This window comes from Cervus elaphus, unplaced genomic scaffold (assembly GCF_910594005.1).
Source record: "Cervus elaphus unplaced genomic scaffold, mCerEla1.1, whole genome shotgun sequence".
NCBI classification, from domain to species: Eukaryota; Metazoa; Chordata; class Mammalia; order Artiodactyla; family Cervidae; genus Cervus; species Cervus elaphus.
In genome coordinates, this window is record NW_025316684.1 from 146,619 (window position 1) to 284,379 (window position 137,761).

Consider the following 137,761-nt stretch of genomic DNA (forward strand, 5'->3'; position numbering starts at 1 on the left):
CAGGAGCATGAAAAGGTGTAAAAATGCGAGGAGCAAAAAAAAAAAATGAAAGACCAGAAGCATGAAAAGGTGTGAAAAATGCGAAGAGCAAAAAAAAAAAAACAAAGACCAGGAGCATGAAAAGGTGTGAAAAATGCGAGTAGCAAAAAAAAAAAAAAGACCAGGAGCATGAAAAGGTGTGAAAAATGCGAGGAGCAAAAAAAAAAAAAAGACCAGGAGCATGAAAAGGTGTGAAAAATGCGAGGAGCAAAAAAAAAAAAAAAAAAAAAAGAAAGACCAGGAGCATGAAAAGGTGTGAAAAATGCGGGGGGGAAAAAAAAAAAAAAAAAAAAAGAAAGACCAGGAGCATGAAAAGGTGTGAAAAATTCGAAGAGCAAAAAAAAAAAAAAAAAAAAGACCACGAGCATGAAAAGGTGTGAAAAATGCGAGGAGCAAAAAAAAAAAAAAAAAAAAAGAAAGACCAGGAGCATGAAAAGGTGTGAAAAATACGAGGAGCAAAAAAAAAAAAAGACCAGGAGCATGAAAAGGTGTGAAAAATGCGAGGAGCAAAAAAAAAAAAAAGACCAGGAGCATGAAAAGGTGTGAAAAATGCGAGAAGCAAAAAAAAAAAAAAAAAAAAGAGACCAGGAACATGAAAAGGTGTGAAAAATGCGAGGAACAAAAAAAAAAAGAAAAAAAGAAAGACCAGGAGCATGAAAAGGTGTGAAAAATGCGGGGAGAAAAAAAAAAAAAAAGAAAGACCAGGAGCATGAAAAGGTGTGAAGAATGCGACGAGCATGAAAAGTTGTGAAAAATGCGAGGAGCATGAAGAGGTGTGAAATGCGAGGAGCATGAAAAGGTGTGAAAAATTCGAGGAGCGAAAAAAAAAAAAAGAAAAGACCAGGAGCATGAAAAGGTGTGAAAAATGCAAGGAGCATGAAAAGGTGTGAAAAATGTGAGGATCAAAAAAAAAAATAGAAAGTCCAGGAGCATGAAAAGGTGTGAAAAATGCGAGAAGCAAAAAAAAAAAAAAAAAAGACCAGTAGCATGAAAAGGTGTGAAAAATGCGAGGAGGAAAAAAAAAAAAAAAAAAAGAAAGACCAGGAGCATGAAAAGGTGTGAAAAATGCGAGGAGCAAAAAAAAAAAAAAGACGAGGAGCATGAAAAGGTGTGAAAAATGCGAGGAGCAAAAAAAAAAAAAGAAAGACCAGGAGCATGAAAAGGTGTGAAAAATGCGATGAACATGAAAAGGTGTGAAAAATGCGAGGAGCATGAAAAGGTGTGAAAAATGCGAGGAGCAAAAAAAAAAAAAAGACCAGGAGCATGAAAAGGTGTGAAAAATGCGAGGAGCAAAAAAAAAAAAAAAAAAAAAGAAAGACCAGGAGCATGAAAAGGTGTGAAAAATGCGAGGAGCATTAAGAGGTGTGAAAAATGCGATGAATATGAAAAGGTGTGAAAAATGCGAGGAGCATGAAAAGGTGTGAAAAAAGCGAGGAGCATGAAAAGGTGTGAAAAATGCGAGGAGCATGAAAAGGTGTGAAAAATGCGAGGAGCAAAAAAAAAAAAAAAAAAAAAGACCAGGAACATGAAAAGGTGTGAAAAATGCGAAGAACAAAAAAAAAAAAAAAAAAAAAGAAAGACCAGGAACATGAAAAGGTGTGAAAAATGCGGGGAGCATGAAAAGGTGTGAAAAATGCGAGGAGCAAAAAAAAAAAAAAGACCAGGAGCATGAAAAGGTGTGAAAAACGCGAGGAGCAAAAAAAAAAAAAAGACCAGGAGCATGAAAAGGTGTGAAAAATGCGAGGAGCAAAAAAAAAAAAAAAAAAAAAGAAAGACCAGGAGCATGAAAAGGGGTGAAAAATGCGAGGAGCAAAAGAAAAAAAAAAGACCAGGAGCATGAAAAGGTGTGAAAAACGCGAGGAACAAAAAAAAAAAAAAGAAAGACCAGGAGCATGAAAAGGTGTGAAAAATGCGACGAGCATGAAAAGTTGTGAAAAATGCGAGGAGCATGAAGAGGTGTCAAAAATGCGAGGAGCATGAAAAGGTGTGAAAAATTCGAGGAGCAAAAAAAAAAAAAAAAAAAAGAAAGACCAGGAGCATGAAAAGGTGTGAAAAATCCGGGGAGCAAAAAAAAAAAAAAGAAAGACCAGGAGCATGAAAAGGTGTGAAAAATGCGACGAACATGAAAAGTTGTGAAAAATGCGAGGAGCATGAAGAGGTGTCAAAAATGTGAGGAGCATGAAAAGGTGTGAAAAATTCGAGGAGCAAAAAAAAAAAAGACCAGGAGCATGAAAAGGTGTGAAAAATTCGAGGAGCAAAAAAAAAAAAAAGAAAAGACCAGGAGGATGAAAAGGTGTGAAAAATGCAAGGAGCATGAAAAGGTGTGAAAAATGTGAGGAGCAAAAAAAAAAATAGAAAGTCCAGGAGCATGAAAAGGTGTGAAAAATGCGAGGAGCAAAAAAAAAAAAAAGACGAGGAGCATGAAAAGGTGTGAAAAATGCAAGGAGCAAAAAAAAAAAAAGAAAGACCAGGAGCATGAAAAGGTGTGAAAAATGCGAGGAGCAAAAAAAAAAAAAGACCAGGAGCATGAAAAGGTGTGAAAAATGCGAGGAGCATGAAAAGGTGTGAAAAATGCGAGGAGCAAAAAAAAAAAAAAAAAAAAAAGACCAGGAAAAAGAAAAGGTGTGAAAAATGCGAAGAGCAAAAAAAAAAAAAAAAAAAAGAAAGACCAGGAACATGAAAAGGTGTGAAAAATGCGGGGAGCATGAAAAGGTGTGAAAAATGCGAGGAGCAAAAAAAAAAAAAAGACCAGGAGCATGAAAAGGTGTGAAAAATGCGAGGAGCAAAAAAAAAAAAAAAAAAAAAAGAAAGACCAGGAGCATGAAAAGGTGTGAAAAATGCGAGGAGCAAAAAAAAAAAAAAAAAAAAAAGAAAGACCAGGAGCATGAAAAGGTGTAAAAAATGCGGGGAGCAAAAAAAAAAAAAAAAAAAAAGAAAGACCAGGAGCATGAAAAGGTGTGAAAAATTCGAAGAGCAAAAAAAAAAAAAAAAAAAAGACCACGAGCATGAAAAGGTGTGAAAAATGCGAGGAGCAAAAAAAAAAAAAAAAAAAAGAAAGACCAGGAGCATGAAAAGGTGTGAAAAATACGAGGAGCAAAAAAAAAAAAAGACCAGGAGCATGAAAAGGTGTGAAAAATGCGAGGAGCAAAAAAAAAAAAAAGACCAGGAGCATGAAAAGGGGTGAAAAATGCGAGAAGCAAAAAAAAAAAAAAAAAAAAGAGACCAGGAACATGAAAAGGTGTGAAAAATGCGAGGAACAAAAAAAAAAAGAAAAAAAGAAAGACCAGGAGCATGAAAAGGTGTGAAAAATGCGGGGAGAAAAAAAAAAAAAAAGAAAGACCAGGAGCATGAAAAGGTGTGAAGAATGCGACGAGCATGAAAAGTTGTGAAAAATGCGAGGAGCATGAAGAGGTGTGAAATGCGAGGAGCATGAAAAGGTGTGAAAAATTCGAGGAGCGAAAAAAAAAAAAAGAAAAGACCAGGAGCATGAAAAGGTGTGAAAAATGCAAGGAGCATGAAAAGGTGTGAAAAATGTGAGGATCAAAAAAAAAAATAGAAAGTCCAGGAGCATGAAAAGGTGTGAAAAATGCGAGAAGCAAAAAAAAAAAAAAAAAAGACCAGTAGCATGAAAAGGTGTGAAAAATGCGAGGAGGAAAAAAAAAAAAAAAAAAAGAAAGACCAGGAGCATGAAAAGGTGTGAAAAATGCGAGGAGCAAAAAAAAAAAAAAGACGAGGAGCATGAAAAGGTGTGAAAAATGCGAGGAGCAAAAAAAAAAAAAGAAAGACCAGGAGCATGAAAAGGTGTGAAAAATGCGATGAACATGAAAAGGTGTGAAAAATGCGAGGAGCATGAAAAGGTGTGAAAAATGCGAGGAGCAAAAAAAAAAAAAAGACCAGGAGCCTGAAAAGCTGTGAAAAATGCGAGGAGCATTAAGAGGTGTGAAAAATGCGATGAATATGAAAAGGTGTGAAAAATGCGAGGAGCATGAAAAGGTGTGAAAAAAGCGAGGAGCATGAAAAGGTGTGAAAAATGCGAGGAGCATGAAAAGGTGTGAAAAATGCGAGGAGCAAAAAAAAAAAAAAAAAAAAAAGACCAGGAACATGAAAAGGTGTGAAAAATGCGAAGAACAAAAAAAAAAAAAAAAAAAAAGAAAGACCAGGAACATGAAAAGGTGTGAAAAATGCGGGGAGCATGAAAAGGTGTGAAAAATGCGAGGAGCAAAAAAAAAAAAAAGACCAGGAGCATGAAAAGGTGTGAAAAACGCGAGGAGCAAAAAAAAAAAAAAGACCAGGAGCATGAAAAGGTGTGAAAAATGCGAGGAGCAAAAAAAAAAAAAAAAAAAAAAGAAAGACCAGGAGCATGAAAAGGTGTGAAAAATGCGAGGAGCAAAAGAAAAAAAAAAGACCAGGAGCATGAAAAGGTGTGAAAAACGCGAGGAACAAAAAAAAAAAAAAGAAAGACCAGGAGCATGAAAAGGTGTGAAAAATGCGACGAGCATGAAAAGTTGTGAAAAATGCGAGGAGCATGAAGAGGTGTCAAAAATGCGAGGAGCATGAAAAGGTGTGAAAAATTCGAGGAGCAAAAAAAAAAAAAAAAAAAGAAAGACCAGGAGCATGAAAAGGTGTGAAAAATCCGGGGAGCAAAAAAAAAAAAAAGAAAGACCAGGAGCATGAAAAGGTGTGAAAAATGCGACGAACATGAAAAGTTGTGAAAAATGCGAGGAGCATGAAGAGGTGTCAAAAATGTGAGGAGCATGAAAAGGTGTGAAAAATTCGAGGAGCAAAAAAAAAAAAGACCAGGAGCATGAAAAGGTGTGAAAAATTCGAGGAGCAAAAAAAAAAAAAAAAGAAAGAAAGAAAGACCAGGAGCATGAAAAGGTGTGAAAAATGCGAGGAGCAAAAAAAAAAAGAAAAAAAGAAAGACCAGGAGCATGAAAAGGTGTGAAAAATGCGAGGAGAAAAAAAAAAAAAAAGACGAGGAGCATAAAAAGGTGTGAAAAATGCGAGGAGCAAAAAAAAAAAAAGAAAGACCAGGAGCATGAAAAGGTGTGAAAAATGCGATGAACATGAAAAGGTGTGAAAAATGCGAGGAGCATGAAAAGGTGTGAAAAATGCGAGGAGCAAAAAAAAAAAAAAGACCAGGAGCCTGAAAAGCTGTGAAAAATGCGAGGAGCATTAAGAGGTGTGAAAAATGCGATGAATATGAAAAGGTGTGAAAAATGCGAGGAGCATGAAAAGGTGTGAAAAAAGCGAGGAGCATGAAAAGGTGTGAAAAATGCAGGAGCATGAAAAGGTGTGAAAAATGCGAGGAGCAAAAAAAAAAAAAAAAAAAAAAGACCAGGAACAGGAAAAGGTGTGAAAAATGCGAAGAACAAAAAAAAAAAAAAAAAAGAAAGACCAGGAACATGAAAAGGTGTGAAAAATGCGGGGAGCATGAAAAGGTGTGAAAAATGCGAGGAGCAAAAAAAAAAAAAAAGACCAGGAGCATGAAAAGGTGTGAAAAACGCGAGGAGCAAAAAAAAAAAAAAAGACCAGGAGCATGAAAAGGTGTGAAAAATGCGAGGAGCAAAAAAAAAAAAAAAAAAAAAGAAAGACCAGGAGCATGAAAAGGTGTGAAAAATGCGAGGAGCAAAAGAAAAAAAAAAGACCAGGAGCATGAAAAGGTGTGAAAAACGCGAGGAACAAAAAAAAAAAAAGAAAGACCAGGAGCATGAAAACGTGTGAAAAATCCGGGGAGCAAAAAAAAAAAAAAGAAAGACCAGGAGCATGAAAAGGTGTGAAAAATGCGACGAACATGAAAAGTTGTGAAAAATGCGAGGAGCATGAAGAGGTGTCAAAAATGTGAGGAGCATGAAAAGGTGTGAAAAATTCGAGGAGCAAAAAAAAAAAAGACCAGGAGCATGAAAAGGTGTGAAAAATTCGAGGAGCAAAAAAAAAAAAAAAAGAAAGAAAGAAAGACCAGGAGCATGAAAAGGTGTGAAAAATGCGAGGAGCAAAAAAAAAAAGAAAAAAAGAAAGACCAGGAGCATGAAAAGGTGTGAAAAATGCGAGGAGAAAAAAAAAAAATGAAAGACCAGGAGCATGAAAAGGTGTGAAAAATGCGAGGAGCAAAAAAAAAAAGAAAAAAAGAAAGACCAGGAGCATGAAAAGGTGTAAAAATGCGAGGAGCAAAAAAAAAAAATGAAAGACCAGAAGCATGAAAAGGTGTGAAAAATGCGAAGAGCAAAAAAAAAAAAACAAAGACCAGGAGGATGAAAAGGTGTGAAAAATGCGAGTAGCAAAAAAAAAAAAAAGACCAGGAGCATGAAAAGGTGTGAAAAATGCGAGGAGCAAAAAAAAAAAAAAGACCAGGAGCATGAAAAGGTGTGAAAAATGCGAGAAGCAAAAAAAAAAAAAAAAAAAGAGACCAGGAACATGAAAAGGTGTGAAAAATGCGAGGAGCAAAAAAAAAAAAGAAAAAAAGAAAGACCAGGAGCATGAGAAGGTGTGAAAAATGCGAGGAGCAAAAAAAAAAGAAAGACCAGGAGCATGAAAAGGTGTGAAAAATGCGACGAGCATGAAAAGTTGTGAAAAATGCGAGGAGCATGAAGAGGTGTGAAATGCGAGGAGCATGAAAAGGTGTGAAAAATTCGAGGAGCAAAAAAAAAAAAAAGAAAAGACCAGGAGGATGAAAAGGTGTGAAAAATGCAAGGAGCATGAAAAGGTGTGAAAAATGTGAGGAGCAAAAAAAAAAATAGAAAGTCCAGGAGCATGAAAAGGTGTGAAAAATGCGAGGAGCAAAAAAAAAAAAAAGACGAGGAGCATGAAAAGGTGTGAAAAATGCAAGGAGCAAAAAAAAAAAAAGAAAGACCAGGAGCATGAAAAGGTGTGAAAAATGCGAGGAGCAAAAAAAAAAAAAGACCAGGAGCATGAAAAGGTGTGAAAAATGCGAGGAGCATGAAAAGGTGTGAAAAATGCGAGGAGCAAAAAAAAAAAAAAAAAAAAAGACCAGGAACATGAAAAGGTGTGAAAAATGCGAAGAGCAAAAAAAAAAAAAAAAAAAAGAAAGACCAGGAACATGAAAAGGTGTGAAAAATGCGGGGAGCATGAAAAGGTGTGAAAAATGCGAGGAGCAAAAAAAAAAAAAAGACCAGGAGCATGAAAAGGTGTGAAAAATGCGAGGAGCAAAAAAAAAAAAAAAAAAAAAGAAAGACCAGGAGCATGAAAAGGTGTGAAAAATGCGAGGAGCAAAAAAAAAAAAAAAAAAAAAAGAAAGACCAGGAGCATGAAAAGGTGGGAAAAAAGGGGGGAGAAAAAAAAAAAAAAAAAAAAAGAAAGACCAGGAGCATGAAAAGGTGTGAAAAATTCGAAGAGCAAAAAAAAAAAAAAAAAAAAGACCACGAGCATGAAAAGGTGTGAAAAATGCGAGGAGCAAAAAAAAAAAAAAAAAAAAAGAAAGACCAGGAGCATGAAAAGGTGTGAAAAATACGAGGAGCAAAAAAAAAAAAAGACCAGGAGCATGAAAAGGTGTGAAAAATGCGAGGAGCAAAAAAAAAAAAAAAGACCAGGAGCATGAAAAGGTGTGAAAAATGCGAGAAGCAAAAAAAAAAAAAAAAAAAAGAGACCAGGAACAAGAAAAGGTGTGAAAAATGCGAGGAACAAAAAAAAAAAGAAAAAAAGAAAGACCAGGAGCATGAAAAGGTGTGAAAAATGCGGGGAGAAAAAAAAAAAAAAAGAAAGACCAGGAGCATGAAAAGGTGTGAAGAATGCGACGAGCATGAAAAGTTGTGAAAAATGCGAGGAGCATGAAGAGGTGTGAAATGCGAGGAGCATGAAAAGGTGTGAAAAATTCGAGGAGCGAAAAAAAAAAAAAGAAAAGACCAGGAGCATGAAAAGGTGTGAAAAATGCAAGGAGCATGAAAAGGTGTGAAAAATGTGAGGATCAAAAAAAAAAATAGAAAGTCCAGGAGCATGAAAAGGTGTGAAAAATGCGAGAAGCAAAAAAAAAAAAAAAAAAAAGACCAGTAGCATGAAAAGGTGTGAAAAATGCGAGGAGGAAAAAAAAAAAAAAAAAAAGAAAGACCAGGAGCATGAAAAGGTGTGAAAAATGCGAGGAGCAAAAAAAAAAAAAAGACGAGGAGCATGAAAAGGTGTGAAAAATGCGAGGAGCAAAAAAAAAAAAAGAAAGACCAGGAGCATGAAAAGGTGTGAAAAATGCGATGAACATGAAAAGGTGTGAAAAATGCGAGGAGCATGAAAAGGTGTGAAAAATGCGAGGAGCAAAAAAAAAAAAAAGACCAGGAGCCTGAAAAGCTGTGAAAAATGCGAGGAGCATTAAGAGGTGTGAAAAATGCGATGAATATGAAAAGGTGTGAAAAATGCGAGGAGCATGAAAAGGTGTGAAAAAAGCGAGGAGCATGAAAAGGTGTGAAAAATGCGAGGAGCATGAAAAGGTGTGAAAAATGCGAGGAGCAAAAAAAAAAAAAAAAAAAAAAGACCAGGAGCAAGAAAAGGTGTGAAAAATGCGAAGAACAAAAAAAAAAAAAAAAAAAAAAGAAAGACCAGGAACATGAAAAGGTGTGAAAAAGGCGGGGAGCATGAAAAGGGGTGAAAAATGCGAGGAGCAAAAAAAAAAAAAAGACCAGGAGCATGAAAAGGTGTGAAAAACGCGAGGAGCAAAAAAAAAAAAAAGACCAGGAGCATGAAAAGGTGTGAAAAATGCGAGGAGCAAAAAAAAAAAAAAAAAAAAAAGAAAGACCAGGAGCATGAAAAGGTGTGAAAAATGCGAGGAGCAAAAGAAAAAAAAAAGACCAGGAGCATGAAAAGGTGTGAAAAACGCGAGGAACAAAAAAAAAAAAAAGAAAGACCAGGAGCATGAAAAGGTGTGAAAAATGCGACGAGCATGAAAAGTTGTGAAAAATGCGAGGAGCATGAAGAGGTGTCAAAAATGCGAGGAGCATGAAAAGGTGTGAAAAATTCGAGGAGCAAAAAAAAAAAAAAAAAAAGAAAGACCAGGAGCATGAAAAGGTGTGAAAAATCCGGGGAGCAAAAAAAAAAAAAAGAAAGACCAGGAGCATGAAAAGGTGTGAAAAATGCGACGAACATGAAAAGTTGTGAAAAATGCGAGGAGCATGAAGAGGTGTCAAAAATGTGAGGAGCATGAAAAGGTGTGAAAAATTCGAGGAGCAAAAAAAAAAAAGACCAGGAGCATGAAAAGGTGTGAAAAATTCGAGGAGCAAAAAAAAAAAAAAAAGAAAGAAAGAAAGACCAGGAGCATGAAAAGGTGTGAAAAATGCGAGGAGCAAAAAAAAAAAGAAAAAAAGAAAGACCAGGAGCATGAAAAGGTGTGAAAAATGCGAGGAGAAAAAAAAAAAAATGAAAGACCAGGAGCATGAAAAGGTGTGAAAAATGCGAGGAGCAAAAAAAAAAAGAAAAAAAGAAAGACCAGGAGCATGAAAAGGTGTGAAAAATGCGAGGAGCAAAAAAAAAAAATGAAAGACCAGAAGCATGAAAAGGTGTGAAAAATGCGAAGAGCAAAAAAAAAAAAACAAAGACCAGGAGCATGAAAAGGTGTGAAAAATGCGAGTAGCAAAAAAAAAAAAAAGACCAGGAGCATGAAAAGGTGTGAAAAATGCGAGGAGCAAAAAAAAAAAAAAGACGAGGAGCATGAAAAGGTGTGAAAAATGCGAGGAGCAAAAAAAAAAAAAGAAAGACCAGGAGCATGAAAAGGTGTGAAAAATGCGATGAACATGAAAAGGTGTGAAAAATGCGAGGAGCATGAAAACGTGTGAAAAATGCGAGGAGCAAAAAAAAAAAAAAGACCAGGAGCCTGAAAAGCTGTGAAAAATGCGAGGAGCATTAAGAGGTGTGAAAAATGCGATGAATATGAAAAGGTGTGAAAAATGCGAGGAGCATGAAAAGGTGTGAAAAAAGCGAGGAGCATGAAAAGGTGTGAAAAATGCGAGGAGCATGAAAAGGTGTGAAAAATGCGAGGAGCAAAAAAAAAAAAAAAAAAAAAGACCAGGAACATGAAAAGGTGTGAAAAATGCGAAGAACAAAAAAAAAAAAAAAAAAAGAAAGACCAGGAACATGAAAAGGTGTGAAAAATGCGGGGAGCATGAAAAGGTGTGAAAAATGCGAGGAGCAAAAAAAAAAAAAAGACCAGGAGCATGAAAAGGTGTGAAAAACGCGAGGAGCAAAAAAAAAAAAAAGACCAGGAGCATGAAAAGGTGTGAAAAATGCGAGGAGCAAAAAAAAAAAAAAAAAAAAAGAAAGACCAGGAGCATGAAAAGGTGTGAAAAATGCGAGGAGCAAAAGAAAAAAAAAAGACCAGGAGCATGAAAAGGTGTGAAAAACGCGAGGAACAAAAAAAAAAAAAAGAAAGACCAGGAGCATGAAAAGGTGTGAAAAATCCGGGGAGCAAAAAAAAAAAAAAGAAAGACCAGGAGCATGAAAAGGTGTGAAAAATGCGACGAACATGAAAAGTTGTGAAAAATGCGAGGAGCATGAAGAGGTGTCAAAAATGTGAGGAGCATGAAAAGGTGTGAAAAATTCGAGGAGCAAAAAAAAAAAAGACCAGGAGCATGAAAAGGTGTGAAAAATTCGAGGAGCAAAAAAAAAAAAAAAAGAAAGAAAGAAAGACCAGGAGCATGAAAAGGTGTGAAAAATGCGAGGAGCAAAAAAAAAAAGAAAAAAAGAAAGACCAGGAGCATGAAAAGGTGTGAAAAATGCGAGGAGAAAAAAAAAAAATGAAAGACCAGGAGCATGAAAAGGTGTGAAAAATGCGAGGAGCAAAAAAAAAAAGAAAAAAAGAAAGACCAGGAGAATGAAAAGGTGTGAAAAATGCGAAGAGCAAAAAAAAAAAAACAAAGACCAGGAGCATGAAAAGGTGTGAAAAATGCGAGTAGCAAAAAAAAAAAAAAGACCAGGAGCATGAAAAGGTGTGAAAAATGCGAGGAGCAAAAAAAAAAAAAGACCAGGAGCATGAAAAGGTGTGAAAAATGCGAGAAGCAAAAAAAAAAAAAAAAAAAAGAGACCAGGAACATGAAAAGGTGTGAAAAATGCGAGGAGCAAAAAAAAAAAAGAAAAAAAGAAAGACCAGGAGCATGAGAAGGTGTGAAAAATGCGAGGAGCAAAAAAAAAAGAAAGACCAGGAGCATGAAAAGGTGTGAAAAATGCGACGAGCATGAAAAGTTGTGAAAAATGCGAGGAGCATGAAGAGGTGTGAAATGCGAGGAGCATGAAAAGGTGTGAAAAATTCGAGGAGCAAAAAAAAAAAAAAGAAAAGACCAGGAGGATGAAAAGGTGTGAAAAATGCAAGGAGCATGAAAAGGTGTGAAAAATGTGAGGAGCAAAAAAAAAAATAGAAAGTCCAGGAGCATGAAAAGGTGTGAAAAATGCGAGGAGCAAAAAAAAAAAAAAGACGAGGAGCATGAAAAGGTGTGAAAAATGCAAGGAGCAAAAAAAAAAAAAGAAAGACCAGGAGCATGAAAAGGTGTGAAAAATGCGATGAACATGAAAAGGTGTGAAAAATGCGAGGAGCATGAAAAGGTGTGAAAAATGCGAGGAGCAAAAAAAAAAAAAGACCAGGAGCATGAAAAGGTGTGAAAAATGCGAGGAGCATGAAAAGGTGTGAAAAATGCGAGGAGCAAAAAAAAAAAAAAGACCAGGAACATGAAAAGGTGTGAAAAATGCGAAGAGCAAAAAAAAAAAAAAAAAAAAGAAAGACCAGGAACATGAAAAGGTGTGAAAAATGCGGGGAGCATGAAAAGGTGTGAAAAATGCGAGGAGCAAAAAAAAAAAAAAGACCAGGAGCATGAAAAGGTGTGAAAAATGCGAGGAGCAAAAAAAAAAAAAAAAAAAAAAGAAAGACCAGGAGCAAGAAAAGGTGTGAAAAATGCGAGGAGCAAAAAAAAAAAAAAAAAAAAAGAAAGACCAGGAGCATGAAAAGGTGTGAAAAATGCGGGGAGCAAAAAAAAAAAAAAAAAAAAGAAAGACCAGGAGCATGAAAAGGTGTGAAAAATTCGAAGAGCAAAAAAAAAAAAAAAAAAAAAGACCACGAGCATGAAAAGGTGTGAAAAATGCGAGGAGCAAAAAAAAAAAAAAAAAAAAGAAAGACCAGGAGCATGAAAAGGTGTGAAAAATACGAGGAGCAAAAAAAAAAAAAGACCAGGAGCATGAAAAGGTGTGAAAAATGCGAGGAGCAAAAAAAAAAAAAAGACCAGGAGCATGAAAAGGTGTGAAAAATGCGAGAAGCAAAAAAAAAAAAAAAAAAAGAGACCAGGAACATGAAAAGGTGTGAAAAATGCGAGGAACAAAAAAAAAAAGAAAAAAAGAAAGACCAGGAGCATGAAAAGGTGTGAAAAATGCGGGGAGAAAAAAAAAAAAAAAGAAAGACCAGGAGCATGAAAAGGTGTGAAGAATGCGACGAGCATGAAAAGTTGTGAAAAATGCGAGGAGCATGAAGAGGTGTGAAATGCGAGGAGCATGAAAAGGTGTGAAAAATTCGAGGAGCGAAAAAAAAAAAAAGAAAAGACCAGGAGCATGAAAAGGTGTGAAAAATGCAAGGAGCATGAAAAGGTGTGAAAAATGTGAGGATCAAAAAAAAAAATAGAAAGTCCAGGAGCATGAAAAGGTGTGAAAAATGCGAGAAGCAAAAAAAAAAAAAAAAAAGACCAGGAGCATGAAAAGGTGTGAAAAATGCGAGGAGGAAAAAAAAAAAAAAAAAAAGAAAGACCAGGAGCATGAAAAGGTGTGAAAAATGCGAGGAGCAAAAAAAAAAAAAAGACGAGGAGCATGAAAAGGTGTGAAAAATGCGAGGAGCAAAAAAAAAAAAAGAAAGACCAGGAGCATGAAAAGGTGTGAAAAATGCGATGAACATGAAAAGGTGTGAAAAATGCGAGGAGCATGAAAAGGTGTGAAAAATGCGAGGAGCAAAAAAAAAAAAAAGACCAGGAGCCTGAAAAGCTGTGAAAAATGCGAGGAGCATTAAGAGGTGTGAAAAATGCGATGAATATGAAAAGGTGTGAAAAATGCGAGGAGCATGAAAAGGTGTGAAAAAAGCGAGGAGCATGAAAAGGTGTGAAAAATGCGAGGAGCATGAAAAGGTGTGAAAAATGCGAGGAGCAAAAAAAAAAAAAAAAAAAAAAAGACCAGGAACATGAAAAGGTGTGAAAAAAGCGAAGAACAAAAAAAAAAAAAAAAAAAAAGAAAGACCAGGAACATGAAAAGGTGTGAAAAATGCGGGGAGCATGAAAAGGTGTGAAAAATGCGAGGAGCAAAAAAAAAAAAAAGACCAGGAGCATGAAAAGGTGTGAAAAACGCGAGGAGCAAAAAAAAAAAAAAGACCAGGAGCATGAAAAGGTGTGAAAAATGCGAGGAGCAAAAAAAAAAAAAAAAAAAAAGAAAGACCAGGAGCATGAAAAGGTGTGAAAAATGCGAGGAGCAAAAGAAAAAAAAAAGACCAGGAGCATGAAAAGGTGTGAAAAACGCGAGGAACAAAAAAAAAAAAAAGAAAGACCAGGAGCATGAAAAGGTGTGAAAAATGCGACGAGCATGAAAAGTTGTGAAAAATGCGAGGAGCATGAAGAGGTGTCAAAAATGCGAGGAGCATGAAAAGGTGTGAAAAATTCGAGGAGCAAAAAAAAAAAAAAAAAAAGAAAGACCAGGAGCATGAAAAGGTGTGAAAAATCCGGGGAGCAAAAAAAAAAAAAAGAAAGACCAGGAGCATGAAAAGGTGTGAAAAATGCGAGGAGCAAAAAAAAAAGAAAAAAAGAAAGACCAGGAGCATGAAAAGGTGTGAAAAATGCGAGGAGAAAAAAAAAAAAATGAAAGACCAGGAGCATGAAAAGGTGTGAAAAATGCGAGGAGCAAAAAAAAAAAGAAAAAAAGAAAGACCAGGAGCATGAAAAGGTGTGAAAAATGCGAGGAGCAAAAAAAAAAAATGAAAGACCAGAAGCATGAAAAGGTGTGAAAAATGCGAAGAGCAAAAAAAAAAAAACAAAGACCAGGAGCATGAAAAGGTGTGAAAAATGCGAGTAGCAAAAAAAAAAAAAAGACCAGGAGCATGAAAAGGTGTGAAAAATGCGAGGAGCAAAAAAAAAAAAAAAGACCAGGAGCATGAAAAGGTGTGAAAAATGCGACGAGCATGAAAAGTTGTGAAAAATGCGAGGAGCATGAAGAGGTGTGAAATGCGAGGAGCATGAAAAGGTGTGAAAAATTCGAGGAGCAAAAAAAAAAAAAAGAAAAGACCAGGAGGATGAAAAGGTGTGAAAAATGCAAGGAGCATGAAAAGGTGTGAAAAATGTGAGGAGCAAAAAAAAAAATAGAAAGTCCAGGAGCATGAAAAGGTGTGAAAAATGCGAGGAGCAAAAAAAAAAAAAAGACGAGGAGCATGAAAAGGTGTGAAAAATGCAAGGAGCAAAAAAAAAAAAAGAAAGACCAGGAGCATGAAAAGGTGTGAAAAATGCGATGAACATGAAAAGGTGTGAAAAATGCGAGGAGCATGAAAAGGTGTGAAAAATGCGAGGAGCAAAAAAAAAAAAAGACCAGGAGCATGAAAAGGTGTGAAAAATGCGAGGAGCATGAAAAGGTGTGAAAAATGCGAGGAGCAAAAAAAAAAAAAAAAAAAAAGACCAGGAACATGAAAAGGTGTGAAAAATGCGAAGAGCAAAAAAAAAAAAAAAAAAAAGAAAGACGAGGAACATGAAAAGGTGTGAAAAATGCGGGGAGCATGAAAAGGTGTGAAAAATGCGAGGAGCATGAAAAGGTGTGAAAAATGCGAGGAGCAAAAAAAAAAAAAAAAAAAGACCAGGAGCATGAAAAGGTGTGAAAAATGCGAGGAGCAAAAAAAAAAAAAAGACGAGGAGCATGAAAAGGTGTGAAAAATGCGAGGAGCAAAAAAAAAAAAAGAAAGACCAGGAGCATGAAAAGGTGTGAAAAATGCGATGAACATGAAAAGGTGTGAAAAATGCGAGGAGCATGAAAAGGTGTGAAAAATGCGAGGAGCAAAAAAAAAAAAAAGACCAGGAGCCTGAAAAGCTGTGAAAAATGCGAGGAGCATTAAGAGGTGTGAAAAATGCGATGAATATGAAAAGGTGTGAAAAATGCGAGGAGCATGAAAAGGTGTGAAAAAAGCGAGGAGCATGAAAAGGTGTGAAAAATGCGAGGAGCATGAAAAGGTGTGAAAAATGCGAGGAGCAAAAAAAAAAAAAAAAAAAAAAGACCAGGAACATGAAAAGGTGGGAAAAATGCGAAGAACAAAAAAAAAAAAAAAAAAAAAGAAAGGCCAGGAACATGAAAAGGTGTGAAAAATGCGGGGAGCATGAAAAGGTGTGAAAAATGCGAGGAGCAAAAAAAAAAAAAAGACCAGGAGCATGAAAAGGTGTGAAAAACGCGAGGAGCAAAAAAAAAAAAAAGACCAGGAGCATGAAAAGGTGTGAAAAATGCGAGGAGCAAAAAAAAAAAAAAAAAAAAAGAAAGACCAGGAGCATGAAAAGGTGTGAAAAATGCGAGGAGCAAAAGAAAAAAAAAAGACCAGGAGCATGAAAAGGTGTGAAAAACGCGAGGAACAAAAAAAAAAAAAAGAAAGACCAGGAGCATGAAAAGGTGTGAAAAATGCGACGAGCATGAAAAGTTGTGAAAAATGCGAGGAGCATGAAGAGGTGTCAAAAATGCGAGGAGCATGAAAAGGTGTGAAAAATTCGAGGAGCAAAAAAAAAAAAAAAAAAAGAAAGACCAGGAGCATGAAAAGGTGTGAAAAATCCGGGGAGCAAAAAAAAAAAAAAGAAAGACCAGGAGCATGAAAAGGTGTGAAAAATGCGACGAACATGAAAAGTTGTGAAAAATGCGAGGAGCATGAAGAGGTGTCAAAAATGTGAGGAGCATGAAAAGGTGTGAAAAATTCGAGGAGCAAAAAAAAAAAAGACCAGGAGCATGAAAAGGTGTGAAAAATTCGAGGAGCAAAAAAAAAAAAAAAAGAAAGAAAGAAAGACCAGGAGCATGAAAAGGTGTGAAAAATGCGAGGAGCAAAAAAAAAAAGAAAAAAAGAAAGACCAGGAGCATGAAAAGGTGTGAAAAATGCGAGGAGAAAAAAAAAAAAATGAAAGACCAGGAGCATGAAAAGGTGTGAAAAATGCGAGGAGCAAAAAAAAAAAGAAAAAAAGAAAGACCAGGAGCATGAAAAGGTGTGAAAAATGCGAGGAGCAAAAAAAAAAAATGAAAGACCAGAAGCATGAAAAGGTGTGAAAAATGCGAAGAGCAAAAAAAAAAAAACAAAGACCAGGAGCATGAAAAGGTGTGAAAAATGCGAGTAGCAAAAAAAAAAAAAAGACCAGGAGCATGAAAAGGTGTGAAAAATGCGAGGAGCAAAAAAAAAAAAAAGACGAGGAGCATGAAAAGGTGTGAAAAATGCGAGGAGCAAAAAAAAAAAAAGAAAGACCAGGAGCATGAAAAGGTGTGAAAAATGCGATGAACATGAAAAGGTGTGAAAAATGCGAGGAGCATGAAAACGTGTGAAAAATGCGAGGAGCAAAAAAAAAAAAAAGACCAGGAGCCTGAAAAGCTGTGAAAAATGCGAGGAGCATTAAGAGGTGTGAAAAATGCGATGAATATGAAAAGGTGTGAAAAATGCGAGGAGCATGAAAAGGTGTGAAAAAAGCGAGGAGCATGAAAAGGTGTGAAAAATGCGAGGAGCATGAAAAGGTGTGAAAAATGCGAGGAGCAAAAAAAAAAAAAAAAAAAAAGACCAGGAACATGAAAAGGTGTGAAAAATGCGAAGAACAAAAAAAAAAAAAAAAAAAGAAAGACCAGGAACATGAAAAGGTGTGAAAAATGCGGGGAGCATGAAAAGGTGTGAAAAATGCGAGGAGCAAAAAAAAAAAAAAGACCAGGAGCATGAAAAGGTGTGAAAAACGCGAGGAGCAAAAAAAAAAAAAAGACCAGGAGCATGAAAAGGTGTGAAAAATGCGAGGAGCAAAAAAAAAAAAAAAAAAAAAGAAAGACCAGGAGCATGAAAAGGTGTGAAAAATGCGAGGAGCAAAAGAAAAAAAAAAGACCAGGAGCATGAAAAGGTGTGAAAAACGCGAGGAACAAAAAAAAAAAAAAGAAAGACCAGGAGCATGAAAAGGTGTGAAAAATCCGGGGAGCAAAAAAAAAAAAAAGAAAGACCAGGAGCATGAAAAGGTGTGAAAAATGCGACGAACATGAAAAGTTGTGAAAAATGCGAGGAGCATGAAGAGGTGTCAAAAATGTGAGGAGCATGAAAAGGTGTGAAAAATTCGAGGAGCAAAAAAAAAAAAGACCAGGAGCATGAAAAGGTGTGAAAAATTCGAGGAGCAAAAAAAAAAAAAAAAGAAAGAAAGAAAGACCAGGAGCATGAAAAGGTGTGAAAAATGCGAGGAGCAAAAAAAAAAAGAAAAAAAGAAAGACCAGGAGCATGAAAAGGTGTGAAAAATGCGAGGAGAAAAAAAAAAAATGAAAGACCAGGAGCATGAAAAGGTGTGAAAAATGCGAGGAGCAAAAAAAAAAAGAAAAAAAGAAAGACCAGGAGCATGAAAAGGTGTGAAAAATGCGAAGAGCAAAAAAAAAAAAACAAAGACCAGGAGCATGAAAAGGTGTGAAAAATGCGAGTAGCAAAAAAAAAAAAAAGACCAGGAGCATGAAAAGGTGTGAAAAATGCGAGGAGCAAAAAAAAAAAAAGACCAGGAGCATGAAAAGGTGTGAAAAATGCGAGAAGCAAAAAAAAAAAAAAAAAAAAGAGACCAGGAACATGAAAAGGTGTGAAAAATGCGAGGAGCAAAAAAAAAAAAGAAAAAAAGAAAGACCAGGAGCATGAGAAGGTGTGAAAAATGCGAGGAGCAAAAAAAAAAGAAAGACCAGGAGCATGAAAAGGTGTGAAAAATGCGACGAGCATGAAAAGTTGTGAAAAATGCGAGGAGCATGAAGAGGTGTGAAATGCGAGGAGCATGAAAAGGTGTGAAAAATTCGAGGAGCAAAAAAAAAAAAAAGAAAAGACCAGGAGGATGAAAAGGTGTGAAAAATGCAAGGAGCATGAAAAGGTGTGAAAAATGTGAGGAGCAAAAAAAAAAATAGAAAGTCCAGGAGCATGAAAAGGTGTGAAAAATGCGAGGAGCAAAAAAAAAAAAAAGACGAGGAGCATGAAAAGGTGTGAAAAATGCAAGGAGCAAAAAAAAAAAAAGAAAGACCAGGAGCATGAAAAGGTGTGAAAAATGCGATGAACATGAAAAGGTGTGAAAAATGCGAGGAGCATGAAAAGGTGTGAAAAATGCGAGGAGCAAAAAAAAAAAAAGACCAGGAGCATGAAAAGGTGTGAAAAATGCGAGGAGCATGAAAAGGTGTGAAAAATGCGAGGAGCAAAAAAAAAAAAAAGACCAGGAACATGAAAAGGTGTGAAAAATGCGAAGAGCAAAAAAAAAAAAAAAAAAAAGAAAGACCAGGAACATGAAAAGGTGTGAAAAATGCGGGGAGCATGAAAAGGTGTGAAAAATGCGAGGAGCAAAAAAAAAAAAAAGACCAGGAGCATGAAAAGGTGTGAAAAATGCGAGGAGCAAAAAAAAAAAAAAAAAAAAAAGAAAGACCAGGAGCATGAAAAGGTGTGAAAAATGCGAGGAGCAAAAAAAAAAAAAAAAAAAAAGAAAGACCAGGAGCATGAAAAGGTGTGAAAAATGCGGGGAGCAAAGAAAAAAAAAAAAAAAAGAAAGACCAGGAGCATGAAAAGGTGTGAAAAATTCGAAGAGCAAAAAAAAAAAAAAAAAAAAAGACCACGAGCATTAAAAGGTGTGAAAAATGCGAGGAGCAAAAAAAAAAAAAAAAAAAAGAAAGACCAGGAGCATGAAAAGGTGTGAAAAATACGAGGAGCAAAAAAAAAAAAAGACCAGGAGCATGAAAAGGTGTGAAAAATGCGAGGAGCAAAAAAAAAAAAAAGACCAGGAGCATGAAAAGGTGTGAAAAATGCGAGAAGCAAAAAAAAAAAAAAAAAAAGAGACCAGGAACATGAAAAGGTGTGAAAAATGCGAGGAACAAAAAAAAAAAGAAAAAAAGAAAGACCAGGAGCATGAAAAGGTGTGAAAAATGCGGGGAGAAAAAAAAAAAAAAAGAAAGACCAGGAGCATGAAAAGGTGTGAAGAATGCGACGAGCATGAAAAGTTGTGAAAAATGCGAGGAGCATGAAGAGGTGTGAAATGCGAGGAGCATGAAAAGGTGTGAAAAATTCGAGGAGCGAAAAAAAAAAAAAGAAAAGACCAGGAGCATGAAAAGGTGTGAAAAATGCAAGGAGCATGAAAAGGTGTGAAAAATGTGAGGATCAAAAAAAAAAATAGAAAGTCCAGGAGCATGAAAAGGTGTGAAAAATGCGAGAAGCAAAAAAAAAAAAAAAAAAGACCAGGAGCATGAAAAGGTGTGAAAAATGCGAGGAGGAAAAAAAAAAAAAAAAAAAGAAAGACCAGGAGCATGAAAAGGTGTGAAAAATGCGAGGAGCAAAAAAAAAAAAAAGACGAGGAGCATGAAAAGGTGTGAAAAATGCGAGGAGCAAAAAAAAAAAAAGAAAGACCAGGAGCATGAAAAGGTGTGAAAAATGCGATGAACATGAAAAGGTGTGAAAAATGCGAGGAGCATGAAAAGGTGTGAAAAATGCGAGGAGCAAAAAAAAAAAAAAGACCAGGAGCCTGAAAAGCTGTGAAAAATGCGAGGAGCATTAAGAGGTGTGAAAAATGCGATGAATATGAAAAGGTGTGAAAAATGCGAGGAGCATGAAAAGGTGTGAAAAAAGCGAGGAGCATGAAAAGGTGTGAAAAATGCGAGGAGCATGAAAAGGTGTGAAAAATGCGAGGAGCAAAAAAAAAAAAAAAAAAAAAAGAACAGGAAAAAGAAAAGGTGTGAAAAATGCGAAGAACAAAAAAAAAAAAAAAAAAAAAGAAAGACCAGAAACATGAAAAGGTGTGAAAAATGCGGGGAGCATGAAAAGGTGTGAAAAATGCGAGGAGCAAAAAAAAAAAAAAGACCAGGAGCATGAAAAGGTGTGAAAAACGCGAGGAGCAAAAAAAAAAAAAAGACCAGGAGCATGAAAAGGTGTGAAAAATGCGAGGAGCAAAAAAAAAAAAAAAAAAAAAGAAAGACCAGGAGCATGAAAAGGTGTGAAAAATGCGAGGAGCAAAAGAAAAAAAAAAGACCAGGAGCATGAAAAGGTGTGAAAAACGCGAGGAACAAAAAAAAAAAAAAGAAAGACCAGGAGCATGAAAAGGTGTGAAAAATGCGACGAGCATGAAAAGTTGTGAAAAATGCGAGGAGCATGAAGAGGTGTCAAAAATGCGAGGAGCATGAAAAGGTGTGAAAAATTCGAGGAGCAAAAAAAAAAAAAAAAAAAGAAAGACCAGGAGCATGAAAAGGTGTGAAAAATCCGGGGAGCAAAAAAAAAAAAAAGAAAGACCAGGAGCATGAAAAGGTGTGAAAAATGCGAGGAGCAAAAAAAAAAAGAAAAAAAGAAAGACCAGGAGCATGAAAAGGTGTGAAAAATGCGAGGAGAAAAAAAAAAAAATGAAAGACCAGGAGCATGAAAAGGTGTGAAAAATGCGAGGAGCAAAAAAAAAAAGAAAAAAAGAAAGACCAGGAGCATGAAAAGGTGTGAAAAATGCGAGGAGCAAAAAAAAAAAATGAAAGACCAGAAGCATGAAAAGGTGTGAAAAATGCGAAGAGCAAAAAAAAAAAAACAAAGACCAGGAGCATGAAAAGGTGTGAAAAATGCGAGTAGCAAAAAAAAAAAAAAGACCAGGAGCATGAAAAGGTGTGAAAAATGCGAGGAGCAAAAAAAAAAAAAAGACCAGGAGCATGAAAAGGTGTGAAAAATGCGACGAGCATGAAAAGTTGTGAAAAATGCGAGGAGCATAAAGAGGTGTGAAATGCGAGGAGCATGAAAAGGTGTGAAAAATTCGAGGAGCAAAAAAAAAAAAAAGAAAAGACCAGGAGGATGAAAAGGTGTGAAAAATGCAAGGAGCATGAAAAGGTGTGAAAAATGTGAGGAGCAAAAAAAAAAATAGAAAGTCCAGGAGCATGAAAAGGTGTGAAAAATGCGAGGAGCAAAAAAAAAAAAAAGACGAGGAGCATGAAAAGGTGTGAAAAATGCAAGGAGCAAAAAAAAAAAAAGAAAGACCAGGAGCATGAAAAGGTGTGAAAAATGCGATGAACATGAAAAGGTGTGAAAAATGCGAGGAGCATGAAAAGGTGTGAAAAATGCGAGGAGCAAAAAAAAAAAAAGACCAGGAGCATGAAAAGGTGTGAAAAATGCGAGGAGCATGAAAAGGTGTGAAAAATGCGAGGAGCAAAAAAAAAAAAAAAAAAAAAGACCAGGAACATGAAAAGGTGTGAAAAATGCGAAGAGCAAAAAAAAAAAAAAAAAAAAGAAAGACCAGGAACATGAAAAGGTGTGAAAAATGCGGGGAGCATGAAAAGGTGTGAAAAATGCGAGGAGCATGAAAAGGTGTGAAAAATGCGAGGAGCAAAAAAAAAAAAAAAAAAAAGACCAGGAGCATGAAAAGGTGTGAAAAACGCGAGGAGCAAAAAAAAAAAAAAGACCAGGAGCATGAAAAGGTGTGAAAAATGCGAGGAGCAAAAAAAAAAAAAAAAAAAAAAGAAAGACAAGGAGCATGAAAAGGTGTGAAAAATGCGAGAAGCAAAAAAAAAAAAAAAAAAAAGAGACCAGGAACATGAAAAGGTGTGAAAAATGCGAGGAGCAAAAAAAAAAAAGAAAAAAAGAAAGACCAGGAGCATGAGAAGGTGTGAAAAATGCGAGGAGCAAAAAAAAAAGAAAGACCAGGAGCATGAAAAGGTGTGAAAAATGCGACGAGCATGAAAAGTTGTGAAAAATGCGAGGAGCATGAAGAGGTGTGAAATGCGAGGAGCATGAAAAGGTGTGAAAAATTCGAGGAGCAAAAAAAAAAAAAAGAAAAGACCAGGAGGATGAAAAGGTGTGAAAAATGCAAGGAGCATGAAAAGGTGTGAAAAATGTGAGGAGCAAAAAAAAAAATAGAAAGTCCAGGAGCATGAAAAGGTGTGAAAAATGCGAGGAGCAAAAAAAAAAAAAAGACGAGGAGCATGAAAAGGTGTGAAAAATGCAAGGAGCAAAAAAAAAAAAAGAAAGACCAGGAGCATGAAAAGGTGTGAAAAATGCGATGAACATGAAAAGGTGTGAAAAATGCGAGGAGCATGAAAAGGTGTGAAAAATGCGAGGAGCAAAAAAAAAAAAAAAAAAAAGAAAGACCAGGAACAGGAAAAGGTGTGAAAAATGCGGGGAGCATGAAAAGGTGTGAAAAATGCGAGGAGCAAAAAAAAAAAAAAGACCAGGAGCATGAAAAGGTGTGAAAAATGCGAGGAGCAAAAAAAAAAAAAAGACCAGGAGCATGAAAAGGTGTGAAAAATGCGAGGAGCAAAAAAAAAAAAAAAAAAAAAAGAAAGACCAGGAGCATGAAAAGGTGTGAAAAATGCGAGGAGCAAAAAAAAAAAAAAAAAAAAAAGAAAGACCAGGAGCATGAAAAGGTGTGAAAAATGCGGGGAGCAAAAAAAAAAAAAAAAAAAAGAAAGACCAGGAGCATGAAAAGGTGTGAAAAATTCGAAGAGCAAAAAAAAAAAAAAAAAAAAAGACCACGAGCATGAAAAGGTGTGAAAAATGCGAGGAGCAAAAAAAAAAAAAAAAAAAAGAAAGACCAGGAGCATGAAAAGGTGTGAAAAATACGAGGAGCAAAAAAAAAAAAAGACCAGGAGCATGAAAAGGTGTGAAAAATGCGAGGAGCAAAAAAAAAAAAAAGACCAGGAGCATGAAAAGGTGTGAAAAATGCGAGAAGCAAAAAAAAAAAAAAAAAAAGAGACCAGGAACATGAAAAGGTGTGAAAAATGCGAGGAACAAAAAAAAAAAGAAAAAAAGAAAGACCAGGAGCATGAAAAGGTGTGAAAAATGCGGGGAGAAAAAAAAAAAAAAAGAAAGACCAGGAGCATGAAAAGGTGTGAAGAATGCGACGAGCATGAAAAGTTGTGAAAAATGCGAGGAGCATGAAGAGGTGTGAAATGCGAGGAGCATGAAAAGGTGTGAAAAATTCGAGGAGCGAAAAAAAAAAAAAGAAAAGACCAGGAGCATGAAAAGGTGTGAAAAATGCAAGGAGCATGAAAAGGTGTGAAAAATGTGAGGATCAAAAAAAAAAATAGAAAGTCCAGGAGCATGAAAAGGTGTGAAAAATGCGAGAAGCAAAAAAAAAAAAAAAAAAGACCAGGAGCATGAAAAGGTGTGAAAAATGCGAGGAGGAAAAAAAAAAAAAAAAAAAGAAAGACCAGGAGCATGAAAAGGTGTGAAAAATGCGAGGAGCAAAAAAAAAAAAAAGACGAGGAGCATGAAAAGGTGTGAAAAATGCGAGGAGCAAAAAAAAAAAAAGAAAGACCAGGAGCATGAAAAGGTGTGAAAAATGCGATGAACATGAAAAGGTGTGAAAAATGCGAGGAGCATGAAAAGGTGTGAAAAATGCGAGGAGCAAAAAAAAAAAAAAGACCAGGAGCCTGAAAAGCTGTGAAAAATGCGAGGAGCATTAAGAGGTGTGAAAAATGCGATGAATATGAAAAGGTGTGAAAAATGCGAGGAGCATGAAAAGGTGTGAAAAAAGCGAGGAGCATGAAAAGGTGTGAAAAATGCGAGGAGCATGAAAAGGTGTGAAAAATGCGAGGAGCAAAAAAAAAAAAAAAAAAAAAAGACCAGGAACATGAAAAGGTGTGAAAAATGCGAAGAACAAAAAAAAAAAAAAAAAAAAAGAAAGACCAGGAACATGAAAAGGTGTGAAAAATGCGGGGAGCATGAAAAGGTGTGAAAAATGCGAGGAGCAAAAAAAAAAAAAAGACCAGGAGCATGAAAAGGTGTGAAAAACGCGAGGAGCAAAAAAAAAAAAAAGACCAGGAGCATGAAAAGGTGTGAAAAATGCGAGGAGCAAAAAAAAAAAAAAAAAAAAAGAAAGACCAGGAGCATGAAAAGGTGTGAAAAATGCGAGGAGCAAAAGAAAAAAAAAAGACCAGGAGCATGAAAAGGTGTGAAAAACGCGAGGAACAAAAAAAAAAAAAAGAAAGACCAGGAGCATGAAAAGGTGTGAAAAATGCGACGAGCATGAAAAGTTGTGAAAAATGCGAGGAGCATGAAGAGGTGTCAAAAATGCGAGGAGCATGAAAAGGTGTGAAAAATTCGAGGAGCAAAAAAAAAAAAAAAAAAAGAAAGACCAGGAGCATGAAAAGGTGTGAAAAATCCGGGGAGCAAAAAAAAAAAAAAGAAAGACCAGGAGCATGAAAAGGTGTGAAAAATGCGAGGAGCAAAAAAAAAAAGAAAAAAAGAAAGACCAGGAGCATGAAAAGGTGTGAAAAATGCGAGGAGAAAAAAAAAAAAATGAAAGACCAGGAGCATGAAAAGGTGTGAAAAATGCGAGGAGCAAAAAAAAAAAGAAAAAAAGAAAGACCAGGAGCATGAAAAGGTGTGAAAAATGCGAGGAGCAAAAAAAAAAAATGAAAGACCAGAAGCATGAAAAGGTGTGAAAAATGCGAAGAGCAAAAAAAAAAAAACAAAGACCAGGAGCATGAAAAGGTGTGAAAAATGCGAGTAGCAAAAAAAAAAAAAAGACCAGGAGCATGAAAAGGTGTGAAAAATGCGAGGAGCAAAAAAAAAAAAAAGACCAGGAGCATGAAAAGGTGTGAAAAATGCGACGAGCATGAAAAGTTGTGAAAAATGCGAGGAGCATGAAGAGGTGTGAAATGCGAGGAGCATGAAAAGGTGTGAAAAAATCGAGGAGCAAAAAAAAAAAAAAGAAAAGACCAGGAGGATGAAAAGGTGTGAAAAATGCAAGGAGCATGAAAAGGTGTGAAAAATGTGAGGAGCAAAAAAAAAAATAGAAAGTCCAGGAGCATGAAAAGGTGTGAAAAATGCGAGGAGCAAAAAAAAAAAAAAGACGAGGAGCATGAAAAGGTGTGAAAAATGCAAGGAGCAAAAAAAAAAAAAGAAAGACCAGGAGCATGAAAAGGTGTGAAAAATGCGATGAACATGAAAAGGTGTGAAAAATGCGAGGAGCATGAAAAGGTGTGAAAAATGCGAGGAGCAAAAAAAAAAAAAGACCAGGAGCATGAAAAGGTGTGAAAAATGCGAGGAGCATGAAAAGGTGTGAAAAATGCGAGGAGCAAAAAAAAAAAAAAAAAAAAAGACCAGGAACATGAAAAGGTGTGAAAAATGCGAAGAGCAAAAAAAAAAAAAAAAAAAAGAAAGACCAGGAACATGAAAAGGTGTGAAAAATGCGGGGAGCATGAAAAGGTGTGAAAAATGCGAGGAGCATGAAAAGGTGTGAAAAATGCGAGGAGCAAAAAAAAAAAAAAAAAAAAGACCAGGAGCATGAAAAGGTGTGAAAAACGCGAGGAGCAAAAAAAAAAAAAAGACCAGGAGCATGAAAAGGTGTGAAAAATGCGAGGAGCAAAAAAAAAAAAAAAAAAAAAAGAAAGACCAGGAGCATGAAAAGGTGTGAAAAATGCGAGGAGCAAAAGAAAAAAAAAAGACCAGGAGCATGAAAAGGTGTGAAAAATGCGAGGAGCAAAAAAAAAAAAAAAAAAAAAAGAAAGACCAGGAGCAAGAAAAGGTGTGAAAAATGCGAGGAGCAAAAAAAAAAAAAAAAAAAAAAGAAAGACCAGGAGCATGAAAAGGTGTGAAAAATGCGAGGAGCAAAAGAAAAAAAAAAGACCAGGAGCATGAAAAGGTGTGAAAAACGCGAGGAGCAAAAAAAAAAAAAAGAAAGACCAGGAGCATGAAAAGGTGTGAAAAATTCGGGGAGCAAAAAAAAAAAAAAAGAAAGACCAGGAGCATGAAAAGGTGTGAAAAATGCGACGAACATGAAAAGTTGTGAAAAATGCGAGGAGCATGAAGAGGTGTCAAAAATGTGAGGAGCATGAAAAGGTGTGAAAAATTCGAGGAGCAAAAAAAAAAAAGACCAGGAGCATGAAAAGGTGTGAAAAATGCGAAGAGCAAAAAAAAAAAAAAAAGAAAGAAAGAAAGACCAGGAGCATGAAAAGGTGTGAAAAATGCGAGGAGCAAAAAAAAAAAGAAAAAAAGAAAGACCAGGAGCATGAAAAGGTGTGAAAAATGCGAGGAGAAAAAAAAAAAAATGAAAGACCAGGAGCATGAAAAGGTGTGAAAAATGCGAGGAGCAAAAAAAAAAAGAAAAAAAGAAAGACCAGGAGCATGAAAAGGTGTGAAAAATGCGAGGAGCAAAAAAAAAAAATGAAAGACCAGAAGCATGAAAAGGTGTGAAAAATGCGAAGAGCAAAAAAAAAAAAACAAAGACCAGGAGCATGAAAAGGTGTGAAAAATGCGAGGAGCAAAAAAAAAAAAAAGACCAGGAGCATGAAAAGGTGTGAAAAATGCGAGGAGCAAAAAAAAAAAAAAGACCAGGAGCATGAAAAGGTGTGAAAAATGCGAGAAGCAAAAAAAAAAAAAAAAAAAGAGACCAGGAACATGAAAAGGTGTGAAAAATGCGAGGAGCAAAAAAAAAAAAAAAAAAAGACCAGGAGCATGAAAAGGTGTGAAAAATGCGACGAGCATGAAAAGTTGTGAAAAATGCGAGGAGCATGAAGAGGTGTGAAATGCGAGGAGCATGAAAAGGTGTGAAAAATTCGAGGAGCAAAAAAAAAAAAAAGAAAAGACCAGGAGGATGAAAAGGTGTGAAAAATGCAAGGAGCATGAAAAGGTGTGAAAAATGTGAGGAGCAAAAAAAAAAATAGAAAGTCCAGGAGCATGAAAAGGTGTGAAAAATGCGAGGAGCAAAAAAAAAAAAAAGACGAGGAGCATGAAAAGGTGTGAAAAATGCAAGGAGCAAAAAAAAAAAAGAAAGACCAGGAGCATGAAAAGGTGTGAAAAATGCGATGAACATGAAAAGGTGTGAAAAATGCGAGGAGCATGAAAAGGTGTGAAAAATGCGAGGAGCAAAAAAAAAAAAAGACCAGGAGCATGAAAAGGTGTGAAAAATGCGAGGAGCATGAAAAGGTGTGAAAAATGCGAGGAGCAAAAAAAAAAAAAAAAAAAAAGACCAGGAACATGAAAAGGTGTGAAAAATGCGAAGAGCAAAAAAAAAAAAAAAAAAAAGAAAGACCAGGAACATGAAAAGGTGTGAAAAATGCGGGGAGCATGAAAAGGTGTGAAAAATGCGAGGAGCAAAAAAAAAAAAAAGACCAGGAGCATGAAAAGGTGTGAAAAACGCGAGGAGCAAAAAAAAAAAAAAAGACCAGGAGCATGAAAAGGTGTGAAAAATGCGAGGAGCAAAAAAAAAAAAAAAAAAAAAAGAAAGACCAGGAGCATGAAAAGGTGTGAAAAATGCGAGGAGCAAAAGAAAAAAAAAAGACCAGGAGCATGAAAAGGTGTGAAAAACGCGAGGAGCAAAAAAAAAAAAAAGAAAGACCAGGAGCATGAAAAGGTGTGAAAAATGCGACGAGCATGAAAAGTTGTGAAAAATGCGAGGAGCATGAAGAGGTGTGAAAAATGCGAGGAGCATGAAAAGGTGTGAAAAATTCGAGGAGCAAAAAAAAAAAAAAAAAAAGAAAGACCAGGAGCATGAAAAGGTGTGAAAAATCCGGGGAGCAAAAAAAAAAAAAAGAAAGACCAGGAGCATGAAAAGGTGTGAAAAATGCGACGAACATGAAAAGTTGTGAAAAATGCGAGGAGCATGAAGAGGTGTCAAAAATGTGAGGAGCATGAAAAGGTGTGAAAAATTCGAGGAGCAAAAAAAAAAAAGACCAGGAGCATGAAAAGGTGTGAAAAATTCGAGGAGCAAAAAAAAAAAAAAAAGAAAGAAAGAAAGACCAGGAGCATGAAAAGGTGTGAAAAATGCGAGGAGCAAAAAAAAAAAGAAAAAAAGAAAGACCAGGAGCATGAAAAGGTGTGAAAAATGCGAGGAGAAAAAAAAAAAAATGAAAGACCAGGAGCATGAAAAGGTGTGAAAAATGCGAGGAGCAAAAAAAAAAAGAAAAAAAGAAAGACCAGGAGCATGAAAAGGTGTGAAAAATGCGAGGAGCAAAAAAAAAAAATGAAAGACCAGAAGCATGAAAAGGTGTGAAAAATGCGAAGAGCAAAAAAAAAAAAACAAAGACCAGGAGCATGAAAAGGTGTGAAAAATGCGAGTAGCAAAAAAAAAAAAAAGACCAGGAGCATGAAAAGGTGTGAAAAATGCGAGGAGCAAAAAAAAAAAAAAGACCAGGAGCATGAAAAGGTGTGAAAAATGCGACGAGCATGAAAAGTTGTGAAAAATGCGAGGAGCATGAAGAGGTGTGAAATGCGAGGAGCATGAAAAGGTGTGAAAAATTCGAGGAGCAAAAAAAAAAAAAGAAAAGACCAGGAGGATGAAAAGGTGTGAAAAATGCAAGGAGCATGAAAAGGTGTGAAAAATGTGAGGAGCAAAAAAAAAAATAGAAAGTCCAGGAGCATGAAAAGGTGTGAAAAATGCGAGGAGCAAAAAAAAAAAAAAGACGAGGAGCATGAAAAGGTGTGAAAAATGCAAGGAGCAAAAAAAAAAAAAGAAAGACCAGGAGCATGAAAAGGTGTGAAAAATGCGATGAACATGAAAAGGTGTGAAAAATGCGAGGAGCATGAAAAGGTGTGAAAAATGCGAGGAGCAAAAAAAAAAAAAGACCAGGAGCATGAAAAGGTGTGAAAAATGCGAGGAGCATGAAAAGGTGTGAAAAATGCGAGGAGCAAAAAAAAAAAAAAAAAAAAGACCAGGAACATGAAAAGGTGTGAAAAATGCGAAGAGCAAAAAAAAAAAAAAAAAAAAGAAAGACGAGGAACATGAAAAGGTGTGAAAAATGCGGGGAGCATGAAAAGGTGTGAAAAATGCGAGGAGCATGAAAAGGTGTGAAAAATGCGAGGAGCAAAAAAAAAAAAAAAAAAAAGACCAGGAGCATGAAAAGGTGTGAAAAACGCGAGGAGCAAAAAAAAAAAAAAGACCAGGAGCATGAAAAGGTGTGAAAAATGCGAGGAGCAAAAAAAAAAAAAAAAAAAAAAGAAAGACCAGGAGCATGAAAAGGTGTGAAAAATGCGAGGAGCAAAAGAAAAAAAAAAGACCAGGAGCATGAAAAGGTGTGAAAAACGCGAGGAGCAAAAAAAAAAAAAAGAAAGACCAGGAGCATGAAAAGGTGTGAAAAATCCGGGGAGCAAAAAAAAAAAAAAGAAAGACCAGGAGCATGAAAAGGTGTGAAAAATGCGACGAACATGAAAAGTTGTGAAAAATGCGAGGAGCATGAAGAGGTGTCAAAAATGTGAGGAGCATGAAAAGGTGTGAAAAATTCGAGGAGCAAAAAAAAAAAAGACCAGGAGCATGAAAAGGTGTGAAAAATGCGAAGAGCAAAAAAAAAAAAAAAAGAAAGAAAGAAAGACCAGGAGCATGAAAAGGTGTGAAAAATGCGAGGAGCAAAAAAAAAAAAAAAAAAAAAAAGACCAGGAGCATGAAAAGGTGTGAAAAATGCGAGGAGAAAAAAAAAAAAAAGAAAGACCAGGAGCATGAAAAGGTGTGAAAAATGCGAGGAGCAAAAAAAAAAAGAAAAAAAGAAAGACCAGGAGCATGAAAAGGTGTGAAAAATGCGAGGAGCAAAAAAAAAAAATGAAAGACCAGAAGCATGAAAAGGTGTGAAAAATGCGAAGAGCAAAAAAAAAAAAACAAAGACCAGGAGCATGAAAAGGTGTGAAAAATGCGAGGAGCAAAAAAAAAAAAAAGACCAGGAGCATGAAAAGGTGTGAAAAATGCGAGGAGCAAAAAAAAAAAAAAGACCAGGAGCATGAAAAGGTGTGAAAAATGCGAGAAGCAAAAAAAAAAAAAAAAAAAGAGACCAGGAACATGAAAAGGGGTGAAAAATGCGAGGAGCAAAAAAAAAAAAAAAGAAAGACCAGGAGCATGAAAAGGTGTGAAAAATGCGACGAGCATGAAAAGTTGTGAAAAATGCGAGGAGCATGAAGAGGTGTGAAATGCGAGGAGCATGAAAAGGTGTGAAAAATTCGAGGAGCAAAAAAAAAAAAAAGAAAAGACCAGGAGGATGAAAAGGTGTGAAAAATGCAAGGAGCATGAAAAGGTGTGAAAAATGTGAGGAGCAAAAAAAAAAATAGAAAGTCCAGGAGCATGAAAAGGTGTGAAAAATGCGAGGAGCAAAAAAAAAAAAAAGACGAGGAGCATGAAAAGGTGTGAAAAATGCAAGGAGCAAAAAAAAAAAAGAAAGACCAGGAGCATGAAAAGGTGTGAAAAATGCGATGAACATGAAAAGGTGTGAAAAATGCGAGGAGCATGAAAAGGTGTGAAAAATGCGAGGAGCAAAAAAAAAAAAAGACCAGGAGCATGAAAAGGTGTGAAAAATGCGAGGAGCATGAAAAGGTGTGAAAAATGCGAGGAGCAAAAAAAAAAAAAAAAAAAAAGACCAGGAACATGAAAAGGTGTGAAAAATGCGAAGAGCAAAAAAAAAAAAAAAAAAAAGAAAGACCAGGAACATGAAAAGGTGTGAAAAATGCGGGGAGCATGAAAAGGTGTGAAAAATGCGAGGAGCAAAAAAAAAAAAAAGACCAGGAGCATGAAAAGGTGTGAAAAACGCGAGGAGCAAAAAAAAAAAAAAAGACCAGGAGCATGAAAAGTTGTGAAAAATGCGAGGAGCAAAAAAAAAAAAAAAAAAAAAAGAAAGACCAGGAGCATGAAAAGGTGTGAAAAATGCGAGGAGCAAAAGAAAAAAAAAAGACCAGGAGCATGAAAAGGTGTGAAAAACGCGAGGAGCAAAAAAAAAAAAAAGAAAGACCAGGAGCATGAAAAGGTGTGAAAAATGCGACGAGCATGAAAAGTTGTGAAAAATGCGAGGAGCATGAAGAGGTGTGAAAAATGCGAGGAGCATGAAAAGGTGTGAAAAATTCGAGGAGCAAAAAAAAAAAAAAAAAAAGAAAGACCAGGAGCATGAAAAGGTGTGAAAAATCCGGGGAGCAAAAAAAAAAAAAAGAAAGACCAGGAGCATGAAAAGGTGTGAAAAATGCGACGAGCATGAAAAGTTGTGAAAAATGCGAGGAGCATGAAGAGGTCTGAAATGCGAGGAGCATGAAAAGGTGTGAAAAATTCGAGGAGCAAAAAAAAAAAAAAGAAAAGACCAGGAGGATGAAAAGGTGTGAAAAATGCAAGGAGCATGAAAAGGTGTGAAAAATGTGAGGAGCAAAAAAAAAAATAGAAAGTTCAGGAGCATGAAAAGGTGTGAAAAATGCGAGAAGCAAAAAAAAAAAAAAAAAAAGACCAGGAGCATGAAAAGGTGTGAAAAATGCGAGGAGGAAAAAAAAAAAAAAAAAAAAAAGACCAGGAGCATGAAAAGGTGTGAAAAATGCGAGGAGAAAAAAAAAAAAAAAGACGAGGAGCATGAAAAGGTGTGAAAAATGCAAGGAGCAAAAAAAAAAAAAGAAAGACCAGGAGCATGAAAAGGTGTGAAAAATGCGATGAACATGAAAAGGTGTGAAAAATGCGAGGAGCATGAAAAGGTGTGAAAAATGCGAGGAGCAAAAAAAAAAAAAGACCAGGAGCATGAAAAGGTGTGAAAAATGCGAGGAGCATGAAAAGGTGTGAAAAATGCGAGGAGCAAAAAAAAAAAAAAAAAAAAAGAAAGACCAGGAACATGAAAAGGTGTGAAAAATGCGAGGAGCAAAAAAAAAAAAAAGACCAGGAGCATGAAAAGGTGTGAAAAACGCGAGGAGCAAAAAAAAAAAAAAGACCAGGAGCATGAAAAGGTGTGAAAAATGCGAGGAGCAAAAAAAAAAAAAAAAAAAAAGAAAGACCAGGAGCATGAAAAGGTGTGAAAAATGCGAGGAGCAAAAGAAAAAAAAAAAAAAAAGAAAGACCAGGAACATGAAAAGGTGTGAAAAATGCGAGGAGCAAAAAAAAAAAAAAGACCAGGAGCATGAAAAGGTGTGAAAAACGCGAGGAGCAAAAAAAAAAAAAAGACCAGGAGCATGAAAAGGGGTGAAAAATGCGAGGAGCAAAAAAAAAAAAAAAAAAAAAGAAAGACCAGGAGCATGAAAAGGTGTGAAAAATGCGAGGAGCAAAAGAAAAAAAAAAGACCAGGAGCATGAAAAGGTGTGAAAAACGCGAGGAACAAAAAAAAAAAAAAAAAAGACCAGGAGCATGAAAAGGTGTGAAAAACGCGAGGAACAAAAAAAAAAAAAAGAAAGACCAGGAGCATGAAAAGGTGTGAAAAATGCGACGAGCATGAAAAGTTGTGAAAAATGCGAGGAGCATGAAGAGGTGTCAAAAATGCGAGGAGCATGAAAAGGTGTGAAAAATTCGAGGAGCAAAAAAAAAAAAAAAAAAAGAAAGACCAGGAGCATGAAAAGGTGTGAAAAATCCGGGGAGCAAAAAAAAAAAAAAGAAAGACCAGGAGCATGAAAAGGTGTGAAAAATGCGACGAACATGAAAAGATGTGAAAAATGCGAGGAGCATGAAGAGGTGTCAAAAATGTGAGGAGCATGAAAAGGTGTGAAAAATTCGAGGAGCAAAAAAAAAAAAGACCAGGAGCATGAAAAGGTGTGAAAAATTCGAGGAGCAAAAAAAAAAAAAAAAGAAAGAAAGAAAGACCAGGAGCATGAAAAGGTGTGAAAAATGCGAGGAGCAAAAAAAAAAAGAAAAAAAGAAAGACCAGGAGCATGAAAAGGTGTGAAAAATGCGAGGAGAAAAAAAAAAAAATGAAAGACCAGGAGCATGAAAAGGTGTGAAAAATGCGAGGAGCAAAAAAAAAAGAAAAAAAGAAAGACCAGGAGCATGAAAAGGTGTGAAAAATGCGAAGAGCAAAAAAAAAAAAACAAAGACCAGGAGCATGAAAAGGTGTGAAAAATGCGAGGAGCAAAAAAAAAAAAAAGACCAGGAGCATGAAAAGGTGTGAAAAATGCGAGGAGCAAAAAAAAAAAAAAAGACCAGGAGCATGAAAAGGTGTGAAAAATGCGAGAAGCAAAAAAAAAAAAAAAAAAAGAGACCAGGAACATGAAAAGGTGTGAAAAATGCGAGGAGCAAAAAAAAAAAGAAAAAAAGAAAGACCAGGAGCATGAGAAGGTGTGAAAAATGCGGGGAGAAAAAAAAAAAAAAAAAGACCAGGAGCATGAAAAGGTGTGAAAAATGCGACGAGCATGAAAAGTTGTGAAAAATGCGAGGAGCATGAAGAGGTGTGAAATGCGAGGAGCATGAAAAGGTGTGAAAAATTCGAGGAGCAAAAAAAAAAAAAAGAAAAGACCAGGAGGATGAAAAGGTGTGAAAAATGCAAGGAGCATGAAAAGGTGTGAAAAATGTGAGGAGCAAAAAAAAAAATAGAAAGTCCAGGAGCATGAAAAGGTGTGAAAAATGCGAGGAGCAAAAAAAAAAAAAAGACGAGGAGCATGAAAAGGTGTGAAAAATGCAAGGAGCAAAAAAAAAAAAAAGAAAGACCAGGAGCATGAAAAGGTGTGAAAAAAGCGATGAACATGAAAAGGTGTGAAAAATGCGAGGAGCATGAAAAGGTGTGAAAAATGCGAGGAGCAAAAAAAAAAAAAGACCAGGAGCATGAAAAGGTGTGAAAAATGCGAGGAGCATGAAAAGGTGTGAAAAATGCGAGGAGCAAAAAAAAAAAAAAAAAAAAAAGACCAGGAACATGAAAAGGTGTGAAAAATGCGAAGAGCAAAAAAAAAAAAAAAAAAAAGAAAGACCAGGAACATGAAAAGGTGTGAAAAATGCGGGGAGCATGAAAAGGTGTGAAAAATGCGAGGAGCAAAAAAAAAAAAAAGACCAGGAGCATGAAAAGGTGTGAAAAACGTGAGGAGCAAAAAAAAAAAAAAGACCAGGAGCATGAAAAGGTGTGAAAAATGCGAGGAGCAAAAAAAAAAAAAAAAAAAAAAAGAAAGAACAGGAGCAAGAAAAAGTGGGAAAAAAGCGAGGAGCAAAAGAAAAAAAAAAGACCAGGAGCATGAAAAGGTGTGAAAAACGCGAGGAGCAAAAAAAAAAAAAAGAAAGACCAGGAGCATGAAAAGGTGTGAAAAATGCGACGAGCATGAAAAGTTGTGAAAAATGCGAGGAGCATGAAGAGGTGTGAAAAATGCGAGGAGCATGAAAAGGTGTGAAAAATTCGAGGAGCAAAAAAAAAAAAAAAAAAAGAAAGACCAGGAGCATGAAAAGGTGCGAAAAATCCGGGGAGCAAAAAAAAAAAAAAGAAAGACCAGGAGCATGAAAAGGTGTGAAAAATGCGACGAGCATGAAAAGTTGTGAAAAATGCGAGGAGCATGAAGAGGTGTCAAAAATGCGAGGAGCATGAAAAGGTGTGAAAAATTCGAGGAGCAAAAAAAAAAAAGACCAGGAGCATGAAAATGTGTGAAAAATTCGAGGAGCAAAAAAAAAAAAAAAAAGAAAGAAAGAAAGACCAGGAGCATGAAAAGGTGTGAAAAATGCGAGGAGCAAAAAAAAAAAAGAAAAAAAGAAAGACCAGGAGCATGAAAAGGTGTGAAAAATGCGAGGAGCAAAAAAAAAAAATGAAAGACCAGGAGCATGAAAAGGTGTGAAAAATGCGAGGAGCAAAAAAAAAAAGAAAAAAAGAAAGACCAGGAGCATGAAAAGGTGTGAAAAATGCGAGGAGCAAAAAAAAAAAATGAAAGACCAGAAGCATGAAAAGGTGTGAAAAATGCGAAGAGCAAAAAAAAAAAAAAAAGACCAGGAGCATGAAAAGGTGTGAAAAATGCGAGGAGCAAAAAAAAAAAAAAGAAAGACCAGGAGCATGAAAAGGTGTGAAAAATGCGACGAGCATGAAAAGTTGTGAAAAATGCGAGGAGCATGAAGAGGTGTGAAATGCGAGGAGCATGAAAAGGTGTGAAAAATTCGAGGAGCAAAAAAAAAAAAAAGAAAAGACCAGGAGGATGAAAAGGTGTGAAAAATGAAAGGAGCATGAAAAGGTGTGAAAAATGTGAGGAGCAAAAAAAAAAATAGAAAGTCCAGGAGCATGAAAAGGTGTGAAAAATGCGAGAAGCAAAAAAAAAAAAAAAAAAAGACCAGGAGCATGAAAAGGTGTGAAAAATGAGAGGAGGAAAAAAAAAAAAAAAAAAAGAAAAACCAGGAGCATGAAAAGGTGTGAAAAATGCGAGGAGCAAAAAAAAAAAAAAGACCAGGAGCCTGAAAAGCTGTGAAAAATGCGAGGAGCATTAAGAGGTGTGAAAAATGCGATGAATATGAAAAGGTGTGAAAAATGCGAGGAGCATGAAAAGGTGTGAAAAAAGCGAGGAGCATGAAAAGGTGTGAAAAATGCGAGGAGCATGAAAAGGTGTGAAAAATGCGAGGAGCAAAAAAAAAAAAAAAAAAAAAAGACCAGGAACATGAAAAGGTGTGAAAAATGCGAAGAACAAAAAAAAAAAAAAAAAAAAAGAAAGACCAGGAACATGAAAAGGTGTGAAAAATGCGGGGAGCATGAAAAGGTGTGAAAAATGCGAGGAGCAAAAAAAAAAAAAAGACCAGGAGCATGAAAAGGTGTGAAAAACGCGAGGAGCAAAAAAAAAAAAAAGACCAGGAGCATGAAAAGGTGTGAAAAATGCGAGGAGCAAAAAAAAAAAAAAAAAAAAAGAAAGACCAGGAGCATGAAAAGGTGTGAAAAATGCGAGGAGCAAAAGAAAAAAAAAAGACCAGGAGCATGAAAAGGTGTGAAAAACGCGAGGAACAAAAAAAAAAAAAAGAAAGACCAGGAGCATGAAAAGGTGTGAAAAATGCGACGAGCATGAAAAGTTGTGAAAAATGCGAGGAGCATGAAGAGGTGTCAAAAATGCGAGGAGCATGAAAAGGTGTGAAAAATTCGAGGAGCAAAAAAAAAAAAAAAAAAAGAAAGACCAGGAGCATGAAAAGGTGTGAAAAATCCGGGGAGCAAAAAAAAAAAAAAGAAAGACCAGGAGCATGAAAAGGTGTGAAAAATGCGACGAACATGAAAAGTTGTGAAAAATGCGAGGAGCATGAAGAGGTGTCAAAAATGTGAGGAGCATGAAAAGGTGTGAAAAATTCGAGGAGCAAAAAAAAAAAAGACCAGGAGCATGAAAAGGTGTGAAAAATTCGAGGAGCAAAAAAAAAAAAAAAAGAAAGAAAGAAAGACCAGGAGCATGAAAAGGTGTGAAAAATGCGAGGAGCAAAAAAAAAAAGAAAAAAAGAAAGACCAGGAGCATGAAAAGGTGTGAAAAATGCGAGGAGAAAAAAAAAAAAATGAAAGACCAGGAGCATGAAAAGGTGTGAAAAATGCGAGGAGCAAAAAAAAAAAGAAAAAAAGAAAGACCAGGAGCATGAAAAGGTGTGAAAAATGCGAGGAGCAAAAAAAAAAAATGAAAGACCAGAAGCATGAAAAGGTGTGAAAAATGCGAAGAGCAAAAAAAAAAAAACAAAGACCAGGAGCATGAAAAGGTGTGAAAAATGCGAGTAGCAAAAAAAAAAAAAAGACCAGGAGCATGAAAAGGTGTGAAAAATGCGAGGAGCAAAAAAAAAAAAAAGACCAGGAGCATGAAAAGGTGTGAAAAATGCGACGAGCATGAAAAGTTGTGAAAAATGCGAGGAGCATGAAGAGGTGTGAAATGCGAGGAGCATGAAAAGGTGTGAAAAATTCGAGGAGCAAAAAAAAAAAAAGAAAAGACCAGGAGGATGAAAAGGTGTGAAAAATGCAAGGAGCATGAAAAGGTGTGAAAAATGTGAGGAGCAAAAAAAAAAATAGAAAGTCCAGGAGCATGAAAAGGTGTGAAAAATGCGAGGAGCAAAAAAAAAAAAAAGACGAGGAGCATGAAAAGGTGTGAAAAATGCAAGGAGCAAAAAAAAAAAAAGAAAGACCAGGAGCATGAAAAGGTGTGAAAAATGCGATGAACATGAAAAGGTGTGAAAAATGCGAGGAGCATGAAAAGGTGTGAAAAATGCGAGGAGCAAAAAAAAAAAAAGACCAGGAGCATGAAAAGGTGTGAAAAATGCGAGGAGCATGAAAAGGTGTGAAAAATGCGAGGAGCAAAAAAAAAAAAAAAAAAAAAGACCAGGAACATGAAAAGGTGTGAAAAATGCGAAGAGCAAAAAAAAAAAAAAAAAAAAAGAAAGACCAGGAACATGAAAAGGTGGGAAAAAAGAGGGGAGCATGAAAAGGTGTGAAAAATGCGAGGAGCATGAAAAGGTGTGAAAAATGCGAGGAGCAAAAAAAAAAAAAAAAAAAAGACCAGGAGCATGAAAAGGTGTGAAAAACGCGAGGAGCAAAAAAAAAAAAAAGACCAGGAGCATGAAAAGGTGTGAAAAATGCGAGGAGCAAAAAAAAAAAAAAAAAAAAAAGAAAGACCAGGAGCATGAAAAGGTGTGAAAAATGCGAGGAGCAAAAGAAAAAAAAAAGACCAGGAGCATGAAAAGGTGTGAAAAACGCGAGGAGCAAAAAAAAAAAAAAGAAAGACCAGGAGCATGAAAAGGTGTGAAAAATCCGGGGAGCAAAAAAAAAAAAAAGAAAGACCAGGAGCATGAAAAGGTGTGAAAAATGCGACGAACATGAAAAGTTGTGAAAAATGCGAGGAGCATGAAGAGGTGTCAAAAATGTGAGGAGCATGAAAAGGTGTGAAAAATTCGAGGAGCAAAAAAAAAAAAGACCAGGAGCATGAAAAGGTGTGAAAAATGCGAAGAGCAAAAAAAAAAAAAAAAGAAAGAAAGAAAGACCAGGAGCATGAAAAGGTGTGAAAAATGCGAGGAGCAAAAAAAAAAAGAAAAAAAGAAAGACCAGGAGCATGAAAAGGGGTGAAAAATGCGGGGAGAAAAAAAAAAAAAAGAAAGACCAGGAGCATGAAAAGGTGTGAAAAATGCGAGGAGCAAAAAAAAAAAGAAAAAAAGAAAGACCAGGAGCATGAAAAGGTGTGAAAAATGCGAGGAGCAAAAAAAAAAAATGAAAGACCAGAAGCATGAAAAGGTGTGAAAAATGCGAAGAGCAAAAAAAAAAAAACAAAGACCAGGAGCATGAAAAGGTGTGAAAAATGCGAGGAGCAAAAAAAAAAAAAAGACCAGGAGCATGAAAAGGTGTGAAAAATGCGAGGAGCAAAAAAAAAAAAAAGACCAGGAGCATGAAAAGGTGTGAAAAATGCGAGAAGCAAAAAAAAAAAAAAAAAAAGAGACCAGGAACATGAAAAGGTGTGAAAAATGCGAGGAGCAAAAAAAAAAAAAAGAAAGACCAGGAGCATGAAAAGGTGTGAAAAATGCGACGAGCATGAAAAGTTGTGAAAAATGCGAGGAGCATGAAGAGGTGTGAAATGCGAGGAGCATGAAAAGGTGTGAAAAATTCGAGGAGCAAAAAAAAAAAAAAGAAAAGACCAGGAGGATGAAAAGGTGTGAAAAATGCAAGGAGCATGAAAAGGTGTGAAAAATGTGAGGAGCAAAAAAAAAAATAGAAAGTCCAGGAGCATGAAAAGGTGTGAAAAATGCGAGGAGCAAAAAAAAAAAAAAGACGAGGAGCATGAAAAGGTGTGAAAAATGCAAGGAGCAAAAAAAAAAAAGAAAGACCAGGAGCATGAAAAGGTGTGAAAAATGCGATGAACATGAAAAGGTGTGAAAAATGCGAGGAGCATGAAAAGGTGTGAAAAATGCGAGGAGCAAAAAAAAAAAAAGACCAGGAGCATGAAAAGGTGTGAAAAATGCGAGGAGCATGAAAAGGTGTGAAAAATGCGAGGAGCAAAAAAAAAAAAAAAAAAAAAGACCAGGAACATGAAAAGGTGTGAAAAATGCGAAGAGCAAAAAAAAAAAAAAAAAAAAGAAAGACCAGGAACATGAAAAGGTGTGAAAAATGCGGGGAGCATGAAAAGGTGTGAAAAATGCGAGGAGCAAAAAAAAAAAAAAGACCAGGAGCATGAAAAGGTGTGAAAAACGCGAGGAGCAAAAAAAAAAAAAAAGACCAGGAGCATGAAAAGTTGTGAAAAATGCGAGGAGCAAAAAAAAAAAAAAAAAAAAAAAGAAAGACCAGGAGCAAGAAAAGGGGAGAAAAAAGAGAGGAGCAAAAAAAAAAAAAAAGACCAGGAGCATGAAAAGGTGTGAAAAACGCGAGGAGCAAAAAAAAAAAAAAGAAAGACCAGGAGCATGAAAAGGTGTGAAAAATGCGACGAGCATGAAAAGTTGTGAAAAATGCGAGGAGCATGAAGAGGTGTGAAAAATGCGAGGAGCATGAAAAGGTGTGAAAAATTCGAGGAGCAAAAAAAAAAAAAAAAAAAGAAAGACCAGGAGCATGAAAAGGTGTGAAAAATCCGGGGAGCAAAAAAAAAAAAAAGAAAGACCAGGAGCATGAAAAGGTGTGAAAAATGCGACGAGCATGAAAAGTTGTGAAAAATGCGAGGAGCATGAAGAGGTCTGAAATGCGAGGAGCATGAAAAGGTGTGAAAAATTCGAGGAGCAAAAAAAAAAAAAAGAAAAGACCAGGAGGATGAAAAGGTGTGAAAAATGCAAGGAGCATGAAAAGGTGTGAAAAATGTGAGGAGCAAAAAAAAAAATAGAAAGTTCAGGAGCATGAAAAGGTGTGAAAAATGCGAGAAGCAAAAAAAAAAAAAAAAAAAGACCAGGAGCATGAAAAGGTGTGAAAAATGCGAGGAGGAAAAAAAAAAAAAAAAAAGAAAGACCAGGAGCATGAAAAGGTGTGAAAAATGCGAGGAGCAAAAAAAAAAAAAAGACGAGGAGCATGAAAAGGTGTGAAAAATGCAAGGAGCAAAAAAAAAAAAAGAAAGACCAGGAGCATGAAAAGGTGTGAAAAATGCGATGAACATGAAAAGGTGTGAAAAATGCGAGGAGCATGAAAAGGTGTGAAAAATGCGAGGAGCAAAAAAAAAAAAAGACCAGGAGCATGAAAAGGTGTGAAAAAAGCGAGGAGCATGAAAAGGTGTGAAAAATGCGAGGAGCAAAAAAAAAAAAAAAAAAAAGACCACGAACATGAAAAGGTGTGAAAAATGCGAAGAGCAAAAAAAAAAAAAAAAAAAAGAAAGACCAGGAACATGAAAAGGTGTGAAAAATGCGAGGAGCAAAAAAAAAAAAAAGACCAGGAGCATGAAAAGGTGTGAAAAACGCGAGGAGCAAAAAAAAAAAAAAGACCAGGAGCATGAAAAGGTGTGAAAAATGCGAGGAGCAAAAAAAAAAAAAAAAAAAAAAGAAAGACCAGGAACATGAAAAGGTGTGAAAAATGCGAGGAGCAAAAAAAAAAAAAGACCAGGAGCATGAAAAGGTGTGAAAAACGCGAGGAGCAAAAAAAAAAAAAAGACCAGGAGCATGAAAAGGTGTGAAAAATGCGAGGAGCAAAAAAAAAAAAAAAAAAAAAGAAAGACCAGGAGCATGAAAAGGTGTGAAAAATGCGAGGAGCAAAAGAAAAAAAAAAGACCAGGAGCATGAAAAGGTGTGAAAAACGCGAGGAACAAAAAAAAAAAAAAAAAAGACCAGGAGCATGAAAAGGTGTGAAAAACGCGAGGAACAAAAAAAAAAAAAAAGAAAGACCAGGAGCATGAAAAGGTGTGAAAAATGCGACGAGCATGAAAAGTTGTGAAAAATGCGAGGAGCATGAAGAGGTGTCAAAAATGCGAGGAGCATGAAAAGGTGTGAAAAATTCGAGGAGCAAAAAAAAAAAAAAAAAAAGAAAGACCAGGAGCATGAAAAGGTGTGAAAAATCCGGGGAGCAAAAAAAAAAAAAAGAAAGACCAGGAGCATGAAAAGGTGTGAAAAATGCGACGAACATGAAAAGTTGTGAAAAATGCGAGGAGCATGAAGAGGTGTCAAAAATGTGAGGAGCATGAAAAGGTGTGAAAAATTCGAGGAGCAAAAAAAAAAAAGACCAGGAGCATGAAAAGGTGTGAAAAATTCGAGGAGCAAAAAAAAAAAAAAAAGAAAGAAAGAAAGACCAGGAGCATGAAAAGGTGTGAAAAATGCGAGGAGCAAAAAAAAAAAGAAAAAAAGAAAGACCAGGAGCATGAAAAGGTGTGAAAAATGCGAGGAGAAAAAAAAAAAAATGAAAGACCAGGAGCATGAAAAGGTGTGAAAAATGCGAGGAGCAAAAAAAAAAAGAAAAAAAGAAAGACCAGGAGCATGAAAAGGTGTGAAAAATGCGAAGAGCAAAAAAAAAAAAACAAAGACCAGGAGCATGAAAAGGTGTGAAAAATGCGAGGAGCAAAAAAAAAAAAAAGACCAGGAGCATGAAAAGGTGTGAAAAATGCGAGGAGCAAAAAAAAAAAAAAAGACCAGGAGCATGAAAAGGTGTGAAAAATGCGAGAAGCAAAAAAAAAAAAAAAAAAAGAGACCAGGAACATGAAAAGGTGTGAAAAATGCGAGGAGCAAAAAAAAAAAGAAAAAAAGAAAGACCAGGAGCATGAGAAGGTGTGAAAAATGCGGGGAGAAAAAAAAAAAAAAAAAGACCAGGAGCATGAAAAGGTGTGAAAAATGCGACGAGCATGAAAAGTTGTGAAAAATGCGAGGAGCATGAAGAGGTGTGAAATGCGAGGAGCATGAAAAGGTGTGAAAAATTCGAGGAGCAAAAAAAAAAAAAAGAAAAGACCAGGAGGATGAAAAGGTGTGAAAAATGCAAGGAGCATGAAAAGGTGTGAAAAATGTGAGGAGCAAAAAAAAAAATAGAAAGTCCAGGAGCATGAAAAGGTGTGAAAAATGCGAGGAGCAAAAAAAAAAAAAAGACGAGGAGCATGAAAAGGTGTGAAAAATGCAAGGAGCAAAAAAAAAAAAAAGAAAGACCAGGAGCATGAAAAGGTGTGAAAAATGCGATGAACATGAAAAGGTGTGAAAAATGCGAGGAGCATGAAAAGGTGTGAAAAATGCGAGGAGCAAAAAAAAAAAAAGACCAGGAGCATGAAAAGGTGTGAAAAATGCGAGGAGCATGAAAAGGTGTGAAAAATGCGAGGAGCAAAAAAAAAAAAAAAAAAAAAGACCAGGAACAAGAAAAGGTGTGAAAAATGCGAAGAGCAAAAAAAAAAAAAAAAAAAAGAAAGACCAGGAACATGAAAAGGTGTGAAAAATGCGGGGAGCATGAAAAGGTGTGAAAAATGCGAGGAGCAAAAAAAAAAAAAAGACCAGGAGCATGAAAAGGTGTGAAAAACGCGAGGAGCAAAAAAAAAAAAAAGACCAGGAGCATGAAAAGGTGTGAAAAATGCGAGGAGCAAAAAAAAAAAAAAAAAAAAAAAAGAAAGACCAGGAGCATGAAAAAGTGTGAAAAATGCGAGGAGCAAAAGAAAAAAAAAAGACCAGGAGCATGAAAAGGTGTGAAAAACGCGAGGAGCAAAAAAAAAAAAAAGAAAGACCAGGAGCATGAAAAGGTGTGAAAAATGCGACGAGCATGAAAAGTTGTGAAAAATGCGAGGAGCATGAAGAGGTGTGAAAAATGCGAGGAGCATGAAAAGGTGTGAAAAATTCGAGGAGCAAAAAAAAAAAAAAAAAAAGAAAGAACAGGAGCATGAAAAGGTGCGAAAAATCCGGGGAGCAAAAAAAAAAAAAAGAAAGACCAGGAGCATGAAAAGGTGTGAAAAATGCGACGAGCATGAAAAGTTGTGAAAAATGCGAGGAGCATGAAGAGGTGTCAAAAATGCGAGGAGCATGAAAAGGTGTGAAAAATTCGAGGAGCAAAAAAAAAAAAGACCAGGAGCATGAAAATGTGTGAAAAATTCGAGGAGCAAAAAAAAAAAAAAAAAGAAAGAAAGAAAGACCAGGAGCATGAAAAGGTGTGAAAAATGCGAGGAGCAAAAAAAAAAAAGAAAAAAAAAAAGACCAGGAGCATGAAAAGGTGTGAAAAATGCGAGGAGCAAAAAAAAAAAATGAAAGACCAGGAGCATGAAAAGGTGTGAAAAATGCGAGGAGCAAAAAAAAAAAGAAAAAAAGAAAGACCAGGAGCATGAAAAGGTGTGAAAAATGCGAGGAGCAAAAAAAAAAAATGAAAGACCAGAAGCATGAAAAGGTGTGAAAAATGCGAAGAGCAAAAAAAAAAAAGAAAGACCAGGAGCATGAAAAGGTGTGAAAAATGCGAGGAGCAAAAAAAAAAAAAAGAAAGACCAGGAGCATGAAAAGGTGTGAAAAATGCGACGAGCATGAAAAGTTGTGAAAAATGCGAGGAGCATGAAGAGGTGTGAAATGCGAGGAGCATGAAAAGGTGTGAAAAATTCGAGGAGCAAAAAAAAAAAAAAGAAAAGACCAGGAGGATGAAAAGGTGTGAAAAATGAAAGGAGCATGAAAAGGTGTGAAAAATGTGAGGAGCAAAAAAAAAAATAGAAAGTCCAGGAGCATGAAAAGGTGTGAAAAATGCGAGAAGCAAAAAAAAAAAAAAAAAAAGACCAGGAGCATGAAAAGGTGTGAAAAATGCGAGGAGGAAAAAAAAAAAAAAAAAAAGAAAGACCAGGAGCATGAAAAGGTGTGAAAAATGCGAGGAGCAAAAAAAAAAAAAAGACGAGGAGCATGAAAAGGTGTGAAAAATGCAAGGAGCAAAAAAAAAAAAAGAAAGACCAGGAGAATGAAAAGGTGTGAAAAATGCGATGAACATGAAAAGGTGTGAAAAATGCGAGGAGCATGAAAAGGTGTGAAAAATGCGAGGAGCAAAAAAAAAAAAAGACCAGGAGCATGAAAAGGGGGGAAAAATGCGAGGAGCAAAAAAAAAAAAAGACCAGGAGCAAGAAAAGGTGTGAAAAATGCGAGGAGCATGAAAAGGTGTGAAAAATGCGAGGAGCAAAAAAAAAAAAAAAAAAAAAGACCAGGAACATGAAAAGGTGTGAAAAATGCGAAGAGCAAAAAAAAAAAAGAAAGACCAGGAACATGAAAAGGTGTGAAAAATGCGGGGAGCATGAAAAGGTGTGAAAAATGCGAGGAGCAAAAAAAAAAAAAAGACCAGGAGCATGAAAAGGTGTGAAAAACGCGAGGAGCAAAAAAAAAAAAAAGACCAGGAGCATGAAAAGGTGTGAAAAATGCGAGGAGCAAAAAAAAAAAAAAAAAGAAAGACCAGGAGCATGAAAAGGTGTGAAAAATGCGAGGAGCAAAAGAAAAAAAAAGACCAGGAGCATGAAAAGGTGTGAAAAACGCGAGGAGCAAAAAAAAAAAAAAGAAAGACCAGGAGCATGAAAAGGTGTGAAAAATGCGACGAGCATGAAAAGTTGTGAAAAATGCGAGGAGCATGAAGAGGTGTGAAAAATGCGAGGAGCATGAAAAGGTGTGAAAAATTCGAGGAGCAAAAAAAAAAAAAAAAAAAGAAAGACCAGGAGCATGAAAAGGTGTGAAAAATCCGGGGAGCAAAAAAAAAAAAAAGAAAGACCAGGAGCATGAAAAGGTGTGAAAAATGCGACGAGCATGAAAAGTTGTGAAAAATGCGAGGAGCATGAAGAGGTGTCAAAAATGCGAGGAGCATGAAAAGGTGTGAAAAATTCGAGGAGCAAAAAAAAAAAAGACCAGGAGCATGAAAAGGTGTGAAAAATTCGAGGAGCAAAAAAAAAAAAAAAAGAAAGAAAGAAAGACCAGGAGCATGAAAAGGTGTGAAAAATGCGAGGAGCAAAAAAAAAAAAGAAAAAAAGAAAGACCAGGAGCATGAAAAGGTGTGAAAAATGCGAGGATCAAAAAAAAAAAATGAAAGACCAGGAGCATGAAAAGGTGTGAAAAATGCGAGGAGCAAAAAAAAAAAAGAAAAAAAGAAAGACCAGGAGCATGAAAAGGTGTGAAAAATGCGAGGAGCAAAAAAAAAAAAATGAAAGACCAGAAGCATGAAAAGGTGTGAAAAATGCGAAGAGCAAAAAAAAAAAAAGAAAGACCAGGAGCATGAAAAGGTGTGAAAAATGCGAGGAGCAAAAAAAAAAAAAAAAAAGACCAGGAGCATGAAAAGGTGTGAAAAATGCGAGGAGCAAAAAAAAAAAAAAGACCAGGAGCATGAAAAGGTGTGAAAAATGCGAGGAGCAAAAAAAAAAATGAAAGACCAGGAGCATGAAAAGGTGTGAAAAACGCGAGGAGCAAAAAAAAAAAAAAAGAAAGACCAGGAGCATGAAAAGGTGTGAAAAATCCGGGGAGCAAAAAAAAAAAAAAAAAAGACCAGGAGCATGAAAAGGTGTGAAAAATGCGACGAGCATGAAAAGTTGTGAAAAATGCGAGGCGCATGAAGAGGTGTCAAAAATGCGAGGAGCATGAAAAGGTGTGAAAAATTCGAGGAGCAAAAAAAAAAAAGACCAGGAGCATGAAAAGGTGTGAAAAATTCGAGGAGCAAAAAAAAAAAAAAAAAAGACCAGGAGCATGAAAAGGTGTGAAAAATGCGACGAGCATGAAAAGTTGTGAAAAATGCCAGGAGCATGAAGAGGTGTGAAAAATGCGAGGAGGATGAAAAGGTGTGAAAAATTTGAGGAGCAAAAAAGAAAAAAAAACCAGGAGCATGAAAAAGGTGTGAAAAATGCGAGGAGCAAAAAAAAAAAAAAAAAAAAAGAACAGGAGCATGAAAAGGTGTGAAAAATGCGAGGAGCATGAAAAGGTGTGAAAAATTCGAGGAGCAAAAAAAAAAAAAAAGAAGACCAGGAGCATGAAAATGTGTGAAAAATTCGAGGAGCAAAAAAAAAAAAAAAAAAAGACCAGGAGCATGAAAAGGTGTGAAAAATGCGAGGAGAAAAAAAAAAAAAAAAAAAAAAAGACCAGGAGCATGAAAAGGTGTGAAAAATGCGAGGAGCATGAAAAGGTGTGAAAAATTCGAGGAGCAAAAAAAAAAAAAAAAAAGACCAGGAGCATGAAAAGGTGTGAAAAATGCGAGGAGCAAAAAAAAAAAAAAAAAAAAGAAAGAAAGACCAGGAGCATGAAAAGGTGTGAAAAATGCGAGGAGCAAAAAAAAAAAAAAAAAAGACCAGGAGCATGAAAAGGTGTGAAAAATGCGAGGAGCAAAAAAAAAAAAAAAAGAAAGAAAGAAAGACCAGGAGCATGAAAAGGTGTGAAAAATGCGAGGAGCAAAAAAAAAAAAAAAAAAAGAAAGACCAGGAGCATGAAAAGGTGTGAAAAATGCGAGGAGCAAAAAAAAAAAAAAAAAAAAAGAGACCAGGAACATGAAAAGGGGTGACAAATGCGAGGAGCAAAAGAGAAAAAAAAGACCAGGAGCATGAAAAGGTGTGAAAAATGCAAGGAGCATGAAAAGGTGTGAAAAATGCGAGGAGCAAAAAAAAAAAAAAAAAGAAAGAAAGAAAGACCAGGAGCATGAAAAGGTGTGAAAAATGCGAGGAGCAAAAAAAAAAAAAAAAAAAGACGAGGAACATGAAAAGGTGTGAAAAATGCGAGGAGCAAAAAAAAAAAAAAAAGAAAGAAAGAAAGACCAGGAGCATGAAAAGGTGTGAAAAATGCGAGGAGCAAAAAAAAAAAAAAAAAAAGACAAGGAACATGAAAAGGTGTGAAAAATGCGAGGAGCAAAAAAAAAAAAGAAAGACCAGGAGCATGAAAAGGTGTGAAAAATGCGACGAGCATGAAAAGTTGTGAAAAATGCGAGGAGCATAAAAAGTTGTGAAAAATGCAAGGAGCATGAAAAGGTGTGAAAAATGTGAGGAGCAAAAAAAAAAAAAAAAAGAAAGAAAGAAAGACCAGGAGCATGAAAAGGTGTGAAAAATGCGAGGAGCAAAAAAAAAAAAAAAAAAGACGAGGAACATGAAAAGGTGTGAAAAATGCGAGGAGCATGAAGAGGTGTGAAAAATGCGAGGAGCATGAAAAGGTGTGAAAAATGCGAGGAGCATGAAAAGTTGTGAAAAATGCGAGGAGCATGAAGAGGTGTGAAAAATGCGAGGAGCATGAAAAGGTGTGAAAAATGCGAGGAGCAAAAAAAAAAAAAAGAGACCAGGAGCATGAAAAGGTGTGAAAAATGCGAGGAGCAAAAAAAAAAAAAAAAAGACCAGGAGCATGAAAAGGTGTGAAAAATGCGAGGAGCAAAAAAAAAAAAAAAAAAAAAAAGACCAGGAGCATGAAAAGGTGTGAAAAATGCGAGGAGCATGAAAAGGTGTGAAAAATTCGAGGAGCAAAAAAAAAAAAAAAAAAAGACCAGGAGCATGAAAAGGTGTGAAAAATGCGAGGAGCAAAAAAAAAAAAAAAAGAAAGAAAGAAAGACCAGGAGCATGAAAAGGTGTGAAAAATGCGAGGAGCAAAAAAAAAAAAAAAAAAAGAAAGACCAGGAGCATGAAAAGGTGTGAAAAATGCGAGGAGCAAAAAAAAAAAAAAAAAAAAAGAGACCAGGAACATGAAAAGGTGTGAAAAATGCGAGGAGCAAAAAAAAAAAAAAAAAAAGAAATACCAGGAGCATGAAAAGGTGTGACAAATGCGAGGAGCAAAAGAGAAAAAAAAGACCAGGAGCATGAAAAGGAGTGAAAAATGCAAGGAGCATGAAAAGGTGTGAAAAATGCGAGGAGCAAAAAAAAAAAAAAAAGAAAAAAAGAAAGACCAGGAGCATGAAAAGGTGTGAAAAATGCGAGGAGCAAAAAAAAAAAAAAAAAAAAGCCGAGGAACATGAAAAGGTGTGAAAAATGCGAGGAGCAAAAAAAAAAAAAAAAGAAAGAAAGAAAGACCAGGAGCATGAAAAGGTGTGAAAAATGCGAGTGGCAAAAAAAAAAAAAAAAAAAGACAAGGAACATGAAAAGGTGTGAAAAATGCGAGGAGCAAAAAAAAAAAAGAAAGACCAGGAGCATGAAAAGGTGTGAAAAATGCGACGAGCATGAAAAGTTGTGAAAAATGCGAGGAGCATGAAAAGTTGTGAAAAATGCAAGGAGCATGAAAAGGTGTGAAAAATGTGAGGAGCAAAAAAAAAAAAAAAAGAAAGAAAGAAAGACCAGGAGCATGAAAAGGTGTGAAAAATGCGAGGAGCAAAAAAAAAAAAAAAAAAAGACGAGGAACATGAAAAGGTGTGAAAAATGCGAGGAGCATGAAGAGGTGTGAAAAATGCGAGGAGCATGAAAAGGTGTGAAAAATGCAAGGAGCATGAAAAGGTGTGAAAAATGTGAGGAGCAAAAAAAAAAAAAAAAAGAAAGACCAGGAGCATGAAAAGGTGTGAAAAATGCGACGAGCATGAAAAGGTGTGAAAAATGCGAGGAGCATGAAAAGTTGTGAAAAATGCAAGGAGCATGAAAAGGTGTGAAAAATGTGAGGAGCAAAAAAAAAAAAAAAAAAGAAAGAAAGAAAGACCAGGAGCATGAAAAGGTGTGAAAAATGCGAGGAGCAAAAAAAAAAAAAAAAAAAGACGAGGAACATGAAAAGGTGTGAAAAATGCGAGGAGCATGAAGAGGTGTGAAAAATGCGAGGAGCATGAAAAGGTGTGAAAAATGCGAGGAGCATGAAAAGTTGTGAAAAATGCGAGGAGCATGAAGAGGTGTGAAAAATGCGAGGAGCATGAAAAGGTGTGAAAAATGCGAGGAGCAAAAAAAAAAAAAAGAGACCAGGAGCATGAAAAGGTGTGAAAAATGCGAGGAGCAAAAAAAAAAAAAAAAGACCAGGAGCATGAAAAGGTGTGAAAAATGCGAGGAGCAAAAAAAAAAAAAAAAAAAAAAAGACCAGGAGCATGAAAAGGTGTGAAAAATGCGAGGAGCAAAAAAAAAAAAAGAAAGACCAGGAGCATGAAAAGGTGTGAAAAATGCGAGGAGCAAAAAAAAAAAAAGAAAGACCAGGAGCATGAAAAGGTGTGAAAAATGCGGGGAGCAAAAAAAAAAAAAGAAAGACCAGGAGCATGAAAAGGTGTGAAAAATGCGACGAGCATGAAAAGTTGTGAAAAATGCGAGAAGCATGAAGATGTGTGAAAAATGCGAGGAGCATGAAAAGGTGTGAAAAATTCGAGGAGCAAAAAAAAAAAAAAAAAAAAAAAGACCAGGAGCATGAAAAGGTGTGAAAAATGCGAGGAGCAAAAGAGAAAAAAAAGACCAGGAGCATGAAAAGGTGTGAAAAATGCGAGGAGCAAAAAAAAAAAAAAAAAAAAGAAAGACCAGGAGCATGAAAAGGTGTGATAAATGCGGGGAGCAAAAAAAAAAAAAGAAAGACCAGGAGCATGAAAAGGTGTGAAAAATGCGAGGAGCATGAAAAGTTGTGAAAAATGCGAGAAGCATGAAGATGTGTGAAAAATGCCAGGAGCATGAAAAGGTGTGAAAAATTCGAGGAGCAAAAAAAAAAAAAAAAAAAGACCAGCAGCATGAAAAGGTGTGAAAAATGCGAGGAGCAAAAAAAAAAAAAAAAAAAAGAAAGACCATTAGCAAGAAAAGGTGTGAAAAATGCGAGGAGAAAAAAAAAAAAAAAAAAAAAAAGACCAGGAGCATGAAAAGGTGTGAAAAATGCGAAGAGCAAAAAAAAAAAAAGAAAGACCAGGAGCATGAAAAGGTGTGAAAAATGCGACGAGCATGAAAAGTTGTGAAAAATGCGAGGAGCATGAAGAGGTGTCAAAAATGCGAGGAGCATGAAAAGGTGTGAAAAATTCGAGGAGCAAAAAAAAAAAAAAAAAGAAAGAAAGAAAGACCAGGAGCATGAAAAGGTGTGAAAAATGCGAGGAGCATGAAAAGGTGTGAAAAATGCGAGGAGCAAAAAAAAAAAAAGAAAGACCAAGAGCATGAAAAGGTGTGAAAAATGCGAGGAGCAAAAAAAAAAAAAGAGACCAGGAACATGAAAAGGTGTGAAAAATGCGAGGAGCAAAAAAAAAAAAAAGAAAGACCAGGAGCATGAAAAGGTGTGAAAAATCCGGGGAGCAAAAAAAAAAAAAAGACCAGGAGCATGAAAAGGTGTGAAAAACGCGAGGAGCAAAAAAAAAAAAAAAGAAAGACCAGGAGCATGAAAAGGTGTGAAAAATGCGACGAGCATGAAAAGTTGTGAAAAATGCGAGGAGCATGAAGAGGTGTGAAAAATGCGAGGAGCATGAAAAGGTGTGAAAAATTCGAGGAGCAAAAAAAAAAAAAAAAAAAAGAAAGACCAGGAGCATGAAAAGGTGTGAAAAATCCGGGGAGCCAAAAAAAAAAAAAGAAAGACCAGGAGCATGAAAAGGTGTGAAAAATGCGACGAGCATGAAAAGTTGTGAAAAATGCGAGGAGCATGAAGAGGTGTCAAAAATGCGAGGAGCATGAAAAGGTGTGAAAAATTCGAGGAGCAAAAAAAAAAAAGACCAGGAGCATGAAAAGGTGTGAAAAATTCGAGGAGCAAAAAAAAAAAAAAAAAAGACCAGGAGCATGAAAAGGTGTGAAAAATGCGAGGAGCAAAAAAAAAAAAAAAAGAAAGAAAGAAAGACCAGGAGCATGAAAAGGTGTGAAAAATGCGAGGAGCAAAAAAAAAAAAAGAAAGACCAGGAGCATGAAAAGGTGTGAAAAATGCAAGAAGCATGAAAAGGTGTGAAAAATGCGACGAGCATGAAAAGTTGTGAAAAATGCGAGGAGCATGAAGAGGTGTGAAAAATGCGAGGAGGATGAAAAGGTGTGAAAAATTTGAGGAGCAAAAAAAAAAAAAAAACCAGGAGAATGAAAAGGTGTGAAAAATGCGAGGAGCAAAAAAAAAAAAAGAGACCAGGAACATGAAAAGGTGTGAAAAATGCGAGGAGCAAAAAAAAAAAAAAGAAAGACCAGGAGCATGAAAAGGTGTGAAAAATCCGGGGAGCAAAAAAAAAAAAAAGACCAGGAGCATGAAAAGGTGTGAAAAACGCGAGGAGCAAAAAAAAAAAAAAAGAAAGACCAGGAGCATGAAAAGGTGTGAAAAATGCGACGAGCATGAAAAGTTGTGAAAAATGCGAGGAGCATGAAGAGGTGTGAAAAATGCGAGGAGCATGAAAAGGTGTGAAAAATTCGAGGAGCAAAAAAAAAAAAAGAAAGACCAGGAGCATGAAAAGGTGTGAAAAATCCGGGGAGCAAAAAAAAAAAAAAGAAAGACCAGGAGCATGAAAAGGTGTGAAAAATGCGACGAGCATGAAAAGTTGTGAAAAATGCGAGGAGCATGAAGAGGTGTCAAAAATGCGAGGAGCATGAAAAGGTGTGAAAAATTCGAGGAGCAAAAAAAAAAAAGACCAGGAGCATGAAAAGGTGTGAAAAATTCGAGGAGCAAAAAAAAAAAAAAAAAAGACCAGGAGCATGAAAAGGTGTGAAAAATGCGAGGAGCAAAAAAAAAAAAAAAAGAAAGAAAGAAAGACCAGGAGCATGAAAAGGTGTGAAAAATGCGAGGAGCAAAAAAAAAAAAAGAAAGACCAGGAGCATGAAAAGGTGTGAAAAATGCAAGAAGCATGAAAAGGTGTGAAAAATGCGACGAGCATGAAAAGTTGTGAAAAATGCGAGGAGCATGAAGAGGTGTGAAAAATGCGAGGAGGATGAAAAGGTGTGAAAAATTTGAGGAGCAAAAAAGAAAAAAAAACCAGGAGCATGAAAAGGTGTGAAAAATGCGAGGAGCAAAAAAAAAAAAAAAAAAAAGAACAGGAGCATGAAAAGGTGTGAAAAATGCGAGGAGAATGAAAAGGTGTGAAAAATTCGAGGAGCAAAAAAAAAAAAAAAAAAGACCAGGAGCATGAAAATGTGTGAAAAATTCGAGGAGCAAAAAAAAAAAAAAAAAAAAGACCAGGAGCATGAAAAGGTGTGAAAAATGCGAGGAGCAAAAAAAAAAAAAAAAAAAAGAAAGACCAGGAGCATGAAAAGGTGTGATAAATGCGGGGAGCAAAAAAAAAAAAAGAAAGACCAGGAGCATGAAAAGGTGTGAAAAATGCGAGGAGCATGAAAAGTTGTGAAAAATGCGAGAAGCATGAAGATGTGTGAAAAATGCCAGGAGCATGAAAAGGTGTGAAAAATTCGAGGAGCAAAAAAAAAAAAAAAAAAAGACCAGCAGCATGAAAAGGTGTGAAAAATGCGAGGAGCAAAAAAAAAAAAAAAAAAAAGAAAGACCATTAGCATGAAAAGGTGTGAAAAATGCGAGGAGCAAAAAAAAAAAAAAAAAAAAAAAGACCAGGAGCATGAAAAGGTGTGAAAAATGCGAAGAGCAAAAAAAAAAAAAGAAAGACCAGGAGCATGAAAAGGTGTGAAAAATGTGACGAGCATGAAAAGTTGTGAAAAATGCGAGGAGCATGAAGAGGTGTCAAAAATGCGAGGAGCATGAAAAGGTGTGAAAAATTCGAGGAGCAAAAAAAAAAAAAAAAAGAAAGAAAGAAAGACCAGGAGCATGAAAAGGTGTGAAAAATGCGAGGAGCATGAAAAGGTGTGAAAAATGCGAGGAGCAAAAAAAAAAAAAGAAAGACCAAGAGCATGAAAAGGTGTGAAAAATGCGAGGAGCAAAAAAAAAAAAAGAGACCAGGAACATGAAAAGGTGTGAAAAATGCGAGGAGCAAAAAAAAAAAAAAGAAAGACCAGGAGCATGAAAAGGTGTGAAAAATCCGGGGAGCAAAAAAAAAAAAAAGACCAGGAGCATGAAAAGGTGTGAAAAACGCGAGGAGCAAAAAAAAAAAAAAAAGAAAGACCAGGAGCATGAAAAGGTGTGAAAAATGCGACGAGCATGAAAAGTTGTGAAAAATGCGAGGAGCATGAAGAGGTGTGAAAAATGCGAGGAGCATGAAAAGGTGTGAAAAATTCGAGGAGCAAAAAAAAAAAAAAAAAAAAGAAAGACCAGGAGCATGAAAAGGTGTGAAAAATCCGGGGAGCAAAAAAAAAAAAAAGAAAGACCAGGAGCATGAAAAGGTGTGAAAAATGCGACGAGCATGAAAAGTTGTGAAAAATGCGAGGAGCATGAAGAGGTGTCAAAAATGCGAGGAGCATGAAAAGGTGTGAAAAATTCGAGGAGCAAAAAAAAAAAAGACCAGGAGCATGAAAAGGTGTGAAAAATTCGAGGAGCAAAAAAAAAAAAAAAAAAGACCAGGAGCATGAAAAGGTGTGAAAAATGCGAGGAGCAAAAAAAAAAAAAAAAGAAAGAAAGAAAGACCAGGAGCATGAAAAGGTGTGAAAAATGCGAGGAGCAAAAAAAAAAAAAGAAAGACCAGGAGCATGAAAAGGTGTGAAAAATGCAAGAAGCATGAAAAGGTGTGAAAAATGCGACGAGCATGAAAAGTTGTGAAAAATGCGAGGAGCATGAAGAGGTGTGAAAAATGCGAGGAGGATGAAAAGGTGTGAAAAATTTGAGGAGCAAAAAAGAAAAAAAAACCAGGAGCATGAAAAGGTGTGAAAAATGCGAGGAGCAAAAAAAAAAAAAGAGACCAGGAACATGAAAAGGTGTGAAAAATGCGAGGAGCAAAAAAAAAAAAAAGAAAGACCAGGAGCATGAAAAGGTGTGAAAAATCCGGGGAGCAAAAAAAAAAAAAAGACCAGGAGCATGAAAAGGTGTGAAAAACGCGAGGAGCAAAAAAAAAAAAAAAGAAAGACCAGGAGCATGAAAAGGTGTGAAAAATGCGACGAGCATGAAAAGTTGTGAAAAATGCGAGGAGCATGAAGAGGTGTGAAAAATGCGAGGAGCATGAAAAGGTGTGAAAAATTCGAGGAGCAAAAAAAAAAAAAAAAAAAAGAAAGACCAGGAGCATGAAAAGGTGTGAAAAATCCGGGGAGCAAAAAAAAAAAAAAGAAAGACCAGGAGCATGAAAAGGTGTGAAAAATGCGACGAGCATGAAAAGTTGTGAAAAATGCGAGGAGCATGAAGAGGTGTCAAAAATGCGAGGAGCATGAAAAGGTGTGAAAAATTCGAGGAGCAAAAAAAAAAAAGACCAGGAGCATGAAAAGGTGTGAAAAATTCGAGGAGCAAAAAAAAAAAAAAAAAAGACCAGGAGCATGAAAAGGTGTGAAAAATGCGAGGAGCAAAAAAAAAAAAAAAAAGAAAGAAAGAAAGACCAGGAGCATGAAAAGGTGTGAAAAATGCGAGGAGCAAAAAAAAAAAAGAAAGACCAGGAGCATGAAAAGGTGTGAAAAATGCAAGAAGCATGAAAAGGTGTGAAAAATGCGACGAGCATGAAAAGTTGTGAAAAATGCGAGGAGCATGAAGAGGTGTGAAAAATGCGAGGAGGATGAAAAGGTGTGAAAAATGTGAGGAGCAAAAAAAAAAAAAAAACCAGGAGCATGAAAAGGTGTGAAAAATGCGAGGAGCAAAAAAAAAAAAAAAAAAAAGAACAGGAGCATGAAAAGGTGTGAAAAATGCGAGGAGCAAAAAAAAAAAAAAAAAAGAAAGAAAGAAAGACCAGGAGCATGAAAAGGTGTGAAAAATGCGAGGAGCAAAAAAAAAAAAAAAAAAAAAGAACAGGAAGAAGAAAAGGTGTGAAAAAAGAGAAGAGAAAAAAAAAAAAAAAAAAAGAAAGAAAGAAAGACCAGGAGCATGAAAAGGTGTGAAAAATGCGAGGAGCAAAAAAAAAAAAAAAAAAAGACGAGGAACATGAAAAGGTGTGAAAAATGCGAGGAGCATGAAGAGGTGTGAAAAATGCGAGGAGCATGAAAAGGTGTGAAAAATGCGAGGAGCATGAAAAGTTGTGAAAAATGCGAGGAGCATGAAGAGGTGTGAAAAATGCGAGGAGCATGAAAAGGTGTGAAAAATGCGAGGAGCAAAAAAAAAAAAAAGAGACCAGGAGCATGAAAAGGTGTGAAAAATGCGAGGAGCAAAAAAAAAAAAAAAAGACCAGGAGCATGAAAAGGTGTGAAAAATGCGAGGAGCAAAAAAAAAAAAAAAAAAAAAAAGACCAGGAGCATGAAAAGGTGTGAAAAATGCGAGGAGCAAAAAAAAAAAAAGAAAGACCAGGAGCATGAAAAGGTGTGAAAAATGCGAGGAGCAAAAAAAAAAAAAGAAAGACCAGGAGCATGAAAAGGTGTGAAAAATGCGGGGAGCAAAAAAAAAAAAAGAAAGACCAGGAGCATGAAAAGGTGTGAAAAATGCGACGAGCATGAAAAGTTGTGAAAAATGCGAGAAGCATGAAGATGTGTGAAAAATGCGAGGAGCATGAAAAGGTGTGAAAAATTCGAGGAGCAAAAAAAAAAAAAAAAAAAAAAGACCAGGAGCATGAAAAGGTGTGAAAAATGCGAGGAGCAAAAGAGAAAAAAAAGACCAGGAGCATGAAAAGGTGTGAAAAATGCGAGGAGCAAAAAAAAAAAAAAAAAAAAAGAAAGACCAGGAGCATGAAAAGGTGTGATAAATGCGGGGAGCAAAAAAAAAAAAAAGAAAGACCAGGAGCATGAAAAGGTGTGAAAAATGCGAGGAGCATGAAAAGTTGTGAAAAATGCGAGAAGCATGAAGATGTGTGAAAAATGCCAGGAGCATGAAAAGGTGTGAAAATTTCGAGGAGCAAAAAAAAAAAAAAAAAAAGACCAGCAGCATGAAAAGGTGTGAAAAATGCGAGGAGCAAAAAAAAAAAAAAAAAAAAGAAAGACCATTAGCATGAAAAGGTGTGAAAAATGCGAGGAGCAAAAAAAAAAAAAAAAAAAAAAAGACCAGGAGCATGAAAAGGTGTGAAAAATGCGAAGAGCAAAAAAAAAAAAAGAAAGACCAGGAGCATGAAAAGGTGTGAAAAATGCGACGAGCATGAAAAGTTGTGAAAAATGCGAGGAGCATGAAGAGGTGTCAAAAATGCGAGGAGCATGAAAAGGTGTGAAAAATTCGAGGAGCAAAAAAAAAAAAAAAAAGAAAGAAAGAAAGACCAGGAGCATGAAAAGGTGTGAAAAATGCGAGGAGCATGAAAAGGTGTGAAAAATGCGAGGAGCAAAAAAAAAAAAAGAAAGACCAAGAGCATGAAAAGGTGTGAAAAATGCGAGGAGCAAAAAAAAAAAAAGAGACCAGGAACATGAAAAGGTGTGAAAAATGCGAGGAGCAAAAAAAAAAAAAAGAAAGACCAGGAGCATGAAAAGGTGTGAAAAATCCGGGGAGCAAAAAAAAAAAAAAGACCAGGAGCATGAAAAGGTGTGAAAAACGCGAGGAGCAAAAAAAAAAAAAGGAAGACCAGGAGCATGAAAAGGTGTGAAAAATGCGACGAGCATGAAAAGTTGTGAAAAATGCGAGGAGTATGAAGAGGTGTGAAAAATGCGAGGAGCATGAAAAGGTGTGAAAAATTCGAGGAGCAAAAAAAAAAAAAAAAAAAAAAGACCAGGAGCATGAAAAGGTGTGAAAAATGCGAGGAGCAAAAGAGAAAAAAAAGACCAGGAGCATGAAAAGGTGTGAAAAATGCGAGGAGCAAAAAAAAAAAAAAAAAAAAGAAAGACCAGGAGCATGAAAAGGTGTGATAAATGCGGGGAGCAAAAAAAAAAAAAGAAAGACCAGGAGCATGAAAAGGTGTGAAAAATGCGAGGAGCATGAAAAGTTGTGAAAAATGCGAGAAGCATGAAGATGTGTGAAAAATGCCAGGAGCATGAAAAGGTGTGAAAATTTCGAGGAGCAAAAAAAAAAAAAAAAAAAGACCAGCAGCATGAAAAGGTGTGAAAAATGCGAGGAGCAAAAAAAAAAAAAAAAAAAAAGAAAGACCATTAGCATGAAAAGGTGTGAAAAATGCGAGGAGCAAAAAAAAAAAAAAAAAAAAAAGACCAGGAGCATGAAAAGGTGTGAAAAATGCGAAGAGCAAAAAAAAAAAAAGAAAGACCAGGAGCATGAAAAGGTGTGAAAAATGCGACGAGCATGAAAAGTTGTGAAAAATGCGAGGAGCATGAAGAGGTGTCAAAAATGCGAGGAGCATGAAAAGGTGTGAAAAATTCGAGGAGCAAAAAAAAAAAAAAAAAGAAAGAAAGAAAGACCAGGAGCATGAAAAGGTGTGAAAAATGCGAGGAGCATGAAAAGGTGTGAAAAATGCGAGGAGCAAAAAAAAAAAAAGAAAGACCAAGAGCATGAAAAGGTGTGAAAAATGCGAGGAGCAAAAAAAAAAAAAGAGACCAGGAACATGAAAAGGTGTGAAAAATGCGAGGAGCAAAAAAAAAAAAAAGAAAGACCAGGAGCATGAAAAGGTGTGAAAAATCCGGGGAGCAAAAAAAAAAAAAAGACCAGGAGCATGAAAAGGTGTGAAAAACGCGAGGAGCAAAAAAAAAAAAAAAGAAAGACCAGGAGCATGAAAAGGTGTGAAAAATGCGACGAGCATGAAAAGTTGTGAAAAATGCGAGGAGCATGAAGAGGTGTGAAAAATGCGAGGAGCATGAAAAGGTGTGAAAAATTCGAGGAGCAAAAAAAAAAAAAAAAAAAAGAAAGACCAGGAGCATGAAAAGGTGTGAAAAATCCGGGGAGCAAAAAAAAAAAAAAGAAAGACCAGGAGCATGAAAAGGTGTGAAAAATGCGACGAGCATGAAAAGTTGTGAAAAATGCGAGGAGCATGAAGAGGTGTCAAAAATGCGAGGAGGATGAAAAGGTGTGAAAAATTTGAGGAGCAAAAAAGAAAAAAAAACCAGGAGCATGAAAAGGTGTGAAAAATGCGAGGAGAATGAAAAGGTGTGAAAAATTCGAGGAGCAAAAAAAAAAAAAAAAAAGACCAGGAGCATGAAAATGTGTGAAAAATTCGAGGAGCAAAAAAAAAAAAAAAAAAAAGACCAGGAGCATGAAAAGGTGTGAAAAATGCGAGGAGCAAAAAAAAAAAAAAAAAGACCAGGAGCATGAAAAGATGTGAAAAATGCGAGGAGCATGAAAAGGTGTGAAAAATTTGAGGAGCAAAAAAAAAAAAAAAAAAGACCAGGAGCATGAAAAGGTGTGAAAAATGCGAGGAGCAAAAAAAAAAAAAAGACCACGAGCATGAAAAGGTGTTAAAAATGCGAGGAGCAAAAAAAAAAAAAAAAAGACCAGGAGCATGAAAAGGTGTGAAAAATTCGAGGAGCAAAAAAAAAAAAAAAAGAAAGAAAGAAAGACCAGGAGCATGAAAAGGTGTGAAAAATGCGAGGAGCAAAAAAAAAAAAAAAAAAAAGACGAGGAACATGAAAAGGTGTGAAAAATGCGAGGAGCAAAAAAAAAAAAAAAAAGAAAGAAAGAAAGACCAGGAGCATGAAAAGGTGTGAAAAATGCGAGGAGCCAAAAAAAAAAAAAAAAAAAGGCAAGGAACATGAAAAGGTGTGAAAAATGCGAGGAGAAAAAAAAAAAAAAAAAGACCAGGAGCATGAAAAGGTGTGAAAAATGCGACGAGCATGAAAAGTTGTGAAAAATGCGAGGAGCATGAAGAGGTGTGAAAAATGCGAGGAGCATGATAAGGTGTGAAAAATTCGAGGAGCAAAAAAAAAAAAAAAAGACCAGGAGCATGAAAAGGTGTGAAAAATTCGAGGAGGAAAAAAAAAAAAAAAAAGACCAGGAGCATGAAAAGGTGTGAAAAATGGGAGGAGCAAAAAAAAAAAAAGAAAGACCAGGAGCATGAAAAGGTGTGAAAAATGCAAGGAGCATGAAAAGGTGTGAAAAATGCGAGGAGCATGAAAAGGTGTGAAAAATGCAAGGAGCATGAAAAGGTGTGAAAAATGTGAGGAGCAAAAAAAAAAAAAAAAAAAAAAAAAAAAAGACCAGGAGCATGAAAAGGTGTGAAAAATGCGAGGAGCAAAAAAAAAAAAAAAAAAGACGAGGAACATGAAAAGGTGTGAAAAATGCGAGGAGCATGAAGAGGTGTGAAAAATGCGAGGAGCATGAAAAGGTGTGAAAAATGCGAGGAGCATGAAAAGTTGTGAAAAATGCGAGGAGCATGAAGAGGTGTGAAAAATGCGAGGAGCATGAAAAGGTGTGAAAAATGCGAGGAGCAAAAAAAAAAAAAAAAAAAAAAGAGAGCAGGAGCAAGAAAAGGTGTAAAAAATGCGAGGAGCAAAAAAAAAAAAAAAAGACCAGGAGCATGAAAAGGTGTGAAAAATGCGAGGAGCAAAAAAAAAAAAAAAAAAAAGAGACCAGGAACATGAAAAGGTGTGAAAAATGCGAGGAGCAAAAAAAAAAAAAAAAAAAAAGAAAGACCAGGAGCATGAAAAGGTGTGACAAATGCGAGGAGCATGAAAAGGTGTGAAAAATGCGAGGAGCAAAAAAAAAAAAAAAAAAAAGAAAGAAAGACCAGGAGCATGAAAAGGTGTGAAAAATGCGAGGAGCAAAAAAAAAAAAAAAAAAAGACGAGGAACATGAAAAGGTGTGAAAAATGCGAGGAGCAAAAAAAAAAAAAAAAGAAAGAAAGAAAGACCAGGAGCATGAAAAGGTGTGAAAAATGCGAGTGGCAAAAAAAAAAAAAAAAAAGACAAGGAACATGAAAAGGTGTGAAAAATGCGAGGAGCAAAAAAAAAAAAGAAAGACCAGGAGCATGAAAAGGTGTGAAAAATGCGACGAGCATGAAAAGTTGTGAAAAATGCGAGGAGCATGAAAAGTTGTGAAAAATGCAAGGAGCATGAAAAGGTGTGAAAAATGTGAGGAGCAAAAAAAAAAAAAAAAAGAAAGAAAGAAAGACCAGGAGCATGAAAAGGTGTGAAAAATGCGAGGAGCAAAAAAAAAAAAAAAAAAGACGAGGAACATGAAAAGGTGTGAAAAATGCGAGGAGCATGAAGAGGTGTGAAAAATGCGAGGAGCATGAAAAGGTGTGAAAAATGCAAGGAGCATGAAAAGGTGTGAAAAATGTGAGGAGCAAAAAAAAAAAAAAAAAGAAAGACCAGGAGCATGAAAAGGTGTGAAAAATGCGACGAGCATGAAAAGGTGTGAAAAATGTGAGGAGCAAAAAAAAAAAAAAAAAGAAAGACCAGGAGCATGAAAAGGTGTGAAAAATGCGACGAGCATGAAAAGTTGTGAAAAATGCGAGGAGCATGAAAAGTTGTGAAAAATGCAAGGAGAATGAAAAGGTGTGAAAAATGTGAGGAGCAAAAAAAAAAAAAAAAAAGAAAGAAAGAAAGACCAGGAGCATGAAAAGGTGTGAAAAATGCGAGGAGCAAAAAAAAAAAAAAAAAAAGACGAGGAACATGAAAAGGTGTGAAAAATGCGAGGAGCATGAAGAGGTGTGAAAAATGCGAGGAGCATGAAAAGGTGTGAAAAATGCGAGGAGCATGAAAAGTTGTGAAAAATGCGAGGAGCATGAAGAGGTGTGAAAAATGCGAGGAGCATGAAAAGGTGTGAAAAATGCGAGGAGCAAAAAAAAAAAAAAGAGACCAGGAGCATGAAAAGGTGTGAAAAATGCGAGGAGCAAAAAAAAAAAAAAAAGACCAGGAGCATGAAAAGGTGTGAAAAATGCGAGGAGCAAAAAAAAAAAAAAAAAAAAAAAGACCAGGAGCATGAAAAGGTGTGAAAAATGCGAGGAGCAAAAAAAAAAAAAGAAAGACCAGGAGCATGAAAAGGTGTGAAAAATGCGAGGAGCAAAAAAAAAAAAAGAAAGACCAGGAGCATGAAAAGGTGTGAAAAATGCGGGGAGCAAAAAAAAAAAAAGAAAGACCAGGAGCATGAAAAGGTGTGAAAAATGCGACGAGCATGAAAAGTTGTGAAAAATGCGAGAAGCATGAAGATGTGTGAAAAATGCGAGGAGCATGAAAAGGTGTGAAAAATTCGAGGAGCAAAAAAAAAAAAAAAAAAAAGACCAGGAGCATGAAAATGTGTGAAAAATGCGAGGAGCAAAAAAAAAAAAAAAAAAAAAGAAAGACCATTAGCATGAAAAGGTGTGAAAAAGGCGAGGAACAAAAAATAAAAAAGAAAGACCAGGAGCATGAAAAGGTGTGAAAAATGCGAGGAGCAAAAAAAAAAAAAAAAAAAAAAAGACCAGGAGCATGAAAAGGTGTGAAAAATGCGAAGAGCAAAAAAAAAAAAAGGAAGACCAGGAGCATGAAAAGGTGTGAAAAATGCGACGAGCATGAAAAGTTGTGAAAAATGCGAGGAGTATGAAGAGGTGTGAAAAATGCGAGGAGCATGAAAAGGTGTGAAAAATTCGAGGAGCAAAAAAAAAAAAAAAAAAAAAAAGACCAGGAGCATGAAAAGGTGTGAAAAATGCGAGGAGCAAAAGAGAAAAAAAAGACCAGGAGCATGAAAAGGTGTGAAAAATGCGAGGAGCAAAAAAAAAAAAAAAAAAAAGAAAGACCAGGAGCATGAAAAGGTGTGATAAATGCGGGGAGCAAAAAAAAAAAAAGAAAGACCAGGAGCATGAAAAGGTGTGAAAAATGCGAGGAGCATGAAAAGTTGTGAAAAATGCGAGAAGCATGAAGATGTGTGAAAAATGCCAGGAGCATGAAAAGGTGTGAAAAATTCGAGGAGCAAAAAAAAAAAAAAAAAAAAGACCAGCAGCATGAAAAGGTGTGAAAAATGCGAGGAGCAAAAAAAAAAAAAAAAAAAAAAGAAAGACCATTAGCATGAAAAGGTGTGAAAAATGCGAGGAGCAAAAAAAAAAAAAAAAAAAAAAAGACCAGGAGCATGAAAAGGTGTGAAAAATGCGAAGAGCAAAAAAAAAAAAAGAAAGACCAGGAGCATGAAAAGGTGTGAAAAATGCGACGAGCATGAAAAGTTGTGAAAAATGCGAGGAGCATGAAGAGGTGTCAAAAATGCGAGGAGCATGAAAAGGTGTGAAAAATTCGAGGAGCAAAAAAAAAAAAAAAAAGAAAGAAAGAAAGACCAGGAGCATGAAAAGGTGTGAAAAATGCGAGGAGCATGAAAAGGTGTGAAAAATGCGAGGAGCAAAAAAAAAAAAAGAAAGACCAAGAGCATGAAAAGGTGTGAAAAATGCGAGGAGCAAAAAAAAAAAAAGAGACCAGGAACATGAAAAGGTGTGAAAAATGCGAGGAGCAAAAAAAAAAAAAAGAAAGACCAGGAGCATGAAAAGGTGTGAAAAATCCGGGGAGCAAAAAAAAAAAAAAGACCAGGAGCATGAAAAGGTGTGAAAAACGCGAGGAGCAAAAAAAAAAAAAAAGAAAGACCAGGAGCATGAAAAGGTGTGAAAAATGCGACGAGCATGAAAAGTTGTGAAAAATGCGAGGATCATGAAGAGGTGTGAAAAATGCGAGGAGCATGAAAAGGTGTGAAAAATGCGAGGAGCAAAAAAAAAAAAAAAAAAAAGAAAGACCAGGAGCATGAAAAGGTGTGAAAAATCCGGGGAGCAAAAAAAAAAAAAAGAAAGACCAGGAGCATGAAAAGGTGTGAAAAATGCGACGAGCATGAAAAGTTGTGAAAAATGCGAGGAGCATGAAGAGGTGTCAAAAATGCGAGGAGCATGAAAAGGTGTGAAAAATGCGAGGAGCAAAAAAAAAAAAGACCAGGAGCATGAAAAGGTGTGAAAAATTCGAGGAGCAAAAAAAAAAAAAAAAAAGACCAGGAGCATGAAAAGGTGTGAAAAATGCGAGGAGCAAAAAAAAAAAAAAAAGAAAGAAAGAAAGACCAGGAGCAAGAAAAGGTGTGAAAAAAACGAGGAGCAAAAAAAAAAAAAGAAAGACCAGGAGCATGAAAAGGTGTGAAAAATGCAAGAAGCATGAAAAGGTGTGAAAAATGCGACGAGCATGAAAAGTTGTGAAAAATGCGAGGAGCATGAAGAGGTGTGAAAAATGCGAGGAGGATGAAAAGGTGTGAAAAATTTGAGGAGCAAAAAAGAAAAAAAAACCAGGAGCATGAAAAGGTGTGAAAAATGCGAGGAGCAAAAAAAAAAAAAAAAAAAAAGAACAGGAGCATGAAAAGGTGTGAAAAATGCGAGGAGAATGAAAAGGTGTGAAAAATTCGAGGAGCAAAAAAAAAAAAAAAAAAAGACCAGGAGCATGAAAATGTGTGAAAAATTCGAGGAGCAAAAAAAAAAAAAAAAAAAAAGACCAGGAGCATGAAAAGGTGTGAAAAAGGGGAGGAGAAAAAAAAAAAAAAAAAAAAAAAAAAGACCAGGAGCATGAAAAGATGTGAAAAATGCGAGGAGCATGAAAAGGTGTGAAAAATTTGAGGAGCAAAAAAAAAAAAAAAAAAAGACCAGGAGCATGAAAAGGTGTGAAAAATGCGAGGAGCAAAAAAAAAAAAAAGACCACGAGCATGAAAAGGTGTTAAAAATGCGAGGAGCAAAAAAAAAAAAAAAAAAGACCAGGAGCATGAAAAGGTGTGAAAAATTCGAGGAGCAAAAAAAAAAAAAAAAGAAAGAAAGAAAGACCAGGAGCATGAAAAGGTGTGAAAAATGCGAGGAGCAAAAAAAAAAAAAAAAAAAGACGAGGAACATGAAAAGGTGTGAAAAATGCGAGGAGCAAAAAAAAAAAAAAAAAGAAAGAAAGAAAGACCAGGAGCATGAAAAGGTGTGAAAAATGCGAGGAGCAAAAAAAAAAAAAAAAAAAAGGCAAGGAACATGAAAAGGTGTGAAAAATGCGAGGAGCAAAAAAAAAAAAAGAAAGACCAGGAGCATGAAAAGGTGTGAAAAATGCGACGAGCATGAAAAGTTGTGAAAAATGCGAGGAGCATGAAGAGGTGTGAAAAATGCGAGGAGCATGATAAGGTGTGAAAAATTCGAGGAGCAAAAAAAAAAAAAAAGACCAGGAGCATGAAAAGGTGTGAAAAATTCGAGGAGGAAAAAAAAAAAAAAAAAGACCAGGAGCATGAAAAGGTGTGAAAAATGGGAGGAGCAAAAAAAAAAAAAGAAAGACCAGGAGCATGAAAAGGTGTGAAAAATGCAAGGAGCATGAAAAGGTGTGAAAAATGCGAGGAGCATGAAAAGTTGTGAAAAATGCAAGGAGCATGAAAAGGTGTGAAAAATGTGAGGAGCAAAAAAAAAAAAAAAAAAAAAAGAAAGAAAGACCAGGAGCATGAAAAGGTGTGAAAAATGCGAGGAGCAAAAAAAAAAAAAAAAAAAGACGAGGAACATGAAAAGGTGTGAAAAATGCGAGGAGCATGAAGAGGTGTGAAAAATGCGAGGAGCATGAAAAGGTGTGAAAAATGCGAGGAGCATGAAAAGTTGTGAAAAATGCGAGGAGCATGAAGAGGTGTGAAAAATGCGAGGAGCATGAAAAGGTGTGAAAAATGCGAGGAGCAAAAAAAAAAAAAAAAAAAAAAAGAGACCAGGAGCATGAAAAGGTGTGAAAAAAGCGAGGAGCAAAAAAAAAAAAAAAAGACCAGGAGCATGAAAAAGTGTGAAAAATGCGAGGAGCAAAAAAAAAAAAAAAAAAAAGAGACCAGGAACATGAAAAGGTGTGAAAAATGCGAGGAGCAAAAAAAAAAAAAAAAAAAAGAAAGACCAGGAGCATGAAAAGGTGTGACAAATGCGAGGAGCAAAAGAGAAAAAAAAGACCAGGAGCATGAAAAGGTGTGAAAAATGCAAGGAGCAAAAAAAAAAAAAAAAAAGAAAGAAAGAAAGACCAGGAGCATGAAAAGGTGTGAAAAATGCGAGGAGCAAAAAAAAAAAAAAAAAAAAGACAAGGAACATGAAAAGGTGTGAAAAATGCGAGGAGCAAAAAAAAAAAAGAAAGACCAGGAGCATGAAAAGGTGTGAAAAATGCGACGAGCATGAAAAGTTGTGAAAAATGCGAGGAGCATGAAAAGTTGTGAAAAATGCAAGGAGCATGAAAAGGTGTGAAAAATGTGAGGAGCAAAAAAAAAAAAAAAAAAGAAAGAAAGAAAGACCAGGAGCATGAAAAGGTGTGAAAAATGCGAGGAGCAAAAAAAAAAAAAAAAAAAGACGAGGAACATGAAAAGGTGTGAAAAATGCGAGGAGCATGAAGAGGTGTGAAAAATGAGAGGAGCAAAAAAAAAAAAAGAAAGACCAGGAGCATGAAAAGGTGTGAAAAATGCGAGGAGCAAAAAAAAAAAAAGAAAGACCAGGAGAATGAAAAGGTGTGAAAAATGCGAGGAGCAAAAAAAAAAAAAAGACCAGGAGCATGAAAAGGTGTGAAAATTGCGAGGAGCAAAAAAAAAAAAAAAAAAAAAGAAAGACCAGGAGCATGAAAAGGAGTGAAAAAAGAGGGGAGCAAAAAAAAAAAAAGACAGACCAGGAGCATGAAAAGGTGTGAAAAATGCGACGAGCATGAAAAGTTGTGAAAAATGCGAGGAGCATGAAGATGTGTGAAAAATGCGAGGAGCATGAAAAGGTGTGAAAAATTCGAGGAGCAAAAAAAAAAAAAAAAAAAAGACCAGGAGCATGAAAAGGTGTGAAAAATGCGAGGAGCAAAAAAAAAAAAAAAAAAAAGAAAGACCATTAGCATGAAAAGGTGTGAAAAATGCGAGGATCAAAAAATAAAAAAGAAAGACCAGGAGCATGAAAAGGTGTGAAAAATGCGAGGAGCAAAAAAAAAAAAAAAAAAAAAGACAAGGAGCATGAAAATGTGTGAAAAATGCGAAGAGCAAAAAAAAAAAAAAGACCAGGAGCATGAAAAGGTGTGAAAAATTCGAGGAGCAAAAAAAAAAAAAAAAAAAGACCAGGAGCAGGAAAAGGGGTGAAAAATGCGAGGAGGAAAAAAAAAAAAAAAAGACCAGGAGCATGAAAAGGTGTGAAAAATTCGAGGAGCAAAAAAAAAAAAAAAAGAAAGACCAGGAGCATGAAAAGGTGGGAAAAATGCGGGGAGCAAAAAAAAAAAAAAGAAAGACCAGGAGCATGAAAAGGTGTGAAAAATGCGACGAGCATGAAAAGTTGTGAAAAATGCGAGGAGCATGAAGAAGTGTGAAAAATGCAAGGAGCATGAAAAGGTGTGAAAAATTCGAGGAGCGAAAAAAAAAAAAAGACCAGGAGCATGAAAAGGTGTGAAAAATGCGACGAGCATGAAAAGTTGTGAAAAATGCGAGGAGCATGAAGAGGTGTGAAAAATGCGAGGAGCATGAAAAGGTGTGAAAAATGCGAGGAGCAAAAAAAAAAAAGAAAGACCAGGAGCATGAAAAGGTGTGAAAAATGCGAGGGAAAAAAAAAAAAAAGGCCAGGAGCATGAAAAGGTGTGAAAAATGCAAGTAGCATGAAAAGGTGTGAAAAATGCGAGGAGCAAAAAAAAAAAAGAAAGACCAGGATCATGAAAAGATGTGAAAAATTCGAGGAGCAAAAAAAAAAAAAAAAAGACCAGGAGCATGAAAAGATGTGAAAAATTCGAGGAGCAAAAAAAAAAAAAAAAAAAAAGACCAGGAGCATGAAAAGGTGTGAAAAATGGGAGGAGCAAAAAAAAAAAAAGAAAGACCAGGAGCATGAAAAGCTGTGAAAAATGCAAGGAGCATGAAAAGGTGTGAAAAATGCGAGGAGCATGAAAAGTTGTGAAAAATGCAAGGAGCATGAAAAGGTGTGAAAAATGCGAGGAGCAAAAAAAAAAAAAAAAAGAAAGAAAGAAAGACCAGGAGCATGAAAAGGTGTGAAAAATGCGAGGAGCAAAAAAAAAAAAAAAAAAAGACAAGGAACATGAAAAGGTGTGAAAAATGCGAGGAGCAAAAAAAAAAAAGAAAGACCAGGAGCATGAAAAGGTGTGAAAAATGCGACGAGCATGAAAAGTTGTGAAAAATGCGAGGAGCATGAAGAGGTGTGAAAAATGCGAGGAGCATGATAAGGTGTGAAAAATTCGAGGAGCAAAAAAAAAAAAAAAGACCAGGAGCGTGAAAAGGTGTGAAAAATTCGAGGAGGAAAAAAAAAAAAAAAAAGACCAGGAGCATGAAAAGGTGTGAAAAATGCGAGGAGCAAAAAAAAAAAAAAAGAAAGAAAGAAAGACCAGGAGCATGAAAAGGTGTGAAAAATGCGAGGAGTAAAAAAAAAAAAAAAAAAAGAAAGACCAGGAGCATGAAAAGGTGTGAAAAATGCGAGGAGCAAAAAAAAAAAAAAGACCAGGAGCATGAAAATGTTTGAAAAATTCGAGGAGCATGAAAAGTTGTGAAAAATGCGAGGAGCATGAAGAGGTGTGAAAAATGCGAGGAGCATGAAAAGGTGTGAAAAATTCGAGGAGCAAAAAAAAAAAAAAAAGACCAGGAGCATGAAAAGATGTGAAAAATTCGAGGAGCAAAAAAAAAAAAAAAAAAAGACCAGGAGCATGAAAAGGTGTGAAAAATGGGAGGAGCAAAAAAAAAAAAAGAAAGACCAGGAGCATGAAAAGCTGTGAAAAATGCAAGGAGCATGAAAAGGTGTGAAAAATGCGAGGAGCATGAAAAGTTGTGAAAAATGCAAGGAGCATGAAAAGGTGTGAAAAATGCGAGGAGCAAAAAAAAAAAAAAAAAAGAAAGAAAGAAAGACCAGGAGCATGAAAAGGTGTGAAAAATGCGAGGAGCAAAAGAGAAAAAAAAGACCAGGAGCATGAAAAGGTGTGAAAAATGCGAGGAGCAAAAAAAAAAAAAAAGACCAGGAGCATGAAAAGGTGTGAAAAATGCGAGGAGCAAAAAAAAAAAAAAAAAAAGAAAGACCAGGAGCATGAAAAGGTGTGAAAAATGTGGGGAGCAAAAAAAAAAAAAAGAAAGACCAGGAGCATTAAAAGGTGTGAAAAATGCGACGAGCATGAAAAGTTGTGAAAAATGCAAGGAGCATGAAGAGGTGTGAAAAATGCGAGGAGCAAAAAAAAAAAAAAAAAAAAGAAAGACCAGGAGCATGATAAGGTGTGAAAAATGCGGGGAGCAAAAAAAAAAAAAGAAAGACCAGGAGCATGAAAAGGTGTGAAAAATGCGACGAGCATGAAAAGTTGTGAAAAATGCGAGGAGCATGAAGATGTGTGAAAAATGCGAGGAGCATGAAAAGGTGTGAAAAATTCGAGGAACAAAAAAAAAAAAAAAAAAGAAAGACCAGGAGCATGAAAAGGTGTGAAAATTCGAGGAGCAAAAAAAAAAAAAAAAAAAAAAGACCAGGAGCATGAAAAGGTGTGAAAAATGCGAGGAGCAAAAAAAAAAAAAAAGACCAGGAGCATGAAAAGGTGTGAAAAATGCGAGGAGCAAAAAAAAAAAAAAAGAAAGAAAGAAAGACCAGGAGCATGAAAAGGTGTGAAAAATGCGAGGAACAAAAAAAAAAAAAAAAAAAAAAGAAAGACCAGGAGCATGAAAAGCTGTGAAAAATGCGAGGAGCATGAAAAGGTGTGAAAAATGCGAGGAGCATGAAAAGGTGTGAAAAATGAGAGGAGCAAAAAAAAAAAAAGAAAGACCAGGAGCATGAAAAGGTGTGAAAAATGCGAGGAGCAAAAAAAAAAAAAAGAAAGACCAGGAGCATGAAAAGGTGTGAAAACTGCGAGGAGAAAAAAAAAAAAGAAAGACCAGGAGCATGAAAAGGTGTGAAAAATGCGAGGAGAAAAAAAAAAAAAAAAAAAAGACGAGGAACATGAAAAGGTGTGAAAAATGCAACGAGCATGAAAAGTTGTGAAAAATGCGAGGAGCATGAAGAGCTGTGAAAAATGCGAGGAGCATGAAAAGGTGTGAAAAATGCGAGGAGCATGAAAAGTTGTGAAAAATGCGAGGAGCATGAAGAGGTGTGAAAAATGCGAGGAGCATGAAAAGGTGTGAAAAATGCGAGGAGCAAAAAAAAAAAAAAAAGACCTGGAGCATGAAAATGTGTGAAAAATGCGAGGAGCAAAAAAAAAAAAAAAAAAAAAAAAGAGACCAGGAACATGAAAAGGTGTGAAAAATGCGAGGAGCAAAAAAAAAAAAAAAAAAAGAAAGACCAGGAGCATGAAAAGGTGTGACAAATGAGAGGAGCAAAAGAGAAAAAAAAGACCAGGAGCATGAAAAGTTGTGAAAAATGCGAGGAGCAAAAAAAAAAAAAGAAAGACCAGGAGCATGAAAAGGTGTGAAAAAGGAGAGGAGCAAAAAAAAAAAAAGAAAGACCAGGAGCATGAAAAGGTGTGAAAAATGCGAGGAGCAAAAGAGAAAAAAAAGACCAGGAGCATGAAAAGGTGTGAAAAATGCGAGGAGCAAAAAAATAAAAAGAAAGACCAGGAGCATGAAAAGGTGTGAAAAATGCGAGGAGCAAAAGAGAAAAAAAAGACCAGGAGCATGAAAAGGTGTGAAAAATGCGAGGAGCAAAAAAAAAAAAAAAGACCAGGAGCATGAAAAGGTGTGAAAAATGCGAGGAGCAAAAAAAAAAAAAAAAAAGAAAGACCAGGAGCATGAAAAGGTGTGAAAAATGTGGGGAGCAAAAAAAAAAAAAAGAAAGACCAGGAGCATGAAAAGGTGTGAAAAATGCGACGAGCATGAAAAGTTGTGAAAAATGCAAGGAGCATGAAGAGGTGTGAAAAATGCGAGGAGCAAAAAAAAAAAAAAAAAAAGAAAGACCAGGAGCATGAAAAGGTGTGAAAATTCGAGGAGCAAAAAAAAAAAAAAAAAAAAAGACCAGGAGCATGAAAAGGTGTGAAAAATGCGAGGAGGAAAAAAAAAAAAAAAGACCAGGAGCATGAAAAGGTGTGAAAAATGCGAGGAGCAAAAAAAAAAAAAAAAAGAAAGAAAGAAAGACCAGGAGCATGAAAAGGTGTGAAAAATGCGAGGAGCAAAAAAAAAAAAAAAAAAAAAAGAAAGACCAGGAGCATGAAAAGGTGTGAAAAATGCGAGGAGCATGAAAAGGTGTGAAAAATGCGAGGAGCATGAAAAGGTGTGAAAAATGCGAGGAGCAAAAAAAAAAAAAGAAAGACCAGGAGCATGAAAAGGTGTGAAAAATAGGAGGAGCAAAAAAAAAAAAAAAGACGAGGAGCATGAAAAGGTGTGAAAAATGCGAGGAGCAAAAAAAAAAAAAGAAAGACCAGGAGCATGAAAAGGTGTGAAAACTGCGAGGAGAAAAAAAAAAAAGAAAGACCAGGAGCATGAAAAGGTGTGAAAAATGCGAGGAGCAAAAAAAAAAAAAAAAAAAGACGAGGAACATGAAAAGGTGTGAAAAATGCAACGAGCATGAAAAGTTGTGAAAAATGCGAGGAGCATGAAGAGGTGTGAAAAATGCGAGGAGCATGAAAAGGTGTGAAAAATGCGAGGAGCATGAAAAGTTGTGAAAAATCCGAGGAGCATGAAGAGGTGTGAAAAATGCGAGGAGCATGAAAAGGTGTGAAAAATGCGAGGAGCAAAAAAAAAAAAAAAAAAAAAAAACCAGGAGAATGAAAAGGTGTGAAAAATGCGAGGAGCAAAAAAAAAAAAAAAAAGACCTGGAGCATGAAAATGTGTGAAAAATGCGAGGAGCAAAAAAAAAAAAAAAAAAAAAAAGAGACCAGGAACATGAAAAGGTGTGAAAAATGCGAGGAGCAAAAAAAAAAAAAAAAAAAGAAAGACCAGGAGCATGAAAAGGTGTGACAAATGCGAGGAGCAAAAGAGAAAAAAAAGACCAGGAGCATGAAAAGGTGTGAAAAATGCGAGGAGCAAAAAAAAAAAAAAGAAAGACCAGGAGCATGAAAAGGTGTGAAAAATGCGAGGAGCAAAAAAAAAAAAAAGAAAGACCAGGAGCATGAAAAGGTGTGAAAAATGCGAGGAGCAAAAGAGAAAAAAAAGACCAGGAGCATGAAAAGGTGTGAAAAATGCGAGGAGCAAAAAAAAAAAGAGAAAGACCAGGAGCATGAAAAGGTGTGAAAAATGCGAGGAGCAAAAAAAAAAAAAGAAAGACCAGGAGCATGAAAAGGTGTGAAAAATGCGAGGAGCAAAAGAGAAAAAAAAGACCAGGAGCATGAAAAGGTGTAAAAAATGCGAGGAGCAAAAAAAAAAAAAAGAAAGACCAGGAGCATGAAAAGGTGTGAAAAATGCGGGGAGCAAAAAAAAAAAAAGAAAGACCAGGAGCATGAAAAGGTGTGAAAAATGCAACGAGCATGAAAAGTTGTGAAAAATGCGAGGAGCATGAAGAGGTGTGAAAAATGCGAGGAGCATGAAAAGGTGTGAAAAATGCGAGGAGCATGAAAAGTTGTGAAAAATGCGAGGAGCATGAAGAGGTGTGAAAAATGCGAGGAGCATGAAAAGGTGTGAAAAATGCGAGGAGCAAAAAAAAAAAAAAAAAAAAAGAGACCAGGAGCATGAAAAGGTGTGAAAAATGCGAGGAGCAAAAAAAAAAAAAAAAGACCTGGAGCATGAAAATGTGTGAAAAATGCGAGGAGCAAAAAAAAAAAAAAAAAAAAAAGAGACCAGGAACATGAAAAGGTGTGAAAAATGCGAGGAGCAAAAAAAAAAAAAAAAAAAGAAAGACCAGGAGCATGAAAAGGTGTGACAAATGCGAGGAGCAAAAGAGAAAAAAAAGACCAGGAGCATGAAAAGGTGTGAAAAATGCGAGGAGCAAAAAAAAAAAAAGAAAGACCAGGAGCATGAAAAGGTGTGAAAAATGCGAGGAGCAAAAAAAAAAAAAGAAAGACCAGGAGCATGAAAAGGTGTGAAAAATGCGAGGAGCAAAAGAGAAAAAAAAGACCAGGAGCATGAAAAGGTGTGAAAAATGCGAGGAGCAAAAAAATAAAAAGAAAGACCAGGAGCATGAAAAGGTGTGAAAAATGCGAGGAGCAAAAGAGAAAAAAAAGACCAGGAGCATGAAAAGGTGTGAAAAATGCGAGGAGCAAAAAAAAAAAAAAAAAAGAAAGACCAGGAGCATGAAAAGGTGTGAAAAATGTGGGGAGCAAAAAAAAAAAAAAGAAAGACCAGGAGCATGAAAAGGTGTGAAAAATGCGACGAGCATGAAAAGTTGTGAAAAATGCAAGGAGCATGAAGAGGTGTGAAAAATGCGAGGAGCAAAAAAAAAAAAAAAAAAAAGAAAGACCAGGAGCATGATAAGGTGTGAAAAATGCGGGGAGCAAAAAAAAAAAAAGAAAGACCAGGAGCATGAAAAGGTGTGAAAAATGCGACGAGCATGAAAAGTTGTGAAAAATGCGAGGAGCATGAAGATGTGTGAAAAATGCGAGGAGCATGAAAAGGTGTGAAAAATTCGAGGAACAAAAAAAAAAAAAAAAAAAGAAAGACCAGGAGCATGAAAAGGTGTGAAAATTCGAGGAGCAAAAAAAAAAAAAAAAAAAAAGACCAGGAGCATGAAAAGGTGTGAAAAAAGCGAGGAGGAAAAAAAAAAAAAAAGACCAGGAGCATGAAAAGGTGTGAAAAATGCGAGGAGCAAAAAAAAAAAAAAAGAAAGAAAGAAAGACCAGGAGCATGAAAAGGTGTGAAAAATGCGACGAGCATGAAAAGTTGTGAAAAATGCAAGGAGCATGAAGAGGTGTGAAAAATGCGAGGAGCAAAAAAAAAAAAAAAAAAAGAAAGACCAGGAGCATGATAAGGCGTGAAAAATGCGGGGAGCAAAAAAAAAAAAAAGAAACACCAGGAGCATGAAAAGGTGTGAAAAATGCGACGAGCATGAAAAGTTGTGAAAAATGCGAGGAGCATGAAGATGTGTGAAAAATGCGAGGAGCATGAAAAGGTGTGAAAAATTCGAGGAACAAAAAAAAAAAAAAAAAAAGAAAGACCAGGAGCATGAAAAGGTGTGAAAATTCGAGGAGCAAAAAAAAAAAAAAAAAAAAAGACCAGGAGCATGAAAAGGTGTGAAAAATGCGAGGAGGAAAAAAAAAAAAAAAAGACCAGGAGCATGAAAAGGTGTGAAAAATGCGAGGAGCAAAAAAAAAAAAAAAAAAAAAAAAAAAAAAAAGGACCAGGAGCATGAAAAGGTGTGAAAAATGCGAGGAGCAAAAAAAAAAAAAAAAAAAGACGAGGAACATGAAAAGGTGTGAAAAATGCAACGAGCATGAAAAGTTGTGAAAAATGCGAGGAGCATGAAGAGGTGTGAAAAATGCGAGGAGCATGAAAAGGTGTGAAAAATGCGAGGAGCATGAAAAGTTGTGAAAAATGCGAGGAGCATGAAGAGGTGTGAAAAATGCGAGGAGCATGAAAAGGTGTGAAAAATGCGAGGAGCAAAAAAAAAAAAAAAAAAAAAAGAGACCAGGAGCATGACAAGGTGTGAAAAATGCGAGGAGCAAAAAAAAAAAAAAAAAGACCTGGAGCATGAAAATGTGTGAAAAATGCGAGGAGCAAAAAAAAAAAAAAAAAAAAAAAGAGACCAGGAACATGAAAAGGTGTGAAAAATGCGAGGAGCAAAAAAAAAAAAAAAAAAAGAAAGACCAGGAGCATGAAAAGGTGTGACAAATGCGAGGAGCAAAAGAGAAAAAAAAGACCAGGAGCATGAAAAGGTGTGAAAAATGCGAGGAGCAAAAAAAAAAAAAGAAAGACCAGGAGCATGAAAAGGTGTGAAAAATGCGAGGAGCAAAAAAAAAAAAAGAAAGACCAGGAGCATGAAAAGGTGTGAAAAATGCGAGGAGCAAAAGAGAAAAAAAAGACCAGGAGCATGAAAAGGTGTGAAAAATGCGAGGAGCAAAAAAAAAAAGAGAAAGACCAGGAGCATGAAAAGGTGTGAAAAATGCGAGGAGCAAAAAAAAAAAAAGAAAGACCAGGAGCATGAAAAGGTGTGAAAAATGCGAGGAGCAAAAGAGAAAAAAAAGACCAGGAGCATGAAAAGGTGTAAAAAATGCGAGGAGCAAAAAAAAAAAAAAGAAAGACCAGGAGCATGAAAAGGTGTGAAAAATGCGGGGAGCAAAAAAAAAAAAAGAAAGACCAGGAGCATGAAAAGGTGTGAAAAATGCAACGAGCATGAAAAGTTGTGAAAAATGCGAGGAGCATGAAGAGGTGTGAAAAATGCGAGGAGCATGAAAAGGTGTGAAAAATGCGAGGAGCATGAAAAGTTGTGAAAAATGCGAGGAGCATGAAGAGGTGTGAAAAATGCGAGGAGCATGAAAAGGTGTGAAAAATGCGAGGAGCAAAAAAAAAAAAAAAAAAAAAGAGACCAGGAGCATGAAAAGGTGTGAAAAATGCGAGGAGCAAAAAAAAAAAAAAAAGAACAGGAGCATGAAAAAGTGTGAAAAAAGAGAGGAGCAAAAAAAAAAAAAAAAAAAAAAGAGACCAGGAACAAGAAAAGGTGTGAAAAATGCGAGGAGCAAAAAAAAAAAAAAGAAAGAAAGACCAGGAGCATGAAAAGGTGTGACAAATGCGAGGAGCAAAAGAGAAAAAAAAGACCAGGAGCATGAAAAGGTGTGAAAAATGCGAGGAGCAAAAAAAAAAAAAGAAAGACCAGGAGCATGAAAAGGTGTGAAAAATGCGAGGAGCAAAAAAAAAAAAAGAAAGACCAGGAGCATGAAAAGGTGTGAAAAATGCGAGGAGCAAAAGAGAAAAAAAAGACCAGGAGCATGAAAAGGTGTGAAAAATGCGAGGAGCAAAAAAATAAAAAGAAAGACCAGGAGCATGAAAAGGTGTGAAAAATGCGAGGAGCAAAAGAGAAAAAAAAGACCAGGAGCATGAAAAGGTGTGAAAAATGCGAGGAGCAAAAAAAAAAAAAAAAAGAAAGACCAGGAGCATGAAAAGGTGTGAAAAATGTGGGGAGCAAAAAAAAAAAAAAGAAAGACCAGGAGCATGAAAAGGTGTGAAAAATGCGACGAGCATGAAAAGTTGTGAAAAATGCAAGGAGCATGAAGAGGTGTGAAAAATGCGAGGAGCAAAAAAAAAAAAAAAAAAAAGAAAGACCAGGAGCATGATAAGATGTGAAAAATGCGGGGAGCAAAAAAAAAAAAAGAAAGACCAGGAGCATGAAAAGGTGTGAAAAATGCGACGAGCATGAAAAGTTGTGAAAAATGCGAGGAGCATGAAGATGTGTGAAAAATGCGAGGAGCATGAAAAGGTGTGAAAAATTCGAGGAACAAAAAAAAAAAAAAAAAAAGAAAGACCAGGAGCATGAAAAGGTGTGAAAATTCGAGGAGCAAAAAAAAAAAAAAAAAAAAAGACCAGGAGCATGAAAAGGTGTGAAAAAAGCGAGGAGGAAAAAAAAAAAAAAAGACCAGGAGCATGAAAAGGTGTGAAAAATGCGAGGAGCAAAAAAAAAAAAAAAGAAAGAAAGAAAGACCAGGAGCATGAAAAGGTGTGAAAAATGCGAGGAGCAAAAAAAAAAAAAAAAAAAAAAGAAAGACCAGGAGCATGAAAAGCTGTGAAAAATGCGAGGAGCATGAAAAGGTGTGAAAAATGCGAGGAGCATGAAAAGGTGTGAAAAATGAGAGGAGCAAAAAAAAAAAAAGAAAGACCAGGAGCATGAAAAGGTGTGAAAAATAGGAGGAGCAAAAAAAAAAAAAAAAAGACGAGGAGCATGAAAAGGTGTGAAAAATGCGAGGAGCAAAAAAAAAAAAAGAAAGACCAGGAGCATGAAAAGGTGTGAAAACTGCGAGGAGAAAAAAAAAAAAGAAAGACCAGGAGCATGAAAAGGTGTGAAAAATGCGAGGAGCAAAAAAAAAAAAAAAAAAAAAAGACGAGGAACATGAAAAGGTGTGAAAAATGCAACGAGCATGAAAAGTTGTGAAAAATGCGAGGAGCATGAAGAGGTGTGAAAAATGCGAGGAGCATGAAAAGGTGTGAAAAATGCGAGGAGCATGAAAAGTTGTGAAAAATGCGAGGAGCATGAAGAGGTGTGAAAAATGCGAGGAGCATGAAAAGGTGTGAAAAATGCGAGGAGCAAAAAAAAAAAAAAAAAAAAAAAAAAGACCAGGAGCATGAAAAGGTGTGAAAAATGCGAGGAGCAAAAAAAAAAAAAAAAGACCTGGAGCATGAAAATGTGTGAAAAATGCGAGGAGCAAAAAAAAAAAAAAAAAAAAAAAAAGACCAGAAACATGAAAAGGTGTGAAAAATGCGAGGAGCAAAAAAAAAAAAAAAAAAGAAAGACCAGGAGCATGAAAAGGTGTGACAAATGCGAGGAGCAAAAGAGAAAAAAAAGACCAGGAGCATGAAAAGGTGTGAAAAATGCGAGGAGCAAAAAAAAAAAAAGAAAGACCAGGAGCATGAAAAGGTGTGAAAAATGGGAGGAGCAAAAAAAAAAAAAGAAAGACCAGGAGCATGAAAAGGTGTGAAAAATGCGAGGAGCAAAAGAGAAAAAAAAGACCAGGAGCATGAAAAGGTGTGAAAAATGCGAGGAGCAAAAAAAAAAAAAGAAAGACCAGGAGCATGAAAAGGTGTGAAAAATGCGAGGAGCAAAAAAAAAAAAAAGAAAGACCAGGAGCATGAAAAGGTGTGAAAAATGCGAGGAGCAAAAGAGAAAAAAAAGACCAGGAGCATGAAAAGGTGTAAAAAATGCGAGGAGCAAAAAAAAAAAAAAGAAAGACCAGGAGCATGAAAAGGTGTGAAAAAGGCGGGGAGCAAAAAAAAAAAAAGAAAGACCAGGAGCATGAAAAGGTGTGAAAAATGCGACGAGCATGAAAAGTTGTGAAAAATGCGAGAAGCATGAAGATATGTGAAAAATGCGAGGAGCATGAAAAGGTGTGAAAAATTCGAGGAGCAAAAAAAAAAAAAAAAAAAAGACCAGGAGCATGAAAAGGTGTGAAAAATGCGAGGAGCAAAAAAAAAAAAAAAAAAAAGAAAGACCATTAGCATGAAAAGGTGTGAAAAATGCGAGGATCAAAAAATAAAAAAGAAAGACCATAAGCATGAAAAGGTGTGAAAAATGCGACGAGCATGAAAAGTTGTGAAAAATGCGAGGAGCATGAAGAGGTGTGAAAAATTCGAGGAGCAAAAAAAAAAAAAAAAAAAGACCAGGAGCATGAAAAGGTGTGAAAAATGCGAGGAGGAAAAAAAAAAAAAAAAGACCAGGAGCATGAAAAGGTGTGAAAAATGCGAGGAGAAAAAAAAAAAAAAAAGAAAGACCAGGAGCATGAAAAGGTGTGAAAAATGCGGGGAGCAAAAAAAAAAAAAAAAAAGACCAGGAGCATGAAAAGGTGTGAAAAATGCGACGAGCATGAAAAGTTGTGAAAAATGCGAGGAGCATGAAGAGGTGTGAAAAATGCGAGGAGCATGAAAAGGTGTGAAAAATTCGAGGAGCGAAAAAAAAAAAAAAGACCAGGAGCATGAAAAGGTGTGAAAAATGCGACGAGCATGAAAAGTTGTGAAAAATGCGAGGAGCATGAAGAGGTGTGAAAAATGCGAGGAGCATGAAAAGGTGTCAAAAATTCGAGGAGCAAAAAAAAAAAAAAAAAAAGACCAGGAGCATGAAAAGGTGTGAAAAATGCGAGGAGCAAAAAAAAAAAAAAAAAAAAAGAAAGACCATTAGCATGAAAAGGTGTGAAAAATGCGAGGATCAAAAAATAAAAAAGAAAGACCATAAGCATGAAAAGGTGTGAAAAATGCGACGAGCATGAAAAGTTGTGAAAAATGCGAGGAGCATGAAGAGGTGTGAAAAATTCGAGGAGCAAAAAAAAAAAAAAAAAAAGACCAGGAGCATGAAAAAGTGTGAAAAATGCGAGGAGGAAAAAAAAAAAAAAAAGACCAGGAGCATGAAAAGGTGTGAAAAATGCGAGGAGAAAAAAAAAAAAAAAAAGAAAGACCAGGAGCATGAAAAGGTGTGAAAAATGCGGGGAGCAAAAAAAAAAAAAAAAAAGACCAGGAGCATGAAAAGGTGTGAAAAATGCGACGAGCATGAAAAGTTGTGAAAAATGCGAGGAGCATGAAGAAGTGTGAAAAATGCGAGGAGCATGAAAAGGTGTGAAAAATTCGAGGAGCGAAAAAAAAAAAAAAAGACCAGGAGCATGAAAAGGTGTGAAAAATGCGACGAGCATGAAAAGTTGTGAAAAATGCGAGGAGCATGAAGAGGTGTGAAAAATGCGAGGAGCATGAAAAGGTGTGAAAAATTCGAGGAGCAAAAAAAAAAAAAAAGACCAGGAGCATGAAAAGGTGTGAAAAATGCGGGGAGCAAAAAAAAAAAAAAGACCAGGAGCATGAAAAGGTGTAAAAAATGCGGGGAGCAAAAAAAAAAAAAAGACCAGGAGCATGAAAAGGTGTGAAAAATGCGAGGAGCAAAAAAAAAAAAAAAAGAAAGAAAGAAAGACCAGGAGCATGAAAAGGTGTGAAAAATGCGAGGAGCAAAAAAAAAAAAAAAAAAGACGAGGAACATGAAAAGGTGTGAAAAATGCGAGGAGCAAAAAAAAAGAAAGACCAGGAGCATGAAAAGGTGTGAAAAATGCGAGGAGCAAAAAAAAAAAAAAAAAAAAAAGACGAGGAGCATGAAAAGGTGTGAAAAATGCGAGGAGCATGAAAAGGTGTGAAAAATGTGAGGAGCAAAAAAAAAAAAAAAAAGACCAGGAGCATGAAAAGGTGTGAGAAATGCGAGGAGCAAAAAAAAAAAAGAAAGAAAGAAAGAAAAACCAGGAGCATGAAAAGGTGTGAAAAATGCGAGGAGCAAAAAAAAAAAAAAAAAAAAAGACCAGGAGCATGAAAAGGTGTGAAAAATTCGAGGAGCAACAAAAAAAAAAAAAAAAGACCAGGAGCATGAAAAGGTGTGAAAAATGCAAGGAGCATGAAAAGGTGTGAAAAATGCAAGGAGCATGAAAAGGTGTGAAAAATGCGAGGAGCAAAAAAAAGAAAGAAAGAAAGAAAGAAAGACCAGGAGCATGAAAAGGTGTGAAAAACGCGAGGAGCAAAAAAAAAAAAAAGAAAGACCAGGAGCATGAAAAGGTGTGAAAAATGCGACGAGCATGAAAAGTTGTGAAAAATGCGAGGAGCATGAAGAGGTGTGAAAAATGCGAGGAGCATGAAAAGGTGTGAAAAATGCGAGGAGCAAAAAAAAAAAAAAAAAAAAAAGACCAGGAGCATGAAAAGGTGTGAAAAATGCGAGGAGCAAAAAAAAAAAAAAGAAAGACCAGGAGCATGAAAAGGTGTGAAAAATGCGAGGAGCAAAAAAAAAAAAAAGACCAGGAGCATGAAAAGGTGTGAAAATTGCGAGGAGCATGAAAAGTTGTGAAAAATGCGAGGAGCATGAAGAAGTGTGAAAAATGCGAGGAGCATGAAAAGGTGTGAAAAATTCGAGGAGCGAAAAAAAAAAAAAGACCAGGAGCATGAAAAGGTGTGAAAAATGCGACGAGCATGAAAAGTTGTGAAAAATGCGAGGAGCATGAAGAGGTGTGAAAAATGCGAGGAGCATGAAAAGGTGTGAAAAATTCGAGGAGCAAAAAAAAAAAAAAAGACCAGGAGCATGAAAAGGTGTGAAAAATGCGAGGAGCAAAAAAAAAAAAAAGACCAGGAGCATGAAAAGGTGTAAAAAATGCGGGGAGCAAAAAAAAAAAAAGACCAGGAGCATGAAAAGGTGTGAAAAATGCGAGGAGCAAAAAAAAAAAAAAAAGAAAGAAAGAAAGACCAGGAGCATGAAAAGGTGTGAAAAATGCGAGGAGCAAAAAAAAAAAAAAAAAAAAGACGAGGAACATGAAAAGGTGTGAAAAATGCGAGGAGCAAAAAAAAAGAAAGACCAGGAGCATGAAAAGGTGTGAAAAATGCGAGGAGCAAAAAAAAAAAAAAAGACGAGGAGCATGAAAAGGTGTGAAAAATGCGAGGAGCATGAAAAGGTGTGAAAAATGTGAGGAGCAAAAAAAAAAAAAAAAAGACCAGGAGCATGAAAAGGTGTGAGAAATGCGAGTAGCAAAAAAAAAAAAAAAAAAAAGACCAGTAGCATGAAAAGATGTGAAAAATGCAAGGAGCATGAAAAGGTGTGAAAAATGCGAGGAGCATGAAAAGTTGTGAAAAATGCAAGGAGCATGAAAAGGTGTGAAAAATGCAAGGAGCATGAAATGGTGTGAAAAATGCGAGGAGCAAAAAAAAAAAAGAAAGAAAGAAAGAAAGACCAGGAGCATGAAAAGGTGTGAAAAATGCGAGGAGCAAAAAAAAAAAAGAAAGAAAGAAAGAAAAACCAGGAGCATGAAAAGGTGTGAAAAATGCGAGGAGCAAAAAAAAAAAAAAAAAGACCAGGAGGATGAAAAGGTGTGAAAAAATTCGAGGAGCAAAAAAAAAAAAAAAAAAGACCAGGAGCATGAAAAGGTGTGAAAAATGCAAGGAGCATGAAAAGGTGTGAAAAATGCAAGGAGCATGAAAAGGTGTGAAAAATGCGAGGAGCAAAAAAAAGAAAGAAAGAAAGAAAGAAAGACCAGGAGCATGAAAAGGTGTGAAAAACGCGAGGAGCAAAAAAAAAAAAAAGAAAGACCAGGAGCATGAAAAGGTGTGAAAAATGCGACGAGCATGAAAAGTTGTGAAAAATGCGAGGAGCATGAAGAGGTGTGAAAAATGCGAGGAGCATGAAAAGGTGTGAAAAATGCGAGGAGCAAAAAAAAAAAAAAAAAAAAAGACCAGGAGCATGAAAAGGTGTGAAAAATGCGAGGAGCAAAAAAAAAAAAAAGAAAGACCAGGAGCATGAAAAGGTGTGAAAAATGCGAGGAGCAAAAAAAAAAAAAAGACCAGGAGCATGAAAAGGTGTGAAAATTGCGAGGAGCAAAAAAAAAAAAAAAAAAAGAAAGACCAGGAGCATGAAAAGGTGTGAAAAATGCGGGGAGCAAAAAAAAAAAAAGAAAGACCAGGAGCATGAAAAGGTGTGAAAAATGCGAGGAGCAAAAAAAAAAAAAGAAAGACCAGGAGCATGAAAAGGTGTGAAAAATGCGAGGAGCAAAAAAAAAAAAAGAAAGACCAGGAGCATGAAAAGGTGTGAAAAATGCGAGGAGCAAAAGAGAAAAAAAAGACCAGGAGCATGAAAAGGTGTAAAAAATGCGAGGAGCAAAAAAAAAAAAAAGAAAGACCAGGAGCATGAAAAGGTGTGAAAAATGCGGGGAGCAAAAAAAAAAAAAGAAAGACCAGGAGCATGAAAAGGTGTGAAAAATGCAACGAGCATGAAAAGTTGTGAAAAATGCGAGGAGCATGAAGAGGTGTGAAAAATGCGAGGAGCATGAAAAGGTGTGAAAAATGCGAGGAGCATGAAAAGTTGTGAAAAATGCGAGGAGCATGAAGAGGTGTGAAAAATGCGAGGAGCATGAAAAGGTGTGAAAAATGCGAGGAGCAAAAAAAAAAAAAAAAAAAAAAGAGACCAGGAGCATGAAAAGGTGTGAAAAATGCGAGGAGCAAAAAAAAAAAAAAAGACCTGGAGCATGAAAATGTGTGAAAAATGCGAGGAGCAAAAAAAAAAAAAAAAGAGACCAGGAACATGAAAAGGTGTGAAAAATGCGAGGAGCAAAAAAAAAAAAAAAAAAAGAAAGACCAGGAGCATGAAAAGGTGTGACAAATGCGAGGAGCAAAAGAGAAAAAAAAGACCAGGAGCATGAAAAGGTGTGAAAAATGCGAGGAGCAAAAAAAAAAAAAGAAAGACCAGGATCATGAAAAGGTGTGAAAAATGCGAGGAGCAAAAAAAAAAAAAAGAAAGACCAGGAGCATGAAAAGGTGTGAAAAATGCGAGGAGCAAAAGAGAAAAAAAAGACCAGGAGCATGAAAAGGTGTGAAAAATGCGAGGAGCAAAAAAAAAAAAAAAGACCAGGAACATGAAAAGGTGTGAAAAATGCGAGGAGCAAAAAAAAAAAAAAAGACCAGGAGCATGAAAAGGTGTGAAAAATGCGAGGAGCAAAAAAAAAAAAAAAAAAGAAAGACCAGGAGCATGAAAAGGTGTGAAAAATGTGGGGAGCAAAAAAAAAAAAAAGAAAGACCAGGAGCATGAAAAGGTGTGAAAAATGCGACGAGCATGAAAAGTTGTGAAAAATGCAAGGAGCATGAAGAGGTGTGAAAAATGCGAGGAGCAAAAAAAAAAAAAAAAAAAAAGAAAGACCAGGAGCATGATAAGGTGTGAAAAATGCGGGGAGCAAAAAAAAAAAAAGAAAGACCAGGAGCATGAAAAGGTGTGAAAAATGTGGGGAGCAAAAAAAAAAAAAAGAAAGACCAGGAGCATGAAAAGGTGTGAAAAATGCGACGAGCATGAAAAGTTGTGAAAAATGCAAGGAGAATGAAGAGGTGTGAAAAATACGAGGAACAAAAAAAAAAAAAAAAAAGAAAGACCAGGAGCATGAAAAGGTGTGAAAATTCGAGGAGCAAAAAAAAAAAAAAAAAAAAAGACCAGGAGCATGAAAAGGTGTGAAAAATGCGAGGAGGAAAAAAAAAAAAAAAGACCAGGAGCATGAAAAGGTGTGAAAAATGCGAGGAGCAAAAAAAAAAAAAAAGAAAGAAAGAAAGACCAGGAGCATGAAAAGGTGTGAAAAATGCGAGGAGCAAAAAAAAAAAAAAAAAAAAAAGAAAGACCAGGAGCATGAAAAGCTGTGAAAAATGCGAGGAGCATGAAAAGGTGTGAAAAATGCGAGGAGCATGAAAAGGTGTGAAAAATGAGAGGAGCAAAAAAAAAAAAAGAAAGACCAGGAGCATGAAAAGGTGTGAAAAATAGGAGGAGCAAAAAAAAAAAAAAAGACGAGGAGCATGAAAAGGTGTGAAAAATGCGAGGAGCAAAAAAAAAAAAAGAAAGACCAGGAGCATGAAAAGGTGTGAAAACTGCGAGGAGAAAAAAAAAAAAGAAAGACCAGGAGCATGAAAAGGTGTGAAAAATGCGAGGAGCAAAAAAAAAAAAAAAAAAAGACGAGGAACATGAAAAGGTGTGAAAAATGCAACGAGCATGAAAAGTTGTGAAAAATGCGAGGAGCATGAAGAGGTGTGAAAAATGCGAGGAGCATGAAAAGGTGTGAAAAATGCGAGGAGCATGAAAAGTTGTGAAAAATGCGACGAGCATGAAGAGGTGTGAAAAATGCGAGGAGCATGAAAAGGTGTGAAAAATGCGAGGAGCAAAAAAAAAAAAGAAAGAAAGAAAGAAAGACCAGGAGCATGAAAAGGTGTGAAAAAAGCGAGGAGCAAAAAAAAAAAAGAAAGAAAGAAAGAAAAACCAGGAGCATGAAAAGGTGTGAAAAATGCGAGGAGCAAAAAAAAAAAAAAAAAGACCAGGAGAAAGAAAAGGTGTGAAAAATTCGAGGAGCAAAAAAAAAAAAAAAAAAGACCAGGAGCATGAAAAGGTGTGAAAAATGCAAGGAGCATGAAAAGGTGTGAAAAATGCAAGGAGCATGAAAAGGTGTGAAAAATGCGAGGAGCAAAAAAAAGAAAGAAAGAAAGAAAGAAAGACCAGGAGCATGAAAAGGTGTGAAAAACGCGAGGAGCAAAAAAAAAAAAAAGAAAGACCAGGAGCATGAAAAGGTGTGAAAAATGCGACGAGCATGAAAAGTTGTGAAAAATGCGAGGAGCATGAAGAGGTGTGAAAAATGCGAGGAGCATGAAAAGGTGTGAAAAATGCGAGGAGCAAAAAAAAAAAAAAAAAAAAAGACCAGGAGCATGAAAAGGTGTGAAAAATGCGAGGAGCAAAAAAAAAAAAAAGAAAGACCAGGAGCATGAAAAGGTGTGAAAAATGCGAGGAGCAAAAAAAAAAAAAAGACCAGGAGCATGAAAAGGTGTGAAAATTGCGAGGAGCAAAAAAAAAAAAAAAAAAAGAAAGACCAGGAGCATGAAAAGGTGTGAAAAATGCGGGGAGCAAAAAAAAAAAAAGAAAGACCAGGAGCATGAAAAGGTGTGAAAAATGCGAGGAGCAAAAAAAAAAAAAGAAAGACCAGGAGCATGAAAAGGTGTGAAAAATGCGAGGAGCAAAAAAAAAAAAAGAAAGACCAGGAGCATGAAAAGGTGTGAAAAATGCGAGGAGCAAAAGAGAAAAAAAAGACCAGGAGCATGAAAAGGTGTAAAAAATGCGAGGAGCAAAAAAAAAAAAAAGAAAGACCAGGAGCATGAAAAGGTGTGAAAAATGCGGGGAGCAAAAAAAAAAAAAGAAAGACCAGGAGCATGAAAAGGTGTGAAAAATGCAACGAGCATGAAAAGTTGTGAAAAATGCGAGGAGCATGAAGAGGTGTGAAAAATGCGAGGAGCATGAAAAGGTGTGAAAAATGCGAGGAGCATGAAAAGTTGTGAAAAAAGCGAGGAGCATGAAGAGGTGTGAAAAATGCGAGGAGCATGAAAAGGTGTGAAAAATGCGAGGAGCAAAAAAAAAAAAAAAAAAAAAAGAGACCAGGAGCATGAAAAGGTGTGAAAAATGCGAGGAGCAAAAAAAAAAAAAAAGACCTGGAGCATGAAAATGTGTGAAAAATGCGAGGAGCAAAAAAAAAAAAAAAAGAGACCAGGAACATGAAAAGGTGTGAAAAATGCGAGGAGCAAAAAAAAAAAAAAAAAAAAGAAAGACCAGGAGCATGAAAAGGTGTGACAAATGCGAGGAGCAAAAGAGAAAAAAAAGACCAGGAGCATGAAAAGGTGTGAAAAATGCGAGGAGCAAAAAAAAAAAAAGAAAGACCAGGATCATGAAAAGGTGTGAAAAATGCGAGGAGCAAAAAAAAAAAAAAGAAAGACCAGGAGCATGAAAAGGTGTGAAAAATGCGAGGAGCAAAAGAGAAAAAAAAGACCAGGAGCATGAAAAGGTGTGAAAAATGCGAGGAGCAAAAAAAAAAAAAAAGACCAGGAACATGAAAAGGTGTGAAAAATGCGAGGAGCAAAAAAAAAAAAAAAGACCAGGAGCATGAAAAGGTGTGAAAAATGCGAGGAGCAAAAAAAAAAAAAAAAAAGAAAGACCAGGAGCATGAAAAGGTGTGAAAAATGTGGGGAGCAAAAAAAAAAAAAAGAAAGACCAGGAGCATGAAAAGGTGTGAAAAATGCGACGAGCATGAAAAGTTGTGAAAAATGCAAGGAGCATGAAGAGGTGTGAAAAATGCGAGGAGCAAAAAAAAAAAAAAAAAAAAGAAAGACCAGGAGCATGATAAGGTGTGAAAAATGCGGGGAGCAAAAAAAAAAAAAGAAAGACCAGGAGCATGAAAAGGTGTGAAAAATGTGGGGAGCAAAAAAAAAAAAAAGAAAGACCAGGAGCATGAAAAGGTGTGAAAAATGCGACGAGCATGAAAAGTTGTGAAAAATGCAAGGAGCATGAAAAGGTGTGAAAAATTCGAGGAACAAAAAAAAAAAAAAAAAAGAAAGACCAGGAGCATGAAAAGGTGTGAAAATTCGAGGAGCAAAAAAAAAAAAAAAAAAAAAGACCAGGAGCATGAAAAGGTGTGAAAAATGCGAGGAGGAAAAAAAAAAAAAAAGACCAGGAGCATGAAAAGGTGTGAAAAATGCGAGGAGCAAAAAAAAAAAAAAAGAAAGAAAGAAAGACCAGGAGCATGAAAAGGTGTGAAAAATGCGAGGAGCAAAAAAAAAAAAAAAAAAAAAAGAAAGACCAGGAGCATGAAAAGCTGTGAAAAATGCGAGGAGCATGAAAAGGTGTGAAAAATGCGAGGAGCATGAAAAGGTGTGAAAAATGAGAGGAGCAAAAAAAAAAAAAGAAAGACCAGGAGCATGAAAAGGTGTGAAAAATAGGAGGAGCAAAAAAAAAAAAAAAGACGAGGAGCATGAAAAGGTGTGAAAAATGCGAGGAGCAAAAAAAAAAAAAGAAAGACCAGGAGCATGAAAAGGTGTGAAAACTGCGAGGAGAAAAAAAAAAAAGAAAGACCAGGAGCATGAAAAGGTGTGAAAAATGCGAGGAGCAAAAAAAAAAAAAAAAAAAGACGAGGAACATGAAAAGGTGTGAAAAATGCAACGAGCATGAAAAGTTGTGAAAAATGCGAGGAGCATGAAGAGGTGTGAAAAATGCGAGGAGCATGAAAAGGTGTGAAAAATGCGAGGAGCATGAAAAGTTGTGAAAAATGCGACGAGCATGAAGAGGTGTGAAAAATGCGAGGAGCATGAAAAGGTGTGAAAAATGCGAGGAGCAAAAAAAAAAAAAAAAAAAAAAGAGACCAGGAGCATGAAAAGGTGTGAAAAATGCGAGGAGCAAAAAAAAAAAAAAAAGACCTGGAGCATGAAAATGTGTGAAAAATGCGAGGAGCAAAAAAAAAAAAAAAAAAAAAAGAGACCGGGAACATGAAAAGTTGTGAAAAATGCGAGGAGCAAAAAAAAAAAAAAAAAAAGAAAGACCAGGAGCATGAAAAGGTGTGACAAATGCGAGGAGCAAAAGAGAAAAAAAAGACCAGGAGCATGAAAAGGTGTGAAAAATGCGAGGAGCAAAAAAAAAAAAAGAAAGACCAGGAGCATGAAAAGGTGTGAAAAATGCGAGGAGCAAAAAAAAAAAAAGAAAGACCAGGAGCATGAAAAGGTGTGAAAAATGCGAGGAGCAAAAGAGAAAAAAAAGACCAGGAGCATGAAAAGGTGTGAAAAATGCGAGGAGCAAAAAAAAAAAAAGAAAGACCAGGAGCATGAAAAGGTGTGAAAAATGCGAGGAGCAAAAAAAAAAAAAGAAAGACCAGGAGCATGAAAAGGTGTGAAAAATGCGAGGAGCAAAAGAGAAAAAAAAGACCAGGAGCATGAAAAGGTGTAAAAAATGCGAGGAGCAAAAAAAAAAAAAAGAAAGACCAGGAGCATGAAAAGGTGTGAAAAATGCGGGGAGCAAAAAAAAAAAAAGAAAGACCAGGAGCATGAAAAGGTGTGAAAAATGCGACGAGCATGAAAAGTTGTGAAAAATGCGAGAAGCATGAAGATATGTGAAAAATGCGAGGAGCATGAAAAGGTGTGAAAAATTCGAGGAGCAAAAAAAAAAAAAAAAAAAGACCAGGAGCATGAAAAGGTGTGAAAAATGCGAGGAGCAAAAAAAAAAAAAAAAAAAAGAAAGACCATTAGCATGAAAAGGTGTGAAAAATGCGAGGATCAAAAAATAAAAAAGAAAGACCATAAGCATGAAAAGGTGTGAAAAATGCGACGAGCATGAAAAGTTGTGAAAAATGCGAGGAGCATGAAGAGGTGTGAAAAATGCGAGGAGCATGAAAAGGTGTGAAAAATTCGAGGAGCAAAAAAAAAAAAAAAAAAAAGACCAGGAGCATGAAAAGGTGTGAAAAATGCGAGGAGGAAAAAAAAAAAAAAAAGACCAGGAGCATGAAAAGGTGTGAAAAATGCGAGGAGCAAAAAAAAAAAAAAAGAAAGACCAGGAGCATGAAAAGGTGTGAAAAATGCGGGGAGCAAAAAAAAAAAAAAAAAAGACCAGGAGCATGAAAAGGTGTGAAAAATGCGACGAGCATGAAAAGTTGTGAAAAATGCGAGGAGCATGAAGAAGTGTGAAAAATGCGAGGAGCATGAAAAGGTGTGAAAAATTCGAGGAGCGAAAAAAAAAAAAAAGACCAGGAGCATGAAAAGGTGTGAAAAATGCGACGAGCATGAAAAGTTGTGAAAAATGCGAGGAGCATGAAGAGGTGTGAAAAATGCGAGGAGCATGAAAAGGTGTGAAAAATTCGAGGAGCAAAAAAAAAAAAAAAGACCAGGAGCATGAAAAGGTGTGAAAAATGCGGGGAGCAAAAAAAAAAGAAAAGACCAGGAGCATGAAAAGGTGTAAAAAATGCGGGGAGCAAAAAAAAAAAAAAGACCAGGAGCATGAAAAGGTGTGAAAAATGCGAGGAGCAAAAAAAAAAAAAAAAGAAAGAAAGAAAGACCAGGAGCATGAAAAGGTGTGAAAAATGCGAGGAGCAAAAAAAAAAAAAAAAAAAGACGAGGAACATGAAAAGGTGTGAAAAATGCGAGGAGCAAAAAAAAAGAAAGACCAGGAGCATGAAAAGGTGTGAAAAATGCGAGGAGCAAAAAAAAAAAAAAAAAAAAGACGAGGAGCATGAAAAGGAGAAAAAAATGCGAGGAGCATGAAAAGGTGTGAAAAATGTGAGGAGCAAAAAAAAAAAAAAAAGACCAGGAGCATGAAAAGGTGTGAGAAAGGCGAGGAGCAAAAAAAAAAAAAAAAAAAAAAAGACCAGTAGCATGAAAAGATGTTAAAAATGCAAGGAGCATGAAAAGGTGTGAAAAATGCGAGGAGCATGAAAAGTTGTGAAAAATGCAAGGAGCATGAAAAGGTGTGAAAAATGCAAGGAGCATGAAAAGGTGTGAAAAATGCGAGGAGCAAAAAAAAAAAGGAAAGAAAGAAAGAAAGACCAGGAGCATGAAAAGGTGTGAAAAATGCGAGGAGCAAAAAAAAAAAAGAAAGAAAGAAAGAAAAACCAGGAGCATGAAAAGGTGTGAAAAATGCGAGGAGCAAAAAAAAAAAAAAAAAAAGACCAGGAGCATGAAAAGGTGTGAAAAATTCGAGGAGCAAAAAAAAAAAAAAAAAAAGACCAGGAGCATGAAAAGGTGAGAAAAATGCAAGGAGCATGAAAAGGTGTGAAAAATGCAAGGAGCATGAAAAGGTGTGAAAAATGTGAGGAGGAAAAAAAAAAAAAGAAAGACCAGGAGCATGAAAGGGTGTGAAAAATGCGACGAGCATGAAAAGTTGTGAAAAATGCGAGGAGCATGAAAAGTTGTGAAAAATGCAAGGAGCATGAAAAGGTGTGAAAAATGTGAGGAGCAAAAAAAAAAAAAAAAAGAAAGAAAGAAAGACCAGGAGCATGAAAAGGTGTGAAAAATGCGAGGAGCAAAAAAAAAAAAAAAAAAAAGACCAGGAGCATGAAAAGGTGTGAAAAATGCGAGGAGCAAAAAAAAAAAAAGAAAGACCAGGAGCATGAAAAGGTGTGAAAAATGCGAGGAGCAAAAAAAAAAAAAGAAAGACCAGGAGCATGAAAAGGTGTGAAAAATGCGGGGAGCAAAAAAAAAAAAAGAAAGACCAGGAGCATGAAAAGGTGTGAAAAATGCGACGAGCATGAAAAGTTGTGAAAAATGCGAGAAGCATGAAGATGTGTGAAAAATGCGAGGAGCATGAAAAGGTGTGAAAAATTCGAGGAGCAAAAAAAAAAAAAAAAAAAGACCAGGAGCATGAAAATGTGTGAAAAATGCGAGGAGCAAAAAAAAAAAAAAAAAAAAGAAAGACCATTAGCATGAAAAGGTGTGAAAAATGCGAGGTTCAAAAAATAAAAAAGAAAGACCAGGAGCATGAAAAGGTGTGAAAAATGCGAGGAGCAAAAAAAAAAAAAAAAAAAAAAAGACCAGGAGCATGAAAAGGTGTGAAAAATGCGAAGAGCAAAAAAAAAAAAAGGAAGACCAGGAGCATGAAAAGGTGTGAAAAATGCGACGAGCATGAAAAGTTGTGAAAAATGCGAGGAGTATGAAGAGGTGTGAAAAATGCGAGGAGCATGAAAAGGTGTGAAAAATTCGAGGAGCAAAAAAAAAAAAAAAAGACCAGGAGCATGAAAAGGTGTGAAAAATGCGAGGAGCAAAAGAGAAAAAAAAGACCAGGAGCATGAAAAGGTGTGAAAAATGCGAGGAGCAAAAAAAAAAAAAAAAAAAAGAAAGACCAGGAGCATGAAAAGGTGTGATAAATGCGGGGAGCAAAAAAAAAAAAAGAAAGACCAGGAGCATGAAAAGGTGTGAAAAATGCGAGGAGCATGAAAAGTTGTGAAAAATGCGAGAAGCATGAAGATGTGTGAAAAATGCCAGGAGCATGAAAAGGTGTGAAAAATTCGAGGAGCAAAAAAAAAAAAAAAAAAAAGACCAGGAGCATGAAAAGGTGTGAAAAATGCGAGGAGCAAAAGAGAAAAAAAAAAAAAGAAAGACCATTAGCATGAAAAGGTGTGAAAAATGCGAGGAGCAAAAAAAAAAAAAAAAAAAAAAAGACCAGGAGCATGAAAAGGTGTGAAAAATGCGAAGAGCAAAAAAAAAAAAAGAAAGACCAGGAGCATGAAAAGGTGTGAAAAATGCGACGAGCATGAAAAGTTGTGAAAAATGCGAGGAGCATGAAGAGGTGTCAAAAATGCGAGGAGCATGAAAAGGTGTGAAAAATTCGAGGAGCAAAAAAAAAAAAAAAAAGAAAGAAAGAAAGACCAGGAGCATGAAAAGGTGTGAAAAATGCGAGGAGCATGAAAAGGTGTGAAAAATGCGAGGAGCAAAAAAAAAAAAAGAAAGACCAAGAGCATGAAAAGGTGTGAAAAATGCGAGGAGCAAAAAAAAAAAAAGAGACCAGGAACATGAAAAGGTGTGAAAAATGCGAGGAGCAAAAAAAAAAAAAAAGAAAGACCAGGAGCATGAAAAGGTGGGAAAAAACCGGGGAGCAAAAAAAAAAAAAATACCAGGAGCATGAAAAGGTGTGAAAAATCCGGGGAGCAAAAAAAAAAAAAAGAAAGACCAGGAGCATGAAAAGGTGTGAAAAATGCGACGAGCATGAAAAGTTGTGAAAAATGCGAGGAGCATGAAGAGGTGTCAAAAATGCGAGGAGCATGAAAAGGTGTGAAAAATTCGAGGAGCAAAAAAAAAAAAGACCAGGAGCATGAAAAGGTGTGAAAAATTCGAGGAGCAAAAAAAAAAAAAAAAAAGACCAGGAGCATGAAAAGGTGTGAAAAATGCGAGGAGCAAAAAAAAAAAAAAAGAAAGAAAGAAAGACCAGGAGCATGAAAAGGTGTGAAAAATGCGAGGAGCAAAAAAAAAAAAAGAAAGACCAGGAGCATGAAAAGGTGTGAAAAATGCAAGAAGCATGAAAAGGTGTGAAAAATGCGACGAGCATGAAAAGTTGTGAAAAATGCGAGGAGCATGAAGAGGTGTGAAAAATGCGAGGAGGATGAAAAGGTGTGAAAAATTTGAGGAGCAAAAAAGAAAAAAAAACCAGGAGCATGAAAAGGTGTGAAAAATGCGAGGAGCAAAAAAAAAAAAAAAAAAAAGAACAGGAGCATGAAAAGGTGTGAAAAATGCGAGGAGAATGAAAAGGTGTGAAAAATTCGAGGAGCAAAAAAAAAAAAAAAAAAGACCAGGAGCATGAAAATGTGTGAAAAATTCGAGGAGCAAAAAAAAAAAAAAAAAAAAGACCAGGAGCATGAAAAGGTGTGAAAAATGCGAGGAGCAAAAAAAAAAAAAAAAAAAAAAAGACCAGGAGCATGAAAAGATGTGAAAAATGCGAGGAGCATGAAAAGGTGTGAAAAATTCGAGGAGCAAAAAAAAAAAAAAAAAAGACCAGGAGCATGAAAAGGTGTGAAAAATGCGAGGAGCAAAAAAAAAAAAAAGACCACGAGCATGAAAAGGTGTTAAAAATGCGAGGAGCAAAAAAAAAAAAAAAAAGACCAGGAGCATGAAAAGGTGTGAAAAATTCGAGGAGCAAAAAAAAAAAAAAAAGAAAGAAAGAAAGACCAGGAGCATGAAAAGGTGTGAAAAATGCGAGGAGCAAAAAAAAAAAAAAAAAAAAGAAAGACCAGGAGCATGAAAAGGTGTGAAAAATGCGAGGAGCAAAAAAAAAAAAAAAAAAAAAGAGACCAGGAACATGAAAAGGTGTGAAAAATGCGAGGAGCAAAAAAAAAAAAAAAAAAAAGAAAGACCAGGAGCATGAAAAGGTGTGACAAATGCGAGGAGCAAAAGAGAAAAAAAAGACCAGGAGCATGAAAAGTTGTGAAAAATGCAAGGAGCATGAAAAGGTGTGAAAAATGCGAGGAGCAAAAAAAAAAAAAAAAGAAAGAAAGAAAGACCAGGAGCATGAAAAGGTGTGAAAAATGCGAGGAGCAAAAAAAAAAAAAAAAAAAGACGAGGAACATGAAAAGGTGTGAAAAATGCGAGGAGCAAAAAAAAAAAAAAAAAGAAAGAAAGAAAGACCAGGAGCATGAAAAGGTGTGAAAAATGCGAGGAGCAAAAAAAAAAAAAAAAAAAGACAAGGAACATGAAAAGGTGTGAAAAATGCGAGGAGCAAAAAAAAAAAAGAAAGACCAGGAGCATGAAAAGGTGTGAAAAATGCGACGAGCATGAAAAGTTGTGAAAAATGCGAGGAGCATGAAGAGGTGTGAAAAATGCGAGGAGCATGATAAGGTGTGAAAAATTCGAGGAGCAAAAAAAAAAAAAAAGACCAGGAGCATGAAAAGGTGTGAAAAATTCGAGGAGGAAAAAAGAAAAAAAAAAAGACCAGGAGCATGAAAAGGTGTGAAAAATGGGAGGAGCAAAAAAAAAAAAAGAAAGACCAGGAGCATGAAAAGGTGTGAAAAATGCAAGGAGCATGAAAAGGTGTGAAAAATGCGACGAGCATGAAAAGTTGTGAAAAATGCAAGGAGCATGAAAAGGTGTGAAAAATGTGAGGAGCAAAAAAAAAAAAAAAAAAAAAAAAAAAAAGACCAGGAGAATGAAAAGGTGTAAAAAATGCGAGGAGAAAAAAAAAAAAAAAAAAAAGACGAGGAACATGAAAAGGTGTGAAAAATGCGAGGAGCATGAAGAGGTGTGAAAAATGCGAGGAGCATGAAAAGGTGTGAAAAATGCGAGGAGCATGAAAAGGTGTGAAAAATGCGAGGAGCATGAAAAGGTGTGAAAAATGCGAGGAGCATGAAAAGGTGTGAAAAATGCGAGTAGCAAAAAAAAAAAAAAAAAAAAAGAGACCAGGAGCATGAAAAGGTGTGAAAAATGCGAGGAGCAAAAAAAAAAAAAAAAAAAAGAAAGACCAGGAGCATGAAAAGGGGTGAAAAAAGCGAGGAGCATGAAAAGGTGTGAAAAATGCGAGGAGCAAAAAAAAAAAAAAAAGACCAGGAGCATGAAAAGGTGTGAAAAATGCTAGGAGCAAAAAAAAAAAAAGAAAAACCAGGAACATGAAAAGGTGTGAAAAATGCGATGAGCAAAAAAAAAAAAAAAAAAAAAGAAAGACCAGGAGCATGAAAAGGTGTGAAAAATGCGAGGAGCAAAAAAAAAAAAAAAAAGAAAGAAAGAAAGACCAGGAGCATGAAAAGGTGTGAAAAATGCGAGGAGCATGAAAAGGTGTGAAAAATGCGAGGAGCAAAAAAAAAAAAAGAAAGACCAAGAGCATGAAAAGGTGTGAAAAATGCGAGGAGCAAAAAAAAAAAAAGAGACCAGGAACATGAAAAGGTGTGAAAAATGCGAGGAGCAAAAAAAAAAAAAAGAAAGACCAGGAGCATGAAAAGGTGTGAAAAATCCGGGGAGCAAAAAAAAAAAAAAGACCAGGAGCATGAAAAGGTGTGAAAAACGCGAGGAGCAAAAAAAAAAAAAAAGAAAGACCAGGAGCATGAAAAGGTGTGAAAAATGCGACGAGCATGAAAAGTTGTGAAAAATGCGAGGAGCATGAAGAGGTGTGAAAAATGCGAGGAGCATGAAAAGGTGTGAAAAATTCGAGGAGCAAAAAAAAAAAAAAAAAAAAGAAAGACCAGGAGCATGAAAAGGTGTGAAAAATCCGGGGAGCAAAAAAAAAAAAAAGAAAGACCAGGAGCATGAAAAGGTGTGAAAAATGCGACGAGCATGAAAAGTTGTGAAAAATGCGAGGAGCATGAAGAGGTGTCAAAAATGCGAGGAGCATGAAAAGGTGTGAAAAATTCGAGGAGCAAAAAAAAAAAAGACCAGGAGCATGAAAAGGTGTGAAAAATTCGAGGAGCAAAAAAAAAAAAAAAAAAAGACCAGGAGCATGAAAAGGTGTGAAAAATGCGAGGAGCAAAAAAAAAAAAAAAAGAAAGAAAGAAAGACCAGGAGCATGAAAAGGTGTGAAAAATGCGAGGAGCAAAAAAAAAAAAAGAAAGACCAGGAGCATGAAAAGGTGTGAAAAATGCAAGAAGCATGAAAAGGTGTGAAAAATGCGACGAGCATGAAAAGTTGTGAAAAATGCGAGGAGCATGAAGAGGTGTGAAAAATGCGAGGAGGATGAAAAGGTGTGAAAAATTTGAGGAGCAAAAAAGAAAAAAAAACCAGGAGCATGAAAAGGTGTGAAAAATGCGAGGAGCAAAAAAAAAAAAAAAAAAAAGAACAGGAGCATGAAAAGGTGTGAAAAATGCGAGGAGAATGAAAAGGTGTGAAAAATTCGAGGAGCAAAAAAAAAAAAAAAAAAGACCAGGAGCATGAAAATGTGTGAAAAATTCGAGGAGCAAAAAAAAAAAAAAAAAAAAAAGACCAGGAGCATGAAAAGGTGTGAAAAATGCGAGGAGCAAAAAAAAAAAAAAAAAAAAAAAAGACCAGGAGCATGAAAAGATGTGAAAAATGCGAGGAGCATGAAAAGGTGTGAAAAATTTGAGGAGCAAAAAAAAAAAAAAAAAAGACCAGGAGCATGAAAAGGTGTGAAAAATGCGAGGAGCAAAAAAAAAAAAAAGACCACGAGCATGAAAAGGTGTTAAAAATGCGAGGAGCAAAAAAAAAAAAAAAAAGACCAGGAGCATGAAAAGGTGTGAAAAATTCGAGGAGCAAAAAAAAAAAAAAAAGAAAGAAAGAAAGACCAGGAGCATGAAAAGGTGTGAAAAATGCGAGGAGCAAAAAAAAAAAAAAAAAAAGACGAGGAACATGAAAAGGTGTGAAAAATGCGAGGAGCAAAAAAAAAAAAAAAAAGAAAGAAAGAAAGACCAGGAGCATGAAAAGGTGTGAAAAATGCGAGGAGCCAAAAAAAAAAAAAAAAAAGGCAAGGAACATGAAAAGGTGTGAAAAATGCGAGGAGCAAAAAAAAAAAAGAAAGACCAGGAGCATGAAAAGGTGTGAAAAATGCGACGAGCATGAAAAGTTGTGAAAAATGCGAGGAGCATGAAGAGGTGTGAAAAATGCGAGGAGCATGATAAGGTGTGAAAAATTCGAGGAGCAAAAAAAAAAAAAAAGACCAGGAGCATGAAAAGGTGTGAAAAATTCGAGGAGGAAAAAAAAAAAAAAAAAGACCAGGAGCATGAAAAGGTGTGAAAAATGGGAGGAGCAAAAAAAAAAAAAGAAAGACCAGGAGCATGAAAAGGTGTGAAAAATGCAAGGAGCATGAAAAGGTGTGAAAAATGCGAGGAGCATGAAAAGTTGTGAAAAATGCAAGGAGCATGAAAAGGTGTGAAAAATGTGAGGAGCAAAAAAAAAAAAAAAAAAAAAGAAAGAAAGACCAGGAGCATGAAAAGGTGTGAAAAATGCGAGGAGCAAAAAAAAAAAAAAAAAAAGACGAGGAACATGAAAAGGTGTGAAAAATGCGAGGAGCATGAAGAGGTGTGAAAAATGCGAGGAGCATGAAAAGGTGTGAAAAATGCGAGGAGCATGAAAAGTTGTGAAAAATGCGAGGAGCATGAAGAGGTGTGAAAAATGCGAGGAGCATGAAAAGGTGTGAAAAATGCGAGGAGCAAAAAAAAAAAAAAAAAAAAAGAGACCAGGAGCATGAAAAGGTGTGAAAAAAGCGAGGAGCAAAAAAAAAAAAAAAAAGACCAGGAGCATGAAAAGGTGTGAAAAATGCGAGGAGCAAAAAAAAAAAAAAAAAAAAGAGACCAGGAACATGAAAAGGTGTGAAAAATGCGAGGAGCAAAAAAAAAAAAAAAAAAAAAGAAAGACCAGGAGCATGAAAAGGTGTGACAAATGCGAGGAGCAAAAGAGAAAAAAAAGACCAGGAGCATGAAAAGGTGTGAAAAATGCAAGGAGCATGAAAAGGTGTGAAAAATGCGAGGAGCATGAAAAGGTGTGAAAAATGCGAGGAGCATGAAAAGGTGTGAAAAATGAGAGGAGCAAAAAAAAAAAAAGAAAGACCAGGAGCATGAAAAGGTGTGAAAAATAGGAGGAGCAAAAAAAAAAAAAAAGACGAGGAGCATGAAAAGGTGTGAAAAATGCGAGGAGCAAAAAAAAAAAAAGAAAGACCAGGAGCATGAAAAGGTGTGAAAACTGCGAGGAGAAAAAAAAAAAAGAAAGACCAGGAGCATGAAAAGGTGTGAAAAATGCGAGGAGCAAAAAAAAAAAAAAAAAAAGACGAGGAACATGAAAAGGTGTGAAAAATGCAACGAGCATGAAAAGTTGTGAAAAATGCGAGGAGCATGAAGAGGTGTGAAAAATGCGAGGAGCATGAAAAGGTGTGAAAAATGCGAGGAGCATGAAAAGTTGTGAAAAATGCGACGAGCATGAAGAGGTGTGAAAAATGCGAGGAGCATGAAAAGGTGTGAAAAATGCGAGGAGCAAAAAAAAAAAAAAAAAAAAAAAAGACCAGGAGCATGAAAAGGTGTGAAAAATGCGAGGAGCATGATAAGGTGTGAAAAATTCGAGGAGCAAAAAAAAAAAAAAAGACCAGGAGCATGAAAAGGTGTGAAAAATTCGAGGAGGAAAAAAGAAAAAAAAAAAGACCAGGAGCATGAAAAGGTGTGAAAAATGGGAGGAGCAAAAAAAAAAAAAGAAAGACCAGGAGCATGAAAAGGTGTGAAAAATGCAAGGAGCATGAAAAGGTGTGAAAAATGCGACGAGCATGAAAAGTTGTGAAAAATGCAAGGAGCATGAAAAGGTGTGAAAAAAGTGAGGAGCAAAAAAAAAAAAAAAAAAAAAGAAAGAAAGACCAGGAGCATGAAAAGGTGTGAAAAATGCGAGGAGCAAAAAAAAAAAAAAAAAAAAGACGAGGAACATGAAAAGGTGTGAAAAATGCGAGGAGCATGAAAAGGTGTGAAAAATGCGAGGAGCATGAAAAGGTGTGAAAAATGCGAGGAGCATGAAAAGTTGTGAAAAATGCGAGGAGCATGAAGAGGTGTGAAAAATGCGAGGAGCATGAAAAGGTGTGAAAAATGCGAGTAGCAAAAAAAAAAAAAAAAAAAAAGAGACCAGGAGCATGAAAAGGTGTGAAAAATGCGAGGAGCAAAAAAAAAAAAAAAAAAAAGAAAGACCAGGAGCATGAAAAGGGGTGAAAAATGCGAGGAGCATGAAAAGGTGTGAAAAATGCGAGGAGCAAAAAAAAAAAAAAAAGACCAGGAGCATGAAAAGGTGTGAAAAATGCTAGGAGCAAAAAAAAAAAAAGAAAAACCAGGAACATGAAAAGGTGTGAAAAATGCGATGAGCAAAAAAAAAAAAAAAAAAAAGAAAGACCAGGAGCATGAAAAGGTGTGAAAAATTCGAGGAGCAAAAAAAAAAAAAAAAAGAAAGAAAGAAAGACCAGGAGCATGAAAAGGTGTGAAAAATGCGAGGAGCATGAAAAGGTGTGAAAAATGCGAGGAGCAAAAAAAAAAAAAGAAAGACCAAGAGCATGAAAAGGTGTGAAAAATGCGAGGAGCAAAAAAAAAAAAAGAGACCAGGAACATGAAAAGGTGTGAAAAATGCGAGGAGCAAAAAAAAAAAAAAGAAAGACCAGGAGCATGAAAAGGTGTGAAAAATCCGGGGAGCAAAAAAAAAAAAAAGACCAGGAGCATGAAAAGGTGTGAAAAACGCGAGGAGCAAAAAAAAAAAAAAAGAAAGACCAGGAGCATGAAAAGGTGTGAAAAATGCGACGAGCATGAAAAGTTGTGAAAAATGCGAGGAGCATGAAGAGGTGTGAAAAATGCGAGGAGCATGAAAAGGTGTGAAAAATTCGAGGAGCAAAAAAAAAAAAAAAAAAAAGAAAGACCAGGAGCATGAAAAGGTGTGAAAAATCCGGGGAGCAAAAAAAAAAAAAAGAAAGACCAGGAGCATGAAAAGGTGTGAAAAATGCGACGAGCATGAAAAGTTGTGAAAAATGCGAGGAGCATGAAGAGGTGTCAAAAATGCGAGGAGCATGAAAAGGTGTGAAAAATTCGAGGAGCAAAAAAAAAAAAGACCAGGAGCATGAAAAGGTGTGAAAAATTCGAGGAGCAAAAAAAAAAAAAAAAAAGACCAGGAGCATGAAAAGGTGTGAAAAATGCGAGGAGCAAAAAAAAAAAAAAAAGAAAGAAAGAAAGACCAGGAGCATGAAAAGGTGTGAAAAATGCGAGGAGCAAAAAAAAAAAAAGAAAGACCAGGAGCATGAAAAGGTGTGAAAAATGCAAGAAGCATGAAAAGGTGTGAAAAATGCGACGAGCATGAAAAGTTGTGAAAAATGCGAGGAGCATGAAGAGGTGTGAAAAATGCGAGGAGGATGAAAAGGTGTGAAAAATTTGAGGAGCAAAAAAGAAAAAAAAACCAGGAGCATGAAAAGGTGTGAAAAATGCGAGGAGCAAAAAAAAAAAAAAAAAAAAGAACAGGAGCATGAAAAGGTGTGAAAAATGCGAGGAGAATGAAAAGGTGTGAAAAATTCGAGGAGCAAAAAAAAAAAAAAAAAAGACCAGGAGCATGAAAATGTGTGAAAAATTCGAGGAGCAAAAAAAAAAAAAAAAAAAAGACCAGGAGCATGAAAAGGTGTGAAAAATGCGAGGAGCAAAAAAAAAAAAAAAAAAAAAAAAGACCAGGAGCATGAAAAGGTGTGAAAAATGCGAGGAGCATGAAAAGGTGTGAAAAATTTGAGGAGCAAAAAAAAAAAAAAAAAAAGACCAGGAGCATGAAAAGGTGTGAAAAATGCGAGGAGCAAAAAAAAAAAAAAGACCACGAGCATGAAAAGGTGTTAAAAATGCGAGGAGCAAAAAAAAAAAAAAAAAGACCAGGAGCATGAAAAGGTGTGAAAAATTCGAGGAGCAAAAAAAAAAAAAAAAGAAAGAAAGAAAGACCAGGAGCATGAAAAGGTGTGAAAAATGCGAGGAGCAAAAAAAAAAAAAAAAAAAGACGAGGAACATGAAAAGGTGTGAAAAATGCGAGGAGCAAAAAAAAAAAAAAAAAGAAAGAAAGAAAGACCAGGAGCATGAAAAGGTGTGAAAAATGCGAGGAGCCAAAAAAAAAAAAAAAAAGGCAAGGAACATGAAAAGGTGTGAAAAATGCGAGGAGCAAAAAAAAAAAAGAAAGACCAGGAGCATGAAAAGGTGTGAAAAATGCGACGAGCATGAAAAGTTGTGAAAAATGCGAGGAGCATGAAGAGGTGTGAAAAATGCGAGGAGCATGATAAGGTGTGAAAAATTCGAGGAGCAAAAAAAAAAAAAAAGACCAGGAGCATGAAAAGGTGTGAAAAATTCGAGGAGGAAAAAAAAAAAAAAAAAAGACCAGGAGCATGAAAAGGTGTGAAAAATGGGAGGAGCAAAAAAAAAAAAAGAAAGACCAGGAGCATGAAAAGGTGTGAAAAATGCAAGGAGCATGAAAAGGTGTGAAAAATGCGAGGAGCATGAAAAGTTGTGAAAAATGCAAGGAGCATGAAAAGGTGTGAAAAATGTGAGGAGCAAAAAAAAAAAAAAAAAAAAAGAAAGAAAGACCAGGAGCATGAAAAGGTGTGAAAAATGCGAGGAGCAAAAAAAAAAAAAAAAAAAGACGAGGAACATGAAAAGGTGTGAAAAATGCGAGGAGCATGAAGAGGTGTGAAAAATGCGAGGAGCATGAAAAGGTGTGAAAAATGCGAGGAGCATGAAAAGTTGTGAAAAATGCGAGGAGCATGAAGAGGTGTGAAAAATGCGAGGAGCATGAAAAGGTGTGAAAAATGCGAGGAGCAAAAAAAAAAAAAAAAAAAAAGAGACCAGGAGCATGAAAAGGTGTGAAAAATGCGAGGAGCAAAAAAAAAAAAAAAAGACCAGGAGCATGAAAAGGTGTGAAAAATGCGAGGAGCAAAAAAAAAAAAAAAAAAAAGAGACCAGGAACATGAAAAGGTGTGAAAAATGCGAGGAGCAAAAAAAAAAAAAAAAAAAAAGAAAGACCAGGAGCATGAAAAGGTGTGACAAATGCGAGGAGCAAAAGAGAAAAAAAAGACCAGGAGCATGAAAAGGTGTGAAAAATGCAAGGAGCATGAAAAGGTGTGAAAAATGCGAGGAGCATGAAAAGGTGTGAAAAATGCGAGGAGCATGAAAAGGTGTGAAAAATGAGAGGAGCAAAAAAAAAAAAAGAAAGACCAGGAGCATGAAAAGGTGAGAAAAATAGGAGGAGCAAAAAAAAAAAAAAAGACGAGGAGCATGAAAAGGTGTGAAAAATGCGAGGAGCAAAAAAAAAAAAAGAAAGACCAGGAGCATGAAAAGGTGTGAAAACTGCGAGGAGAAAAAAAAAAAAGAAAGACCAGGAGCATGAAAAGGTGTGAAAAATGCGAGGAGCAAAAAAAAAAAAAAAAAAAGACGAGGAACATGAAAAGGTGTGAAAAATGCAACGAGCATGAAAAGTTGTGAAAAATGCGAGGAGCATGAAGAGGTGTGAAAAATGCGAGGAGCATGAAAAGGTGTGAAAAATGCGAGGAGCATGAAAAGTTGTGAAAAATGCGACGAGCATGAAGAGGTGTGAAAAATGCGAGGAGCATGAAAAGGTGTGAAAAATGCGAGGAGCAAAAAAAAAAAAAAAAAAAAAAGAGACCAGGAGCATGAAAAGGTGTGAAAAATGCGAGGAGCAAAAAAAAAAAAAAAAGACCTGGAGCATGAAAATGTGTGAAAAATGCGAGGAGCAAAAAAAAAAAAAAAAAAAAAAGAGACCGGGAACATGAAAAGTTGTGAAAAATGCGAGGAGCAAAAAAAAAAAAAAAAAAAGAAAGACCAGGAGCATGAAAAGGTGTGACAAATGCGAGGAGCAAAAGAGAAAAAAAAGACCAGGAGCATGAAAAGGTGTGAAAAATGCGAGGAGCAAAAAAAAAAAAAGAAAGACCAGGAGCATGAAAAGGTGTGAAAAATGCGAGGAGCAAAAAAAAAAAAAGAAAGACCAGGAGCATGAAAAGGTGTGAAAAATGCGAGGAGCAAAAGAGAAAAAAAAGACCAGGAGCATGAAAAGGTGTGAAAAATGCGAGGAGCAAAAAAAAAAAAAGAAAGACCAGGAGCATGAAAAGGTGTGAAAAATGCGAGGAGCAAAAAAAAAAAAAGAAAGACCAGGAGCATGAAAAGGTGTGAAAAATGCGAGGAGCAAAAGAGAAAAAAAAGACCAGGAGCATGAAAAGGTGTAAAAAATGCGAGGAGCAAAAAAAAAAAAAAGAAAGACCAGGAGCATGAAAAGGTGTGAAAAATGCGGGGAGCAAAAAAAAAAAAAGAAAGACCAGGAGCATGAAAAGGTGTGAAAAATGCGACGAGCATGAAAAGTTGTGAAAAATGCGAGAAGCATGAAGATATGTGAAAAATGCGAGGAGCATGAAAAGGTGTGAAAAATTCGAGGAGCAAAAAAAAAAAAAAAAAAAGACCAGGAGCATGAAAAGGTGTGAAAAATGCGAGGAGCAAAAAAAAAAAAAAAAAAAAGAAAGACCATTAGCATGAAAAGGTGTGAAAAATGCGAGGATCAAAAAATAAAAAAGAAAGACCATAAGCATGAAAAGGTGTGAAAAATGCGACGAGCATGAAAAGTTGTGAAAAATGCGAGGAGCATGAAGAGGTGTGAAAAATGCGAGGAGCATGAAAAGGTGTGAAAAATTCGAGGAGCAAAAAAAAAAAAAAAAAAAAGACCAGGAGCATGAAAAGGTGTGAAAAATGCGAGGAGGAAAAAAAAAAAAAAAAGACCAGGAGCATGAAAAGGTGTGAAAAATGCGAGGAGCAAAAAAAAAAAAAAAGAAAGACCAGGAGCATGAAAAGGTGTGAAAAATGCGGGGAGCAAAAAAAAAAAAAAAAAAGACCAGGAGCATGAAAAGGTGTGAAAAATGCGACGAGCATGAAAAGTTGTGAAAAATGCGAGGAGCATGAAGAAGTGTGAAAAATGCGAGGAGCATGAAAAGGTGTGAAAAATTCGAGGAGCGAAAAAAAAAAAAAAGACCAGGAGCATGAAAAGGTGTGAAAAATGCGACGAGCATGAAAAGTTGTGAAAAATGCGAGGAGCATGAAGAGGTGTGAAAAATGCGAGGAGCATGAAAAGGTGTGAAAAATTCGAGGAGCAAAAAAAAAAAAAAAGACCAGGAGCATGAAAAGGTGTGAAAAATGCGGGGAGCAAAAAAAAAAAAAAGACCAGGAGCATGAAAAGGTGTAAAAAATGCGGGGAGCAAAAAAAAAAAAAAGACCAGGAGCATGAAAAGGTGTGAAAAATGCGAGGAGCAAAAAAAAAAAAAAAAGAAAGAAAGAAAGACCAGGAGCATGAAAAGGTGTGAAAAATGCGAGGAGCAAAAAAAAAAAAAAAAAAAGACGAGGAACATGAAAAGGTGTGAAAAATGCGAGGAGCAAAAAAAAAGAAAGACCAGGAGCATGAAAAGGTGTGAAAAATGCGAGGAGCAAAAAAAAAAAAAAAAAAAAGACGAGGAGCATGAAAAGGTGTAAAAAATGCGAGGAGCATGAAAAGGTGTGAAAAATGTGAGGAGCAAAAAAAAAAAAAAAAGACCAGGAGCATGAAAAGGTGTGAGAAATGCGAGGAGCAAAAAAAAAAAAAAAAAAAAAAAGACCAGTAGCATGAAAAGATGTTAAAAATGCAAGGAGCATGAAAAGGTGTGAAAAATGCGAGGAGCATGAAAAGTTGTGAAAAATGCAAGGAGCATGAAAAGGTGTGAAAAATGCAAGGAGCATGAAAAGGTGTGAAAAATGCGAGGAGCAAAAAAAAAAAGGAAAGAAAGAAAGAAAGACCAGGAGCATGAAAAGGTGTGAAAAATGCGAGGAGCAAAAAAAAAAAAGAAAGAAAGAAAGAAAAACCAGGAGCATGAAAAGGTGTGAAAAATGCGAGGAGCAAAAAAAAAAAAAAAAAAAAAGACCAGGAGCATGAAAAGGTGTGAAAAATTCGAGGAGCAAAAAAAAAAAAAAAAAAAGACCAGGAGCATGAAAAGGTGTGAAAAATGCAAGGAGCATGAAAAGGTGTGAAAAATGCAAGGAGCATGAAAAGGTGTGAAAAATGTGAGGAGCAAAAAAAAAAAAAAAAAAAAAGACCAGGAGCATGAAAAGGTGTGAAAAATGCGACGAGCATGAAAAGTTGTGAAAAATGCGAGGAGCATGAAAAGTTGTGAAAAATGCAAGGAGCATGAAAAGGTGTGAAAAATGTGAGGAGCAAAAAAAAAAAAAAAAAGAAAGAAAGAAAGACCAGGAGCATGAAAAGGTGTGAAAAATGCGAGGAGCAAAAAAAAAAAAAAAAAAAAGACCAGGAGCATGAAAAGGTGTGAAAAATGCGAGGAGCAAAAAAAAAAAAAGAAAGACCAGGAGCATGAAAAGGTGTGAAAAATGCGAGGAGCAAAAAAAAAAAAAGAAAGACCAGGAGCATGAAAAGGTGTGAAAAATGCGGGGAGCAAAAAAAAAAAAAGAAAGACCAGGAGCATGAAAAGGTGTGAAAAATGCGACGAGCATGAAAAGTTGTGAAAAATGCGAGAAGCATGAAGATGTGTGAAAAATGCGAGGAGCATGAAAAGGTGTGAAAAATTCGAGGAGCAAAAAAAAAAAAAAAAAAAGACCAGGAGCATGAAAATGTGTGAAAAATGCGAGGAGCAAAAAAAAAAAAAAAAAAAAGAAAGACCATTAGCATGAAAAGGTGTGAAAAATGCGAGGTTCAAAAAATAAAAAAGAAAGACCAGGAGCATGAAAAGGTGTGAAAAATGCGAGGAGCAAAAAAAAAAAAAAAAAAAAAAAAGACCAGGAGCATGAAAAGGTGTGAAAAATGCGAAGAACAAAAAAAAAAAAAGGAAGACCAGGAGCATGAAAAGGTGTGAAAAATGCGACGAGCATGAAAAGTTGTGAAAAATGCGAGGAGTATGAAGAGGTGTGAAAAATGCGAGGAGCATGAAAAGGTGTGAAAAATTCGAGGAGCAAAAAAAAAAAAAAAAGACCAGGAGCATGAAAAGGTGTGAAAAATGCGAGGAGCAAAAGAGAAAAAAAAGACCAGGAGCATGAAAAGGTGTGAAAAATGCGAGGAGCAAAAAAAAAAAAAAAAAAAAGAAAGACCAGGAGCATGAAAAGGTGTGATAAATGCGGGGAGCAAAAAAAAAAAAAGAAAGACCAGGAGCATGAAAAGGTGTGAAAAATGCGAGGAGCATGAAAAGTTGTGAAAAATGCGAGAAGCATGAAGATGTGTGAAAAATGCCAGGAGCATGAAAAGGTGTGAAAAATTCGAGGAGCAAAAAAAAAAAAAAAAAAAAGACCAGGAGCATGAAAAGGTGTGAAAAATGCGAGGAGCAAAAGAGAAAAAAAAAAAAAGAAAGACCATTAGCATGAAAAGGTGTGAAAAATGCGAGGAGCAAAAAAAAAAAAAAAAAAAAAAAGACCAGGAGCATGAAAAGGTGTGAAAAATGCGAAGAGCAAAAAAAAAAAAAGAAAGACCAGGAGCATGAAAAGGTGTGAAAAATGCGACGAGCATGAAAAGTTGTGAAAAATGCGAGGAGCATGAAGAGGTGTCAAAAATGCGAGGAGCATGAAAAGGTGTGAAAAATTCGAGGAGCAAAAAAAAAAAAAAAAAGAAAGAAAGAAAGACCAGGAGCATGAAAAGGTGTGAAAAATGCGAGGAGCATGAAAAGGTGTGAAAAATGCGAGGAGCAAAAAAAAAAAAAGAAAGACCAAGAGCATGAAAAGGTGTGAAAAATGCGAGGAGCAAAAAAAAAAAAAGAGACCAGGAACATGAAAAGGTGTGAAAAATGCGAGGAGCAAAAAAAAAAAAAAAGAAAGACCAGGAGCATGAAAAGGTGTGAAAAATCCGGGGAGCAAAAAAAAAAAAAAGACCAGGAGCATGAAAAGGTGTGAAAAATCCGGGGAGCAAAAAAAAAAAAAAGAAAGACCAGGAGCATGAAAAGGTGTGAAAAATGCGACGAGCATGAAAAGTTGTGAAAAATGCGAGGAGCATGAAGAGGTGTCAAAAATGCGAGGAGCATGAAAAGGTGTGAAAAATTCGAGGAGCAAAAAAAAAAAAGACCAGGAGCATGAAAAGGTGTGAAAAATTCGAGGAGCAAAAAAAAAAAAAAAAAAGACCAGGAGCATGAAAAGGTGTGAAAAATGCGAGGAGCAAAAAAAAAAAAAAAAGAAAAAAAGAAAGACCAGGAGCATGAAAAGGTGTGAAAAATGCGAGGAGCAAAAAAAAAAAAAGAAAGACCAGGAGCATGAAAAGGTGTGAAAAATGCAAGAAGCATGAAAAGGTGTGAAAAATGCGACGAGCATGAAAAGTTGTGAAAAATGCGAGGAGCATGAAGAGGTGTGAAAAATGCGAGGAGGATGAAAAGGTGTGAAAAATTTGAGGAGCAAAAAAGAAAAAAAAACCAGGAGCATGAAAAGGTGTGAAAAATGCGAGGAGCAAAAAAAAAAAAAAAAAAAAGAACAGGAGCATGAAAAGGTGTGAAAAATGCGAGGAGAATGAAAAGGTGTGAAAAATTCGAGGAGCAAAAAAAAAAAAAAAAAAGACCAGGAGCATGAAAATGTGTGAAAAATTCGAGGAGCAAAAAAAAAAAAAAAAAAAAAGACCAGGAGCATGAAAAGGTGTGAAAAATGCGAGGAGCAAAAAAAAAAAAAAAAAAAAAAAGACCAGGAGCATGAAAAGGTGTGAAAAATGCGAGGAGCATGAAAAGGTGTGAAAAATTCGAGGAGCAAAAAAAAAAAAAAAAAAGACCAAGAGCATGAAAAGGTGTGAAAAATGCGAGGAGCAAAAAAAAAAAAAAGACCACGAGCATGAAAAGGTGTTAAAAATGCGAGGAGCAAAAAAAAAAAAAAAAAAGACCAGGAGCATGAAAAGGTGTGAAAAATTCGAGGAGCAAAAAAAAAAAAAAAAGAAAGAAAGAAAGACCAGGAGCATGAAAAGGTGTGAAAAATGCGAGGAGCAAAAAAAAAAAAAAAAAAAAAAAAGACCAGGAGCATGAAAAGGTGTGAAAAATGCGAGGAGCAAAAAAAAAAAAAAAAAAAAAGAGACCAGGAACATGAAAAGGTGTGAAAAATGCGAGGAGCAAAAAAAAAAAAAAAAAAAAGAAAGACCAGGAGCATGAAAAGGTGTGACAAATGCGAGGAGCAAAAGAGAAAAAAAAGACCAGGAGCATGAAAAGTTGTGAAAAATGCAAGGAGCATGAAAAGGTGTGAAAAATGCGAGGAGCAAAAAAAAAAAAAAAAGAAAGAAAGAAAGACCAGGAGCATGAAAAGGTGTGAAAAATGCGAGGAGCAAAAAAAAAAAAAAAAAAAGACGAGGAACATGAAAAGGTGTGAAAAATGCGAGGAGCAAAAAAAAAAAAAAAAAGAAAGAAAGAAAGACCAGGAGCATGAAAAGGTGTGAAAAATGCGAGGAGCAAAAAAAAAAAAAAAAAAAAGACAAGGAACATGAAAAGGTGTGAAAAATGCGAGGAGCAAAAAAAAAAAAGAAAGACCAGGAGCATGAAAAGGTGTGAAAAATGCGACGAGCATGAAAAGTTGTGAAAAATGCGAGGAGCATGAAGAGGTGTGAAAAATGCGAGGAGCATGATAAGGTGTGAAAAATTCGAGGAGCAAAAAAAAAAAAAAAGACCAGGAGCATGAAAAGGTGTGAAAAATTCGAGGAGGAAAAAAGAAAAAAAAAAAGACCAGGAGCATGAAAAGGTGTGAAAAATGGGAGGAGCAAAAAAAAAAAAAGAAAGACCAGGAGCATGAAAAGGTGTGAAAAATGCAAGGAGCATGAAAAGGTGTGAAAAATGCGACGAGCATGAAAAGTTGTGAAAAATGCAAGGAGCATGAAAAGGTGTGAAAAATGTGAGGAGCAAAAAAAAAAAAAAAAAAAAGAAAGAAAGACCAGGAGCATGAAAAGGTGTGAAAAATGCGAGGAGCAAAAAAAAAAAAAAAAAAGACGAGGAACATGAAAAGGTGTGAAAAAAGCGAGGAGCATGAAGAGGTGTGAAAAATGCGAGGAGCATGAAAAGGTGTGAAAAATGCGAGGAGCATGAAAAGTTGTGAAAAATGCGAGGAGCATGAAGAGGTGTGAAAAATGCGAGGAGCATGAAAAGGTGTGAAAAATGCGAGTAGCAAAAAAAAAAAAAAAAAAAAAAAAGACCAGGAGCATGAAAAGGTGTGAAAAATGCGAGGAGCAAAAAAAAAAAAAAAAAAAAAAAAAACAAGGAGCATGAAAAGGTGTGAAAAATGCGAGGAGCATGAAAAGGTGTGAAAAATGCGAGGAGCAAAAAAAAAAAAAAAAGACCAGGAGCATGAAAAGGTGTGAAAAATGCTAGGAGCAAAAAAAAAAAAAGAAAAACCAGGAACATGAAAAGGTGTGAAAAATGCGATGAGCAAAAAAAAAAAAAAAAAAAAGAAAGACCAGGAGCATGAAAAGGTGTGAAAAATTCGAGGAGCAAAAAAAAAAAAAAAAAGAAAGAAAGAAAGACCAGGAGCATGAAAAGGTGTGAAAAATGCGAGGAGCATGAAAAGGTGTGAAAAATGCGAGGAGCAAAAAAAAAAAAAGAAAGACCAAGAGCATGAAAAGGTGTGAAAAATGCGAGGAGCAAAAAAAAAAAAAGAGACCAGGAACATGAAAAGGTGTGAAAAATGCGAGGAGCAAAAAAAAAAAAAAGAAAGACCAGGAGCATGAAAAGGTGTGAAAAATCCGGGGAGCAAAAAAAAAAAAAAGACCAGGAGCATGAAAAGGTGTGAAAAACGCGAGGAGCAAAAAAAAAAAAAAAGAAAGACCAGGAGCATGAAAAGGTGTGAAAAATGCGACGAGCATGAAAAGTTGTGAAAAATGCGAGGAGCATGAAGAGGTGTGAAAAATGCGAGGAGCATGAAAAGGTGTGAAAAATTCGAGGAGCAAAAAAAAAAAAAAAAAAAAGAAAGACCAGGAGCATGAAAAGGTGTGAAAAATCCGGGGAGCAAAAAAAAAAAAAAGAAAGACCAGGAGCATGAAAAGGTGTGAAAAATGCGACGAGCATGAAAAGTTGTGAAAAATGCGAGGAGCATGAAGAGGTGTCAAAAATGCGAGGAGCATGAAAAGGTGTGAAAAATTCGAGGAGCAAAAAAAAAAAAGACCAGGAGCATGAAAAGGTGTGAAAAATTCGAGGAGCAAAAAAAAAAAAAAAAAAGACCAGGAGCATGAAAAGGTGTGAAAAATGCGAGGAGCAAAAAAAAAAAAAAAAGAAAGAAAGAAAGACCAGGAGCATGAAAAGGTGTGAAAAATGCGAGGAGCAAAAAAAAAAAAAGAAAGACCAGGAGCATGAAAAGGTGTGAAAAATGCAAGAAGCATGAAAAGGTGTGAAAAATGCGACGAGCATGAAAAGTTGTGAAAAATGCGAGGAGCATGAAGAGGTGTGAAAAATGCGAGGAGGATGAAAAGGTGTGAAAAATTTGAGGAGCAAAAAAGAAAAAAAAACCAGGAGCATGAAAAGGTGTGAAAAATGCGAGGAGCAAAAAAAAAAAAAAAAAAAAGAACAGGAGCATGAAAAGGTGTGAAAAATGCGAGGAGAATGAAAAGGTGTGAAAAATTCGAGGAGCAAAAAAAAAAAAAAAAAAGACCAGGAGCATGAAAATGTGTGAAAAATTCGAGGAGCAAAAAAAAAAAAAAAAAAAAGACCAGGAGCATGAAAAGGTGTGAAAAATGCGAGGAGCAAAAAAAAAAAAAAAAAAAAAAAAGACCAGGAGCATGAAAAGATGTGAAAAATGCGAGGAGCATGAAAAGGTGTGAAAAATTTGAGGAGCAAAAAAAAAAAAAAAAAAGACCAGGAGCATGAAAAGGTGTGAAAAATGCGAGGAGCAAAAAAAAAAAAAAGACCACGAGCATGAAAAGGTGTTAAAAATGCGAGGAGCAAAAAAAAAAAAAAAAAAGACCAGGAGCATGAAAAGGTGTGAAAAATTCGAGGAGCAAAAAAAAAAAAAAAAGAAAGAAAGAAAGACCAGGAGCATGAAAAGGTGTGAAAAATGCGAGGAGCAAAAAAAAAAAAAAAAAAAAGACGAGGAACATGAAAAGGTGTGAAAAATGCGAGGAGCAAAAAAAAAAAAAAAAAGAAAGAAAGAAAGACCAGGAGCATGAAAAGGTGTGAAAAATGCGAGGAGCCAAAAAAAAAAAAAAAAAAGGCAAGGAACATGAAAAGGTGTGAAAAATGCGAGGAGCAAAAAAAAAAAAGAAAGACCAGGAGCATGAAAAGGTGTGAAAAATGCGACGAGCATGAAAAGTTGTGAAAAATGCGAGGAGCATGAAGAGGTGTGAAAAATGCGAGGAGCATGATAAGGTGTGAAAAATTCGAGGAGCAAAAAAAAAAAAAAAGACCAGGAGCATGAAAAGGTGTGAAAAATTCGAGGAGGAAAAAAAAAAAAAAAAAGACCAGGAGCATGAAAAGGTGTGAAAAATGCGAGGAGCAAAAAAAAAAAAAGAAAGACCAGGAGCATGAAAAGGTGTGAAAAATGCAAGGAGCATGAAAAGGTGTGAAAAATGCGAGGAGCATGAAAAGTTGTGAAAAATGCAAGGAGCATGAAAAGGTGTGAAAAATGTGAGGAGCAAAAAAAAAAAAAAAAAAAAAGAAAGAAAGACCAGGAGAATGAAAAGGTGTGAAAAATGCGAGGAGCAAAAAAAAAAAAAAAAAAAGACGAGGAACATGAAAAGGTGTGAAAAATGCGAGGAGCATGAAGAGGTGTGAAAAATGCGAGGAGCATGAAAAGGTGTGAAAAATGCGAGGAGCATGAAAAGTTGTGAAAAATGCGAGGAGCATGAAGAGGTGTGAAAAATGCGAGGAGCATGAAAAGGTGTGAAAAATGCGAGGAGCAAAAAAAAAAAAAAAAAAAAAGAGACCAGGAGCATGAAAAGGTGTGAAAAATGCGAGGAGCAAAAAAAAAAAAAAAAGACCAGGAGCATGAAAAGGTGTGAAAAATGCGAGGAGCAAAAAAAAAAAAAAAAAAAAGAGACCAGGAACATGAAAAGGTGTGAAAAATGCGAGGAGCAAAAAAAAAAAAAAAAAAAAAGAAAGACCAGGAGCATGAAAAGGTGTGACAAATGAGAGGAGCAAAAGAGAAAAAAAAGACCAGGAGCATGAAAAGGTGTGAAAAATGCAAGGAGCATGAAAAGGTGTGAAAAATGCGAGGAGCAAAAAAAAAAAAAAAAGAAAGAAAGAAAGACCAGGAGCATGAAAAGGTGTGAAAAATGCGAGGAGCAAAAAAAAAAAAAAAAAAAGACGAGGAACATGAAAAGGTGTGAAAAATGCGAGGAGCAAAAAAAAAAAAAAAAGAAAGAAAGAAAGACCAGGAGCATGAAAAGGTGTGAAAAATGCGAGTGGCAAAAAAAAAAAAAAAAAGAAAGACCAGGAGCATGAAAAGGTGTGAAAAATGCGACGAGCATGAAAAGTTGTGAAAAATGCGAGGAGCATGAAAAGTTGTGAAAAATGCAAGGAGCATGAAAAGGTGTGAAAAATGTGAGGAGCAAAAAAAAAAAAAAAAAAGAAAGAAAGAAAGACCAGGAGCATGAAAAGGTGTGAAAAATGCGAGGAGCAAAAAAAAAAAAAAAAAAAGACGAGGAACATGAAAAGGTGTGAAAAATGCGAGGAGCATGAAGAGGTGTGAAAAATGCGAGGAGCATGAAAAGGTGTGAAAAATGCGAGGAGCATGAAAAGTTGTGAAAAATGCGAGGAGCATGAAGAGGTGTGAAAAATGCGAGGAGCATGAAAAGGTGTGAAAAATGCGAGGAGCAAAAAAAAAAAAAAGAGACCAGGAGCATGAAAAGGTGTGAAAAATGCGAGGAGCAAAAAAAAAAAAAAAAGACCAGGAGCATGAAAAGGTGTGAAAAATGCGAGGAGCAAAAAAAAAAAAAAAAAAAAAAAGACCAGGAGCATGAAAAGGTGTGAAAAATGCGAGGAGCAAAAAAAAAAAAAGAAAGACCAGGAGCATGAAAAGGTGTGAAAAATGCGAGGAGCAAAAAAAAAAAAAGAAAGACCAGGAGCATGAAAAGGTGTGAAAAATGCGGGGAGCAAAAAAAAAAAAAGAAAGACCAGGAGCATGAAAAGGTGTGAAAAATGCGACGAGCATGAAAAGTTGTGAAAAATGCGAGAAGCATGAAGATGTGTGAAAAATGCGAGGAGCATGAAAAGGTGTGAAAAATTCGAGGAGCAAAAAAAAAAAAAAAAAAAAAAGACCAGGAGCATGAAAAGGTGTGAAAAATGCGAGGAGCAAAAGAGAAAAAAAAGACCAGGAGCATGAAAAGGTGTGAAAAATGCGAGGAGCAAAAAAAAAAAAAAAAAAAAGAAAGACCAGGAGCATGAAAAGGTGTGATAAATGCGGGGAGCAAAAAAAAAAAAAGAAAGACCAGGAGCATGAAAAGGTGTGAAAAATGCGAGGAGCATGAAAAGTTGTGAAAAATGCGAGAAGCATGAAGATGTGTGAAAAATGCCAGGAGCATGAAAAGGTGTGAAAAATTCGAGGAGCAAAAAAAAAAAAAAAAAAAGACCAGCAGCATGAAAAGGTGTGAAAAATGCGAGGAGCAAAAAAAAAAAAAAAAAAAAGAAAGACCATTAGCATGAAAAGGTGTGAAAAATGCGAGGAGCAAAAAAAAAAAAAAAAAAAAAAAGACCAGGAGCATGAAAAGGTGTGAAAAATGCGAAGAGCAAAAAAAAAAAAAGAAAGACCAGGAGCATGAAAAGGTGTGAAAAATGCGACGAGCATGAAAAGTTGTGAAAAATGCGAGGAGCATGAAGAGGTGTCAAAAATGCGAGGAGCATGAAAAGGTGTGAAAAATTCGAGGAGCAAAAAAAAAAAAAAAAAGAAAGAAAGAAAGACCAGGAGCATGAAAAGGTGTGAAAAATGCGAGGAGCATGAAAAGGTGTGAAAAATGCGAGGAGCAAAAAAAAAAAAAGAAAGACCAAGAGCATGAAAAGGTGTGAAAAATGCGAGGAGCAAAAAAAAAAAAAGAGACCAGGAACATGAAAAGGTGTGAAAAATGCGAGGAGCAAAAAAAAAAAAAAAGAAAGACCAGGAGCATGAAAAGGTGTGAAAAATCCGGGGAGCAAAAAAAAAAAAAAGACCAGGAGCATGAAAAGGTGGGAAAAACGCGAGGAGCAAAAAAAAAAAAAAAGAAAGACCAGGAGCATGAAAAGGTGTGAAAAATGCGACGAGCATGAAAAGTTGTGAAAAATGCGAGGAGCATGAAGAGGTGTGAAAAATGCGAGGAGCATGAAAAGGTGTGAAAAATTCGAGGAGCAAAAAAAAAAAAAAAAAAAAGAAAGACCAGGAGCATGAAAAGGTGTGAAAAATCCGGGGAGCAAAAAAAAAAAAAAGAAAGACCAGGAGCATGAAAAGGTGTGAAAAATGCGACGAGCATGAAAAGTTGTGAAAAATGCGAGGAGCATGAAGAGGTGTCAAAAATGCGAGGAGCATGAAAAGGTGTGAAAAATTCGAGGAGCAAAAAAAAAAAAGACCAGGAGCATGAAAAGGTGTGAAAAATTCGAGGAGCAAAAAAAAAAAAAAAAAAGACCAGGAGCATGAAAAGGTGTGAAAAATGCGAGGAGCAAAAAAAAAAAAAAAAGAAAGAAAGAAAGACCAGGAGCATGAAAAGGTGTGAAAAATGCGAGGAGCAAAAAAAAAAAAAGAAAGACCAGGAGCATGAAAAGGTGTGAAAAATGCAAGAAGCATGAAAAGGTGTGAAAAATGCGACGAGCATGAAAAGTTGTGAAAAATGCGAGGAGCATGAAGAGGTGTGAAAAATGCGAGGAGGATGAAAAGGTGTGAAAAATTTGAGGAGCAAAAAAGAAAAAAAAACCAGGAGCATGAAAAGGTGTGAAAAATGCGAGGAGCAAAAAAAAAAAAAGAGACCAGGAACATGAAAAGGTGTGAAAAATGCGAGGAGCAAAAAAAAAAAAAAGAAAGACCAGGAGCATGAAAAGGTGTGAAAAATCCGGGGAGCAAAAAAAAAAAAAAGACCAGGAGCATGAAAAGGTGTGAAAAACGCGAGGAGCAAAAAAAAAAAAAAAGAAAGACCAGGAGCATGAAAAGGTGTGAAAAATGCGACGAGCATGAAAAGTTGTGAAAAATGCGAGGAGCATGAAGAGGTGTGAAAAATGCGAGGAGCATGAAAAGGTGTGAAAAATTCGAGGAGCAAAAAAAAAAAAAAAAAAAAGAAAGACCAGGAGCATGAAAAGGTGTGAAAAATCCGGGGAGCAAAAAAAAAAAAAAGAAAGACCAGGAGCATGAAAAGGTGTGAAAAATGCGACGAGCATGAAAAGTTGTGAAAAATGCGAGGAGCATGAAGAGGTGTCAAAAATGCGAGGAGCATGAAAAGGTGTGAAAAATTCGAGGAGCAAAAAAAAAAAAGACCAGGAGCATGAAAAGGTGTGAAAAATTCGAGGAGCAAAAAAAAAAAAAAAAAAGACCAGGAGCATGAAAAGGTGTGAAAAATGCGAGGAGCAAAAAAAAAAAAAAAAGAAAGAAAGAAAGACCAGGAGCATGAAAAGGTGTGAAAAATGCGAGGAGCAAAAAAAAAAAAAGAAAGACCAGGAGCATGAAAAGGTGTGAAAAATGCAAGAAGCATGAAAAGGTGTGAAAAATGCGACGAGCATGAAAAGTTGTGAAAAATGCGAGGAGCATGAAGAGGTGTGAAAAATGCGAGGAGGATGAAAAGGTGTGAAAAATTTGAGGAGCAAAAAAGAAAAAAAAACCAGGAGCATGAAAAGGTGTGAAAAATGCGAGGAGCAAAAAAAAAAAAAAAAAAAAAGAACAGGAGCATGAAAAGGTGGGAAAAATGCGAGGAGAATGAAAAGGTGTGAAAAATTCGAGGAGCAAAAAAAAAAAAAAAAAAGACCAGGAGCATGAAAATGTGTGAAAAATTCGAGGAGCAAAAAAAAAAAAAAAAAAAAGACCAGGAGCATGAAAAGGTGTGAAAAATGCGAGGAGCAAAAAAAAAAAAAAAAAAAAGAAAGACCAGGAGCATGAAAAGGTGTGATAAATGCGGGGAGCAAAAAAAAAAAAAGAAAGACCAGGAGCATGAAAAGGTGTGAAAAATGCGAGGAGCATGAAAAGTTGTGAAAAATGCGAGAAGCATGAAGATGTGTGAAAAATGCCAGGAGCATGAAAAGGTGTGAAAAATTCGAGGAGCAAAAAAAAAAAAAAAAAAAGACCAGCAGCATGAAAAGGTGTGAAAAATGCGAGGAGCAAAAAAAAAAAAAAAAAAAAAGAAAGACCATTAGCATGAAAAGGTGTGAAAAATGCGAGGAGCAAAAAAAAAAAAAAAAAAAAAAAGACCAGGAGCATGAAAAGGTGTGAAAAATGCGAAGAGCAAAAAAAAAAAAAGAAAGACCAGGAGCATGAAAAGGTGTGAAAAATGCGACGAGCATGAAAAGTTGTGAAAAATGCGAGGAGCATGAAGAGGTGTCAAAAATGCGAGGAGCATGAAAAGGTGTGAAAAATTCGAGGAGCAAAAAAAAAAAAAAAAAGAAAGAAAGAAAGACCAGGAGCATGAAAAGGTGTGAAAAATGCGAGGAGCATGAAAAGGTGTGAAAAATGCGAGGAGCAAAAAAAAAAAAAGAAAGACCAAGAGCATGAAAAGGTGTGAAAAATGCGAGGAGCAAAAAAAAAAAAAGAGACCAGGAACATGAAAAGGTGTGAAAAATGCGAGGAGCAAAAAAAAAAAAAAGAAAGACCAGGAGCATGAAAAGGTGTGAAAAATCCGGGGAGCAAAAAAAAAAAAAAGACCAGGAGCATGAAAAGGTGTGAAAAACGCGAGGAGCAAAAAAAAAAAAAAAGAAAGACCAGGAGCATGAAAAGGTGTGAAAAATGCGACGAGCATGAAAAGTTGTGAAAAATGCGAGGAGCATGAAGAGGTGTGAAAAATGCGAGGAGCATGAAAAGGTGTGAAAAATTCGAGGAGCAAAAAAAAAAAAAAAAAAAAGAAAGACCAGGAGCATGAAAAGGTGTGAAAAATCCGGGGAGCAAAAAAAAAAAAAAAGAAAGACCAGGAGCATGAAAAGGTGTGAAAAATGCGACGAGCATGAAAAGTTGTGAAAAATGCGAGGAGCATGAAGAGGTGTCAAAAATGCGAGGAGCATGAAAAGGTGTGAAAAATTCGAGGAGCAAAAAAAAAAAAGACCAGGAGCATGAAAAGGTGTGAAAAATTCGAGGAGCAAAAAAAAAAAAAAAAAAGACCAGGAGCATGAAAAGGTGTGAAAAATGCGAGGAGCAAAAAAAAAAAAAAAAGAAAGAAAGAAAGACCAGGAGCATGAAAAGGTGTGAAAAATGCGAGGAGCAAAAAAAAAAAAAGAAAGACCAGGAGCATGAAAAGGTGTGAAAAATGCAAGAAGCATGAAAAGGTGTGAAAAATGCGACGAGCATGAAAAGTTGTGAAAAATGCGAGGAGCATGAAGAGGTGTGAAAAATGCGAGGAGGATGAAAAGGTGTGAAAAATTTGAGGAGCAAAAAAGAAAAAAAAACCAGGAGCATGAAAAGGTGTGAAAAATGCGAGGAGCAAAAAAAAAAAAAGAGACCAGGAACATGAAAAGGTGTGAAAAATGCGAGGAGCAAAAAAAAAAAAAAGAAAGACCAGGAGCATGAAAAGGTGTGAAAAATCCGGGGAGCAAAAAAAAAAAAAAGACCAGGAGCATGAAAAGGTGTGAAAAACGCGAGGAGCAAAAAAAAAAAAAAAGAAAGACCAGGAGCATGAAAAGGTGTGAAAAATGCGACGAGCATGAAAAGTTGTGAAAAATGCGAGGAGCATGAAGAGGTGTGAAAAATGCGAGGAGCATGAAAAGGTGTGAAAAATTCGAGGAGCAAAAAAAAAAAAAAAAAAAAGAAAGACCAGGAGCATGAAAAGGTGTGAAAAATCCGGGGAGCAAAAAAAAAAAAAAGAAAGACCAGGAGCATGAAAAGGTGTGAAAAATGCGACGAGCATGAAAAGTTGTGAAAAATGCGAGGAGCATGAAGAGGTGTCAAAAATGCGAGGAGCATGAAAAGGTGTGAAAAATTCGAGGAGCAAAAAAAAAAAAGACCAGGAGCATGAAAAGGTGTGAAAAATTCGAGGAGCAAAAAAAAAAAAAAAAAAGACCAGGAGCATGAAAAGGTGTGAAAAATGCGAGGAGCAAAAAAAAAAAAAAAAGAAAGAAAGAAAGACCAGGAGCATGAAAAGGTGTGAAAAATGCGAGGAGCAAAAAAAAAAAAGAAAGACCAGGAGCATGAAAAGGTGTGAAAAATGCAAGAAGCATGAAAAGGTGTGAAAAATGCGACGAGCATGAAAAGTTGTGAAAAATGCGAGGAGCATGAAGAGGTGTGAAAAATGCGAGGAGGATGAAAAGGTGTGAAAAATTTGAGGAGCAAAAAAAAAAAAAAGACCAGGAGCATGAAAAGGTGTGAAAAATGCGAGGAGCAAAAAAAAAAAAAAAAAAAAGAACAGGAGCAAGAAAAGGTGTGAAAAATGCGAGGAGCAAAAAAAAAAAAAAAAAAGAAAGAAAGAAAGACCAGGAGCATGAAAAGGTGTGAAAAATGCGAGGAGCAAAAAAAAAAAAAAAAAAAAGAACAGGAGGAAGAAAAGGTGTGAAAAATGCGAGGAGCAAAAAAAAAAAAAAAAAAGAAAGAAAGAAAGACCAGGAGCATGAAAAGGTGTGAAAAATGCGAGGAGCAAAAAAAAAAAAAAAAAAAGACGAGGAACATGAAAAGGTGTGAAAAATGCGAGGAGCATGAAGAGGTGTGAAAAATGCGAGGAGCATGAAAAGGTGTGAAAAATGCGAGGAGCATGAAAAGTTGTGAAAAATGCGAGGAGCATGAAGAGGTGTGAAAAATGCGAGGAGCATGAAAAGGTGTGAAAAATGCGAGGAGCAAAAAAAAAAAAAAGAGACCAGGAGCATGAAAAGGTGTGAAAAATGCGAGGAGCAAAAAAAAAAAAAAAAAGACCAGGAGCATGAAAAGGTGTGAAAAATGCGAGGAGCAAAAAAAAAAAAAAGAGACCAGGAGCATGAAAAGGTGTGAAAAATGCGAGGAGCAAAAAAAAAAAAAAAAGACCAGGAGCATGAAAAGGTGTGAAAAATGCGAGGAGCAAAAAAAAAAAAAGAAAGACCAGGAGCATGAAAAGGTGTGAAAAATGCGAGGAGCAAAAAAAAAAAAAGAAAGACCAGGAGCATGAAAAGGTGTGAAAAATGCGGGGAGCAAAAAAAAAAAAAAGAAAGACCAGGAGCATGAAAAGGTGTGAAAAATGCGACGAGCATGAAAAGTTGTGAAAAATGCGAGAAGCATGAAGATGTGTGAAAAATGCGAGGAGCAAGAAAAGGTGTGAAAAATTCGAGGAGCAAAAAAAAAAAAAAAAAAAAAGACCAGGAGCATGAAAAGGTGTGAAAAATGCGAGGAGCAAAAGAGAAAAAAAAGACCAGGAGCATGAAAAGGTGTGAAAAATGCGAGGAGCAAAAAAAAAAAAAAAAAAAAGAAAGACCAGGAGCATGAAAAGGTGTGATAAATGCGGGGAGCAAAAAAAAAAAAAGAAAGACCAGGAGCATGAAAAGGTGTGAAAAATGCGAGGAGCATGAAAAGTTGTGAAAAATGCGAGAAGCATGAAGATGTGTGAAAAATGCCAGGAGCATGAAAAGGTGTGAAAATTTCGAGGAGCAAAAAAAAAAAAAAAAAAAAGACCAGCAGCATGAAAAGGTGTGAAAAATGCGAGGAGCAAAAAAAAAAAAAAAAAAAAGAAAGACCATTAGCATGAAAAGGTGTGAAAAATGCGAGGAGCAAAAAAAAAAAAAAAAAAAAAAAGACCAGGAGCATGAAAAGGTGTGAAAAATGCGAAGAGCAAAAAAAAAAAAAGAAAGACCAGGAGCATGAAAAGGTGTGAAAAATGCGACGAGCATGAAAAGTTGTGAAAAATGCGAGGAGCATGAAGAGGTGTCAAAAATGCGAGGAGCATGAAAAGGTGTGAAAAATTCGAGGAGCAAAAAAAAAAAAAAAAAGAAAGAAAGAAAGACCAGGAGCATGAAAAGGTGTGAAAAATGCGAGGAGCATGAAAAGGTGTGAAAAATGCGAGGAGCAAAAAAAAAAAAAGAAAGACCAAGAGCATGAAAAGGTGTGAAAAATGCGAGGAGCAAAAAAAAAAAAAGAGACCAGGAACATGAAAAGGTGTGAAAAATGCGAGGAGCAAAAAAAAAAAAAAGAAAGACCAGGAGCATGAAAAGGTGTGAAAAATCCGGGGAGCAAAAAAAAAAAAAAGACCAGGAGCATGAAAAGGTGTGAAAAACGCGAGGAGCAAAAAAAAAAAAAGGAAGACCAGGAGCATGAAAAGGTGTGAAAAATGCGACGAGCATGAAAAGTTGTGAAAAATGCGAGGAGTATGAAGAGGTGTGAAAAATGCGAGGAGCATGAAAAGGTGTGAAAAATTCGAGGAGCAAAAAAAAAAAAAAAAAAAAAAAGACCAGGAGCATGAAAAGGTGTGAAAAATGCGAGGAGCAAAAGAGAAAAAAAAGACCAGGAGCATGAAAAGGTGTGAAAAATGCGAGGAGCAAAAAAAAAAAAAAAAAAAAGAAAGACCAGGAGCATGAAAAGGTGTGATAAATGCGGGGAGCAAAAAAAAAAAAAGAAAGACCAGGAGCATGAAAAGGTGTGAAAAATGCGAGGAGCATGAAAAGTTGTGAAAAATGCGAGAAGCATGAAGATGTGTGAAAAATGCCAGGAGCATGAAAAGGTGTGAAAATTTCGAGGAGCAAAAAAAAAAAAAAAAAAAAGACCAGCAGCATGAAAAGGTGTGAAAAATGCGAGGAGCAAAAAAAAAAAAAAAAAAAAAGAAAGACCATTAGCATGAAAAGGTGTGAAAAATGCGAGGAGCAAAAAAAAAAAAAAAAAAAAAAGACCAGGAGCATGAAAAGGTGTGAAAAATGCGAAGAGCAAAAAAAAAAAAAGAAAGACCAGGAGCATGAAAAGGTGTGAAAAATGCGACGAGCATGAAAAGTTGTGAAAAATGCGAGGAGCATGAAGAGGTGTCAAAAATGCGAGGAGCATGAAAAGGTGTGAAAAATTCGAGGAGCAAAAAAAAAAAAAAAAAGAAAGAAAGAAAGACCAGGAGCATGAAAAGGTGTGAAAAATGCGAGGAGCATGAAAAGGTGTGAAAAATGCGAGGAGCAAAAAAAAAAAAAGAAAGACCAAGAGCATGAAAAGGTGTGAAAAATGCGAGGAGCAAAAAAAAAAAAAGAGACCAGGAACATGAAAAGGTGTGAAAAATGCGAGGAGCAAAAAAAAAAAAAAGAAAGACCAGGAGCATGAAAAGGTGTGAAAAATCCGGGGAGCAAAAAAAAAAAAAAGACCAGGAGCATGAAAAGGTGTGAAAAACGCGAGGAGCAAAAAAAAAAAAAAAGAAAGACCAGGAGCATGAAAAGGTGTGAAAAATGCGACGAGCATGAAAAGTTGTGAAAAATGCGAGGAGCATGAAGAGGTGTGAAAAATGCGAGGAGCATGAAAAGGTGTGAAAAATTCGAGGAGCAAAAAAAAAAAAAAAAAAAAAGAAAGACCAGGAGCATGAAAAGGTGAGAAAAATCCGGGGAGCAAAAAAAAAAAAAAGAAAGACCAGGAGCATGAAAAGGTGTGAAAAATGCGACGAGCATGAAAAGTTGTGAAAAATGCGAGGAGCATGAAGAGGTGTCAAAAATGCGAGGAGCATGAAAAGGTGTGAAAAATTCGAGGAGCAAAAAAAAAAAAGACCAGGAGCATGAAAAGGTGTGAAAAATTCGAGGAGCAAAAAAAAAAAAAAAAAAGACCAGGAGCATGAAAAGGTGTGAAAAATGCGAGGAGCAAAAAAAAAAAAAAAAGAAAGAAAGAAAGACCAGGAGCATGAAAAGGTGTGAAAAATGCGAGGAGCAAAAAAAAAAAAAGAAAGACCAGGAGCATGAAAAGGTGTGAAAAATGCAAGAAGCATGAAAAGGTGTGAAAAATGCGACGAGCATGAAAAGTTGTGAAAAATGCGAGGAGCATGAAGAGGTGTGAAAAATGCGAGGAGGATGAAAAGGTGTGAAAAATTTGAGGAGCAAAAAAGAAAAAAAAACCAGGAGCATGAAAAGGTGTGAAAAATGCGAGGAGCAAAAAAAAAAAAAAAAAAAAAGAACAGGAGCATGAAAAGGTGTGAAAAATGCGAGGAGCAAAAAAAAAAAAAAAAAAGAAAGAAAGAAAGACCAGGAGCATGAAAAGGTGTGAAAAATGCGAGGAGCAAAAAAAAAAAAAAAAAAAAGAACAGGAGAAAGAAAAGGGGGGAAAAAAGGGAGGAGCAAAAAAAAAAAAAAAAAAGAAAGAAAGAAAGACCAGGAGCATGAAAAGGTGTGAAAAATGCGAGGAGCAAAAAAAAAAAAAAAAAAAGACGAGGAACATGAAAAGGTGTGAAAAATGCGAGGAGCATGAAGAGGTGTGAAAAATGCGAGGAGCATGAAAAGGTGTGAAAAATGCGAGAAGCATGAAGATGTGTGAAAAATGCCAGGAGCATGAAAAGGTGTGAAAATTTCGAGGAGCAAAAAAAAAAAAAAAAAAAGACCAGCAGCATGAAAAGGTGTGAAAAATGCGAGGAGCAAAAAAAAAAAAAAAAAAAAAAAAGACCATTAGCATGAAAAGGTGTGAAAAATGCGAGGAGCAAAAAAAAAAAAAAAAAAAGAAAGACCAGGAGCATGAAAAGGTGTGAAAAATGCGAAGAGCAAAAAAAAAAAAAGAAAGACCAGGAGCATGAAAAGGTGTGAAAAATGCGACGAGCATGAAAAGTTGTGAAAAATGCGAGGAGCATGAAGAGGTGTCAAAAATGCGAGGAGCATGAAAAGGTGTGAAAAATTCGAGGAGCAAAAAAAAAAAAAAAAGAAAGAAAGAAAGACCAGGAGCATGAAAAGGTGTGAAAAATGCGAGGAGCATGAAAAGGTGTGAAAAATGCGAGGAGCAAAAAAAAAAAAAGAAAGACCAAGAGCATGAAAAGGTGTGAAAAATGCGAGGAGCAAAAAAAAAAAAAGAGACCAGGAACATGAAAAGGTGTGAAAAATGCGAGGAGCAAAAAAAAAAAAAAGAAAGACCAGGAGCATGAAAAGGTGTGAAAAATCCGGGGAGAAAAAAAAAAAAAAAGACCAGGAGCATGAAAAGGTGTGAAAAACGCGAGGAGCAAAAAAAAAAAAAAGGAAGACCAGGAGCATGAAAAGGTGTGAAAAATGCGACGAGCATGAAAAGTTGTGAAAAATGCGAGGAGTATGAAGAGGTGTGAAAAATGCGAGGAGCATGAAAAGGTGTGAAAAATTCGAGGAGCAAAAAAAAAAAAAAAAAAAAAAGACCAGGAGCATGAAAAGGTGTGAAAAATGCGAGGAGCAAAAGAGAAAAAAAAGACCAGGAGCATGAAAAGGTGTGAAAAATGCGAGGAGCAAAAAAAAAAAAAAAAAAAAAAAAAGACCAGGAGCATGAAAAGGTGTGATAAATGCGGGGAGAAAAAAAAAAAAAAAGAAAGACCAGGAGCATGAAAAGGTGTGAAAAATGCGAGGAGCATGAAAAGTTGTGAAAAATGCGAGAAGCATGAAGATGTGTGAAAAATGCCAGGAGCATGAAAAGGTGTGAAAATTTCGAGGAGCAAAAAAAAAAAAAAAAAAAAGACCAGCAGCATGAAAAGGTGTGAAAAATGCGAGGAGCAAAAAAAAAAAAAAAAAAAAGAAAGACCATTAGCATGAAAAGGTGTGAAAAATGCGAGGAGCAAAAAAAAAAAAAAAAAAAAAAGACCAGGAGCATGAAAAGGTGTGAAAAATGCGAAGAGCAAAAAAAAAAAAAGAAAGACCAGGAGCATGAAAAGGTGTGAAAAATGCGACGAGCATGAAAAGTTGTGAAAAATGCGAGGAGCATGAAGAGGTGTCAAAAATGCGAGGAGCATGAAAAGGTGTGAAAAATTCGAGGAGCAAAAAAAAAAAAAAAAAGAAAGAAAGAAAGACCAGGAGCATGAAAAGGTGTGAAAAATGCGAGGAGCATGAAAAGGTGTGAAAAATGCGAGGAGCAAAAAAAAAAAAAGAAAGACCAAGAGCATGAAAAGGTGTGAAAAATGCGAGGAGCAAAAAAAAAAAAAGAGACCAGGAACATGAAAAGGTGTGAAAAATGCGAGGAGCAAAAAAAAAAAAAAGAAAGACCAGGAGCATGAAAAGGTGTGAAAAATCCGGGGAGCAAAAAAAAAAAAAAGACCAGGAGCATGAAAAGGTGTGAAAAACGCGAGGAGCAAAAAAAAAAAAAAAGAAAGACCAGGAGCATGAAAAGGTGTGAAAAATGCGACGAGCATGAAAAGTTGTGAAAAATGCGAGGAGCATGAAGAGGTGTGAAAAATGCGAGGAGCATGAAAAGGTGTGAAAAATTCGAGGAGCAAAAAAAAAAAAAAAAAAAGAAAGACCAGGAGCATGAAAAGGTGTGAAAAATCCGGGGAGCAAAAAAAAAAAAAAGAAAGACCAGGAGCATGAAAAGGTGTGAAAAATGCGACGAGCATGAAAAGTTGTGAAAAATGCGAGGAGCATGAAGAGGTGTCAAAAATGCGAGGAGCATGAAAAGGTGTGAAAAATTCGAGGAGCAAAAAAAAAAAAGACCAGGAGCATGAAAAGGTGTGAAAAATTCGAGGAGCAAAAAAAAAAAAAAAAAAAGACCAGGAGCATGAAAAGGTGTGAAAAATGCGAGGAGCAAAAAAAAAAAAAAAAGAAAGAAAGAAAGACCAGGAGCATGAAAAGGTGTGAAAAATGCGAGGAGCAAAAAAAAAAAAAGAAAGACCAGGAGCATGAAAAGGTGTGAAAAATGCAAGAAGCATGAAAAGGTGTGAAAAATGCGACGAGCATGAAAAGTTGTGAAAAATGCGAGGAGCATGAAGAGGTGTGAAAAATGCGAGGAGGATGAAAAGGTGTGAAAAATTTGAGGAGCAAAAAAGAAAAAAAAACCAGGAGCATGAAAAGGTGTGAAAAATGCGAGGAGCAAAAAAAAAAAAAAAAAAAAGAACAGGAGCATGAAAAGGTGTGAAAAATGCGAGGAGAATGAAAAGGTGTGAAAAATTCGAGGAGCAAAAAAAAAAAAAAAAAAGACCAGGAGCATGAAAATGTGTGAAAAATTCGAGGAGCAAAAAAAAAAAAAAAAAAAAAGACCAGGAGCATGAAAAGGTGTGAAAAATGCGAGGAGCAAAAAAAAAAAAAAAAAAAGACCAGGAGCATGAAAAGGTGTGAAAAATGCGAGGAGCAAAAAAAAAAAAAAAAAAAAGAAAGACCATTAGCATGAAAAGGTGTGAAAAATGCGAGGATCAAAAAATAAAAAAGAAAGACCAGGAGCATGAAAAGGTGTGAAAAATGCGAGGAGCAAAAAAAAAAAAAAAAAAAAGACCAGGAGCATGAAAAGGGGTGAAAAATGCGAAGAGCAAAAAAAAAAAAAGAAAGACCAGGAGCATGAAAAGGTGTGAAAAATGCGACGAGCATGAAAAGTTGTGAAAAATGCGAGGAGCATGAAGAGGTGTGAAAAATGCGAGGAGCATGAAAAGGTGTAAAAATTCGAGGAGCAAAAAAAAAAAAAAAAAAAGACCAGGAGCATGAAAAGGTGTGAAAAATGCGAGGAGGAAAAAAAAAAAAAGAAAGACCAGGAGCATGAAAAGGTGTGAAAAATGCGACGAGCATGAAAAGTTGTGAAAAATGCGAGAAGCATGAAGATGTGTGAAAAATGCGAGGAGCATGAAAAGGAGTGAAAAATTCGAGGAGCAAAAAAAAAAAAAAAAAAGAAAGACCAGGAGCATGAAAAGGTGTGAAAAATGCGAGGAGGAAAAAAAAAAAAAAAGACCAGGAGCATGAAAAGGTGTGAAAAAAGCGAGGAGCAAAAAAAAAAAAAAAGAAAGACCAGGAGCATGAAAAGGTGTGAAAAATGTGGGGAGCAAAAAAAAAAAAAAGAAAGACCAGGAGCATGAAAAGGTGTGAAAAATGCGACGAGCATGAAAAGTTGTGAAAAATGCGAGGAGCATGAAGAAGTGTGAAAAATGCGAGGAGCATGAAAAGGTGTGAAAAATTCGAGGAGCGAAAAAAAAAAAAAAGACCAGGAGCATGAAAAGGTGTGAAAAATGCGACGAGCATGAAAAGTTGTGAAAAATGCGAGGAGCATGAAGAGGTGTGAAAAATGCGAGGAGCATGAAAAGGTGTGAAAAATTCGAGGAGCAAAAAAAAAAAAAAAAGACCAGGAGCATGAAAAGGTGTGAAAAATGCGAGGGAAAAAAAAAAAAAAGACCAGGAGCATGAAAAGGTGTGAAAAATGCAAGTAGCATGAAAAGGTGTGAAAAATGCGAGGAGCAAAAAAAAAAAAAGAAAGACCAGGATCATGAAAAGATGTGAAAAATTCGAGGAGCAAAAAAAAAAAAAAAAAAGAGACCAGGAACAAGAAAAGGTGAGAAAAATGCGAGGAGCAAAAAAAAAAAAAAAAAAAAAAAGACCAGGAGCATGAAAAGGTGTGACAAATGCGAGGAGCAAAAGAGAAAAAAAAGACCAGGAGCATGAAAAGTTGTGAAAAATGCAAGGAGCATGAAAAGGTGTGAAAAATGCGAGGAGCAAAAAAAAAAAAAAAAGAAAGAAAGAAAGACCAGGAGCATGAAAAGGTGTGAAAAATGCGAGGAGCAAAAAAAAAAAAAAAAAAAGACGAGGAACATGAAAAGGTGTGAAAAATGCGAGGAGCAAAAAAAAAAAAAAAAAGAAAGAAAGAAAGACCAGGAGCATGAAAAGGTGTGAAAAATGCGAGGAGCAAAAAAAAAAAAAAAAAAGACAAGGAACATGAAAAGGTGTGAAAAATGCGAGGAGCAAAAAAAAAAAATAAAGACCAGGAGCATGAAAAGGTGTGAAAAATGCGACGAGCATGAAAAGTTGTGAAAAATGCGAGGAGCATGAAGAGGTGTGAAAAATGCGAGGAGCATGATAAGGTGTGAAAAATTCGAGGAGCAAAAAAAAAAAAAAAGACCAGGAGCATGAAAAGGTGTGAAAAATTCGAGGAGGAAAAAAAAAAAAAAAAAAGACCAGGAGCATGAAAAGGTGTGAAAAATGGGAGGAGCAAAAAAAAAAAAGAAAGACCAGGAGCATGAAAAGGTGTGAAAAATGCAAGGAGCATGAAAAGGTGTGACAAATGCGAGGAGCATGAAAAGTTGTGAAAAATGCAAGGAGCATGAAAAGGTGTGAAAAATGCGAGGAGCAAAAAAAAAAAAAAAAAGAAAGAAAGAAAGACCAGGAGCATGAAAAGGTGTGAAAAATGCGACGAGCATGAAAAGTTGTGAAAAATGCGAGAAGCATGAAGATGTGTGAAAAATGCGAGGAGCATGAAAAGGTGTGAAAAATTCGAGGAGCAAAAAAAAAAAAAAAAAAGACCAGGAGCATGAAAAGGTGTGAAAAATGCGAGGAGCAAAAAAAAAAAAAAAAAAAGAAAGACCATTAGCATGAAAAGGTGTGAAAAATGCGAGGAGCAAAAAAAAAAAAAAAAAAAAAAAGACCAGGAGCATGAAAAGTTGTGAAAAATGCGAAGAGCAAAAAAAAAAAAAAGAAAGACCAGGAGCATGAAAAGGTGTGAAAAATGCGACGAGCATGAAAAGTTGTGAAAAATGCGAGGAGCATGAAGAGGTGTGAAAAATGCGAGGAGCATGAAAAGGTGTGAAAAATTCGAGGAGCAAAAAAAAAAAAAAAAAAAAAGACCAGGAGCATGAAAAGGTGTGAAAAATGCGAGGAGCAAAAAAAAAAAAAAAAAACCAGGAGCATGAAAAGATGTGAAAAAATCGAGGAGCAAAAAAAAAAAAAAAAAGACCAGGATCATGAAAAGATGTGAAAAATTCGAGGAGCAAAAAAAAAAAAAAAAGACCAGGAGCATGAAAAGATGTGAAAAATTCGAGGAGCAAAAAAAAAAAAAAAAAAAAAGACCAGGAGCATGAAAAGGTGTGAAAAATGGGAGGAGCAAAAAAAAAAAAAGAAAGACCAGGAGCATGAAAAGCTGTGAAAAATGCAAGGAGCATGAAAAGGTGTGAAAAATGCGAGGAGCATGAAAAGTTGTGAAAAATGCAAGGAGCATGAAAAGGTGTGAAAAATGAGAGGAGCAAAAAAAAAAAAAAAGAAAGAAAGAAAGACCAGGAGCATGAAAAGGTGTGAAAAATGCGAGGAACAAAAAAAAAAAAAAAAAAAGACCAGGAACATGAAAAGGTGTGAAAAATGCGAGGAGCAAAAAAAAAAAAAAAAAAAAGAAAGAAAGACCAGGAGCATGAAAAGGTGTGAAAAATGCGAGGAGAAAAAAAAAAAAAAAAAAAAGACAAGAAACATGAAAAGGTGTGAAAAAGGCGAGGAAAAAAAAAAAAAAAAAAAGACCAGGAGCATGAAAAGGTGTGAAAAATGCGACGAGCATGAAAAGTTGTGAAAAATGCGAGGAGCATGAAGAGGTGTGAAAAATGCGAGGAGCATGATAAGGTGTGAAAAATTCGAGGAGCAAAAAAAAAAAAAAAGACCAGGAGCGTGAAAAGGTGTGAAAAATTCGAGGAGGAAAAAAAAAAAAAAAAAGACCAGGAGCATGAAAAGGTGTGAAAAATGGGAGGAGCAAAAAAAAAAAAAGAAAGACCAGGAGCATGAAAAGGTGTGAAAAATGCAAGGAGCATGAAAAGGTGTGAAAAATGCGACGAGCATGAAAAGTTGTGAAAAATGCGAGAAGCATGAAGATGTGTGAAAAATGCGAGGAGCATGAAAAGGTGTGAAAAATTCGAGGAGCAAAAAAAAAAAAAAAAAAGACCAGGAGCATGAAAAGGTGTGAAAAAAGCGAGGAGCAAAAAAAAAAAAAAAAAAAAGAAAGACCATTAGCATGAAAAGGTGTGAAAAATGCGAGGATCAAAAAATAAAAAAGAAAGACCAGGAGTATGAAAAGGTGTGAAAAATGCGAGGAGCAAAAAAAAAAAAAAAAAAAAAAAAGACCAGGAGCATGAAAAGGTGTGAAAAATGCGAAGAGCAAAAAAAAAAAAAGAAAGACCAGGAGCATGAAAAGGTATGAAAAATGCGACGAGCATGAAAAGTTGTGAAAAATGCGAGGAGCATGAAGAGGTGTGAAAAATGCGAGGAGCATGAAAAGGTGTGAAAAATTCGAGGAGCAAAAAAAAAAAAAAAAAAAAGACCAGGAGCATGAAAAGGTGTGAAAAATGCGAGGAGGAAAAAAAAAAAAAAAGACCAGGAGCATGAAAAGGTGTGAAAAATGCGAGGAGCAAAAAAAAAAAAAAAAGAAAGACCAGGAGCATGAAAAGGTGTGAAAAATGCGGGGAGCAAAAAAAAAAAAAAGAAAGACCAGGAGCATGAAAAGGTGTGAAAAATGCGACGAGCATGAAGAGTTGTGAAAAATGCGTGGAGCATGAAGAAGTGTGAAAAATGCGAGGAGCATGAAAAGGTGTGAAAAATTCGAGGAGTGAAAAAAAAAAAAAAGACCAGGAGCATGAAAAGGTGTGAAAAATGCGACGAGCATGAAAAGTTGTGAAAAATGCGAGGAGCATGAAGAGGTGTGAAAAATGCGAGGAGCATGAAAAGGTGTGAAAAATTCGAGGAGCAAAAAAAAAAAAAAAAGACCAGGAGCATGAAAAGGTGTGAAAAATGCGAGGGAAAAAAAAAAAAAAAAGACCAGGAGCATGAAAAGGTGTGAAAAATGCAAGTAGCATGAAAAGGTGTGAAAAATGCGAGGAGCAAAAAAAAAAAAAGAAAGACCAGTATCATGAAAAGATGTGAAAAATTCGAGGAGCAAAAAAAAAAAAAAAAAGACCAGGAGCATGAAAAGATGTGAAAAATTCGAGGAGCAAAAAAAAAAAAAAAAAAAAGACCAGGAGCATGAAAAGGTGTGAAAAATGGGAGGAGCAAAAAAAAAAAAAGAAAGACCAGGAGCATGAAAAGCTGTGAAAAATGCAAGGAGCATGAAAAGGTGTGAAAAATGCGAGGAGCATGAAAAGTTGTGAAAAATGCAAGGAGCATGAAAAGGTGTGAAAATGCGAGGAGCAAAAAAAAAAAAAAAAGAAAGAAAGAAAGACCAGGAGCATGAAAAGGTGTGAAAAATGCGAGGAGCAAAAAAAAAAAAAAAAAAAGACGAGGAACATGAAAAGGTGTGAAAAATGCGAGGAGCAAAAAAAAAAAAAAAAAAGAAAGAAAGAAAGACCAGGAGCATGAAAAGGTGTGAAAAATGCGAGGAGCAAAAAAAAAAAAAAAAAAGACAAGGAACATGAAAAGGTGTGAAAAATGCGAGGAGCAAAAAAAAAAAGAAAGACCAGGAGCATGAAAAGGTGTGAAAAATGCGACGAGCATGAAAAGTTGTGAAAAATGCGAGGAGCATGAAGAGGTGTGAAAAATGCGAGGAGCATGAAAAGGTGTGAAAAATGCGAGGAGGAAAAAAAAAAAAAAAACAAGACCAGGAGCATGAAAAGGTGTGAAAAATGGGAGGAGCAAAAAAAAAAAAAGAAAGACCAGGAGCATGAAAAGGTGTGAAAAATGCAAGGAGCATGAAAAGGTGTGAAAAATGCGAGGAGCATGAAAAGTTGTGAAAAATGCAAGGAGCATGAAAAGGTGTGAAAAATGCGAGGAGCAAAAAACAAAAAAAAAAAAAAAAAAAGAAAGACCAGGAGCATGAAAAGGTGTGAAAAATGCGAGGAGCAAAAAAAAAAAAAAAAAAAAGACGAGGAACATGAAAAGTTGTGAAAAATGCGACGAGCATGAAAAGTTGTGAAAAATGCGAGGAGCATGAAGAGGTGTGAAAAATGCGAGGAGCATGAAAAGGTGTGAAAAATGCGAGGAGCATGAAAAGGTGTGAAAAATGCGAGGAGCATGAAAAGGTGTGAAAAATGCGAGGAGCATGAAAAGTTGTGAAAAATGCGAGGAGCATGAAGAGGTGTGAAAAATGCGAGGAGCATGAAAAGGTGTGAAAAATGCGAGGAGCAAAAAAAAAAAAAAAAAAAAAGAGACCAGGAGCATGAAAAGGTGTGAAAAATGCGAGGAGCAAAAAAAAAAAAAAAAAAGACCAGGAGCATGAAAAGGTGTGAAAAATGCGAGGAGCAAAAAAAAAAAAAAAAAAAAAAAGACCAGGAGCATGAAAAGGTGTGAAAAATGCGAAGAGCAAAAAAAAAAAAAAGAAAGACCAGGAGCATGAAAAGGTGTGAAAAATGCGACGAGCATGAAAAGTTGTGAAAAATGCGAGGAGCATGAAGAGGTGTGAAAAATGCGAGGAGCATGAAAAGGTGTGAAAAATTCGAGGAGCAAAAAAAAAAAAAAAAAAAAAGACCAGGAGCATGAAAAGGTGTGAAAAATGCGAGGAGCAAAAAAAAAAAAAAAAGACCAGGAGCATGAAAAGATGTGAAAAATTCGAGGAGCAAAAAAAAAAAAAGAAAGACCAGGATCATGAAAAGATGTGAAAAATTCGAGGAGCAAAAAAAAAAAAAAAAGACCAGGAGCATGAAAAGATGTGAAAAATTCGAGGAGCAAAAAAAAAAAAAAAAAAAAGACCAGGAGCATGAAAAGGTGTGAAAAATGGGAGGAGCAAAAAAAAAAAAAGAAAGACCAGGAGCATGAAAAGCTGTGAAAAATGCAAGGAGCATGAAAAGGTGTGAAAAATGCGAGGAGCATGAAAAGTTGTGAAAAATGCAAGGAGCATGAAAAGGTGTGAAAAATGCGAGGAGCAAAAAAAAAAAAAAAAGAAAGAAAGAAAGACCAGGAGCATGAAAAGGTGTGAAAAATGCGAGGAACAAAAAAAAAAAAAAAAAAAGACGAGGAACATGAAAAGGTGTGAAAAATGCGAGGAGCAAAAAAAAAAAAAAAAAAAAAAAAGAAAGACCAGGAGCATGAAAAGGTGTGAAAAATGCGAGGAGCAAAAAAAAAAAAAAAAAAAGACAAGAAACAAGAAAAGGTGTGAAAAATGCGAGAAGAAAAAAAAAAAAAGAAAGACCAGGAGCATGAAAAGGTGTGAAAAATGCGAGGAGCATGAAAAGTTGTGAAAAATGCGAGGAGCATGAAGAGGTGTGAAAAATGCGAGGAGCATGATAAGGTGTGAAAAATTCGAGGAGCAAAAAAAAAAAAAAAGACCAGGAGCGTGAAAAGGTGTGAAAAATTCGAGGAGGAAAAAAAAAAAAAAAAAGACCAGGAGCATGAAAAGGTGTGAAAAATGGGAGGAGCAAAAAAAAAAAAAGAAAGACCAGGAGCATGAAAAGGTGTGAAAAATGCAAGGAGCATGAAAAGGTGTGAAAAATGCGACGAGCATGAAAAGTTGTGAAAAATGCGAGAAGCATGAAGATGTGTGAAAAATGCGAGGAGCATGAAAAGGTGTGAAAAATTCGAGGAGCAAAAAAAAAAAAAAAAAAAGACCAGGAGCATGAAAAGGTGTGAAAAATGCGAGGAGCAAAAAAAAAAAAAAAAAAAAGAAAGACCATTAGCATGAAAAGGTGTGAAAAATGCGAGGATCAAAAAATAAAAAAGAAAGACCAGGAGTATGAAAAGGTGTGAAAAATGCGAGGAGCAAAAAAAAAAAAAAAAAAAAAAAAAGACCAGGAGCATGAAAAGGTGTGAAAAATGCGAAGAGCAAAAAAAAAAAAAGAAAGACCAGGAGCATGAAAAGGTGTGAAAAATGCGACGAGCATGAAAAGTTGTGAAAAATGCGAGGAGCATGAAGAGGTGTGAAAAATGCGAGGAGCATGAAAAGGTGTGAAAAATTCGAGGAGCAAAAAAAAAAAAAAAAAAAGACCAGGAGCATGAAAAGGTGTGAAAAATGCGAGGAGGAAAAAAAAAAAAAAAGACCAGGAGCATGAAAAGGTGTGAAAAATGCGAGGAGCAAAAAAAAAAAAAAAGAAAGACCAGGAGCATGAAAAGGTGTGAAAAATGCGGGGAGCAAAAAAAAAAAAAAAGAAAGACCAGGAGCATGAAAAGGTGTGAAAAATGCGACGAGCATGAAAAGTTGTGAAAAATGCGTGGAGCATGAAGAAGTGTGAAAAATGCGAGGAGCATGAAAAGGTGTGAAAAATTCGAGGAGTGAAAAAAAAAAAAAAGACCAGGAGCATGAAAAGGTGTGAAAAATGCGACGAGCATGAAAAGTTGTGAAAAATGCGAGGAGCATGAAGAGGTGTGAAAAATGCGAGGAGCATGAAAAGGTGTGAAAAATTCGAGGAGCAAAAAAAAAAAAAAAAGACCAGGAGCATGAAAAGGTGTGAAAAATGCGAGGGAAAAAAAAAAAAAAAGACCAGGAGCATGAAAAGGTGTGAAAAATGCAAGTAGCATGAAAAGGTGTGAAAAATGCGAGGAGCAAAAAAAAAAAAAGAAAGACCAGTATCATGAAAAGATGTGAAAAATTCGAGGAGCAAAAAAAAAAAAAAAAGACCAGGAGCATGAAAAGATGTGAAAAATTCGAGGAGCAAAAAAAAAAAAAAAAAAAAGACCAGGAGCATGAAAAGGTGTGAAAAATGGGAGGAGCAAAAAAAAAAAAAGAAAGACCAGGAGCATGAAAAGCTGTGAAAAATGCAAGGAGCATGAAAAGGTGTGAAAAATGCGAGGAGCATGAAAAGTTGTGAAAAATGCAAGGAGCATGAAAAGGTGTGAAAAATGCGAGGAGCAAAAAAAAAAAAAAAAGAAAGAAAGAAAGACCAGGAGCATGAAAAGGTGTGAAAAATGCGAGGAGCAAAAAAAAAAAAAAAAAAAGACGAGGAACATGAAAAGGTGTGAAAAATGCGAGGAGCAAAAAAAAAAAAAAAAAAGAAAGAAAGAAAGACCAGGAGCATGAAAAGGTGTGAAAAATGCGAGGAGCAAAAAAAAAAAAAAAAAAAGACAAGGAACAAGAAAAGGTGTGAAAAATGCGAGGAGCAAAAAAAAAAAGAAAGACCAGGAGCATGAAAAGGTGTGAAAAATGCGACGAGCATGAAAAGTTGTGAAAAATGCGAGGAGCATGAAGAGGTGTGAAAAATGCGAGGAGCATGAAAAGGTGTGAAAAATGCGAGGAGGAAAAAAAAAAAAAAAAAAAGACCAGGAGCATGAAAAGGTGTGAAAAAAGGGAGGAGCAAAAAAAAAAAAAGAAAGACCAGGAGCATGAAAAGGTGTGAAAAATGCAAGGAGCATGAAAAGGTGTGAAAAATGCGAGGAGCATGAAAAGTTGTGAAAAATGCAAGGAGCATGAAAAGGTGTGAAAAATGCGAGGAGCAAAAAAAAAAAAAAAAAGAAAGAAAGAAAGACAAGGAGCATGAAAAGGTGTGAAAAATGCGAGGAGCAAAAAAAAAAAAAAAAAAGACGAGGAACATGAAAAGGTGTGAAAAATGCGACGAGCATGAAAAGTTGTGAAAAATGCGAGGAGCATGAAGAGGTGTGAAAAATGCGAGGAGCATGAAAAGGTGTGAAAAATGCGAGGAGCATGAAAAGGTGTGAAAAATGCGAGGAGCATGAAAAGGTGTGAAAAATGCGAGGAGCAGTAAAAGTTGTGAAAAATGCGAGGAGCATGAAGAGGTGTGAAAAATGCGAGGAGCATGAAAAGGTGTGAAAAATTCGAGGAGCAAAAAAAAAAAAAAAAAAAAAAAGACCAGGAGCATGAAAAGGTGTGAAAAATGCGAGGAGCAAAAAAAAAAAAAAAAAAAGACCAGGAGCATGAAAAGGTGTGAAAAATGCGAGGAGCAAAAAAAAAAAAAAAAAAAAAAGAGACCAGGAACATGAAAAGGTGTGAAAAATGCGAGGAGCAAAAAAAAAAAAAAAAAAGAAAGACCAGGAGCATGAAAAGGTGTGACAAATGCGAGGAGCAAAAGAGAAAAAAAAGACCAGGAGCATGAAAAGGTGTGAAAAATGCGAGGAGCAAAAAAAAAAAAAGAAAGACCAGGAGCATGAAAAGGTGTGAAAAATGCGAGGAGCAAAAAAAAAAAAAGAAAGACCAGGAGCATGAAAAGTTGTGAAAAATGCGAGGAGCAAAAGAGAAAAAAAAGACCAAGAGCATGAAAAGGTGTGAAAAATGCGAGGAGCAAAAAAAAAAAAAAAAAAAAGACAAGGAACAAGAAAAGGTGTGAAAAATGCGAGGAGCAAAAAAAAAAAAGAAAGACCAGGAGCATGAAAAGGTGTGAAAAATGCGACGAGCATGAAAAGTTGTGAAAAATGCGAGGAGCATGAAGAGGTGTGAAAAATGCGAGGAGCATGATAAGGTGTGAAAAATTCGAGGAGCAAAAAAAAAAAAAAAAGACCAGGAGCATGAAAAGATGTGAAAAATTCGAGGAGCAAAGAAAAAAAAAAAAAAGACCAGGAGCATGAAAAGGTGTGAAAAATGGGAGGAGCAAAAAAAAAAAAAGAAAGACCAGGAGCATGAAAAGGTGTGAAAAATGCAAGGAGCATGAAAAGGTGTGAAAAATGCGAGGAGCATGAAAAGTTGTGAAAAATGCAAGGAGCATGAAAAGGTGTGAAAAATGCGAGGAGCAAAAAAAAAAAAAAAAAAGAAAGAAAGAAAGACCAGGAGCATGAAAAGGTGTGAAAAATGCGAGGAGCAAAAAAAAAAAAAAAAAAAGACGAGGAACATGAAAAGGTGTGAAAAATGCGACGAGCATGAAAAGTTGTGAAAAATGCGAGGAGCATGAAGAGGTGTGAAAAATGCGAGGAGCATGAAAAGGTGTGAAAAATGCGAGGAGCATGAAAAGGTGTGAAAAATGCGAGGAGCATGAAAAGGTGTGAAAAATGCGAGGAGCATGAAAAGTTGTGAAAAATGCGAGGAGCATGAAAAGGTGTGAAAAAGGCGAGGAGAATGAAAAGGTGTGAAAAATGCGAGGAGCAAAAAAAAAAAAAAAAAAAAAGAGACCAGGAGCATGAAAAGGTGTGAAAAATGCGAGGAGCAAAAAAAAAAAAAAAAAGACCAGGAGCATGAAAAGGTGTGAAAAATGCGAGGAGCAAAAAAAAAAAAAAAAAAAAAAAGACCAGGAGCATGAAAAGGTGTGAAAAATGCGAAGAGCAAAAAAAAAAAAAAGAAAGACCAGGAGCATGAAAAGGTGTGAAAAATGCGACGAGCATGAAAAGTTGTGAAAAATGCGAGGAGCATGAAGAGGTGTGAAAAATGCGAGGAGCATGAAAAGGTGTGAAAAATTCGAGGAGCAAAAAAAAAAAAAAAAAAAAGACCAGGAGCATGAAAAGGTGTGAAAAATGCGAGGAGCAAAAAAAAAAAAAAAAGACCAGGAGCATGAAAAGATGTGAAAAATTCGAGGAGCAAAAAAAAAAAAAGAAAGACCAGGATCATGAAAAGATGTGAAAAATTCGAGGAGCAAAAAAAAAAAAAAAAGACCAGGAGCATGAAAAGATGTGAAAAATTCGAGGAGCAAAAAAAAAAAAAAAAAAAAAGACCAGGAGCATGAAAAGGTGTGAAAAATGGGAGGAGCAAAAAAAAAAAAAGAAAGACCAGGAGCATGAAAAGCTGTGAAAAATGCAAGGAGCATGAAAAGGTGTGAAAAATGCGAGGAGCATGAAAAGTTGTGAAAAATGCAAGGAGCATGAAAAGGTGTGAAAAATGCGAGGAGCAAAAAAAAAAAAAAAAGAAAGAAAGAAAGACCAGGAGCATGAAAAGGTGTGAAAAATGCGAGGAACAAAAAAAAAAAAAAAAAAAGACGAGGAACATGAAAAGGTGTGAAAAATGCGAGGAGCAAAAAAAAAAAAAAAAAAAAAGAAAGAAAGACCAGGAGCATGAAAAGGTGTGAAAAATGCGAGGAGCAAAAAAAAAAAAAAAAAAAGACAAGAAACATGAAAAGGTGTGAAAAATGCGAGGAGAAAAAAAAAAAAAGAAAGACCAGGAGCATGAAAAGGTGTGAAAAATGCGACGAGCATGAAAAGTTGTGAAAAATGCGAGGAGCATGAAGAGGTGTGAAAAATGCGAGGAGCATGATAAGGTGTGAAAAATTCGAGGAGCAAAAAAAAAAAAAAAGACCAGGAGCGTGAAAAGGTGTGAAAAATTCGAGGAGGAAAAAAAAAAAAAAAAAGACCAGGAGCATGAAAAGGTGTGAAAAATGGGAGGAGCAAAAAAAAAAAAAGAAAGACCAGGAGCATGAAAAGGTGTGAAAAATGCAAGGAGCATGAAAAGGTGTGAAAAATGCGACGAGCATGAAAAGTTGTGAAAAATGCGAGAAGCATGAAGATGTGTGAAAAATGCGAGGAGCATGAAAAGGTGTGAAAAATTCGAGGAGCAAAAAAAAAAAAAAAAAAGACCAGGAGCATGAAAAGGTGTGAAAAATGCGAGGAGCAAAAAAAAAAAAAAAAAAAAGAAAGACCAGGAGCATGAAAAGGTGTGAAAAATGCGAAGAGCAAAAAAAAAAAAAGAAAGACCAGGAGCATGAAAAGGTGTGAAAAATGCGACGAGCATGAAAAGTTGTGAAAAATGCGAGGAGCATGAAGAGGTGTGAAAAATGCGAGGAGCATGAAAAGGTGTGAAAAATTCGAGGAGCAAAAAAAAAAAAAAAAAAAGACCAGGAGCATGAAAAGGTGTGAAAAATGCGAGGAGGAAAAAAAAAAAAAAAGACCAGGAGCATGAAAAGGTGTGAAAAATGCGAGGAGCAAAAAAAAAAAAAAAGAAAGACCAGGAGCATGAAAAGGTGTGAAAAATGCGGGGAGCAAAAAAAAAAAAAAAGAAAGACCAGGAGCATGAAAAGGTGTGAAAAATGCGACGAGCATGAAAAGTTGTGAAAAATGCGTGGAGCATGAAGAAGTGTGAAAAATGCGAGGAGCATGAAAAGGTGTGAAAAATTCGAGGAGTGAAAAAAAAAAAAAAGACCAGGAGCATGAAAAGGTGTGAAAAATGCGACGAGCATGAAAAGTTGTGAAAAATGCGAGGAGCATGAAGAGGTGTGAAAAATGCGAGGAGCATGAAAAGGTGTGAAAAATTCGAGGAGCAAAAAAAAAAAAAAAAGACCAGGAGCATGAAAAGGTGTGAAAAATGCGAGGGAAAAAAAAAAAAAAAGACCAGGAGCATGAAAAGGTGTGAAAAATGCAAGTAGCATGAAAAGGTGTGAAAAATGCGAGGAGCAAAAAAAAAAAAAGAAAGACCAGTATCATGAAAAGATGTGAAAAATTCGAGGAGCAAAAAAAAAAAAAAAAAGACCAGGAGCATGAAAAGATGTGAAAAATTCGAGGAGCAAAAAAAAAAAAAAAAAAAAGACCAGGAGCATGAAAAGGTGTGAAAAATGGGAGGAGCAAAAAAAAAAAAAGAAAGACCAGGAGCATGAAAAGCTGTGAAAAATGCAAGGAGCATGAAAAGGTGTGAAAAATGCGAGGAGCATGAAAAGTTGTGAAAAATGCAAGGAGCATGAAAAGGTGTGAAAAATGCGAGGAGCAAAAAAAAAAAAAAAAGAAAGAAAGAAAGACCAGGAGCATGAAAAGGTGTGAAAAATGCGAGGAGCAAAAAAAAAAAAAAAAAAAGACGAGGAACATGAAAAGGTGTGAAAAATGCGAGGAGCAAAAAAAAAAAAAAAAAGAAAGAAAGAAAGACCAGGAGCATGAAAAGGTGTGAAAAATGCGAGGAGCAAAAAAAAAAAAAAAAAAAGACAAGGAACATGAAAAGGTGTGAAAAATGCGAGGAGCAAAAAAAAAAAGAAAGACCAGGAGCATGAAAAGGTGTGAAAAATGCGACGAGCATGAAAAGTTGTGAAAAATGCGAGGAGCATGAAGAGGTGTGAAAAATGCGAGGAGCATGAAAAGGTGTGAAAAATGCGAGGAGGAAAAAAAAAAAAAAAAAAAAGACCAGGAGCATGAAAAGGGGGGAAAAAAGGGAGGAGCAAAAAAAAAAAAAGAAAGACCAGGAGCATGAAAAGCTGTGAAAAATGCAAGGAGCATGAAAAGGTGTGAAAAATGCGAGGAGCATGAAAAGTTGTGAAAAATGCAAGGAGCATGAAAAGGTGTGAAAAATGCGAGGAGCAAAAAAAAAAAAAAAAAGAAAGAAAGAAAGACCAGGAGCATGAAAAGGTGTGAAAAATGCGAGGAGCAAAAAAAAAAAAAAAAAAGACGAGGAACATGAAAAGGTGTGAAAAATGCGACGAGCATGAAAAGTTGTGAAAAATGCGAGGAGCATGAAGAGGTGTGAAAAATGCGAGGAGCATGAAAAGGTGTGAAAAATGCGAGGAGCATGAAAAGGTGTGAAAAATGCGAGGAGCATGAAAAGGTGTGAAAAATGCGAGGAGCATTAAAAGGTGTGAAAAATGCGAGGAGCATGAAGAGGTGTGAAAAATGCGAGGAGCATGAAAAGGTGTGAAAAATGCGAGGAGCAAAAAAAAAAAAAAAAAAAAAAGAGACCAGGAGCATGAAAAGGTGTGAAAAATGCGAGGAGCAAAAAAAAAAAAAAAAAAACCAGGAGAAAGAAAAGGGGTGAAAAATGAGAGGAGCAAAAAAAAAAAAAAAAAAAAAAAGAGACCAGGAACATGAAAAGGTGTGAAAAATGCGAGGAGCAAAAAAAAAAAAAAAAAAAGAAAGACCAGGAGCATGAAAAGGTGTGACAAATGCGAGGAGCAAAAGAGAAAAAAAAGACCAGGAGCATGAAAAGGTGTGAAAAATGCGAGGAGCAAAAAAAAAAAAAGAAAGACCAGGAGCATGAAAAGGTGTGAAAAATGCGAGGAGCAAAAAAAAAAAAAGAAAGACCAGGAGCATGAAAAGTTGTGAAAAATGCGAGGAGCAAAAGAGAAAAAAAAGACCAAGAGCATGAAAAGGTGTGAAAAATGCGAGGAGCAAAAAAAAAAAAAAAAAAAGACAAGGAACATGAAAAGGTGTGAAAAATGCGAGGAGCAAAAAAAAAAAAGAAAGACCAGGAGCATGAAAAGGTGTGAAAAATGCGACGAGCATGAAAAGTTGTGAAAAATGCGAGGAGCATGAAGAGGTGTGAAAAATGCGAGGAGCATGATAAGGTGTGAAAAATTCGAGGAGCAAAAAAAAAAAAAAAGACCAGGAGCATGAAAAGATGTGAAAAATTCGAGGAGCAAAGAAAAAAAAAAAAAAGACCAGGAGCATGAAAAGGTGTGAAAAATTCGAGGAGCAAAAAAAAAAAAAAAAAAAGACCAGGAGCATGAAAAGGGGTGAAAAAAGGGAGGAGCAAAAAAAAAAAAAGAAAGACCAGGAACATGAAAAGGTGTGAAAAATGCAAGGAGCATGAAAAGGGGTGAAAAATGCGAGGAGCATGAAAAGTTGTGAAAAATGCAAGGAGCATGAAAAGGTGTGAAAAATGCGAGGAGCAAAAAAAAAAAAAAAAGAAAGAAAGAAAGACCAGGAGCATGAAAAGGTGTGAAAAATGCGAGGAGCAAAAAGAAAAAAAAAAAAAGACGAGGAACATGAAAAGGTGTGAAAAATGCGACGAGCATGAAAAGTTGTGAAAAATGCGAGGAGCATGAAGAGGTGTGAAAAATGCGAGGAGCATGAAAAGGTGTGAAAAATGCGAGGAGCATGAAAAGTTGTGAAAAATGCAAGGAGCATGAAAAGGTGTGAAAAATGCGAGGAGCAAAAAAAAAAAAAAAAAGAAAGAAAGAAAGACCAGGAGCATGAAAAGGTGTGAAAAATGCGAGGAGCAAAAAGAAAAAAAAAAAAAGACGAGGAACATGAAAAGGTGTGAAAAATGCGACGAGCATGAAAAGGTGTGAAAAATGCGAGGAGCATGAAGAGGTGTGAAAAATGCGAGGAGCATGAAAAGGTGTGAAAAATGCGAGGAGCATGAAAAGGTGTGAAAAATGCGAGGAGCATGAAAAGTTGTGAAAAATGCGAGGAGCATGAAGAGGTGTGAAAAATGCGAGGAGCAAAAAAAAAAAAAAAAAAAAAAGAGACCAGGAACATGAAAAGGTGTGAAAAATGCGAGGAGCAAAAAAAAAAAAAAAAAAAAGAAAGACCAGGAGCATGAAAAGGTGTGACAAATGCGAGGAGCAAAAGAGAAAAAAAAGACCAGGAGCATGAAAAGGTG